The following is a 142,246-nucleotide window of genomic DNA, read 5'->3' as shown; positions in this document are numbered from 1 at the left end:
CCACCCCCTCCCGCTGCCACTCCAGGAACGCGGAGAGAACGGAGGCCTTGAATATCTATCCACGCACTGTTGAACCGCCTACTGCCCCTTCACCAGTCCCCAAGCCACCAGGCTCCGTGCCCCAGCAGGAAGCTCTCTGCCTCAGAAGAAACATACTGCCAGGACGCTTGAAGATTTCAAAGCACGCACCTCTTACTCACGCAGAGCCATGGGAAGGCCGAACGCTGAGGACCCTTCACGTGTTCCGAGAATCACGTCCAGGCAGCTCAAGTACATCTCGGACGATTTATTCTCCGCCCACGGCCACGCACTGATTCCTCTGCAAGGGTGGCCAAAAAAGCCCAGCGTTAGCTCTCACTCACTAAAGTCTGTGGCTGTGGGAATTCTATCCTTTAGCCCTTTCTCCCCCTCTCGCCTATGTATCGGTTCCTCTACAAGAACACTGAGTCAGTCAGCCATGACGCACCACCGCTCTCCCTTGCGCAACTGGCGTACCTGCAGCATTCCCATTGGCTCCTGAGCCCTTAACCCTTGGAGATGCTCACCTGGAATGCCTGCAAGTGTGCTGTACAAGGACACGGCAGAAGCAGAGCAAGGACAAAGACACAGACAGAAACAGACAGACAGAACGTATTGGCCAATACTAGAGAGCAACAAGAGAGAAACACATAAGAGGCAGTCAGAAACCTTACCACCTTGCGTCTTCCTCCTCGAGCCAAGCGTCTGCTGAGAAGGACACCGTGTTCCAGAGAAACCAGCACCCCTGACAAACGGGAGCCCTGTTTCTCCCACTACCAAGTAAGCACCTCGGGAACCTCCGCTCGGACTCGCTGTCTAAGCAAATGTGACTTCCCTTCCTAGACCCGAGTGGGCCGTAAGCCGAGAGATTTCCAGACCCGACACTTATCTCCCTGTCAGCGATGGCTGCTCCGCTCCCCCAGCCGGACGGTTCTCGCCTCGCTTCGACCAAGCTCCCGAGCTCGCTGTTCTCATTTCCGTTCCATCCCCAGACGGGAGGACACCGGGAGGGTTGACTTCTTATCGCTCGCTACCGAACACAGCAGAGGGGAAAAAACAAACAAACAACTTAGCTTTTCAGTCCGCAAGGACGCGGCATCGCTTCTCCTCCCACCATCGGCCACCCCCTCCCGCTGCCACTCCAGGAACGCGGAGAGAACGGAGGCCTTGAATATCTATCCACGCACTGTTGAACCGCCTACTGCCCCTTCACCAGTCCCCAAGCCACCAGGCTCCGTGCCCCAGCAAGAAGCTCTCTGCCTCAGAAGAAAAATACTGCCAGGACGCTTGAAGATTTCAAAGCACGCACCTCTTACTCACACAGAGCCATGGGAAGGCCGAACGCTGAGGACCCTTCACATGTTCCGAGAATCACGTCCAGGCAGCTCAAGTCCATCTCGGACGATCTCTTCTCAGCCCACGGCCCCTCACTGATTCCTCTGCAAGGGTGGCCGAAAAAGCCCAGCGTTAGCTCTCACTCACTAAGGTCTGTGGCTGAGGGAATTCTATCCTTTAGCCCTTTCCCCCCCTCTCGCCTACGTATCGGGTCCTCTACAAGAACACTGAGTCAGTCAGCCATGACGCACCACCGCTCTCCCTTGCGCGACTGGCGTACCTGCAGCATTCCCATTGGCTCCTGAGCCCTTAACCCTTGGAGATGCTCACCTGGAATGCCCGCAAGTGTGCTGTACAAGGACACGGCAGAAGCAGAGCAAGGACAAAGACACAGACAGAAACAGACAGACAGAACGTATTGGCCAATACTAGAGAGCAACAAGAGAGAAACACATAAGAGGCAGTCAGAAACCTTACCACCTTGCGTCTTCCTCCTCGAGCCAAGCGTCTGCTGAGAAGGACACCGTGTTCCAGAGAAACCAGCACCCCTGACAAACGGGAGCCCTGTTTCTCCCACTACCAAGTAAGCACCTCGGGAACCTCCGCTCGGACTCGCTGTCTAAGCAAATGTGACTTCCCTTCCTAGACCCGAGTGGGCCGTAAGCCGAGAGATTTCCAGACCCGACACTTATCTCCCTGTCAGCGATGGCTGCTCTGCTCCCCCAGCCGGACGGTTCTCGCCTCGCTTCGACCAAGCTCCCGAGCTCGCTGTTCTCATTTCCGTTCCATCCCCAGACGGGAGGACACCGGGAGGGTTGACTTCTTATCGCTCGCTACCGAACACAGCAGAGGGGAAAAAACAAACAAACAACTTAGCTTTTCAGTCCGCAAGGACGCGGCATCGCTTCTCCTCCCACCATCGGCCACCCCCTCCCGCTGCCACTCCAGGAACGCGGAGAGAACGGAGGCCTTGAATATCTATCCACGCTCTGTTGAACCGCCTACTGCCCCTTCACCAGTCCCCAAGCCACCAGGCTCCGTGCCCCAGCAGGAAGCTCTCGGCCTCAGAAGAAAAATACTGCCAGGACGCTTGAAGATTCAAAGCATGCACCTCTTACTCACACAGAGCCATGGGAAGGCCGAACAATGAGGACCCTTCACGTGTTCCGAGAATCACGTCCAGGCAGCTCAAGTCCATCTCGGGCGATTTATTCTCCGCCCACGGCCCCGCACTGATTCCTCTGCAAGGGCGGCCGAAAAAGACCAGCGTGAGCTCTCACTCACTAAGGTCTCTGGCTGCAGGAATTCTTGCCTTTAGCCCCATGGTCACCAACCAATAGATCACGATCTACCGGTAGATGTTGAGGCTCTAAGAGTAGCTCTTCAGCCCTCTCTGAACTGCGTGCGTGCGCAGTACATTTACATTAGATTTCCTCATTTGAGGACCAGCTACTCACCGAGCAACAACACAGGTGTGTAGCTGCAAGGAATGGTGGGAGCTGGGAGGTCTGGAGGGCTGAAACACCCCAGCCAGCTGACTGTGGCTTTCAGCAGAAAGACGCTGCCCCGCGCTCCAGCTGATCGGCGGCTTCTCCTCTGCGCCTGCCCACGTGGAGCTTGGTGCACCCTGGCTGAGCGCCACGACCAGCTCTCCGGGCAGCCGCTTCTCTTCACTCCAGCCTGGCTGCCCTGCGGTCAGTCCGGAGGGAGCGCGGGTCGGAGGCTTCCCTCCGTGGCTGGTGTAGGGAACTCCCTGCCCCCAACCTTGTTTCCTCTCCTCTGCCCCAAACCTGTCCCCCGCCCTCCTGGCCCCGTTCCCTCTCCCTTGCCCCCCCCCCACCCCGCTGTATAACCCTTCCCCACTCTGCAGAAACTTGTCCCACGGCACCCTGCCCCCCCTGCAGGAACCGGTTCCCTCTGGCACCCTGTCTCCTACTGCAGAAACCTGTCCCCCCCCCAGGACCCTGTCCCCTGCTGCAGAAACCTGTCCTGGCACCCTGCCCCCTCTCCCCTGCCCTCACTGGCACCCTGTTCCCTGTCCCAGAACCCACTAGCACCCCTCCCCAGTATTGTGTCCCCTGCTCCCAAAGGACTTTTCTATGCGTCAGTGACCCCTGACTCAAGGCAGGTTCCCTGCCATTCTCATAAATAAAGACACTGCAGAAACTTTTTGTGCTTAACATAGTATTTTATTTAAAAATGGAGCTTGGCCAACAAACCCCCAATTGGGGCCTAGCCCCCATCTGGCCACAACCACTCCTGCACTCCCCCTTCCCCAGACCCTAGATCTGAGCCTATCAAACACTGGAACCCCCTGCCCTGAGCCCTTCACATACCCCAACCCAAATTCCTGCACCCTCACATCCACAAGCCTGTGACTTGCTTAGTATCCCAACACCGCCCAGCCTGGAGCCCCCTCCCCGAGCCAGTGTCCCCTTCTCCACCTCCTCCTCCATCCAGATTTCCTCCCACAGCTTGCACCTCTCACCCCTTCCCACACCCAAATCCCTCATTCCCACCGCAGAGACTACACATCCTGTCTCAACCCAGCTGGGGTCCGGCTAGACTGCAGGAGTTTTTCAGGATTCTGGAGATATCTCAGAAAAACTCTTCTGCATCCAGGGTTGCATTTGTTCTTCCGCTTTTTTAGTGGAAGAACAATCTGGCTCTTTCGGTCACCCCTATATTCCTCTTTCCCCAAGGAATAAGGTGGCTTCCAGAAGAAGGGTTTTTTTTCTGACATTTGGTCCAGTCTAGACAGGCCAAATGTTGGAAAAACCTCATTCTACAGAAGAATTGTTTTTTTTAAAGAAAAGTAGCAGTATAAGGATTGGGGACAGCAAGTGATGGAGAGGAGGAGAATAGAGAGAGCGGGGCTTCAAGGAAGGGGCAGGGCAGTAAATCTTGGCTTGGTCTGTCATTTAAAAGTGATCTTGGGTGTAAAAAGGTTGGAGACCACTGCTTTAGACCCCCCCTCTCCACCCCTCTGTATCGGGTCCATTACAACAATACTGAGTCACTCTGCCATGACACACCACTGGTCTCCCGTGCTCTCCCTTGCGCGACTGGCGTACCTGCACAATTCCCCTTAGCTCCTGGGCCATTAACCCATGGAGATGCTCACCTGGAATGCCTGTACGTGTCCTGTACAAAGACACCGCAAAAGCAGAGCAAGGACAAAGACACAGACAGAAACAGACAGACAGAACCTACTGGCCAATACGAGAGAGCAACAAGAGAGAAACACGAGAGGCAGTTTGGGTGGGAGGGGAGGGGAGGGGTTGAATACACTTAGTGGTCAGGGAAGGGGGTGCAGGTTGAGGAGGGGGTGTTGACTGGCCTGGGGGTGGGGAAGGGAGTGCAGGTTAGGCAGGGGGTGTTGTACGGACTGGGGGTGGGAGAAGAAGGTTGCAGGTTGGGCAGAGGGTGTAGAATGGCCTGGGGGTGGGAAAGGGAGTGCAGATTGGGCAGGGGGTGTTGTATGGACTGGGAGGTGGGGGAAGGGAGTGCAGATTGGGCAGGGGGTGCAGAATGGACTGGGGGGTGCGGTAAGAGGGTTGCAGATTGGGCAGGGGGTGTAGAATGGACAGGGTGGTGGGAAAGGGGTGCAGGTTAGGCAGGGGTGCAGAATGGATAGGGGTGGGGAAAGGGGTGCAGATTGGGTGGGGGGTGCAGAATGGACTGGGGGTGGGGAAAGGGGTGCAGATTGGGCTGGGAGTGAGGAATGCACTGAGGTGGGAGAAGGGGGTTCAGGTCGGGCGGGGGGTGCAGAATGGACTGGGGTGGGGCAGGGGGTGCAGAATGGATGGGGGTGGGGAAAGGGGTGCAGGTTGGGCAGGGGGTGGGGAAGGCGGTGCAGATAGGGCACGGGGTGCAGAATGGACGGGGGGGTGGGGAAGGCGGTGCAGATTGGGCAGGGGGTGCAGAATGGACTGGGAGTGGGGAAAGGGGTGCAGATTGGGCAGGGGGCGCAGAATGGACTGGGGGTTGGGAAAGGGGTGCAGATTGGGCAGGGGGTGCAGATTGGGCAGGGGTGCAGAATGGACTGGGGGTGGGGAAAGGGATGCAGAATGGACTGGGGGTGGGAGAAGGGGGTGCAGATTGGGCAGGGGGTGTAGAATGGACTGGGGGTGGGAGAAGGGGGTGCAGATTGGGCAGGGAGTGTAGAATGGACTGGGAGTGGGGAAAGGGATGCAGAATGGACTGGGGGTGGGAGAAGGGGGTGCAGATTGGGCAGGGGTTGCAGAATGGACTGGGGGTGGGAGAAGGGGGTGCAGATTGGGCAGGGGGTGTAGAATGGACTGGGGGGTGGGGAAGGCGGTGCAGGTTGGGCTGGGAGTAAGGAATGCACTGAGGTGGAGAAGGGGGTGCAGGTCGGGCGGGGGGTGCATAATGGACTGGGGTGGGGCAGGGGGTGCAGATTGGGCGGGGGGTGCAGAATGGACTGGGGGTGGGGAAAGGGGTGCAGATTGGACAGGGGGTGCAGAATGGACGGGGGTGGGGAAAGGGGTGCAGATTGGGCAGGGGGTGCAGAATGGACGGGGGGTGGGAGAAGGGGGTGCAGGTTGGGCAGGGGGTGCAGGTTGGGCAGGGGCGAGGGGAAGGCGGTGCAGGTTGGGCTGGGAGTGAGGAATGCACTGAAGTGGGAGAAGGGGGTGCAGGTCGGGCGGGGGGTGCAGAATGGACTGGGGGTGGGGCAGGGGGTGCAGATTGGGCAGGGGGTGCAGAATGGACTGGGGTGGGGAAGGGGGTGCAGATTGGGCAGGGGGTGCAGAATGGACTGGGGGTGGGGAAGGGGGTGCAGATTGGGCAGGGGGTGCAGAATGGACGGGGGTGGGGAAGGTGGTGCAGATTGGGCAGGGGGTGCAGAATGGACTGGGGGTGGGGAAGGGGGTGCAGGTCGGGCGGGGGTGCAGAATGGATTGGGGGGTGGGGAAGGCGGTGCAGGTTGGGCTGGGAGTGAGGAATGCACTGAGGTGGGAGAAGGGGGTGCAGGTTGGGCGGGGGGTGCAGAATGGACTGGGGGTGGGGAAGGGGGTGCAGGTCGGGCGGGGGGGGCCGTGCAGAGGGCGCGGGCAGACGTGAGCAGGGCCTGAGTAGCGCTGCCGGGACGTCCTGAGATGCAGGTGGGGGCGGAGAGAAGCTGGAACACGCTGGGCGGGGCTATGCCGGGGGGCGGGGCTATGATAGGGGCGGGGCGCGCTGCGACGTGCCCCGGGAGGCCGCACTATGAGAACTACAAGTCCCAGGATGCGTCGCTGACACTTGGAGTGACACGAGCGCGCGACCAACCGCGTCGCTCCGTGGTCAATACCCGTTGTGATGTCACTTCCGGTGCACCCGCCCAACCGAACAGCGCCGGGCCTGCCCTGGCCCTGCAATGGCCGATGGGAGCTGCGGACAGGGGCATTCAGTTTCCCACAAGCCACTGCGGCTACTTTCCCTACTCCCCCTCATCCCGCCCCTCCCAATTGCTGGGCGGGGCTCCTGCCTCAGAGACGGCAGCGTCCTTAGCTGATGCCCCGCCCCCACTCGGGAGAGGAGACTCCGCGGCAACCCTTCCCCCCCAAACTCCTCCCCGCCCCGTGCAGTCTGATCCCCCCAAACTCCTCCCCGCCCCGTGCAGTCTGATCCCCCCAAACTTCCCCCCGCCCCGTGCAGTCCGATCCTCCCCCCCGTGCAGTCTGATCCCCCCCAAACTCCTCCCCGCCCCGTGCAGTCTGCTCCCCCCCACCAAACTCCTCCCCGCCCCATGCAGTCTGCTCCCCCCCACCAAACTCCTCCCCGCCCCGTGCAGTCTCCTCCCCCCCACCAAACTCCTCCCCGCCCAATGCAGTGTGAACCCCCCCAAATTCCTCTCCGCCCCGTGCAGTCTGAACCCCCCCCAAATTCCTCTCCGCCCCGTGCAGTCTGCTCCCTCCAAACTCCTCCCCGCCCCGTGCAGTCTGCTCCCCTCCCCAAACTCCTCCCCGCCCCCTGCAGACTGATCCCCCCCAAAATTTCTCTCCGCCGCGTGCAGTCCGATCCCCCCCAACCTCCTCTCCGCCCCGTGCAGTCCGATCCCCTCCCAAAGTCCTCCCCGCCCCGTGCAGTCCGATCCCCCCCAAGCTCCTCCCCCCCGTGCAGTCCGCTCCCCCCCACCAAACTGCTCTCCGCCCCGTGCAGTCTGCTCCCCCCCAAACTCCTCCCCGCCCCGTGCAGTCTGCTCCCCCCAACTCCTCCCCGCCCCGTGCAGTCTGCTCCCCCTCACCACCAAACTGCTCCCCACCCCGTGCAGTCTGCTCCCCCCCAAACTGCTCCCCACCCCGTGCAGTCTGCTCCCCCCCAAACTGCTCCCCACCCCGTGCAGTCTGCTCCCCCCAACTCCTCCCCACCCCGTGCAGTCTGATCCCCACCAAAGTCCTCTCCGCCCCGTGCAGTCTGATCCCCCCCACCAAAGTCCTCTCCGCCCCGTGCAGTCTGCTCCCCCCAACTCCTCCCCGCCCCGTGCAGTCTGCTCCCCCTCACCACCAAACTCCTCTCCGCCCCGTGCAGTCTGCTCCCCCCCCAAACTCCTCCTCCCCCCGTGCAGTCTGATCCCCCCAAACTCCTCCCCCCGTGCAGTCTGATCCCCCCCAAACTCCTCGCCCCGTGCAGTCTGATCTCCTACCCCCCACAAAACTCCTCCCCCCGTGCAGTCTGATCCCCCCCAAACTCCTCGCCCCGTGCAGTCTGATCTCCTACCCCCCACAAAACTCCCCCCGTGCAGTCTGATCCCCCCCAAACTCCTCCCCCCCGTGCAGTCTGATCCCCTACCCCCCAAACTCCTTCCCGCCCCATGCAGTCTGATCCCCCACCACCACCAAACTCCTCTCCCCCCCATGCAGTCTGCTCCCCCCAACACCAAATTTCCCAGCCGGCTTGTGTGGGGACTGGCAGCGGGACAGGCTGATGCTGCTGTTGCCTTCGAAAGTGCAGCGGGGAGCGTGAGGCGGGTGGGGGGGAGGGGGGGCGGCTGCCTCTGCTGCGTCCCGTTCACAAGCCCAGAGGGGCCGCGCGAGGATTTTCCGGAGACCCCGAGGAGTTTTCTGCCGCTCACTTCTGTGTCCCAGCTGAGTTCCTGCCGGTCAGTGGCCCCGCCCCCAGACCAGGCCACGCCCTTGCCATTAATGACGGAGCCTGGGACCCGTCTGTGTGCCCCACAAACCCACGTGTCACTCGCCGGGGAGCCGATAGAACGTGCCCCGCGTTCCATCATTTGCATGCACCGCGCCAGGGCAATGACGTCACTAGCAGTGCGCTGCTGTTCGTAGCCGGCAGTGGCAGCTTCGCACCGAGCCGGGCCACGAGGCAGCGGGCGCAGCGCTGGGGGCGGAGCTACAGGGGAGCGGCCCGGCCGGGCGGGGTGCACACTGGGGCGCCCAAGGGCTGAGATCCGGGCGGGGCAGCGTCACGCTCTGACCTCGCTGCCGCCTCCCGCCGCCTCTCCCTTGGGGCCGGGTGGCGCGGACCGGAAGCCGCTGCACTGCCCGGATTTCCTGGGGAACACGCTCCCTGTGACGTCAGGGCCTGCCACAGAGGCAGGGCGCCACCCCGGCCAAGCAAGGAGCAGAGCTAGGGTTGCCAGATGGTTTCACCAAAATACCAGACACGCCTGACATGACATCACAATCTGCATTCCATCTGATTTAGAAAATACCAGACATTTATCAGAGGAGTAGCCGCGTTAGTCTGAATCTGCAAAAGCAGCGAGGAGTCCTGTGGCACAGAACTCCTTGCCGCTTTCGCGGACATTTATATTTTCTCAATTTGTTTCCCCGAAGAAAAAGCTGAAAGCCTGGACCGTCCAGTTCAAAACCGGACACCTGGCAACCATAAGCAGAGTGGTGCCTTGTCGGAGCGGTTCCAGCCTCCGCTCTGCTGTCCTTCCTCTGCCCCACGTACCACGGGAGCTGGTGGCCTACGCTGGCTGCACCGCCGCAGGAAACCTCCAACCCCAGTCGCTGTCCCAGCCAGGCACCCCGTGTCTGAACCCGTCCCGCCTGGCCCCGTGTCTCCTGCCTACCACCCGCTGACCTGGCACCAGCTGAGCGCTCGTACCTGGGCACCTTCCGGTCACGGTTCCCAGTCGGTTGCTGTCAGGCTGTGGACCGAGCAAACGTCACTTCCGGTCCGTGGGACTGAACGCACGTGGCGCCGGCATGATGCGAGGCCGCTCCTTGTTGCCCCACGTCGGATACAAAAGGAGCAGCTACCGCGCGGCAGTTAGGGCCTCGTGCTGAAACGCGCTGCAGCAGTGCTACTCTTCCCTGCCCCTCTCATCCCAGTTGCATGCTCCAGATGGGAGGGGAGGGGTGTCGCTTTCCAGGAGCTACTGCTGCCAGGGCACCGTCTGACTGGCACACGTCAGACGCACACGCCCGTGCAACAGCCACTCACCCTGCCAAATGCTCACACGCAGGGCTGCGTGTACACACTCACAAACGCGAATTAACAGATTAACACGCCTGGGCGCCCACTCGTGCCCTCGCTCAGATGCCCACACACGCATCTGCTCAATCTGCCCGCACGCAGGCACGTGCACACACACGCAAATGGACACTTGCGGACGCACACACTTGCACTCATACTTACGTGCGCACGCATGCACGCCGAGTAACAGTCGCCTAGAAGGACTCACCAATAATATCAAACTCAAAAGCCAAAGATTAGATCAATTAGGAGACAACTATTCCCACGAGGCCCTAATCCATGGCTGGGGCTCCTCGGTGCTGCTGGGAGACCAAGTCTTTATTTCAATCCCAGTTTTGCCAACTCTCGGCATGCGTGACGCTAGGTCAATTGGCAGCCTACTCACTTAGTTTTCCGTATGATCCTAGACACGTTAAGTATCGCCAGCCAGGAGATTCGGGGAGGGTGGCGGGGGGGGGGGGGGATTAATGACATTTTTAAAAATACAAAAATCGGTGTTCAGTTTCTGTTGTAGATAAACCTATGTACTTCATATGACTTGACACTGTGCCTCTCCATATAACCTTGTAACTTTGTATTAATCCATATGACCTTGTCACTTTGTATTAGAACTTGAATCCATATAACCTTGTAACTTAGTTTTCTACATAGGGTTCTAATACAGAGTATATAGTTAAAGAGGTAAAAATGTCATTTGCTAGGAGTAGAATAAGATCTTTCCCCCACTCTCTCCCCCCACTCTGTAATCAATTGCCCAGTTGAATGAACGAGGTGTGAATGAGTAACACTTGGGAGCCAAGCACCTCCAGAGAGCTACACCAGTTGAAAAGGGGGTAGAAGCCAGACCCAAGGTGTCAAGAGGGCTCAAGAAAGAAGAGCAGACATATTGAAGGCCTTGGGGATTAGAAGCAAGCACCTTCTTTGGAAAACACCCTCTCTTAACAGACAGCACCCACAAAGGGACCAAAGGACACAGACCCAGATTTTGAATCTGGGATATATTTGCATAAGAGGGAAGCTGCTATAAAAGTGAGTTGTCTTGCAGAGGACTCCGGGTCTCATCTTGTCACCATCGGAGCATCGATCCCGATCAGCAGAAGCCCGGCTCCACCCCTCCCCCATCTAACTCACCTGGCCAGTGAAGTTAAGGGGAGCAACAAGTTGGTAACAACAGCAAGACGGAGTGTGCTTGTGCACGTGTGTGTGTGTGTGTGTGTGTGTGAGAGTGAGTGCGTGAGTGACACAGAATAATCAATACTTATCATATGCATGTGGTAAATAAATATATATATATATATATATATATAAATTAATGTGTGTGTGTGTGATCAATAAATGTGGCGTGTTGCCTTATCCCTCTGAAAAAGATCCCGAGTACTTCTTTTAAGTACAACACTGTGACTTTTGTACTTCGTATTTTCAAGTTCTTCCACCACGAGCCAGAGGGCCTTTTCTCAGGGACCCGTACCACACTCGCAAACGTCTGTGCGGCCCTCCCTCGATACTTACCTTGAGCCAATTGCTATTTGCTCTTCTTCCATAGATCGCTGTCTGGTTTCCATCTGCCGGCAGGGTCTCGGGAGGGTGGCTCCTTTCGGTCTCTGCCACCACATGGCCAGCCTCTCATCTCCTCCAAGTCTACAGGGACCGAAAAAGAGACAGAGAACGGTTAGGAGCTAGGCCACCCTAGATGTGTGGAAAGGACAGACACGTGCGTCACCTGGCTGCTGCTCACTGGAGCCCAGTGTTGCCTCTAACATTTCCCCTCCAGGAGCGGAGTGAGTTTTGTCTCGTGCTCCAAGATCGAGGTCACGTGCCCTTCTTCGGATGCCTGCCACCCAGGCGAAGACATGTCTCGTCTGTGTTTTTAAAACGTTCTGGAAGAAAGAGTACTAACACAAGGGAGAATTAACAAGGTCATTTAAACTGTAAATATTTGTTTGATATGAAGTCAAATAAAAGGAAAATTAATACTGCAACATTTTCAGTGGCCAACCTCCTCTCCTCTCCTCTCCTCTCCCCTCCCCTCCCCTCCCCTCCACTGCCCTGCCCCCTCCAGCTGGCCTAGATGATCTCTCCGGGTCCCTTATGGTAAAGCCCGCCCCGGGACCCTGTGCTGAGGTGACAAGTTCTTCACAAGATACTGGGTATGTAAACTTTTTACGGAAAAGCGTCCGTGGCCAATCTAGACGCGCTTTTCTGCAAAAAAGCCCTAATCGCCATTTTCGCCATCGGGGCTTTTTTGCGGAAAAGAACTCTCTGCTGTCTACACTGGCCCTTTTGCGCAGAAGTCTTTCGGAAAAAGACTTTTGCCCGAACGGGAGCAGCATAGTATTCCCGCAGAAGCACTGACAATCTTACATGAGATCGTCAGTGCTTTTGCGGAAATTCAAGCGGCCAGTGTAGGCAGCTGGCAAGTTTTTCCGCAAAAGCAGATGATTAGCACACTTTCCTAGTTGAAAATCCAAGGAGAAGAAAGGGGAGAATTGCAAATCAAGACTCTCTTAAGGTGTCTGAAAGCTACTTTGGTCTGGGCCGGTACTCAGTGGTACCAAGGCAGACTTTTCTGTGGCTCGGTTGTCTAATGCCACACTAGAACAAGTCTACCACACCGAACGAAAGAGCAGACAATTACATGAAAGGGAAAAAAGGTGGCTTGGCAGAGAATTTGCTTCCGGACAAAAACAAGAGACTGCGGTGGTTAAAGAAGAACGGGAGGCATACCTGTGCATAAACCAATTCACCAGAAACCTTCTGAACAACCAGTTCAGTCACATGTCCTTACAGGGACAAGCACCTTAATGACGGTAGCCCTGACATTTTATTTTGCAGACGATTCTACTTGTGGAAGGGCTGCTGGAGTGAAACTTGAGGCCCAAGCAGGAGGAAAGTTTGATTTTCTAGTACCAAATAGAAAAACAATAATAGAACAAAAAGGCTAAAAGATGCCTAAGGGCGGAGATAGGGTCCAGAATGACTTAGACAAATTGGAGGATTGGGCCACAAGAAATCTGATGAGGTTCAACAAGGACAAGTGTACAGTCCTGCACTTGGGATGGAAGAATCCCAAGCATAGTTACAAGCTGGGGACGAACCAGTTAAGTAGTAGTTCTGCAGACAGGACCTGGGGGTTACAGTGGATGAAAAGCTGGAGATGAGTCAACAGTGTGCCCTTGTAGCCAAGAAGGCTAATGGCATATTAGGTTGCATTAAGAGGAGCATTGCCAGTAGATCCAGAGATGTCATTATTCCCCTTTATTCGGCTTTGGTGGGGCCACATCTGGAGTACTGTGTCCAGTTCTGGGCCCCCCACTACAGAAGGGATGTGGACACATTGGAGAGGGTCCAGCAGAGGACAACCAAAACGATTAGGGGGCTGGAGCAATTGCTCTATGAAGAGGCTGAGGGATTTAGGTTTCTTTAGTCTGAAGAGGAGACCATGAGGGGGGATTTTATAGTAGCCTTCAACTTCCTTATAAGGACACAGGAACGCAAGGTAACCTGTTCTCCCAACTCTCGCTTTCAGACGGGGTGGGGAACCTTATTGGGGGGGCGGAAGGCACACACTAGTAGGGTTGCCAGATGGTTTCAGCAAAAAAAAAAAAAAAAAGGGGGCCAGGAAAATTTTTGTTGAGGGAAAGAAGCCAACCAAACAAAAAAACCCCACCAGGAACATTTTTGTTGAGCAAAATCCAGTTGTGACCCCTTTAATTAGTCAGCCAATCTCCCCGCCCCGGCTTATTTCTGCTGGGCACAGAGGAAAAGCAGAAAATACTGGACATTTTGTATGTCCGGTATTTTCTAAATTTATTTACCGGACAAAAAGTGCAACTACCGGGCTGTCTGGCTCAGTGCTAGACACCTGGCAACCCTACACACAAGTGTGAAGAAAAAAAAATCCCAAACCCCACCATCCGCATTAACACATGCCCCAACTGAGAAGGAGGAAGAGGCTTCCCACATTCCCCTCGCACACAAGGCTTCCCTTGTGAGGAGGGGGGGGGCGGGGGGCGGGGCGGGGCGGGGCAGGCTAGCAGAATTTGTCTGCTCCAATCTGGCCACCCAGAGAAATAAAAAAGCAAATTGAAAGAGCCAGACGAATACCTAGAAACCATCTACTTCAAGACAGACCCAAGAAAACCAACAATAGAACACCACTTGTCATCACCTACAACCCCCAACTTAAACCTGTCCAACACATTATCAATAAACTACAGCCTATATTGGAACAGGATACCATACTCAAAGAGGCTCTGGGAGACAGACCCATAGTCTCCTATAGACAACCACCTAACCTCAAGATCATTCTTACCAACCACCACAGGACATACCACACTAATACCAACCCTGGTACCTTCCCTTGCAACAAACCCCGTTGCCAGCTTTGTCCACATATTCATTCTGCTGATACCATTATTGGACCCAACCAAGTGAGTTATAAGATCAAGAACACATATTCCTGCGCATCCAGAAATATAATCTATGCTATCGTGTGCCGAAAGTGTCCGTCTGCTATGTACATTGGACAAACATCTCAGACACTTCGCCAAAGGATTAATGCCCACAAAACAGATATCAGACAAGATCACAAAGAGAAAACAGTTTCTTGCCATTTTAACCAGAAAGGACACTCTCTCAATGACTTGACCACCTGCATTCTGCTACAAAGACCTTTTACTTACATCTGCACTTGAAAGGGAATCCTCTGAACTGTCATTCATGTTAAAATTCGACACTTTCCAACAAGGACGTAGTTCAAATGTTTGTTATCTCACCCATTACCAAGATAGTTTCCCCAATTATCACCTCTAATACCATTAACTCACAAACATCCCACTCTCCCTACCTCTAATATCATCAATTCACAGACACTTACCTTCCTTCCCCCCCCCCCACCGCATCCCCTCCTGTTCTGCAATGTGATTTGTCCTTTTCATATTTGTTCTTTTTTTTAATTGTATCCTTTGGTATATACGGTTGTGACTACTTTCTTCCACTATTTGATCTGAGGAAGTGGGTCTGGCCCACGAAAGCTCATCATCTAATAAACCATCTTGTTAGTCTTTAAAGTGCTACATTGTCCTGCATTTTGCTTCAACTACCCCAGGCTAACACGGCTACATTTCTATCACCAATCTGGAGGGGAGCTAGAGCGTTAGTGTGGGAACCTTGAGTCTCGAGGGCCACACTCACGTGAGCTGAGGTATTAGGTTCCTCACCCCTGCTTTAAAAACAAAACCTCTTACTCTTAAAAATCGATCCCCGTATCTCTGGTCGGACCAGCTTCACGCAGGTCCTCGGGGATGGAAAACTGCAGCAAACTGTATGAACAGAAACAAACAGAAGCCCCAATCGCAGCTGGAGGTGGGGCGAGGCTGCCCCAGCAGGGACACAACGGGGCAGCCGCCCTCCACCAGATCAGGAAAACAACCGCGCCATTCCCCGGCCAGCAGGAAGGCGAGTGCCGCTGCAAGGCTCCGCAAGGGAGGTGGGCGGCAGAGGGGTGTTTGTGCGCGGCCGCGCGCCTTCAGCGGCAACTCCCCTGGTGCCCCCTTCTCTAGTCCAGCCAGGCCTAAAATGCTCAGTGCTTAGAAGGCGGGTGGGGAACCTAAGGCCTGGGTGCGTGGGGCTCCTCGACCGTCGCCCCCTCCCCACGCCATGGGGCTGGAGCGCACAAAGTGACTAGGCTGGGCCCTGCAGTGCTCTGGCGCCAGGGGGACGTTTCTCCGCTCAGCTGGGGGCCAGGCAGGGAGGCTTTTCTGTCGGTTGGTTTGTCTGTCACCTGTTTGCCCCCCAATCCTCAGCCACTCCCCCCCTCTCCCCACACGCCCCCACCCAGGACGCTCTCGGCCTCTGCAGGAGGCACAGCCGGGCACTGGGCGGCACTGCGGGCAGCCAGGGCCAGAGCATCCCCCCCCCACAGCGCCCCCCGCCGAACTGCCCCCCCCCCCCGGGCACAGGGGGGATTCAGCGGGCACCCGGCCCTGCCCCCAGACAGCGAGCAGCGCGGGGAGCAGGGCTCAGGCCGCCCCCCCCCCCCCGCGTGCCGGACACGTTCTGTGCGTGCCCCGCCCGCGGGAACCACCCCTCGAGGGCGCGCGGCTCCCCGGCGGGGGGAAGGGGCACGTGACACTCGCGGGCCCCGGTGGCCCGCAGCCCCCCCCTCCCCGAGACACCCACGTGACTGGAGCCCGGGTCAGCTCCCGCGCCCGGCACCACGTGGGGGGGGGTCACAGGGGCGCTGCTCCCCGGGGAGGCAGCAGCGCCGGGGGGGGGGCAGAAATCGCCCCCCCACCTCCGCCAGGGGCCGCCCCGCCGATGTCCAGCCTGGGGCCCGGAGAGAAGCAGGCGGGGGGGGGGGGCTCCACGTCACTGCCAGCTCCCGCCCCGCCCCCCAGGCTCCGCCCCTCAGCGCCCCCCGCAGCGTTTTCCCGCCCGCCTCGTGGGCGCGAGCGTCCCGGGAGTTTCCCGCCCAGCCAGCGCCGCCCGCGCCTGCGCTCTCCCGCGCCCTGTCCCCTCCTGCCCCCCCCCCAGTGCCAAGGCCCCCCCCGGCCCCCCCAGTGCCGAGCACCCCCCCGGCCCCTACCCCCTCCTGCCCCCCCAGTGCCGAGCACCCCCCGGCCCCTCACCCCCTCCTGCCCCCCAGTGCCGAGCACCCCCCCGGCCCCTCACCCCCTCCTGCCCCCCCAGTGCCGAGCACCCCCCCCCCGGCCCCTCACACCCAGCCTGCTCCTACACCTCACCCCTGTCCAGACACCCCACCCCCAGCCCGCTCCCCCACCTTCCCTCGCGCCCCCTTCTCCCCCAGGCCAGACACCCCACCCCCAGCCCGCTCCCCCACCTTCCCTCGCGCCCCCTCCTCCCCCGGGCCAGACACCAACAAGGGGCGGGCTGGGGGCGGGGCAGCTTCGCATTCGGACCCAGGATTCGCTCACGCCCCCGCGCGCTCCTCGGACCTTCCTGTCATGGCGGCGCCGGCCGCCCAGTCAGACAACGCCCCCCTGCGACAGCCCATTGGCCGAACCAGAGGCAGGATCCCCTTTGCTGACAGCCCATTGGGCGACACTATCCTCCCCCAAGGCTGTCTTCCGAAAGCCCATTGGCTGGCACACAGCCAGGAACCACCCCTAAGTCACAGACAATTCGAGGACAGAGCAGCCCATTAAGATCCACCCCGGACAGCCTATTGGTCGAGAGCAGTGGCAGGTCATTCCCCCTAGTCACACCGCATTCGCAGACAGAGCTGTCCGTTAAGATGCAGCCGGGTCAGCCTATTGGGTGCCTCTGATTCAGAACACGCCCCTTAGTCACAGCCCATTCGCGGACAGAAGAGTCTGTTATAATCCACCCCGGACAACCTATTGGCCGCCAGCAGCCCCAGAACACGCCTTTAGTCACCGCCCATTGGCGCACGGAGCAGTCCGTTAAGAGTCACCTCGGACAGCCTCAGATTGGGCGCCACAGATTCCGAACACGCCCTTTACTCTCAGCCCATTCGCGGACAGAACAGTCTGTTACGATCAGTCCGGGACAGTCTCTCGGCCAGCCTTAGTGTAGGGATAACATAGTCAAGTATGAAACATGATTCCCCAAGTGGAAGTGACTCCCCAGAATTTGTTCCCCACAACTAAAAGTCTAAGGAGGAGAAGTTTGTGTGTGGGATCCTGGCGCGGAGCCTGGTGTGTGGGATGAGGGGCCGGGGGCAGGAGGGGAGAGGGCTGCGCGGAGCCTGGTGTGTGGGATGAGGGGGCCGCGGGCAGGAGGGGAGAGGGCTGCGCGGAGCCTGGAAATAACGAGCTTCTTACTTTGCCTGCTGTCAAAGGGCAAGACTGGGGCCACGTGGCGTGCGGAGCAGGGACAGCAGCTGGGGGCGATGGAATTACACGTGCATTACCCGCAATGACCACCGAGCGGCACTGTGGAGGCGCTACGGAATTACACGTGCATTACCGGCAATGACCACCGAGCGGCACTGTGGAGGCGCTACGGAATTACACGTGCATTACCCGCAATGACCACCGAGCGGCACTGTGGAGGCGCTACGGAATTACACGTGCATTACCCGCAATGACCACCGAGCGGCACTGTGGAGGCGCTACGGAATTACACGTGCATTACCTGCAATGACCACCGAGCGGCACTGTGGAGGCGCTACGGAATTACACGTGCATTCCCGCCGGTGACTACCGAGCGGCACTGTTGCTCTGCTAAGGGCCGTTATTTCCGAATAAAAAAGATTGTTCTTAGGGTAGAAATGCCCCATTCCGAACTAAGAACACGCTGGGCGGGGCTATGCCGGGGGGCGGGGCTATGATAGGGGCGGGGCGCGCTGCGACGTGCCCCGGGAGGCCGCACTCTGAGAACTACAAGTCCCAGGATGCGTCGCTAACACTTGGAGTGACAGGAGCGCGGGACCAACCGCGTCGCTCCCTGGTCAATGCCCCGTTGTGATGTCACTTCCGCTGCACCCGCCCAACCGAACAGCGCCGGGCCTGCCCTGGCCCTGCAATGGCCGATGGGAGCTGCGGACAGGGGCACTCAGTTTCCCACAAGCCACTGCGGCTACTTTCCCTACTCCCCCTCATCCGGCCCCTCCCCATTGCTGGGCGGGGCTCCTGCCTCAGAGACGGCAGCGTCCTTAGCTGATGCCCCGCCCCCACTCGGGAGAGGAGACTCCGCGGCACCCCTCCCCCCCAAACTCCTCCCCGCCCCGTGCAGTCTGAACCCCCCAAACTCCTCCCCGCCCCGTGCAGTCTGCTCCCCCCCACCAAACTCCTCCCTGCCCCATGCAGTCTCCTCCCCCCCACCAAACTCCTCCCCGCCCAATGCAGTGTGAACCCCCCCAAATTCCTCTCCGCCCCGTGCAGTCTGAACCCCCCAAACTCCTCCCCGCCCCGTGCAGTCTGCTCCCCTCCCCAAACTCCTCCCCGCCCCCTGCAGACTGATCCCCCCCAAAATTTCTCTCCGCCGCGTGCAGTCCGATCCCCCCCAACCTCCTCTCCGCCCCGTGCAGTCCGATCCCCTCCCAAAGTCCTCTCCGCCCCGTGCAGTCTGCTCCCCCCAACTCCTCCCCGCCCCGTGCAGTCTGCTCCCCCTCACCACCAAACTCCTCTCCGCCCCGTGCAGTCTGATCCCCCCCAAACTGCTCCCCACCCTGTGCAGTCTGCTCCCCCCAACTCCTCCCCGCCCCGTGCAGTCTGCTCCCCTCACCACCAAACTCCTCCCCCCCGTGCAGTCTGCTCCCCCCAAACTGCTCCCCACCCCGTGCAGTCTGATCCGCCCCCAGACCAGGCCACGCCCTTGCCATTAATGACGGAGCCTGGGACCCGTCTGTGTGCCCCACAAACCCACGTGTCACTCGCCGGGGAGCCGATAGAACGTGCCCCGCGTTCCATCATTTGCATGCACCGCGCCAGGGCAATGACGTCACTAGCAGTGCGCTGCTGTTCGTAGCCGGCAGTGGCAGCTTCGCACCGAGCCGGGCCACGAGGCAGCGGGCGCAGCGCTGGGGGCGGAGCTACAGGGGAGCGGCCCGGCCGGGCGGGGTGCACACTGGGGCGCCCAAGGGCTGAGATCCGGGCGGGGCAGCGTCACGCTCTGACCTCGCTGCCGCCTCCCGCCGCCTCTCCCTTGGGGCCGGGTGGCGCGGACCGGAAGCCGCTGCACTGCCCGGATTTCCTGGGGAACACGCTCCCTGTGACGTCAGGGCCTGCCACAGAGGCAGGGCGCCACCCCGGCCAAGCAAGGAGCAGAGCTAGGGTTGCCAGATGGTTTCACCAAAATACCAGACACGCCTGACATGACATCACAATCTGCATTCCATCTGATTTAGAAAATACCAGACATTTATCAGAGGAGTAGCCGCGTTAGTCTGAATCTGCAAAAGCAGCGAGGAGTCCTGTGGCACAGAACTCCTTGCCGCTTTCGCGGACATTTATATTTTCTCAATTTGTTTCCCCGAAGAAAAAGCTGAAAGCCTGGACCGTCCAGTTCAAAACCAGACACCTGGCAACCATAAGCAGAGTGGTGCCTTGTCGGAGCGGTTCCAGCCTCCGCTCTGCTGTCCTTCCTCTGCCCCACGTACCACGGGAGCTGGTGGCCTACGCTGGCTGCACCGCCGCAGGAAACCTCCAACCCCAGTCGCTGTCCCAGCCAGGCACCCCGTGTCTGAACCCGTCCCGCCTGGCCCCGTGTCTCCTGCCTACCACCCGCTGACCTGGCACCAGCTGAGCGCTCGTACCTGGGCACCTTCCGGTCACGGTTCCCAGTCGGTTGCTGTCAGGCTGTGGACCGAGCAAACGTCACTTCCGGTCCGTGGGACTGAACGCACGTGGCGCCGGCATGATGCGAGGCCGCTCCTTGTTGCCCCACGTCGGATACAAAAGGAGCAGCTACCGCGCGGCAGTTAGGGCCTCGTGCTGAAACGCGCTGCAGCAGTGCTACTCTTCCCTGCCCCTCTCATCCCAGTTGCATGCTCCAGATGGGAGGGGAGGGGTGTCGCTTTCCAGGAGCTACTGCTGCCAGGGCACCGTCTGACTGGCACACGTCAGACGCACACGCCCGTGCAACAGCCACTCACCCTGCCAAATGCTCACACGCAGGGCTGCGTGTACACACTCACAAACGCGAATTAACAGATTAACACGCCTGGGCGCCCACTCGTGCCCTCGCTCAGATGCCCACACACGCATCTGCTCAATCTGCCCGCACGCAGGCACGTGCACACACACGCAAATGGACACTTGCGGACGCACACACTTGCACTCATACTTACGTGCGCACGCATGCACGCCGAGTAACAGTCGCCTAGAAGGACTCACCAATAATATCAAACTCAAAAGCCAAAGATTAGATCAATTAGGAGACAACTATTCCCACGAGGCCCTAATCCATGGCTGGGGCTCCTCGGTGCTGCTGGGAGACCAAGTCTTTATTTCAATCCCAGTTTTGCCAACTCTCGGCATGCGTGACGCTAGGTCAATTGGCAGCCTACTCACTTAGTTTTCCGTATGATCCTAGACACGTTAAGTATCGCCAGCCAGGAGATTCGGGGAGGGTGGCGGGGGGGGGGGGGGGGGATTAATGACATTTTTAAAAATACAAAAATCGGTGTTCAGTTTCTGTTGTAGATAAACCTATGTACTTCATATGACTTGACACTGTGCCTCTCCATATAACCTTGTAACTTTGTATTAATCCATATGACCTTGTCACTTTGTATTAGAACTTGAATCCATATAACCTTGTAACTTAGTTTTCTACATAGGGTTCTAATACAGAGTATATAGTTAAAGAGGTAAAAATGTCATTTGCTAGGAGTAGAATAAGATCTTTCCCCCACTCTCTCCCCCCACTCTGTAATCAATTGCCCAGTTGAATGAACGAGGTGTGAATGAGTAACACTTGGGAGCCAAGCACCTCCAGAGAGCTACACCAGTTGAAAAGGGGGTAGAAGCCAGACCCAAGGTGTCAAGAGGGCTCAAGAAAGAAGAGCAGACATATTGAAGGCCTTGGGGATTAGAAGCAAGCACCTTCTTTGGAAAACACCCTCTCTTAACAGACAGCACCCACAAAGGGACCAAAGGACACAGACCCAGATTTTGAATCTGGGATATATTTGCATAAGAGGGAAGCTGCTATAAAAGTGAGTTGTCTTGCAGAGGACTCCGGGTCTCATCTTGTCACCATCGGAGCATCGATCCCGATCAGCAGAAGCCCGGCTCCACCCCTCCCCCATCTAACTCACCTGGCCAGTGAAGTTAAGGGGAGCAACAAGTTGGTAACAACAGCAAGACGGAGTGTGCTTGTGCACGTGTGTGTGTGTGTGTGTGTGTGAGAGTGAGTGCGTGAGTGACACAGAATAATCAATACTTATCATATGCATGTGGTAAATAAATATATATATATATAAATTAATGTGTGTGTGTGTGATCAATAAATGTGGCGTGTTGCCTTATCCCTCTGAAAAAGATCCCGAGTACTTCTTTTAAGTACAACACTGTGACTTTTGTACTTCGTATTTTCAAGTTCTTCCACCACGAGCCAGAGGGCCTTTTCTCAGGGACCCGTACCACGCTCGCAAACGTCTGTGCGGCCCTCCCTCGATACTTACCTTGAGCCAATTGCTATTTGCTCTTCTTCCATAGATCGCTGTCTGGTTTCCATCTGCCGGCAGGGTCTCGGGAGGGTGGCTCCTTTCGGTCTCTGCCACCACATGGCCAGCCTCTCATCTCCTCCAAGTCTACAGGGACCGAAAAAGAGACAGAGAACGGTTAGGAGCTAGGCCACCCTAGATGTGTGGAAAGGACAGACACGTGCGTCACCTGGCTGCTGCTCACTGGAGCCCAGTGTTGCCTCTAACATTTCCCCTCCAGGAGCGGAGTGAGTTTTGTCTCGTGCTCCAAGATCGAGGTCACGTGCCCCTCTTCGGATGCCTGCCACCCAGGCGAAGACATGTCTCGTCTGTGTTTTTAAAACGTTCTGGAAGAAAGAGTACTAACACAAGGGAGAATTAACAAGGTCATTTAAACTGTAAATATTTGTTTGATATGAAGTCAAATAAAAGGAAAATTAATACTGCAACATTTTCAGTGGCCAACCTCCTCTCCTCTCCTCTCCTTCTCCCCCTCCCCTCTCCTCCACTGCCCTGCCCCCTCCAGCTGGCCTAGATGATCTCTCCGGGTCCCTTATGGTAAAGCCCGCCCCGGGACCCTGTGCTGAGGTGACAAGTTCTTCACAAGATACTGGGTATGTAAACTTTTTACGGAAAAGCGTCCGTGGCCAATCTAGACGCGCTTTTCTGCAAAAAAGCCCCAATCGCCATTTTCGCCATCGGGGCTTTTTTGCGGAAAAGAACTCTCTGCTGTCTACACTGGCCCTTTTGCGCAGAAGTCTTTCGGAAAAAGACTTTTGCCCGAACGGGAGCAGCATAGTATTCCCGCAGAAGCACTGACAATCTTACATGAGATCGTCAGTGCTTTTGCGGAAATTCAAGCGGCCAGTGTAGACAGCTGGCAAGTTTTTCCGCAAAAGCAGATGATTAGCACACTTTCCTAGTTGAAAATCCAAGGAGAAGAAAGGGGAGAATTGCAAATCAAGACTCTCTTAAGGTGTCTGAAAGCTACTTTGGTCTGGGCCGGTACTCAGTGGTACCAAGGCAGACTTTTCTGTGGCTCGGTTGTCTAATGCCACACTAGAACAAGTCTACCACACCGAACGAAAGAGCAGACAATTACATGAAAGGGAAAAAAGGTGGCTTGGCAGAGAATTTGCTTCCGGACAAAAACAAGAGACTGCGGTGGTTAAAGAAGAACGGGAGGCATACCTGTGCATAAACCAATTCACCAGAAACCTTCTGAACAACCAGTTCAGTCACATGTCCTTACAGGGACAAGCACCTTAATGACGGTAGCCCTGACATTTTATTTTGCAGACGATTCTACTTGTGGAAGGGCTGCTGGAGTGAAACTTGAGGCCCAAGCAGGAGGAAAGTTTGATTTTCTAGTACCAAATAGAAAAACAATAATAGAACAAAAAGGCTAAAAGATGCCTAAGGGCGGAGATAGGGTCCAGAATGACTTAGACAAATTGGAGGATTGGGCCCACAAGAAATCTGATGAGGTTCAACAAGGACAAGTGTACAGTCCTGCACTTGGGATGGAAGAATCCCAAGCATAGTTACAAGCTGGGGACCAACCAGTTAAGTAGTAGTTCTGCAGACAGGACCTGGGGGTTACAGTGGATGAGAAGCTGGAGATGAGTCAACAGTGTGCCCTTGTAGCCAAGAAGGCTAATGGCATATTAGGTTGCATTAAGAGGAGCATTGCCAGTAGATCCAGAGATGTCATTATTCCCCTTTATTCGGCTTTGGTGGGGCCACATCTGGAGTACTGTGTCCAGTTCTGGGCCCCCCACTACAGAAGGGATGTGGACACATTGGAGAGGGTCCAGCAGAGGACAACCAAAACGATTAGGGGGCTGGAGCAATTGCTCTATGAAGAGGCTGAGGGATTTAGGTTTCTTTAGTCTGAAGAGGAGACCATGAGGGGGGATTTTATAGTAGCCTTCAACTTCCTTATAAGGACACAGGAACGCAAGGTAACCTGTTCTCCCAACTCTCGCTTTCAGACGGGGTGGGGAACCTTATTGGGGGGGCGGAAGGCACACACTAGTAGGGTTGCCAGATGGTTTCAGCAAAAAAAAAAAAAGGCGCCAGGAAAATTTTTGTTGAGGGAAAGAAGCCAACCAAACAAAAAAACCCCACCAGGAACATTTTTGTTGAGCAAAATCCAGTTGTGACCCCTTTAATTAGTCAGCCAATCTCCCCGCCCCGGCTTATTTCTGCTGGGCACAGAGGAAAAGCAGAAAATACTGGACATTTTGTATGTCCGGTATTTTCTAAATTTATTTACCGGACAAAAAGTGCAACTACCGGGCTGTCTGGCTCAGTGCTAGACACCTGGCAACCCTACACACAAGTGTGAAGAAAAAAAAATCCCAAACCCCACCATCCGCATTAACACATGCCCCAACTGAGAAGGAGGAAGAGGCTTCCCACATTCCCCTCGCACGCAAGGCTTCCCTTGTGAGGAGGGGGGGGGGGGGGGCGGGGCGGGGCGGGGCAGGCTAGCAGAATTTGTCTGCTCCAATCTGGCCACCCAGAGAAATAAAAAAGCAAATTGAAAGAGCCAGACGAATACCTAGAAACCATCTACTTCAAGACAGACCCAAGAAAACCAACAATAGAACACCACTTGTCATCACCTACAACCCCCAACTTAAACCTGTCCAACACATTATCAATAAACTACAGCCTATATTGGAACAGGATACCATACTCAAAGAGGCTCTGGGAGACAGACCCATAGTCTCCTATAGACAACCACCTAACCTCAAGATCATTCTTACCAACCACCACAGGACATACCACACTAATACCAACCCTGGTACCTTCCCTTGCAACAAACCCCGTTGCCAGCTTTGTCCACATATTCATTCTGCTGATACCATTATTGGACCCAACCAAGTGAGTTATAAGATCAAGAACACATATTCCTGCGCATCCAGAAATATAATCTATGCTATCGTGTGCCGAAAGTGTCCGTCTGCTATGTACATTGGACAAACATCTCAGACACTTCGCCAAAGGATTAATGCCCACAAAACAGATATCAGACAAGATCACAAAGAGAAAACAGTTTCTTGCCATTTTAACCAGAAAGGACACTCTCTCAATGACTTGACCACCTGCATTCTGCTACAAAGACCTTTTACTTACATCTGCACTTGAAAGGGAATCCTCTGAACTGTCATTCATGTTAAAATTCGACACTTTCCAACAAGGACTTAGTTCAAATGTTTGTTATCTCACCCATTACCAAGATAGTTTCCCCAATTATCACCTCTAATACCATTAACTCACAAACATCCCACTCTCCCTACCTCTAATATCATCAATTCACAGACACTTACCTTCCTTCCCCCTCCCCCCCACCGCATCCCCCTCCTGTTCTGCAATGTGATTTGTCCTTTTCATATTTGTTCTTTTTTTAATTGTATCCTTTGGTATATACGGTTGTGACTACTTTCTTCCACTATTTGATCTGAGGAAGTGGGTCTGGCCCACGAAAGCTCATCATCTAATAAACCATCTTGTTAGTCTTTAAAGTGCTACATTGTCCTGCATTTTGCTTCAACTACCCCAGGCTAACACGGCTACATTTCTATCACCAATCTGGAGGGGAGCTAGAGCGTTAGTGTGGGAACCTTGAGTCTCGAGGGCCACACTCACGTGAGCTGGGGTATTAGGTTCCTCACCCCTGCTTTAAAAACAAAACCTCTTACTCTTAAAAATCGATCCCCGTATCTCTGGTCGGACCAGCTTCACGCAGGTCCTCGGGGATGGAAAACTGCAGCAAACTGTATGAACAGAAACAAACAGAAGCCCCAATCGCAGCTGGAGGTGGGGCGAGGCTGCCCCAGCAGGGACACAACGGGGCAGCCGCCCTCCACCAGATCAGGAAAACAACCGCGCCATTCCCCGGCCAGCAGGAAGGCGAGTGCCGCTGCAAGGCTCCGCAAGGGAGGTGGGCGGCAGAGGGGTGTTTGTGCGCGGCCGCGCGCCTTCAGCGGCAACTCCCCTGGTGCCCCCTTCTCTAGTCCAGCCAGGCCTAAAATGCTCAGTGCTTAGAAGGCGGGTGGGGAACCTAAGGCCTGGGTGCGTGGGGCTCCTCCACCGTCGCCCCCTCCCCACGCCGTGGGGCTGGAGCGCACAAAGCGACTAGGCTGGGCCCTGCAGTGCTCTGGCGCCAGGGGGACGTTTCTCCGCTCAGCTGGGGGCCAGGCAGGGAGGCTTTTCTGTCGGTTGGTTTGTCTGTCACCTGTTTGCCCCCCAATTCTCAGCCACTCCCCCTCTCTCCCCACACGCCCCCACCCAGGACGCTCTCGGCCTCTGCAGGAGGCACGGCCGGGCACTGGGCGGCACTGCGGGCAGCCAGGGCCAGAGCATCCCCCCCCACAGCGCCCCCCGCCGAACTGCCCCCCCCCCGGGCACAGGGGGGATTCAGCGGCCACCCGGCCCCGCCCCCAGACAGCGAGCAGCGCGGGGAGCAGGGCTCAGGCCGCCCCGCGTGCGGGACACGTTCTGTGCGTGCCCCGCCCGCGGGAACCACCCCTCGAGGGCGCGCGGCTCCCCGGCGGGGGGAAGGGGCACGTGACACTCCCGGGCCCCGGTGGCCCGCAGCCCCCCTCCCCGAGACACCCACGTGACTGGAGCCCGGGTCAGCTCCCGCGCCCGGCACCACGTGGGGGGGGGGTCACAGGGGCGCTGCTCCCCGGGGAGGCAGCAGCGCCGGGGGGGGAGGCAGAAATCGCCCCCCCACCTCCGCCAGGGGCCGCCCCGCCGATGTCCAGCCTGGGGCCCGGAGAGAAGCAGGCTGGGGGGGGGGCTCCACGTCACCGCCAGCTCCCGCCCCGCCCCCCAGGCTCCGCCCCTCAGCGCCCCCCGCAGCGTTTTCCCGCCCGCCTCGTGGGCGCGAGCGTCCCGGGAGTTTCCCGCCCAGCCAGCGCCGCCCGCGCCTGCGCTCTCCCGCGCCCTGTCCCCTCCTGCCCCCCCCCCCCCAGTGCCAAGGCCCCCCCCCGGCCCCTCCCCCTCCCTCCTGCCCCCCCAGTGCCGAGCACCCCCCCGGCCCCTCACCCCCTCCTGCCCCCCCAGTGCCGAGCACCCCCCGGCCCCTCACCCCCTCCTGCCCCCCCAGTGCCGAGCACCCCCCCGGCCCCTCACCCCCTCCTGCCCCCCCAGTGCCGAGCACCCCCCCCCCCCCTCACCCCCCCGGCCCCTCACACCCAGCCTGCTCCTACACCTCACCCCTGTCCAGACACCCCACCCCCAGCCCGCTCCCCCACCTTCCCTCGCGCCCCCTTCTCCCCCAGGCCAGACACCCCACCCCCAGCCCGCTCCCCCACCTTCCCTCGCGCCCCCTCCTCCCCCGGGCCAGACACCAACAAGGGGCGGGCTGGGGGCGGGGCAGCTTCGCATTCGGACCCAGGATTCGCTCACGCCCCCGCGCGCTCCTCGGACCTTCCTGTCATGGCGGCGCCGGCCGCCCAGTCAGACAACGCCCCCCTGCGACAGCCCATTGGCCGAACCAGAGGCAGGATCCCCTTTGCTGACAGCCCATTGGGCGACACTATCCTCCGCAAGGCTGTCTTCCGAAAGCCCATTGGCTGGCACACAGCCAGGAACCACCCCTAAGTCACAGACAATTCGAGGACAGAGCAGCCCATTAAGATCCACCCCGGACAGCCTATTGGTCGAGAGCAGTGGCAGTCATTCCCCCTAGTCACACCGCATTCGCAGACAGAGCTGTCCGTTAAGATGCAGCCGGGTCAGCCTATTGGGTGCCTCTGATTCAGAACACGCCCCTTAGTCACAGCCCATTCGCGGACAGAAGAGTCTGTTATAATCCACCCCGGACAACCTATTGGCCGCCAGCAGCCCCAGAACACGCCTTTAGTCACCGCCCATTGGCGCACGGAGCAGTCCGTTAAGAGTCACCTCGGACAGCCTCAGATTGGGCGCCACAGATTCCGAACACGCCCTTTACTCTCAGCCCATTCGCGGACAGAACAGTCTGTTACGATCAGTCCGGGACAGTCTCTCGGCCAGCCTTAGTGTAGGGATAACATAGTCAAGTATGAAACATGATTCCCCAAGTGGAAGTGACTCCCCAGAATTTGTTCCCCACAACTAAAAGTCTAAGGAGGAGAAGTTTGTGTGTGGGATCCTGGCGCGGAGCCTGGTGTGTGGGATGAGGGGGCCGCGGGCAGGAGAGGAGAGGGCTGCGCGGAGCCTGGAAATAACGAGCTTCTTACTTTGCCTGCTGTCAAAGGGCAAGACTGGGGCCACGTGGCGTGCGGAGCAGGGACAGCAGCTGGGGGCGATGGAATTACACGTGCATTACCCGCAATGACCACCGAGCGGCACTGTGGAGGCGCTTCGGAATTACACGTGCATTACCCGCAATGACCACCGAGCGGCACTGTGGAGGCGCTACGGAATTACACGTGCATTACCGCCGGTGACTACCGAGCGGCACTGTTGCTCTGCTAAGGGCCGTTATTTCCGAATAAAAAAGATTGTTCTTAGGGTAGAAATGCCCCATTCCGAACTAAGAACACGCTGGGCGGGGCTATGCCGGGGGGCGGGGCTATGATAGGGGCGGGGCGCGCTGCGACGTGCCCCGGGAGGCCGCACTCTGAGAACTACAAGTCCCAGGATGCGTCGCTAACACTTGGAGTGACAGGAGCGCGGGACCAACCGCGTCGCTCCCTGGTCAATGCCCCGTTGTGATGTCACTTCCGCTGCACCCACCCAACCGAACAGCGCCGGGCCTGCCCTGGCCCTGCAATGGCCGATGGGAGCTGCGGACAGGGGCACTCAGTTTCCCACAAGCCACTGCGGCTACTTTCCCTACTCCCCCTCATCCGGCCCCTCCCCATTGCTGGGCGGGGCTCCTGCCTCAGAGACGGCAGCGTCCTTAGCTGATGCCCCGCCCCCACTCGGGAGAGGAGACTCCGCGGCAACCCTTCCCCCCCAAACTCCTCCCCGCCCCGTGCAGTCTGATCCCCCCAAACTCCTCCCCGCCCCGTGCAGTCTGATCCCCCCTCAAACTACTCCCCCCCCGTGCAGTCTGATCCCCCCAAACTTCCCCCCGCCCCGTGCAGTCTGATCCTCCCCCCCGTGCAGTCTGATCCCCCCCAAACTCCTCCCCGCCCGTGCAGTCTGCTCCCCCCAACTCCTCCCCGCCCCGTGCAGTCTGCTCCCCCTCACCACCAAACTCCTCTCCGCCCCGTGCAGTCTGCTCCCCCCCCAAACTCCTCCTCCCCCCGTGCAGTCTGATCCCCCCAAACTCCTCCCCCCGTGCAGTCTGATCCCCCCCAAACTCCTCGCCCCGTGCAGTCTGATCTCCTACCCCCCACAAAACTCCTCCCCCCGTGCAGTCTGATCCCCCCCAAACTCCTCGCCCCGTGCAGTCTGATCTCCTACCCCCCACAAAACTCCCCCCGTGCAGTCTGATCCCCCCAAACTCCTCCCCCCCGTGCAGTCTGATCCCCTACCCCCCAAACTCCTTCCCGCCCCATGCAGTCTGATCCCCCACCACCACCAAACTCCTCTCCCCCCCATGCAGTCTGCTCCCCCCAACACCAAATTTCCCAGCCGGCTTGTGTGGGGACTGGCAGCGGGACAGGCTGATGCTGCTGTTGCCTTCGAAAGTGCAGCGGGGAGCGTGAGGCGGGTGGGGGGGGAGGGGGGGCGGCTGCCTCTGCTGCGTCCCGTTCACAAGCCCAGAGGGGCCGCGCGAGGATTTTCCGGAGACCCCGAGGAGTTTTCTGCCGCTCACTTCTGTGTCCCAGCTGAGTTCCTGCCGGTCAGTGGCCCCGCCCCCAGACCAGGCCACGCCCTTGCCATTAATGACGGAGCCTGGGACCCGTCTGTGTGCCCCACAAACCCACGTGTCACTCGCCGGGGAGCCGATAGAACGTGCCCCGCGTTCCATCATTTGCATGCACCGCGCCAGGGCAATGACGTCACTAGCAGTGCGCTGCTGTTCGTAGCCGGCAGTGGCAGCTTCGCACCGAGCCGGGCCACGAGGCAGCGGGCGCAGCGCTGGGGGCGGAGCTACAGGGGAGCGGCCCGGCCGGGCGGGGTGCACACTGGGGCGCCCAAGGGCTGAGATCCGGGCGGGGCAGCGTCACGCTCTGACCTCGCTGCCGCCTCCCGCCGCCTCTCCCTTGGGGCCGGGTGGCGCGGACCGGAAGCCGCTGCACTGCCCGGATTTCCTGGGGAACACGCTCCCTGTGACGTCAGGGCCTGCCACAGAGGCAGGGCGCCACCCCGGCCAAGCAAGGAGCAGAGCTAGGGTTGCCAGATGGTTTCACCAAAATACCAGACACGCCTGACATGACATCACAATCTGCATTCCATCTGATTTAGAAAATACCAGACATTTATCAGAGGAGTAGCCGCGTTAGTCTGAATCTGCAAAAGCAGCGAGGAGTCCTGTGGCACAGAACTCCTTGCCGCTTTCGCGGACATTTATATTTTCTCAATTTGTTTCCCCGAAGAAAAAGCTGAAAGCCTGGACCGTCCAGTTCAAAACCGGACACCTGGCAACCATAAGCAGAGTGGTGCCTTGTCGGAGCGGTTCCAGCCTCCGCTCTGCTGTCCTTCCTCTGCCCCACGTACCACGGGAGCTGGTGGCCTACGCTGGCTGCACCGCCGCAGGAAACCTCCAACCCCAGTCGCTGTCCCAGCCAGGCACCCCGTGTCTGAACCCGTCCCGCCTGGCCCCGTGTCTCCTGCCTACCACCCGCTGACCTGGCACCAGCTGAGCGCTCGTACCTGGGCACCTTCCGGTCACGGTTCCCAGTCGGTTGCTGTCAGGCTGTGGACCGAGCAAACGTCACTTCCGGTCCGTGGGACTGAACGCACGTGGCGCCGGCATGATGCGAGGCCGCTCCTTGTTGCCCCACGTCGGATACAAAAGGAGCAGCTACCGCGCGGCAGTTAGGGCCTCGTGCTGAAACGCGCTGCAGCAGTGCTACTCTTCCCTGCCCCTCTCATCCCAGTTGCATGCTCCAGATGGGAGGGGAGGGGTGTCGCTTTCCAGGAGCTACTGCTGCCAGGGCACCGTCTGACTGGCACACGTCAGACGCACACGCCCGTGCAACAGCCACTCACCCTGCCAAATGCTCACACGCAGGGACGCGTGTACACACTCACAAACGCGAATTAACAGATTAACACGCCTGGGCGCCCACTCGTGCCCTCGCTCAGATGCCCACACACGCATCTGCTCAATCTGCCCGCACGCAGGCACGTGCACACACACGCAAATGGACGCTTGCGGACGCACACACTTGCACTCATACTTACGTGCGCACGCATGCACGCCGAGTAACAGTCGCCTAGAAGGACTCACCAATAATATCAAACTCAAAAGCCAAAGATTAGATCAATTGGGAGACAACTATTCCCACGAGGCCCTAATCCATGGCTGGGGCTCCTCGGTGCTGCTGGGAGACCAAGTCTTTATTTCAATCCCAGTTTTGCCAACTCTCGGCATGCGTGACGCTAGGTCAATTGGCAGCCTACTCACTTAGTTTTCCGTATGATCCTAGACACGTTAAGTATCGCCAGCCAGGAGATTCGGGGAGGGTGGCGGGGGGGGGGGGGGGGGATTAATGACATTTTTAAAAATACAAAAATCGGTGTTCAGTTTCTGTTGTAGATAAACCTATGTACTTCATATGACTTGACACTGTGCCTCTCCATATAACCTTGTAACTTTGTATTAATCCATATGACCTTGTCACTTTGTATTAGAACTTGAATCCATATAACCTTGTAACTTAGTTTTCTACATAGGGTTCTAATACAGAGTATATAGTTAAAGAGGTAAAAATGTCATTTGCTAGGAGTAGAATAAGATCTTTCCCCCACTCTCTCCCCCCACTCTGTAATCAATTGCCCAGTTGAATGAACGAGGTGTGAATGAGTAACACTTGGGAGCCAAGCACCTCCAGAGAGCTACACCAGTTGAAAAGGGGGTAGAAGCCAGACCCAAGGTGTCAAGAGGGCTCAAGAAAGAAGAGCAGACATATTGAAGGCCTTGGGGATTAGAAGCAAGCACCTTCTTTGGAAAACACCCTCTCTTAACAGACAGCACCCACAAAGGGACCAAAGGACACAGACCCAGATTTTGAATCTGGGATATATTTGCATAAGAGGGAAGCTGCTATAAAAGTGAGTTGTCTTGCAGAGGACTCCGGGTCTCATCTTGTCACCATCGGAGCATCGATCCGGATCAGCAGAAGCCCGGCTCCACCCCTCCCCCATCTAACTCACCTGGCCAGTGAAGTTAAGGGGAGCAACAAGTTGGTAACAACAGCAAGACGGAGTGTGCTTGTGCACGTGTGTGTGTGTGTGTGTGTGTGTGAGAGTGAGTGAGTGAGTGACACAGAATAATCAATACTTATCATATGCATGTGGTAAATAAATAAATAAATATATATATATATATATATATAAAAATTAATGTGTGTGTGTGTGATCAATAAATGTGGCGTGTTGCCTTATCCCTCTGAAAAAGATCCCGAGTACTTCTTTTAAGTACAACACTGTGACTTTTGTACTTCGTATTTTCAAGTTCTTCCACCACGAGCCAGAGGGCCTTTTCTCAGGGACCCGTACCACGCTCGCAAACGTCTGTGCGGCCCTCCCTCGATACTTACCTTGAGCCAATTGCTATTTGCTCTTCTTCCATAGATCGCTGTCTGGTTTCCATCTGCCGGCAGGGTCTCGGGAGGGTGGCTCCTTTCGGTCTCTGCCACCACATGGCCAGCCTCTCATCTCCTCCAAGTCTACAGGGACCGAAAAAGAGACAGAGAACGGTTAGGAGCTAGGCCACCCTAGATGTGTGGAAAGGACAGACACGTGCGTCACCTGGCTGCTGCTCACTGGAGCCCAGTGTTGCCTCTAACATTTCCCCTCCAGGAGCGGAGTGAGTTTTGTCTCGTGCTCCAAGATCGAGGTCACGTGCCCTTCTTCGGATGCCTGCCACCCAGGCGAAGACATGTCTCGTCTGTGTTTTTAAAACGTTCTGGAAGAAAGAGTACTAACACAAGGGAGAATTAACAAGGTCATTTAAACTGTAAATATTTGTTTGATATGAAGTCAAATAAAAGGAAAATTAATACTGCAACATTTTCAGTGGCCAACCTCCTCTCCTCTCCTCTCCTCTCCTCTCCCCTCCCCTCCCCTGCCCTGCCCCCTCCAGCTGGCCTAGATGATCTCTCCGGGTCCCTTATGGTAAAGCCCGCCCCGGGACCCTGTGCTGAGGTGACAAGTTCTTCACAAGATACTGGGTATGTAAACTTTTTACGGAAAAGCGTCCGTGGCCAATCTAGACGCGCTTTTCTGCAAAAAAGCCCCAATCGCCATTTTCGCCATCGGGGCTTTTTTGCGGAAAAGAACTCTCTGCTGTCTACACTGGCCCTTTTGCGCAGAAGTCTTTCGGAAAAAGACTTTTGCCCGAACGGGAGCAGCATAGTATTCCCGCAGAAGCACTGACAATCTTACATGAGATCGTCAGTGCTTTTGCGGAAATTCAAGCGGCCAGTGTAGACAGCTGGCAAGTTTTTCCGCAAAAGCAGATGATTAGCACACTTTCCTAGTTGAAAATCCAAGGAGAAGAAAGGGGAGAATTGCAAATCAAGACTCTCTTAAGGTGTCTGAAAGCTACTTTGGTCTGGGCCGGTACTCAGTGGTACCAAGGCAGACTTTTCTGTGGCTCGGTTGTCTAATGCCACACTAGAACAAGTCTACCACACCGAACGAAAGAGCAGACAATTACATGAAAGGGAAAAAAGGTGGCTTGGCAGAGAATTTGCTTCCGGACAAAAACAAGAGACTGCGGTGGTTAAAGAAGAACGGGAGGCATACCTGTGCATAAACCAATTCACCAGAAACCTTCTGAACAACCAGTTCAGTCACATGTCCTTACAGGGACAAGCACCTTAATGACGGTAGCCCTGACATTTTATTTTGCAGACGATTCTACTTGTGGAAGGGCTGCTGGAGTGAAACTTGAGGCCCAAGCAGGAGGAAAGTTTGATTTTCTAGTACCAAATAGAAAAACAATAATAGAACAAAAAGGCTAAAAGATGCCTAAGGGCGGAGATAGGGTCCAGAATGACTTAGACAAATTGGAGGATTGGGCCACAAGAAATCTGATGAGGTTCAACAAGGACAAGTGTACAGTCCTGCACTTGGGATGGAAGAATCCCAAGCATAGTTACAAGCTGGGGACCAACCAGTTAAGTAGTAGTTCTGCAGACAGGACCTGGGGGTTACAGTGGATGAGAAGCTGGAGATGAGTCAACAGTGTGCCCTTGTAGCCAAGAAGGCTAATGGCATATTAGGTTGCATTAAGAGGAGCATTGCCAGTAGATCCAGAGATGTCATTATTCCCCTTTATTCGGCTTTGGTGGGGCCACATCTGGAGTACTGTGTCCAGTTCTGGGCCCCCCACTACAGAAGGGATGTGGACACATTGGAGAGGGTCCAGCAGAGGACAACCAAAACGATTAGGGGGCTGGAGCAATTGCTCTATGAAGAGGCTGAGGGATTTAGGTTTCTTTAGTCTGAAGAGGAGACCATGAGGGGGGATTTTATAGTAGCCTTCAACTTCCTTATAAGGACACAGGAACGCAAGGTAACCTGTTCTCCCAACTCTCGCTTTCAGACGGGGTGGGGAACCTTATTGGGGGGGCGGAAGGCACACACTAGTAGGGTTGCCAGATGGTTTCAGCAAAAAAAAAAAAGGGGCCAGGAAAATTTTTGTTGAGGGAAAGAAGCCAACCAAACAAAAAAACCCCACCAGGAACATTTTTGTTGAGCAAAATCCAGTTGTGACCCCTTTAATTAGTCAGCCAATCTCCCCGCCCCGGCTTATTTCTGCTGGGCGCAGAGGAAAAGCAGAAAATACTGGACATTTTGTATGTCCGGTATTTTCTAAATTTATTTACCGGACAAAAAGTGCAACTACCGGGCTGTCTGGCTCAGTGCTAGACACCTGGCAACCCTACACACAAGTGTGAAGAAAAAAAAATCCCAAACCCCACCATCCGCATTAACACATGCCCCAACTGAGAAGGAGGAAGAGGCTTCCCACATTCCCCTCGCACACAAGGCTTCCCTTGTGAGGAGGGCGGGGCAGGCTAGCAGAATTTGTCTGCTCCAATCTGGCCACCCAGAGAAATAAAAAAGCAAATTGAAAGAGCCAGACGAATACCTAGAAACCATCTACTTCAAGACAGACCCAAGAAAACCAACAATAGAACACCACTTGTCATCACCTACAACCCCCAACTTAAACCTGTCCAACACATTATCAATAAACTACAGCCTATATTGGAACAGGATACCATACTCAAAGAGGCTCTGGGAGACAGACCCATAGTCTCCTATAGACAACCACCTAACCTCAAGATCATTCTTACCAACCACCACAGGACATACCACACTAATACCAACCCTGGTACCTTCCCTTGCAACAAACCCCGTTGCCAGCTTTGTCCACATATTCATTCTGCTGATACCATTATTGGACCCAACCAAGTGAGTTATAAGATCAAGAACACATATTCCTGCGCATCCAGAAATATAATCTATGCTATCGTGTGCCGAAAGTGTCCGTCTGCTATGTACATTGGACAAACATCTCAGACACTTCGCCAAAGGATTAATGCCCACAAAACAGATATCAGACAAGATCACAAAGAGAAAACAGTTTCTTGCCATTTTAACCAGAAAGGACACTCTCTCAATGACTTGACCACCTGCATTCTGCTACAAAGACCTTTTACTTACATCTGCACTTGAAAGGGAATCCTCTGAACTGTCATTCATGTTAAAATTCGACACTTTCCAACAAGGACTTAGTTCAAATGTTTGTTATCTCACCCATTACCAAGATAGTTTCCCCAATTATCACCTCTAATACCATTAACTCACAAACATCCCACTCTCCCTACCTCTAATATCATCAATTCACAGACACTTACCTTCCTTCCCCCTCCCCCCACCGCATCCCCCTCCTGTTCTGCAATGTGATTTGTCCTTTTCATATTTGTTCTTTTTTTTAATTGTATCCTTTGGTATATACGGTTGTGACTACTTTCTTCCACTATTTGATCTGAGGAAGTGGGTCTGGCCCACGAAAGCTCATCATCTAATAAACCATCTTGTTAGTCTTTAAAGTGCTACATTGTCCTGCATTTTGCTTCAACTACCCCAGGCTAACACGGCTACATTTCTATCACCAATCTGGAGGGGAGCTAGAGCGTTAGTGTGGGAACCTTGAGTCTCGAGGGCCACACTCACGTGAGCTGGGGTATTAGGTTCCTCACCCCTGCTTTAAAAACAAAACCTCTTACTCTTAAAAATCGATCCCCGTATCTCTGGTCGGACCAGCTTCACGCAGGTCCTCGGGGATGGAAAACTGCAGCAAACTGTATGAACAGAAACAAACAGAAGCCCCAATCGCAGCTGGAGGTGGGGCGAGGCTGCCCCAGCAGGGACACAACGGGGCAGCCGCCCTCCACCAGATCAGGAAAACAACCGCGCCATTCCCCGGCCAGCAGGAAGGCGAGTGCCGCTGCAAGGCTCCGCAAGGGAGGTGGGCGGCAGAGGGGTGTTTGTGCGCGGCCGCGCGCCTTCAGCGGCAACTCCCCTGGTGCCCCCTTCTCTAGTCCAGCCAGGCCTAAAATGCTCAGTGCTTAGAAGGCGGGTGGGGAACCTAAGGCCTGGGTGCGTGGGGCTCCTCCACCGTCGCCCCCTCCCCACGCCGTGGGGCTGGAGCGCACAAAGCGACTAGGCTGGGCCCTGCAGTGCTCTGGCGCCAGGGGGACGTTTCTCCGCTCAGCTGGGGGCCAGGCAGGGAGGCTTTTCTGTCGGTTGGTTTGTCTGTCACCTGTTTGCCCCCCAATTCTCAGCCACTCCCCCCCTCTCCCCACACGCCCCCACCCAGGACGCTCTCGGCCTCTGCAGGAGGCACAGCCGGGCACTGGGCGGCACTGCGGGCAGCCAGGGCCAGAGCATCCCCCCCCCACAGCGCCCCCCGCCGAACTGCCCCCCCCCCGGGCACAGGGGGGATTCAGCGGGCACCCGGCCCCGCCCCCAGACAGCGAGCAGCGCGGGGAGCAGGGCTCAGGCCGCCCCGCCCCCTCCCGCGTGCGGGACACGTTCTGTGCGTGCCCCGCCCGCGGGAACCACCCCTCGAGGGCGCGCGGCTCCCCGGCGGGGGGAAGGGGCACGTGACACTCCCGGGCCCCGGTGGCCCGCAGCCCCCCCTCCCCGAGACACCCACGTGACTGGAGCCCGGGTCAGCTCCCGCGCCCGGCACCACCTGTGGGGGGGGGTCACAGGGGCGCTGCTCCCCGGGGAGGCAGCAGCGCGGGGGGGGGGGGGGCAGAAATCGCCCCCCCACCTCCGCCAGGGGCCGCCCCGCCGATGTCCAGCCTGGGGCCCGGAGAGAAGCAGGCGGGGGGGGGGGGGCTCCACGTCACTGCCAGCTCCCGCCCCGCCCCCCAGGCTCCGCCCCTCAGCGCCCCCCGCAGCGTTTTCCCGCCCGCCTCGTGGGCGCGAGCGTCCCGGGAGTTTCCCGCCCAGCCAGCGCCGCCCGCGCCTGCGCTCTCCCGCGCCCTGTCCCCTCCTGCCCCCCCCAGTGCCAAGGCCCCCCCCGGCCCCTCCTCCTCCCTCCTGCCCCCCCAGTGCCGAGCACCCCCCCGGCCCCTCACCCCCTCCTGCCCCCCCAGTGCCGAGCACCCCCCGGCCCCTCACCCCCTCCTGCCCCCCAGTGCCGAGCACCCCCCCGGCCCCTCACCCCCTCCTGCCCCCCCAGTGCCGAGCACCCCCCCCCCCCCCCCCCCGGCCCCTCACACCCAGCCTGCTCCTACACCTCACCCCTGTCCAGACACCCCACCCCCAGCCCGCTCCCCCACCTTCCCTCGCGCCCCCTTCTCCCCCAGGCCAGACACCCCACCCCCAGCCCGCTCCCCCACCTTCCCTCGCGCCCCCCTCCTCCCCCGGGCCAGACACCAACAAGGGGCGGGCTGGGGGCGGGGCAGCTTCGCATTCGGACCCAGGATTCGCTCACGCCCCCGCGCGCTCCTCGGACCTTCCTGTCATGGCGGCGCCGGCCGCCCAGTCAGACAACGCCCCCCTGCGACAGCCCATTGGCCGAACCAGAGGCAGGATCCCCTTTGCTGACAGCCCATTGGGCGACACTATCCTCCGCCAAGGCTGTCTTCCGAAAGCCCATTGGCTGGCACACAGCCAGGAACCACCCCTAAGTCACAGACAATTCGAGGACAGAGCAGCCCATTAAGATCCACCCCGGACAGCCTATTGGTCGAGAGCAGTGGCAGGTCATTCCCCCTAGTCACACCGCATTCGCAGACAGAGCTGTCCGTTAAGATGCAGCCGGGTCAGCCTATTGGGTGCCTCTGATTCAGAACACGCCCCTTAGTCACAGCCCATTCGCGGACAGAAGAGTCTGTTATAATCCACCCCGGACAACCTATTGGCCGCCAGCAGCCCCAGAACACGCCTTTAGTCACCGCCCATTGGCGCACGGAGCAGTCCGTTAAGAGTCACCTCGGACAGCCTCAGATTGGGCGCCACAGATTCCGAACACGCCCTTTACTCTCAGCCCATTCGCGGACAGAACAGTCTGTTACGATCAGTCCGGGACAGTCTCTCGGCCAGCCTTAGTGTAGGGATAACATAGTCAAGGATGAAACATGATTCCCCAAGTGGAAGTGACTCCCCAGAATTTGTTCCCCACAACTAAAAGTCTAAGGAGGAGAAGTTTGTGTGTGGGATCCTGGCGCGGAGCCTGGTGTGTGGGATGAGGGGGCCGGGGGCAGGAGGGGAGAGGGCTGCGCGGAGCCTGGTGTGTGGGATGAGGGGGCCGCGGGCAGGAGGGGAGAGGGCTGCGCGGAGCCTGGAAATAACGAGCTTCTTACTTTGCCTGCTGTCAAAGGGCAAGACTGGGGCCACGTGGCGTGCGGAGCAGGGACAGCAGCTGGGGGCGATGGAATTACACGTGCATTACCCGCAATGACCACCGAGCGGCACTGTGGAGGCGCTTCGGAATTACACGTGCATTACCCGCAATGACCACCGAGCGGCACTGTGGGGGCGCTACGGAATTACACGTGCATTCCCGCCGGTGACTACCGAGCGGCACTGTTGCTCTGCTAAGGGCCGTTATTTCCGAATAAAAAAGATTGTTCTTAGGGTAGAAATGCCCCATTCCGAACTAAGAACACGCTGGGCGGGGCTATGCCGGGGGGCGGGGCTATGATAGGGGCGGGGCGCGCTGCGACGTGCCCCGGGAGGCCGCACTCTGAGAACTACAAGTCCCAGGATGCGTCGCTAACACTTGGAGTGACACGAGCGCGGGACCAACCGCGTCGCTCCCTGGTCAATGCCCCGTTGTGATGTCACTTCCGCTGCACCCGCCCAACCGAACAGCGCCGGGCCTGCCCTGGCCCTGCAATGGCCGATGGGAGCTGCGGACAGGGGCACTCAGTTTCCCACAAGCCACTGCGGCTACTTTCCCTACTCCCCCTCATCCGGCCCCTCCCCATTGCTGGGCGGGGCTCCTGCCTCAGAGACGGCAGCGTCCTTAGCTGATGCCCCGCCCCCACTCGGGAGAGGAGACTCCGCGGCAACCCTTCCCCCCCAAACTCCTCCCCGCCCCGTGCAGTCTGATCCCCCCAAACTCCTCCCCGCCCCGTGCAGTCTGATCCCCCCTCAAACTACTCCCCCCCGTGCAGTCTGATCCCCCCAAACTTCCCCCCGCCCCGTGCAGTCTGATCCTCCCCCCCGTGCAGTCTGATCCCCCCCAAACTCCTCCCCGCCCCGTGCAGTCCGATCCCCCCAAACTCTTCCCCGCCCCGTGCAGTGCGATCCCCCCAAATTCCTCTCCCCCCGTGCAGTATGATCCCCCCAAACTCCTCCCCGCCCCGTGCAGTCCGATCCCCCCCAAACTCCTCCCCCCCGTGCAGTCTGATCCTCCCCCCCGTGCAGTCTGATCCCCCCCAAACTCCTCCCCGCCCCGTGCAGTCCGATCCCCCCCAAACTCTTCCCCGCCCTGTGCAGTCCGATCCCCCCAAACTCCTCCCCGCCCCGTGCAGTCTGATCCCCCCCAAACTGCGCTCCGCCCCGTGCAGTCTGAACCCCTCCCCAAACTCCTCCCCGCCCCGTGCAGACTGATCCTCCCCCCCGTGCAGTCTGATCCCCCCCAAACTCCTCCCCGCTCCGTGCAGTCTGATCCCCCCCAAACTCCTCTCCCCCCCGTGCAGTCTGATCCCCCCCACACTCCCCTCCGCCCCGTGCAGTCTGATCCCCCCCCCAAACTCCTGTCCGCCCCGTGCAGTCTGATCCCCCCCAAAGCTCCTCCCTGCCCCGTGCAGTCTGATCCTCCCCCCAAACTCCTCCCCGCTCCGTGCAGTCTGATCCTCCCCCCGTGCAGTCTGATCCCCCCAAACTCCTCCCCGCTCCGTGCAGTCTGATCCCCCCAAACTCCTCTCCCCCCCGTGCAGTCTGATCCCCCCCAAACTCCTCCCCGCCCCGTGCAGTCCGATGCCCCCCAAACTCCTCTCCGCCCCGTGTAGTCTGATCCCCTCCCCAAACTCCTCTCCGCCCCGTGTAGTCTGATCCCCTCCCCAAACTCCTCTCCGCCCCGTGCAGTCTGAACCCCTCCCCAAACTCCTCGCCGCCCCGTGGAGTCTGATCCTCCCCCCCGTGCAGTCTGATCCCCTCCCCAAACTCCTCCCCGCCCCGTGCAGTCTGATCCTCCCCACGTGCAGTCTGATCCCCCCCAAACTCCTCTCCCCCCCGTGCAGTCTGATCCCCCCCAAACTCCTCCCCCGCAGAGCCTACAGTGCGGGATGAGGGGGCCGGGGCAGGAGGGGAGAGGGCTGTGCGGAGCCTGCAGTGCGGGATGAGGGGGCCATGGGCAGGAGGGGAGAGGGCTGCGCGGAGCCTGCAGTGCGGGATGAGGGGGCCGGGGGCAGGAGGGGAGAGGGCTGTGCGGAGCCTGGAGTGCGGGATGAGGGGGCCATGGGCAGGAGGGGAGAGGGCTCCGCGGAGCCTGGAAATAACGAGCTTCTTACTTTGCCTGCTGTCAAAGGGCAAGACTGGGGCCACGTGGCGTGCGGAGCAGGGACAGCAGCTGGGGGCGATGGAATTACACGTGCATTACCCGCAATGACCACCGAGCGGCACTGTGGAGGCGCTACGGAATTACACGTGCATTACCTGCAATGACCACCGAGCGGCACTGTGGAGGCGCTACGGAATTACACGTGCATTACCCGCAATGACCACCGAGCGGCACTGTGGAGGCGCTACGGAATTACACGTGCATTACCCGCAATGACCACCGAGCGGCACTGTGGAGGCGCTACGGAATTACACGTGCATTACCCGCAATGACCACCGAGCGGCACTGTGGAGGCGCTACGGAATTACACGTGCATTACCCGCAATGACCACCGAGCGGCACTGTGGAGGCGCTACGGAATTACACGTGCATTACCCGCACTGACCACCGAGCGGCACTGTGGAGGCGCTACGGAATTACACGTGCATTACCGCCGGTGACTACCGAGCGGCACTGTTGCTCTGCTAAGGGCCGTTATTTCCAAATAAAAAAGATTGGTCTTAGGGTAGAAATGCCCCATTCCGAACTAAGAACACGCTGGGCGGGGCTATGCCGGGGGGCGGGGCTATGATAGGGGCGGGGCGCGCTGCGACGTGCCCCGGGAGGCCGCACTCTGAGAACTACAAGTCCCAGGATGCGTCGCTAACACTTGGAGTGACACGAGCGCGGGACCAACCGCGTCGCTCCCTGGTCAATGCCCCGTTGTGATGTCACTTCCGCTGCACCCGCCCAACCGAACAGCGCCGGGCCTGCCCTGGCCCTGCAATGGCCGATGGGAGCTGCGGACAGGGGCACTCAGTTTCCCACAAGCCACTGCGGCTACTTTCCCTACTCCCCCTCATCCCGCCCCTCCCCATTGTTAGGCGGGGCTCCTGCCTCAGAGACGGCAGCGTCCTTAGCTGATGCCCCGCCCCCACTCGGGAGAGGAGACTCCGCGGCAACCCCTCCCCCCCAAACTCCTCCCCGCCCCGTGCAGTCTGCTCCCCCCCCACCAAACTCCTCCCCGCCCCATGCAGTCTCCTCCCCCCCACCAAACTCCTCCCCGCCCAATGCAGTGTGAACCCCCCCAAATTCCTCTCCGCCCCGTGCAGTCTGAACCCCCCCAAACTCCTCCCCGCCCCGTGCAGTCTGCTCCCCTCCCCAAACTCCTCCCCGCCCCCTGCAGACTGATCACCCCCAAAATTTCTCTCCGCCGCGTGCAGTCCGATCCCCCCAAACTCCTCCCCCCCGTGCAGTCCGCTCCCCCCCCCCAAACTCCTCTCCGCCCCGTGCAGTCTGCTCCCCCCAACTCCTCCCCGCCCCGTGCAGTCTGCTCCCCCTCACCACCAAACTCCTCTCCGCCCCGTGCAGTCTGATCCCCCTCCAAACTCCTCCCCCCCGTGCAGTCTGCTCCCCCCCAAACTGCTCCCCACCCCGTGCAGTCTGCTCCCCCCCAAACTGCTCCCCACCCCGTGCAGTCTGCTCCCCCCAACTCCTCCCCACCCCGTGCAGTCTGATCCCCCCCACCAAACTCCTCTCCACCCCGTGCAGTCTGATCCCCCCCACCAAACTCCTCTCCGCCCCGTGCAGTCTGATCCCCCCCAAACTCCTCTCCGCCCCGTGCAGTCTGCTCCCCCCAACTCCTCCCCGCCCCGTGCAGTCTGCTCCCCCTCACCACCAAACTCCTCTCCGCCCCGTGCAGTCTGCTCCCCCCCCAAACTCCTCCTCCCCCCGTGCAGTCTGATCCCCCCAAACTCCTCCCCCTGTGCAGTCTGATCCCCCCCAAACTCCTCGCCCCGTGCAGTCTGATCTCCTACCCCCCACAAAACTCCTCCCCCCGTGCAGTCTGATCCCCCCCAAACTCCTCGCCCCGTGCAGTCTGATCTCCTACCCCCCACAAAACTCCCCCCGTGCAGTCTGATCCCCCCCAAACTCCTCCCCCCCGTGCAGTCTGATCCCCTACCCCCCAAACTCCTTCCCGCCCCATGCAGTCTGATCCCCCACCACCACCAAACTCCTCTCCCCCCCATGCAGTCTGCTCCCCCCAACACCAAATTTCCCAGCCGGCTTGTGTGGGGACTGGCAGCGGGACAGGCTGATGCTGCTGTTGCCTTCGAAAGTGCAGCGGGGAGCGTGAGGCGGGTGGGGGGGGAGGGGGGGCGGCTGCCTCTGCTGCGTCCCGTTCACAAGCCCAGAGGGGCCGCGCGAGGATTTTCCGGAGACCCCGAGGAGTTTTCTGCCGCTCACTTCTGTGTCCCAGCTGAGTTCCTGCCGGTCAGTGGCCCCGCCCCCAGACCAGGCCACGCCCTTGCCATTAATGACGGAGCCTGGGACCCGTCTGTGTGCCCCACAAACCCACGTGTCACTCGCCGGGGAGCCGATAGAACGTGCCCCGCATTCCATCATTTGCATGCACCGCGCCAGGGCAATGACGTCACTAGCAGTGCGCTGCTGTTCGTAGCCGGCAGTGGCAGCTTCGCACCGAGCCGGGCCACGAGGCAGCGGGCGCAGCGCTGGGGGCGGAGCTACAGGGGAGCGGCCCGGCCGGGCGGGGTGCACACTGGGGCGCCCAAGGGCTGAGATCCGGGCGGGGCAGCGTCACGCTCTGACCTCGCTGCCGCCTCCCGCCGCCTCTCCCTTGGGGCCGGGTGGCGCGGACCGGAAGCCGCTGCACTGCCCGGATTTCCTGGGGAACACGCTCCCTGTGACGTCAGGGCCTGCCACAGAGGCAGGGCGCCACCCCGGCCAAGCAAGGAGCAGAGCTAGGGTTGCCAGATGGTTTCACCAAAATACCAGACACGCCTGACATGACATCACAATCTGCATTCCATCTGATTTAGAAAATACCAGACATTTATCAGAGGAGTAGCCGCGTTAGTCTGAATCTGCAAAAGCAGCGAGGAGTCCTGTGGCACAGAACTCCTTGCCGCTTTCGCGGACATTTATATTTTCTCAATTTGTTTCCCCGAAGAAAAAGCTGAAAGCCTGGACCGTCCAGTTCAAAACCGGACACCTGGCAACCATAAGCAGAGTGGTGCCTTGTCGGAGCGGTTCCAGCCTCCGCTCTGCTGTCCTTCCTCTGCCCCACGTACCACGGGAGCTGGTGGCCTACGCTGGCTGCACCGCCGCAGGAAACCTCCAACCCCAGTCGCTGTCCCAGCCAGGCACCCCGTGTCTGAACCCGTCCCGCCTGGCCCCGTGTCTCCTGCCTACCACCCGCTGACCTGGCACCAGCTGAGCGCTCGTACCTGGGCACCTTCCGGTCACGGTTCCCAGTCGGTTGCTGTCAGGCTGTGGACCGAGCAAACGTCACTTCCGGTCCGTGGGACTGAACGCACGTGGCGCCGGCATGATGCGAGGCCGCTCCTTGTTGCCCCACGTCGGATACAAAAGGAGCAGCTACCGCGCGGCAGTTAGGGCCTCGTGCTGAAACGCGCTGCAGCAGTGCTACTCTTCCCTGCCCCTCTCATCCCAGTTGCATGCTCCAGATGGGAGGGGAGGGGTGTCGCTTTCCAGGAGCTACTGCTGCCAGGGCACCGTCTGACTGGCACACGTCAGACGCACACGCCCGTGCAACAGCCACTCACCCTGCCAAATGCTCACACGCAGGGATGCGTGTACACACTCACAAACGCGAATTAACAGATTAACACGCCTGGGCGCCCACTCGTGCCCTCGCTCAGATGCCCACACACGCATCTGCTCAATCTGCCCGCACGCAGGCACGTGCACACACACGCAAATGGACGCTTGCGGACGCACACACTTGCACTCATACTTACGTGCGCACGCATGCACGCCGAGTAACAGTCGCCTAGAAGGACTCACCAATAATATCAAACTCAAAAGCCAAAGATTAGATCAATTAGGAGACAACTATTCCCACGAGGCCCTAATCCATGGCTGGGGCTCCTCGGTGCTGCTGGGAGACCAAGTCTTTATTTCAATCCCAGTTTTGCCAACTCTCGGCATGCGTGACGCTAGGTCAATTGGCAGCCTACTCACTTAGTTTTCCGTATGATCCTAGACACGTTAAGTATCGCCAGCCAGGAGATTCGGGGAGGGTGGCGGGGGGGGGGGGGGGATTAATGACATTTTTAAAAATACAAAAATCGGTGTTCAGTTTCTGTTGTAGATAAACCTATGTACTTCATATGACTTGACACTGTGCCTCTCCATATAACCTTGTAACTTTGTATTAATCCATATGACCTTGTCACTTTGTATTAGAACTTGAATCCATATAACCTTGTAACTTAGTTTTCTACATAGGGTTCTAATACAGAGTATATAGTTAAAGAGGTAAAAATGTCATTTGCTAGGAGTAGAATAAGATCTTTCCCCCACTCTCTCCCCCCACTCTGTAATCAATTGCCCAGTTGAATGAACGAGGTGTGAATGAGTAACACTTGGGAGCCAAGCACCTCCAGAGAGCTACACCAGTTGAAAAGGGGGTAGAAGCCAGACCCAAGGTGTCAAGAGGGCTCAAGAAAGAAGAGCAGACATATTGAAGGCCTTGGGGATTAGAAGCAAGCACCTTCTTTGGAAAACACCCTCTCTTAACAGACAGCACCCACAAAGGGACCAAAGGACACAGACCCAGATTTTGAATCTGGGATATATTTGCATAAGAGGGAAGCTGCTATAAAAGTGAGTTGTCTTGCAGAGGACTCCGGGTCTCATCTTGTCACCATCGGAGCATCGATCCGGATCAGCAGAAGCCCGGCTCCACCCCTCCCCCATCTAACTCACCTGGCCAGTGAAGTTAAGGGGAGCAACAAGTTGGTAACAACAGCAAGACGGAGTGTGCTTGTGCACGTGTGTGTGTGTGTGTGTGTGTGTGAGAGTGAGTGCGTGAGTGACACAGAATAATCAATACTTATCATATGCATGTGGTAAATAAATAAATATATATATATATAAATATATATATATATATATATATATAAATTAATGTGTGTGTGTGTGATCAATAAATGTGGCGTGTTGCCTTATCCCTCTGAAAAAGATCCCGAGTACTTCTTTTAAGTACAACACTGTGACTTTTGTACTTCGTATTTTCAAGTTCTTCCACCACGAGCCAGAGGGCCTTTTCTCAGGGACCCGTACCACGCTCGCAAACGTCTGTGCGGCCCTCCCTCGATACTTACCTTGAGCCAATTGCTATTTGCTCTTCTTCCATAGATCGCTGTCTGGTTTCCATCTGCCGGCAGGGTCTCGGGAGGGTGGCTCCTTTCGGTCTCTGCCACCACATGGCCAGCCTCTCATCTCCTCCAAGTCTACAGGGACCGAAAAAGAGACAGAGAACGGTTAGGAGCTAGGCCACCCTAGATGTGTGGAAAGGACAGACACGTGCGTCACCTGGCTGCTGCTCACTGGAGCCCAGTGTTGCCTCTAACATTTCCCCTCCAGGAGCGGAGTGAGTTTTGTCTCGTGCTCCAAGATCGAGGTCACGTGCCCTTCTTCGGATGCCTGCCACCCAGGCGAAGACATGTCTCGTCTGTGTTTTTAAAACGTTCTGGAAGAAAGAGTACTAACACAAGGGAGAATTAACAAGGTCATTTAAACTGTAAATATTTGTTTGATATGAAGTCAAATAAAAGGAAAATTAATACTGCAACATTTTCAGTGGCCAACCTCCTCTCCTCTCCTCTCCTCTCCCCTCCCCTCCCCTCCCCTGCCCTGCCCCCTCCAGCTGGCCTAGATGATCTCTCCGGGTCCCTTATGGTAAAGCCCGCCCCGGGACCCTGTGCTGAGGTGACAAGTTCTTCACAAGATACTGGGTATGTAAACTTTTTACGGAAAAGCGTCCGTGGCCAATCTAGACGCGCTTTTCTGCAAAAAAGCCCCAATCGCCATTTTCGCCATCGGGGCTTTTTTGCGGAAAAGAACTCTCTGCTGTCTACACTGGCCCTTTTGCGCAGAAGTCTTTCGGAAAAAGACTTTTGCCCGAACGGGAGCAGCATAGTATTCCCGCAGAAGCACTGACAATCTTACATGAGATCGTCAGTGCTTTTGCGGAAATTCAAGCGGCCAGTGTAGACAGCTGGCAAGTTTTTCCGCAAAAGCAGATGATTAGCACACTTTCCTAGTTGAAAATCCAAGGAGAAGAAAGGGGAGAATTGCAAATCAAGACTCTCTTAAGGTGTCTGAAAGCTACTTTGGTCTGGGCCGGTACTCAGTGGTACCAAGGCAGACTTTTCTGTGGCTCGGTTGTCTAATGCCACACTAGAACAAGTCTACCACACCGAACGAAAGAGCAGACAATTACATGAAAGGGAAAAAAGGTGGCTTGGCAGAGAATTTGCTTCCGGACAAAAACAAGAGACTGCGGTGGTTAAAGAAGAACGGGAGGCATACCTGTGCATAAACCAATTCACCAGAAACCTTCTGAACAACCAGTTCAGTCACATGTCCTTACAGGGACAAGCACCTTAATGACGGTAGCCCTGACATTTTATTTTGCAGACGATTCTACTTGTGGAAGGGCTGCTGGAGTGAAACTTGAGGCCCAAGCAGGAGGAAAGTTTGATTTTCTAGTACCAAATAGAAAAACAATAATAGAACAAAAAGGCTAAAAGATGCCTAAGGGCGGAGATAGGGTCCAGAATGACTTAGACAAATTGGAGGATTGGGCCACAAGAAATCTGATGAGGTTCAACAAGGACAAGTGTACAGTCCTGCACTTGGGATGGAAGAATCCCAAGCATAGTTACAAGCTGGGGACGAACCAGTTAAGTAGTAGTTCTGCAGACAGGACCTGGGGGTTACAGTGGATGAAAAGCTGGAGATGAGTCAACAGTGTGCCCTTGTAGCCAAGAAGGCTAATGGCATATTAGGTTGCATTAAGAGGAGCATTGCCAGTAGATCCAGAGATGTCATTATTCCCCTTTATTCGGCTTTGGTGGGGCCACATCTGGAGTACTGTGTCCAGTTCTGGGCCCCCCACTACAGAAGGGATGTGGACACATTGGAGAGGGTCCAGCAGAGGACAACCAAAACGATTAGGGGGCTGGAGCAATTGCTCTATGAAGAGGCTGAGGGATTTAGGTTTCTTTAGTCTGAAGAGGAGACCATGAGGGGGGATTTTATAGTAGCCTTCAACTTCCTTATAAGGACACAGGAACGCAAGGTAACCTGTTCTCCCAACTCTCGCTTTCAGACGGGGTGGGGAACCTTATTGGGGGGGCGGAAGGCACACACTAGTAGGGTTGCCAGATGGTTTCAGCAAAAAAAAAAAAGGCGCCAGGAAAATTTTTGTTGAGGGAAAGAAGCCAACCAAACAAAAAAACCCCACCAGGAACATTTTTGTTGAGCAAAATCCAGTTGTGACCCCTTTAATTAGTCAGCCAATCTCCCCGCCCCGGCTTATTTCTGCTGGGCACAGAGGAAAAGCAGAAAATACTGGACATTTTGTATGTCCGGTATTTTCTAAATTTATTTACCGGACAAAAAGTGCAACTACCGGGCTGTCTGGCTCAGTGCTAGACACCTGGCAACCCTACACACAAGTGTGAAGAAAAAAAAATCCCAAACCCCACCATCCGCATTAACACATGCCCCAACTGAGAAGGAGGAAGAGGCTTCCCACATTCCCCTCGCACACAAGGCTTCCCTTGTGAGGAGGGGGGGGCGGGGGGCGGGGCGGGGCGGGGCAGGCTAGCAGAATTTGTCTGCTCCAATCTGGCCACCCAGAGAAATAAAAAAGCAAATTGAAAGAGCCAGACGAATACCTAGAAACCATCTACTTCAAGACAGACCCAAGAAAACCAACAATAGAACACCACTTGTCATCACCTACAACCCCCAACTTAAACCTGTCCAACACATTATCAATAAACTACAGCCTATATTGGAACAGGATACCATACTCAAAGAGGCTCTGGGAGACAGACCCATAGTCTCCTATAGACAACCACCTAACCTCAAGATCATTCTTACCAACCACCACAGGACATACCACACTAATACCAACCCTGGTACCTTCCCTTGCAACAAACCCCGTTGCCAGCTTTGTCCACATATTCATTCTGCTGATACCATTATTGGACCCAACCAAGTGAGTTATAAGATCAAGAACACATATTCCTGCGCATCCAGAAATATAATCTATGCTATCGTGTGCCGAAAGTGTCCGTCTGCTATGTACATTGGACAAACATCTCAGACACTTCGCCAAAGGATTAATGCCCACAAAACAGATATCAGACAAGATCACAAAGAGAAAACAGTTTCTTGCCATTTTAACCAGAAAGGACACTCTCTCAATGACTTGACCACCTGCATTCTGCTACAAAGACCTTTTACTTACATCTGCACTTGAAAGGGAATCCTCTGAACTGTCATTCATGTTAAAATTCGACACTTTCCAACAAGGACTTAGTTCAAATGTTTGTTATCTCACCCATTACCAAGATAGTTTCCCCAATTATCACCTCTAATACCATTAACTCACAAACATCCCACTCTCCCTACCTCTAATATCATCAATTCACAGACACTTACCTTCCTTCCCCCTCCCCCCACCGCATCCCCCTCCTGTTCTGCAATGTGATTTGTCCTTTTCATATTTGTTCTTTTTTTTAATTGTATCCTTTGGTATATACGGTTGTGACTACTTTCTTCCACTATTTGATCTGAGGAAGTGGGTCTGGCCCACGAAAGCTCATCATCTAATAAACCATCTTGTTAGTCTTTAAAGTGCTACATTGTCCTGCATTTTGCTTCAACTACCCCAGGCTAACACGGCTACATTTCTATCACCAATCTGGAGGGGAGCTAGAGCGTTAGTGTGGGAACCTTGAGTCTCGAGGGCCACACTCACGTGAGCTGGGGTATTAGGTTCCTCACCCCTGCTTTAAAAACAAAACCTCTTACTCTTAAAAATCGATCCCCGTATCTCTGGTCGGACCAGCTTCACGCAGGTCCTCGGGGATGGAAAACTGCAGCAAACTGTATGAACAGAAACAAACAGAAGCCCCAATCGCAGCTGGAGGTGGGGCGAGGCTGCCCCAGCAGGGACACAACGGGGCAGCCGCCCTCCACCAGATCAGGAAAACAACCGCGCCATTCCCCGGCCAGCAGGAAGGCGAGTGCCGCTGCAAGGCTCCGCAAGGGAGGTGGGCGGCAGAGGGGTGTTTGTGCGCGGCCGCGCGCCTTCAGCGGCAACTCCCCTGGTGCCCCCTTCTCTAGTCCAGCCAGGCCTAAAATGCTCAGTGCTTAGAAGGCGGATGGGGAACCTAAGGCCTGGGTGCGTGGGGCTCCTCCACCGTCGCCCCCTCCCCACGCCGTGGGGCTGGAGCGCACAAAGCGACTAGGCTGGGCCCTGCAGTGCTCTGGCGCCAGGGGGACGTTTCTCCGCTCAGCTGGGGGCCAGCAGAGGCTTTTCTGTCGGTTGGTTTGTCTGTCACCTGTTTGCCCCCCAATTCTCAGCCACTCCCCCCCTCTCCCCACACGCCCCCACCCAGGACGCTCTCGGCCTCTGCAGGAGGCACAGCCGGGCACTGGGCGGCACTGCGGGCAGCCAGGGCCAGAGCATCCCCCCCCCACAGCGCCCCCCGCCGAACTGCCCCCCCCCCGGGCACAGGGGGGATTCAGCGGGCACCCGGCCCCGCCCCCAGACAGCGAGCAGCGCGGGGAGCAGGGCTCAGGCCGCCCCGCCCCCCCCGCGTGCGGGACACGTTCTGTGCGTGCCCCGCCCGCGGGAACCACCCCTCGAGGGCGCGCGGCTCCCCGGCGGGGGGAAGGGGCACGTGACACTCCCGGGCCCCGGTGGCCCGCAGCCCCCCCTCCCCGAGACACCCACGTGACTGGAGCCCGGGTCAGCTCCCGCGCCCGGCACCACGTGGGGGGGGGTCACAGGGGCGCTGCTCCCCGGGGAGGCAGCAGCGCCGGGGGGGGGCAGAAATCGCCCCCCCACCTCCGCCAGGGGCCGCCCCGCCGATGTCCAGCCTGGGGCCCGGAGAGAAGCAGGCGGGGGGGGGGGGGGCTCCACGTCACTGCCAGCTCCCGCCCCGCCCCCCAGGCTCCGCCCCTCAGCGCCCCCCGCAGCGTTTTCCCGCCCGCCTCGTGGGCGCGAGCGTCCCGGGAGTTTCCCGCCCAGCCAGCGCCGCCCGCGCCTGCGCTCTCCCGCGCCCTGTCCCCTCCTGCCCCCCCCAGTGCCAAGGCCCCCCCCGGCCCCCCCAGTGCCGAGCACCCCCCCGGCCCCTCACCCCCTCCTGCCCCCCCAGTGCCGAGCACCCCCCGGCCCCTCACCCCCTCCTGCCCCCCAGTGCCGAGCACCCCCCCGGCCCCTCACCCCCTCCTGCCCCCCCAGTGCCGAGCACCCCCCCCCGGCCCCTCACACCCTCCTGCCCCCCCAGTGCCGAGCACCCCCCCCCCGGCCCCTCACACCCAGCCTGCTCCTACACCTCACCCCTGTCCAGACACCCCACCCCCAGCCCGCTCCCCCACCTTCCCTCGCGCCCCCTTCTCCCCCAGGCCAGACACCCCACCCCCAGCCCGCTCCCCCACCTTCCCTCGCGCCCCCTCCTCCCCCGGGCCAGACACCAACAAGGGGCGGGCTGGGGGCGGGGCAGCTTCGCATTCGGACCCAGGATTCGCTCACGCCCCCGCGCGCTCCTCGGACCTTCCTGTCATGGCGGCGCCGGCCGCCCAGTCAGACAACGCCCCCCTGCGACAGCCCACTGGCCGAACCAGAGGCAGGATCCCCTTTGCTGACAGCCCATTCGGCGACACTATCCTCCGCAAGGCTGTCTTCCGAAAGCCCATTGGCTGGCACACAGCCAGGAACCACCCCTAAGTCACAGACAATTCGAGGACAGAGCAGCCCATTAAGATCCACCCCGGACAGCCTATTGGTCGAGAGCAGTGGCAGTCATTCCCCCTAGTCACACCGCATTCGCAGACAGAGCTGTCCGTTAAGATGCAGCCGGGTCAGCCTATTGGGTGCCTCTGATTCAGAACACGCCCCTTAGTCACAGCCCATTCGCGGACAGAAGAGTCTGTTATAATCCACCCCGGACAACCTATTGGCCGCCAGCAGCCCCAGAACACGCCTTTAGTCACCGCCCATTGGCGCACGGAGCAGTCCGTTAAGAGTCACCTCGGACAGCCTCAGATTGGGCGCCACAGATTCCGAACACGCCCTTTACTCTCAGCCCATTCGCGGACAGAACAGTCTGTTACGATCAGTCCGGGACAGTCTCTCGGCCAGCCTTAGTGTAGGGATAACATAGTCAAGTATGAAACATGATTCCCCAAGTGGAAGTGACTCCCCAGAATTTGTTCCCCACAACTAAAAGTCTAAGGAGGAGAAGTTTGTGTGTGGGATCCTGGCGCGGAGCCTGGTGTGTGGGATGAGGGGGCCGGGGGCAGGAGGGGAGAGGGCTGCGCGGAGCCTGGTGTGTGGGATGAGGGGGCCGCGGGCAGGAGGGGAGAGGGCTGCGCGGAGCCTGGAAATAACGAGCTTCTTACTTTGCCTGCTGTCAAAGGGCAAGACTGGGGCCACGTGGCGTGCGGAGCAGGGACAGCAGCTGGGGGCGATGGAATTACACGTGCATTACCCGCAATGACCACCGAGCGGCACTGTGGAGGCGCTTCGGAATTACACGTGCATTACCCGCAATGACCACCGAGCGGCACTGTGGGGGCGCTACGGAATTACACGTGCATTACCGCCGGTGACTACCGAGCGGCACTGTTGCTCTGCTAAGGGCCGTTATTTCCGAATAAAAAAGATTGTTCTTAGGGTAGAAATGCCCCATTCCGAACTAAGAACACGCTGGGCGGGGCTATGCCGGGGGGCGGGGCTATGATAGGGGCGGGGCGCGCTGCGACGTGCCCCGGGAGGCCGCACTCTGAGAACTACAAGTCCCAGGATGCGTCGCTAACACTTGGAGTGACAGGAGCGCGGGACCAACCGCGTCGCTCCCTGGTCAATGCCCCGTTGTGATGTCACTTCCGCTGCACCCGCCCAACCGAACAGCGCCGGGCCTGCCCTGGCCCTGCAATGGCCGATGGGAGCTGCGGACAGGGGCACTCAGTTTCCCACAAGCCACTGCGGCTACTTTCCCTACTCCCCCTCATCCGGCCCCTCCCCATTGCTGGGCGGGGCTCCTGCCTCAGAGACGGCAGCGTCCTTAGCTGATGCCCCGCCCCCACTCGGGAGAGGAGACTCCGCGGCAACCCTTCCCCCCCAAACTCCTCCCCGCCCCGTGCAGTCTGATCCCCCCAAACTCCTCCCCGCCCCGTGCAGTCTGATCCCCCCTCAAACTACTCCCCCCCGTGCAGTCTGATCCCCCAAACTTCCCCCCGCCCCGTGCAGTCTGATCCTCCCCCCCGTGCAGTCTGATCCCCCCCAAACTCCTCCCCGCCCCGTGCAGTCCGATCCCCCCAAACTCTTCCCCGCCCCGTGCAGTGCGATCCCCCCAAATTCCTCTCCCCCCGTGCAGTATGATCCCCCCAAACTCCTCCCCGCCCCGTGCAGTCCGATCCCCCCCAAACTCCTCCCCCCCGTGCAGTCTGATCCTCCCCCCCGTGCAGTCTGATCCCCCCCAAACTCCTCCCCGCCCCGTGCAGTCCGATCCCCCCCAAACTCTTCCCCGCCCTGTGCAGTCCGATCCCCCCAAACTCCTCCCCGCCCCGTGCAGTCTGATCCCCCCCAAACTGCGCTCCGCCCCGTGCAGTCTGAACCCCTCCCCAAACTCCTCCCCGCCCCGTGCAGACTGATCCTCCCCCCCGTGCAGTCTGATCCCCCCCAAACTCCTCCCCGCTCCGTGCAGTCTGATCCCCCCCAAACTCCTCTCCCCCCCGTGCAGTCTGATCCCCCCCACACTCCCCTCCGCCCCGTGCAGTCTGATCCCCCCCCCAAACTCCTGTCCGCCCCGTGCAGTCTGATCCCCCCCAAAGCTCCTCCCTGCCCCGTGCAGTCTGATCCTCCCCCCAAACTCCTCCCCGCTCCGTGCAGTCTGATCCTCCCCCCCGTGCAGTCTGATCCCCCCAAACTCCTCCCCGCTCCGTGCAGTCTGATCCCCCCAAACTCCTCTCCCCCCCGTGCAGTCTGATCCCCCCAAACTCCTCCCCGCCCCGTGCAGTCCGATGCCCCCCAAACTCCTCTCCGCCCCGTGTAGTCTGATCCCCTCCCCAAACTCCTCTCCGCCCCGTGTAGTCTGATCCCCTCCCCAAACTCCTCTCCGCCCCGTGCAGTCTGAACCCCTCCCCAAACTCCTCGCCGCCCCGTGGAGTCTGATCCTCCCCCCCGTGCAGTCTGATCCCCTCCCCAAACTCCTCCCCGCCCCGTGCAGTCTGATCCTCCCCACGTGCAGTCTGATCCCCCCCAAACTCCTCTCCCCCCCGTGCAGTCTGATCCCCCCCAAACTCCTCCCCCGCAGAGCCTACAGTGCGGGATGAGAGGGCCGGGGGCAGGAGGGGAGAGGGCTGTGCGGAGCCTGCAGTGCGGGATGAGGGGGCCATGGGCAGGAGGGGAGAGGGCTGCGCGGAGCCTGCAGTGCGGGATGAGGGGGCCGGGGGCAGGAGGGGAGAGGGCTGTGCGGAGCCTGGAGTGCGGGATGAGGGGGCCATGGGCAGGAGGGGAGAGGGCTCCGCGGAGCCTGGAAATAACGAGCTTCTTACTTTGCCTGCTGTCAAAGGGCAAGACTGGGGCCACGTGGCGTGCGGAGCAGGGACAGCAGCTGGGGGCGATGGAATTACACGTGCATTACCCGCAATGACCACCGAGCGGCACTGTGGAGGCGCTTCGGAATTACACGTGCATTACCCGCAATGACCACCGAGCGGCACTGTGGAGGCGCTACGGAATTACACGTGCATTACCCGCAATGACCACCGAGCGGCACTGTGGAGGCGCTACGGAATTACACGTGCATTACCCGCAATGACCACCGAGCGGCACTGTGGAGGCGCTACGGAATTACACGTGCATTACCCGCAATGACCACCGAGCGGCACTGTGGAGGCGCTTCGGAATTACACGTGCATTACCCGCAATGACCACCGAGCGGCACTGTGGGGGCGCTACGGAATTACACGTGCATTACCGCCGGTGACTACCGAGCGGCACTGTTGCTCTGCAAAGGGCCGTTATTTCCAAATAAAAAAGATTGTTCTTAGGGTAGAAATGCCCCATTCCGAACTAAGAACACGCTGGACGGGGCTATGCCGGGGGGCGGGGCTATGATAGGGGCGGGGCGCGCTGCGACGTGCCCCGGGAGGCCGCTCTCTGAGAACTACAAGTCCCAGGATGCGTCGCTAACACTTGGAGTGACAGGAGCGCTGGACCAACCGCGTCGCTCCCTGGTCAATGCCCCGTTGTGATGTCACTTCCGCTGCACCCGCCCAACCGAACAGCGCCGGGCCTGCCCTGGCCCTGCAATGGCCGATGGGAGCTGCGGACAGGGGCACTCAGTTTCCCACAAGCCACTGCGGCTACTTTCCCTACTCCCCCTCATCCCGCCCCTCCCCATTGTTGGGCGGGGCTCCTGCCTCAGAGACGGCAGCGTCCTTAGCTGATGCCCCGCCCCCACTCGGGAGAGGAGACTCCGCGGCAACCCTTCCCCCCCAAACTCCTCCCCGCCCCGTGCAGTCTGAACCCCCCAAACTCCTCCCCGCCCCGTGCAGTCTGCTCCCCCCCACCAAACTCCTCCCCGCCCCATGCAGTCTGCTCCCCCCCACCAAACTCCTCCCCGCCCAATGCAGTGTGAACCCCCCCAAATTCCTCTCCGCCCCGTGCAGTCTGAACCCCCCCCAAACTCCTCCCCGCCCCGTGCAGTCTGCTCCCCTCCCCAAACTCCTCCCCGCCCCCTGCAGACTGATCACCCCCAAAATTTCTCTCCGCCGCGTGCAGTCCGATCCCCCCCAACCTCCTCTCCGCCCCGTGCAGTCCGATCCCCTCCCAAAGTCCTCCCCGCCCCGTGCAGTCCGATCCCCCCCAAGCTCCTCCCCCCCGTGCAGTCCGCTCCCCCCCACCAAACTGCTCTCCGCCCCGTGCAGTCTGCTCCCCCCAAACTCCTCCCCGCCCCGTGCAGTCTGCTCCCCCAACTCCTCCCCGCCCCGTGCAGTCTGCTCCCCCTCACCACCAAACTCCTCTCCGCCCCGTGCAGTCTGATCCCCCTCCAAACTCCTCCCCCCCGTGCAGTCTGATCCCCCCCAAACTGCTCCCCACCCCGTGCAGTCCGCTCCCCCCAACTCCTCTCCGCCCCGTGCAGTCTGATTCCCCCCACCAAACTCCTCTCCGCCCCGTGCAGTCTGATTCCCCCCACCAAACTCCTCTCCGCCCCGTGCAGTCTGCTCCCCCCCAAACTCCTCTCCGCCCCGTGCAGTCTGCTCCCCCCAACTCCTCCCCGCCCCGTGCAGTCTGCTCCCCCTCACCACCAAACTCCTCCTCCCCCCGTGCAGTCTGATCCCCCCAAACTCCTCCCCCCGTGCAGTCTGATCCCCCCCAAACTCCTCGCCCCGTGCAGTCTGATCTCCTACCCCCCACAAAACTCCTCCCCCCGTGCAGTCTGAATCCCCCCAAACTCCTCGCCCCGTGCAGTCTGATCTCCTACCCCCCACAAAACTCCCCCCGTGCAGTCTGATCCCCCCCAAACTCCTCCCCCCGTGCAGTCTGATCCCCTACCCCCCAAACTCCTCCCCGCCCCGTGCAGTCTGAACCCCCCAAACTCCTCCCCGCCCCGTGCAGTCTGCTCCCCCCCACCAAACTCCTCCCCGCCCCATGCAGTCTGCTCCCCCCCACCAAACTCCTCCCCGCCCCGTGCAGTCTCCTCCCCCCCACCAAACTCCTCCCCGCCCAATGCAGTGTGAACCCCCCCAAATTCCTCTCCGCCCCGTGCAGTCTGAACCCCCCCCAAACTCCTCCCCGCCCCGTGCAGTCTGCTCCCCTCCCCAAACTCCTCCCCGCCCCCTGCAGACTGATCACCCCCAAAATTTCTCTCCGCCGCGTGCAGTCCGATCCCCCCCAACCTCCTCTCCGCCCCGTGCAGTCCGATCCCCTCCCAAAGTCCTCCCCGCCCCGTGCAGTCCGATCCCCCCCAAGCTCCTCCCCCCCGTGCAGTCCGCTCCCCCCCACCAAACTGCTCTCCGCCCCGTGCAGTCTGCTCCCCCCAAACTCCTCCCCGCCCCGTGCAGTCTGCTCCCCCAACTCCTCCCCGCCCCGTGCAGTCTGCTCCCCCTCACCACCAAACTCCTCTCCGCCCCGTGCAGTCTGATCCCCCTCCAAACTCCTCCCCCCCGTGCAGTCTGATCCCCCCCAAACTGCTCCCCACCCCGTGCAGTCCGCTCCCCCCAACTCCTCCCCACCCCGTGCAGTCTGATCCCCACCAAACTCCTCTCCGCCCCGTGCAGTCTGATTCCCCCCACCAAACTCCTCTCCGCCCCGTGCAGTCTGCTCCCCCCCAAACTCCTCTCCGCCCCGTGCAGTCTGCTCCCCCCAACTCCTCCCCGCCCCGTGCAGTCTGCTCCCCCTCACCACCAAACTCCTCCTCTCCCCGTGCAGTCTGATCCCCCCAAACTCCTCCCCCCGTGCAGTCTGATCCCCCCCAAACTCCTCGCCCCGTGCAGTCTGATCTCCTACCCCCCACAAAACTCCTCCCCCCGTGCAGTCTGATCCCCCCCAAACTCCTCGCCCCGTGCAGTCTGATCTCCTACCCCCCACAAAACTCCCCCCGTGCAGTCTGATCCCCCCCGAACTCCTCCCCCCGTGCAGTCTGATCCCCTACCCCCCAAACTCCTCCCCGCCCCGTGCAGTCTGAACCCCCCAAACTCCTCCCCGCCCCGTGCAGTCTGCTCCCCCCCACCAAACTCCTCCCCGCCCCATGCAGTCTGCTCCCCCCCACCAAACTCCTCCCCGCCCCGTGCAGTCTCCTCCCCCCCACCAAACTCCTCCCCGCCCAATGCAGTGTGAACCCCCCCAAATTCCTCTCCGCCCCGTGCAGTCTGAACCCCCCCCAAACTCCTCCCCGCCCCGTGCAGTCCGATCCCCCCAAACTCTTCCCTGCCCCGTGCAGTGCGATCCCCCCAAATTCCTCTCCCCCCGTGCAGTCTGATCCCCCCCAAACTCCTCCCCGCCCCGTGCAGTCCGATCCCCCCAAACTCTTCCCCGCCCCGTGCAGTGCGATCCCCCCAAATTCCTCTCCCCCCGTGCAGTCTGATCCCCCCAAACTCCTCCCCGCCCCGTGCAGTCCGATCCCCCCCAAACTCCTCCCCCCCGTGCAGTCTGATCCTCCCCCCCGTGCAGTCTGATCCCCCCCAAACTCCTCCCCGCCCCGTGCAGTCTGATCCCCCCCAAACTCCTCCCCGCCCCGTGCAGTCCGATCCCCCCCAAACTCTTCCCCGCCCTGTGCAGTCCGATCCCCCCAAACTCCTCCCCGCCCCGTGCAGTCTGATCCCCCCCAAACTGCGCTCCGCCCCGTGCAGTCTGAACCCCTCCCCAAACTCCTCCCCTCCCCGTGCAGACTGATCCTCCCCCCGTGCAGTCTGATCCCCCCCCAAACTCCTCCCCGCTCCGTGCAGTCTGATCCCCCCCAAACTCCTCTCCCCCCCGTGCAGTCTGATCCCCCCCACACTCCCCTCCGCCCCGTGCAGTCTGATCCCCCCCCAAACTCCTGTCCGCCCCGTGCAGTCTGATCCCCCCCAAAGTTCCTCCCTGCCCCGTGCAGTCTGATCCTCCCCCCAAACTCCTCCCCGCTCCGTGCAGTCTGATCCTCCCCCCCGTGCAGTCTGATCCCCCCAAACTCCTCCCCGCTCCGTGCAGTCTGATCCCCCCAAACTCCTCTCCCCCCCGTGCAGTCTGATCCCCCCAAACTCCTCCCCGCCCCGTGCAGTCCGATGCCCCCCAAACTCCTCTCCGCCCCGTGTAGTCTGATCCCCTCCCCAAACTCCTCTCCGCCCCGTGCAGTCTGAACCCCTCCCCAAACTCCTCGCCGCCCCGTGGAGTCTGATCCTCCCCCCGTGCAGTCTGATCCCCCCCAAACTCCTCTCCCCCCCTGCAGTCTGATCCCCCCCAAACTGCTCCCCCGCAGAGCCTGCAGTGCGGGATGAGGGGGCCGGGGGCAGGAGGGGAGAGGGCTGTGCGGAGCCTGCAGTGCGGGATGAGGGGGCCATGGGCAGGAGGGGAGAGGGCTGCGCGGAGCCTGCAGTGCGGGATGAGGGGGCCGGGGGCAGGAGGGGAGGGGGCCGGGGGCAGGAGGGGAGAGGGCTGTGCGGAGCCTGGAGTGCGGGATGAGGGGGCCATGGGCAGGAGGGGAGAGGGCTCCGCGGAGCCTGGAAATAACGAGCTTCTTACTTTGCCTGCTGTCAAAGGGCAAGACTGGGGCCACGTGGCGTGCGGAGCAGGGACAGCAGCTGGGGGCGATGGAATTACACGTGCATTACCCGCAATGACCACCGAGCGGCACTGTGGAGGCGCTACGGAATTACACGTGCATTACCGGCAATGACCACCGAGCGGCACTGTGGAGGCGCTACGGAATTACACGTGCATTACCTGCAATGACCACCGAGCGGCACTGTGGAGGCGCTACGGAATTACACGTGCATTACCCGCAATGACCACCGAGCGGCACTGTGGAGGCGCTACGGAATTACACGTGCATTACCCGCAATGACCACCGAGCGGCACTGTGGGGGCGCTACGGAATTACACGTGCATTACCGCCGGTGACTACCGAGCGGCACTGTTGCTCTGCTAAGGGCCGTTATTTCCAAATAAAAAAGATTGTTCTTAGGGTAGAAATGCCCCATTCCGAACTAAGAACACGCTGGACGGGGCTATGCCGGGGGGCGGGGCTATGATAGGGGCGGGGCGCGCTGCGACGTGCCCCGGAAGGCCGCTCTCTGAGAACTACAAGTCCCAGGATGCGTCGCTAACACTTGGAGTGACAGGAGCGCTGGACCAACCGCGTCGCTCCCTGATCAATGCCCCGTTGTGATGTCACTTCCGCTGCACCCGCCCAACCGAACAGCGCCGGGCCTGCCCTGGCCCTGCAATGGCCGATGGGAGCTGCGGACAGGGGCACTCAGTTTCCCACAAGCCACTGCGGCTACTTTCCCTACTCCCCCTCATCCCGCCCCTCCCCATTGTTGGGCGGGGCTCCTGCCTCAGAGACGGCAGCGTCCTTAGCTGATGCCCCGCCCCCACTCGGGAGAGGAGACTCCGCGGCAACCCCTCCCCCCCAAACTCCTCCCCGCCCCGTGCAGTCTGAACCCCCCAAACTCCTCCCCGCCCCGTGCAGTCTGCTCCCCCCCACCAAACTCCTCCCCGCCCCATGCAGTCTGCTCCCCCCCACCAAACTCCTCCCCGCCCAATGCAGTGTGAACCCCCCCAAATTCCTCTCCGCCCCGTGCAGTCTGAACCCCCCCCAAACTCCTCCCCGCCCCGTGCAGTCTGCTCCCCTCCCCAAACTCCTCCCCGCCCCCTGCAGACTGATCACCCCCAAAATTTCTCTCCGCCGCGTGCAGTCCGATCCCCCCCAACCTCCTCTCCGCCCCGTGCAGTCCGATCCCCTCCCAAAGTCCTCCCCGCCCCGTGCAGTCCGATCCCCCCCAAGCTCCTCCCCCCCGTGCAGTCCGCTCCCCCCCACCAAACTGCTCTCCGCCCCGTGCAGTCTGCTCCCCCCAAACTCCTCCCCGCCCCGTGCAGTCTGCTCCCCCAACTCCTCCCCGCCCCGTGCAGTCTGCTCCCCCTCACCACCAAACTCCTCTCCGCCCCGTGCAGTCTGATCCCCCTCCAAACTCCTCCCCCCCGTGCAGTCTGATCCCCCCCAAACTGCTCCCCACCCCGTGCAGTCCGCTCCCCCCAACTCCTCCCCACCCCGTGCAGTCTGATCCCCACCAAACTCCTCTCCGCCCCGTGCAGTCTGATTCCCCCCACCAAACTCCTCTCCGCCCCGTGCAGTCTGCTCCCCCCAACTCCTCCCCGCCCCGTGCAGTCTGCTCCCCCTCACCACCAAACTCCTCCTCCCCCCGTGCAGTCTGATCCCCCCAAACTCCTCCCCCCGTGCAGTCTGATCCCCCCCAAACTCCTCGCCCCGTGCAGTCTGATCTCCTACCCCCCACAAAACTCCTCCCCCCGTGCAGTCTGATCCCCCCCAAACTCCTCGCCCCGTGCAGTCTGATCTCCTACCCCCCACAAAACTCCCCCCGTGCAGTCTGATCCCCCCCAAACTCCTCCCCCCCGTGCAGTCTGATCCCCTACCCCCCAAACTCCTCCCCGCCCCGTGCAGTCTGCTCCCCCCCACCAAACTCCTCCCCGCCCCATGCAGTCTGCTCCCCCCCACCAAACTCCTCCCCGCCCCGTGCAGTCTCCTCCCCCCCACCAAACTCCTCCCCGCCCAATGCAGTGTGAACCCCCCCAAATTCCTCTCCGCCCCGTGCAGTCTGAACCCCCCCCAAACTCCTCCCCTCCCCGTGCAGTCTGCTCCCCTCCCCAAACTCCTCCCCGCCCCCTGCAGACTGATCACCCCCAAAATTTCTCTCCGCCGCGTGCAGTCCGATCCCCCCCAACCTCCTCTCCGCCCCGTGCAGTCCGATCCCCTCCCAAAGTCCTCCCCGCCCCGTGCAGTCCGATCCCCCCCAAGCTCCTCCCCCCCGTGCAGTCCGCTCCCCCCCACCAAACTGCTCTCCGCCCCGTTCAGTCTGCTCCCCCCAAACTCCTCCCCGCCCCGTGCAGTCTGCTCCCCCAACTCCTCCCCGCCCCGTGCAGTCTGCTCCCCCTCACCACCAAACTCCTCTCCGCCCCGTGCAGTCTGATCCCCCTCCAAACTCCTCCCCCCCGTGCAGTCTGATCCCCCCCAAACTGCTCCCCACCCCGTGCAGTCCGCTCCCCCCAACTCCTCCCCACCCCGTGCAGTCTGATCCCCACCAAACTCCTCTCCGCCCCGTGCAGTCTGATTCCCCCCACCAAACTCCTCTCCGCCCCGTGCAGTCTGCTCCCCCCCAAACTCCTCTCCGCCCCGTGCAGTCTGCTCCCCCCAACTCCTCCCCGCCCCGTGCAGTCTGCTCCCCCTCACCACCAAACTCCTCCTCCCCCCGTGCAGTCTGATCCCCCCAAACTCCTCCCCCCGTGCAGTCTGATCCCCCCCAAACTCCTCGCCCCGTGCAGTCTGATCTCCTACCCCCCACAAAACTCCTCCCCCCGTGCAGTCTGATCCCCCCCAAACTCCTCGCCCCGTGCAGTCTGATCTCCTACCCCCCACAAAACTCCCCCCGTGCAGTCTGATCCCCCCCAAACTCCTCCCCCCCGTGCAGTCTGATCCCCTACCCCCCAAACTCCTCCCCGCCCCATGCAGTCTGATCCCCCACCACCACCAAACTCCTCTCCCCCCCATGCAGTCTGCTCCCCCCAACACCAAATTTCCCAGCCGGCTTGTGTGGGGACTGGCAGCGGGACAGGCTGATGCTGCTGTTGCCTTCGAAAGTGCAGCGGGGAGCGTGAGGCGGGTGGGGGGGGAGGGGGGGCGGCTGCCTCTGCTGCGTCCCGTTCACAAGCCCAGAGGGGCCGCGCGAGGATTTTCCGGAGACCCCGAGGAGTTTTCTGCCGCTCACTTCTGTGTCCCAGCTGAGTTCCTGCCGGTCAGTGGCCCCGCCCCCAGACCAGGCCACGCCCTTGCCATTAATGACGGAGCCTGGGACCCGTCTGTGTGCCCCACAAACCCACGTGTCACTCGCCGGGGAGCCGATAGAACGTGTGTGTGTGTGTGATCAATAAATGTGGCGTGTTGCCTTACCCCTCTGAAAAAGATCCCGAGTACTTCTTTTAAGTACAACACTGTGACTTTTGTACTTCGTATTTTCAAGTTCTTCCACCACGAGCCAGAGGGCCTTTTCTCAGGGACCCGTACCACGCTCGCAAACGTCTGTGCGGCCCTCCCTCGATACTTACCTTGAGCCAATTGCTATTTGCTCTTCTTCCATAGATCGCTGTCTGGTTTCCATCTGCCGGCAGGGTCTCGGGAGGGTGGCTCCTTTCGGTCTCTGCCACCACATGGCCAGCCTCTCATCTCCTCCAAGTCTACAGGGACCGAAAAAGAGACAGAGAACGGTTAGGAGCTAGGCCACCCTAGATGTGTGGAAAGGACAGACACGTGCGTCACCTGGCTGCTGCTCACTGGAGCCCAGTGTTGCCTCTAACATTTCCCCTCCAGGAGCGGAGTGAGTTTTGTCTCGTGCTCCAAGATCGAGGTCACGTGCCCTTCTTCGGATGCCTGCCACCCAGGCGAAGACATGTCTCGTCTGTGTTTTTAAAACGTTCTGGAAGAAAGAGTACTAACACAAGGGAGAATTAACAAGGTCATTTAAACTGTAAATATTTGTTTGATATGAAGTCAAATAAAAGGAAAATTAATACTGCAACATTTTCAGTGGCCAACCTCCTCTCCTCTCCTCTCCTCTCCCCTCCCCTCCCCTCCCCTCCACTGCCCTGCCCCCTCCAGCTGGCCTAGATGATCTCTCCGGGTCCCTTATGGTAAAGCCCGCCCCGGGACCCTGTGCTGAGGTGACAAGTTCTTCACAAGATACTGGGTATGTAAACTTTTTACGGAAAAGCGTCCGTGGCCAATCTAGACGCGCTTTTCTGCAAAAAAGCCCCAATCGCCATTTTCGCCATCGGGGCTTTTTTGCGGAAAAGAACTCTCTGCTGTCTACACTGGCCCTTTTGCGCAGAAGTCTTTCGGAAAAAGACTTTTGCCCGAACGGGAGCAGCATAGTATTCCCGCAGAAGCACTGACAATCTTACATGAGATCGTCAGTGCTTTTGCGGAAATTCAAGCGGCCAGTGTAGGCAGCTGGCAAGTTTTTCCGCAAAAGCAGATGATTAGCACACTTTCCTAGTTGAAAATCCAAGGAGAAGAAAGGGGAGAATTGCAAATCAAGACTCTCTTAAGGTGTCTGAAAGCTACTTTGGTCTGGGCCGGTACTCAGTGGTACCAAGGCAGACTTTTCTGTGGCTCGGTTGTCTAATGCCACACTAGAACAAGTCTACCACACCGAACGAAAGAGCAGACAATTACATGAAAGGGAAAAAAGGTGGCTTGGCAGAGAATTTGCTTCCGGACAAAAACAAGAGACTGCGGTGGTTAAAGAAGAACGGGAGGCATACCTGTGCATAAACCAATTCACCAGAAACCTTCTGAACAACCAGTTCAGTCACATGTCCTTACAGGGACAAGCACCTTAACGACGGTAGCCCTGACATTTTATTTTGCAGACGATTCTACTTGTGGAAGGGCTGCTGGAGTGAAACTTGAGGCCCAAGCAGGAGGAAAGTTTGATTTTCTAGTACCAAATAGAAAAACAATAATAGAACAAAAAGGCTAAAAGATGCCTAAGGGCGGAGATAGGGTCCAGAATGACTTAGACAAATTGGAGGATTGGGCCACAAGAAATCTGATGAGGTTCAACAAGGACAAGTGTACAGTCCTGCACTTGGGATGGAAGAATCCCAAGCATAGTTACAAGCTGGGGACCAACCAGTTAAGTAGTAGTTCTGCAGACAGGACCTGGGGGTTACAGTGGATGAGAAGCTGGAGATGAGTCAACAGTGTGCCCTTGTAGCCAAGAAGGCTAATGGCATATTAGGTTGCATTAAGAGGAGCATTGCCAGTAGATCCAGAGATGTCATTATTCCCCTTTATTCGGCTTTGGTGGGGCCACATCTGGAGTACTGTGTCCAGTTCTGGGCCCCCCACTACAGAAGGGATGTGGACACATTGGAGAGGGTCCAGCAGAGGACAACCAAAACGATTAGGGGGCTGGAGCAATTGCTCTATGAAGAGGCTGAGGGATTTAGGTTTCTTTAGTCTGAAGAGGAGACCATGAGGGGGGATTTTATAGTAGCCTTCAACTTCCTTATAAGGACACAGGAACGCAAGGTAACCTGTTCTCCCAACTCTCGCTTTCAGACGGGGTGGGGAACCTTATTGGGGGGGCGGAAGGCACACACTAGTAGGGTTGCCAGATGGTTTCAGCAAAAAAAAAAAAAAAAAGGGGCCAGGAAAATTTTTGTTGAGGGAAAGAAGCCAACCAAACAAAAAAACCCCACCAGGAACATTTTTGTTGAGCAAAATCCAGTTGTGACCCCTTTAATTAGTCAGCCAATCTCCCCGCCCCGGCTTATTTCTGCTGGGCACAGAGGAAAAGCAGAAAATACTGGACATTTTGTATGTCCGGTATTTTCTAAATTTATTTACCGGACAAAAAGTGCAACTACCGGGCTGTCTGGCTCAGTGCTAGACACCTGGCAACCCTACACACAAGTGTGAAGAAAAAAAAATCCCAAACCCCACCATCCGCATTAACACATGCCCCAACTGAGAAGGAGGAAGAGGCTTCCCACATTCCCCTCGCACACAAGGCTTCCCTTGTGAGGAGGGGGGGGCGGGGGGCGGGGCGGGGCGGGGCGGGGCAGGCTAGCAGAATTTGTCTGCTCCAATCTGGCCACCCAGAGAAATAAAAAAGCAAATTGAAAGAGCCAGACGAATACCTAGAAACCATCTACTTCAAGACAGACCCAAGAAAACCAACAATAGAACACCACTTGTCATCACCTACAACCCCCAACTTAAACCTGTCCAACACATTATCAATAAACTACAGCCTATATTGGAACAGGATACCATACTCAAAGAGGCTCTGGGAGACAGACCCATAGTCTCCTATAGACAACCACCTAACCTCAAGATCATTCTTACCAACCACCACAGGACATACCACACTAATACCAACCCTGGTACCTTCCCTTGCAACAAACCCCGTTGCCAGCTTTGTCCACATATTCATTCTGCTGATACCATTATTGGACCCAACCAAGTGAGTTATAAGATCAAGAACACATATTCCTGCGCATCCAGAAATATAATCTATGCTATCGTGTGCCGAAAGTGTCCGTCTGCTATGTACATTGGACAAACATCTCAGACACTTCGCCAAAGGATTAATGCCCACAAAACAGATATCAGACAAGATCACAAAGAGAAAACAGTTTCTTGCCATTTTAACCAGAAAGGACACTCTCTCAATGACTTGACCACCTGCATTCTGCTACAAAGACCTTTTACTTACATCTGCACTTGAAAGGGAATCCTCTGAACTGTCATTCATGTTAAAATTCGACACTTTCCAACAAGGACTTAGTTCAAATGTTTGTTATCTCACCCATTACCAAGATAGTTTCCCCAATTATCACCTCTAATACCATTAACTCACAAACATCCCACTCTCCCTACCTCTAATATCATCAATTCACAGACACTTACCTTCCTTCCCCCTCCCCCCCACCGCATCCCCCTCCTGTTCTGCAATGTGATTTGTCCTTTTCATATTTGTTCTTTTTTTTAATTGTATCCTTTGGTATATACGGTTGTGACTACTTTCTTCCACTATTTGATCTGAGGAAGTGGGTCTGGCCCACGAAAGCTCATCATCTAATAAACCATCTTGTTAGTCTTTAAAGTGCTACATTGTCCTGCATTTTGCTTCAACTACCCCAGGCTAACACGGCTACATTTCTATCACCAATCTGGAGGGGAGCTAGAGCGTTAGTGTGGGAACCTTGAGTCTCGAGGGCCACACTCACGTGAGCTGGGGTATTAGGTTCCTCACCCCTGCTTTAAAAACAAAACCTCTTACTCTTAAAAATCGATCCCCGTATCTCTGGTCGGACCAGCTTCACGCAGGTCCTCGGGGATGGAAAACTGCAGCAAACTGTATGAACAGAAACAAACAGAAGCCCCAATCGCAGCTGGAGGTGGGGCGAGGCTGCCCCAGCAGGGACACAACGGGGCAGCCGCCCTCCACCAGATCAGGAAAACAACCGCGCCATTCCCCGGCCAGCAGGAAGGCGAGTGCCGCTGCAAGGCTCCACAAGGGAGGTGGGCGGCAGAGGGGTGTTTGTGCGCGGCCGCGCGCCTTCAGCGGCAACTCCCCTGGTGCCCCCTTCTCTAGTCCAGCCAGGCCTAAAATGCTCAGTGCTTAGAAGGCGGGTGGGGAACCTAAGGCCTGGGTGCGTGGGGCTCCTCCACCGTCGCTCCCTCCCCACGCCGTGGGGCTGGAGCGCACAAAGCGACTAGGCTGGGCCCTGCAGTGCTCTGGCGCCAGGGGGACGTTTCTCCACTCAGCTGGGGGCCAGGCAGGGAGGCTTTTCTGTCGGTTGGTTTGTCTGTCACCTGTTTGCCCCCCAATTCTCAGCCACTCCCCCCCTCTCCCCACACGCCGCCACCCAGGACGCTCTCGGCCTCTGCAGGAGGCACAGCCGGGCACTGGGCGGCACTGCGGGCAGCCAGGGCCAGAGCATCCCCCCCCACAGCGCCCCCCGCCGAACTGCCCCCCCCCGGGCACAGGGGGGATTCAGCGGCCACCCGGCCCCGCCCCCAGACAGCGAGCAGCGCGGGGAGCAGGGCTCAGGCCGCCCCCCCCCCCCGCGTGCGGGACACGTTCTGTGCGTGCCCCGCCCGCGGGAACCACCCCTCGAGGGCGCGCGGCTCCCCGGCGGGGGGAAGGGGCACGTGACACTCCCGGGCCCCGGTGGCCCGCAGCCCCCCCTCCCCGAGACACCCACGTGACTGGAGCCCGGGTCAGCTCCCGCGCCCGGCACCACGTGGGGGGGGGTCACAGGGGCGCTGCTCCCCGGGGAGGCAGCAGCGCCGGGGGGGGGGCAGAAATCGCCCCCCCACCTCCGCCAGGGGCCGCCCCGCCGATGTCCAGCCTGGGGCCCGGAGAGAAGCAGGCGGGGGGGGGGGCTCCACGTCACTGCCAGCTCCCGCCCCGCCCCCCAGGCTCCGCCCCTCAGCGCCCCCCGCAGCGTTTTCCCGCCCGCCTCGTGGGCGCGAGCGTCCCGGGAGTTTCCCGCCCAGCCAGCGCCGCCCGCGCCTGCGCTCTCCCGCGCCCTGTCCCCTCCTGCCCCCCCCAGTGCCAAGGCCCCCCCCGGCCCCTCCCCCTCCCTCCTGCCCCCCCAGTGCCGAGCACCCCCCCGGCCCCTCACCCCCTCCTGCCCCCCCAGTGCCGAGCACCCCCCCGGCCCCTCACCCCCTCCTGCCCCCCAGTGCCGAGCACCCCCCCCCCCCCGGCCCCTCACACCCAGCCTGCTCCTACACCTCACCCCTGTCCAGACACCCCACCCCCAGCCCGCTCCCCCACCTTCCCTCGCGCCCCCTTCTCCCCCAGGCCAGACACCCCACCCCCAGCCCGCTCCCCCACCTTCCCTCGCGCCCCCTCCTCCCCCGGGCCAGACACCAGCAAGGGGCGGGCTGGGGGCGGGGCAGCTTCGCATTCGGACCCAGGATTCGCTCACGCCCCCGCGCGCTCCTCGGACCTTCCTGTCATGGCGGCGCCGGCCGCCCAGTCAGACAACGCCCCCCTGCGACAGCCCATTGGCCGAACCAGAGGCAGGATCCCCTTTGCTGACAGCCCATTGGGCGACACTATCCCCCTCAAGGCTGTCTTCCGAAAGCCCATTGGCTGGCACACAGCCAGGAACCACCCCTAAGTCACAGACAATTCGAGGACAGAGCAGCCCATTAAGATCCACCCCGGACAGCCTATTGGTCGAGAGCAGTGGCAGTCATTACCCTTAGTCACACCGCATTCGCAGACAGAGCTGTCCGTTAAGATGCAGCCGGGTCAGCCTATTGGGTGCCTCTGATTCAGAACACGCCCCTTAGTCACAGCCCATTCGCGGACAGAAGAGTCTGTTATAATCCACCCCGGACAACCTATTGGCCGCCAGCAGCCCCAGAACACGCCTTTAGTCACCGCCCATTGGCGCACGGAGCAGTCCGTTAAGAGTCACCTCGGACAGCCTCAGATTGGGCGCCACAGATTCCGAACACGCCCTTTACTCTCAGCCCATTCGCGGACAGAACAGTCTGTTACGATCAGTCCGGGACAGTCTCTCGGCCAGCCTTAGTGTAGGGATAACATAGTCAAGTATGAAACATGATTCCCCAAGTGGAAGTGACTCCCCAGAATTTGTTCCCCACAACTAAAAGTCTAAGGAGGAGAAGTTTGTGTGTGGGATCCTGGCGCGGAGCCTGGTGTGTGGGATGAGGGGGCCGGGGGCAGGAGGGGAGAGGGCTGCGCGGAGCCTGGTGTGTGGGATGAGGGGGCCGGGGGCAGGAGGGGAGAGGGCTGCGCGGAGCCTGGAAATAACGAGCTTCTTACTTTACCTGCTGTCAAAGGGCAAGACTGGGGCCACGTGGCGTGCGGAGCAGGGACAGCAGCTGGGGGCGATGGAATTACACGTGCATTACCCGCAATGACCACCGAGCGGCACTGTGGAGGCGCTTCGGAATTACACGTGCATTACCCGCAATGACCACCGAGCGGCACTGTGGGGGCGCTACGGAATTACACGTGCATTACCGCCGGTGACTACCGAGCGGCACTGTTGCTCTGCTAAGGGCCGTTATTTCCGAATAAAAAAGATTGTTCTTAGGGTAGAAATGCCCCATTCCGAACTAAGAACACGCTGGGCGGGGCTATGCCGGGGGGCGGGGCTATGATAGGGGCGGGGCGCGCTGCGACGTGCCCCGGGAGGCCGCACTCTGAGAACTACAAGTCCCAGGATGCGTCGCTAACACTTGGAGTGACAGGAGCGCTGGACCAACCGCGTCGCTCCCTGGTCAATGCCCCGTTGTGATGTCACTTCCGCTGCACCCACCCAACCGAACAGCGCCGGGCCTGCCCTGGCCCTGCAATGGCCGATGGGAGCTGCGGACAGGGGCACTCAGTTTCCCACAAGCCACTGCGGCTACTTTCCCTACTCCCCCTCATCCGGCCCCTCCCCATTGATGGGCGGGGCTCCTGCCTCAGAGACGGCAGCGTCCTTAGCTGATGCCCCGCCCCCACTCGGGAGAGGAGACTCCGCGGCAACCCTTCCCCCCCAAACTCCTCCCCGCCCCGTGCAGTCTGATCCCCCCAAACTCCTCCCCGCCCCGTGCAGTCTGATCCCCCCTCAAACTACTCCGCCCCCCGTGCAGTCTGATCCCCCCAAACTTCCCCCCGCCCCGTGCAGTCTGATCCTCCCCCCCGTGCAGTCTGATCCCCCCCAAACTCCTCCCCGCCCCGTGCAGTCCGATCCCCCCAAACTCTTCCCCGCCCCGTGCAGTGCGATCCCCCCAAATTCCTCTCCCCCCGTGCAGTATGATCCCCCCAAACTCCTCCCCGCCCCGTGCAGTCCGATCCCCCCCAAACTCCTCCCCCCCGTGCAGTCTGATCCTCCCCCCCGTGCAGTCTGATCCCCCCCAAACTCCTCCCCGCCCCGTGCAGTCCGATCCCCCCCAAACTCTTCCCCGCCCTGTGCAGTCCGATCCCCCCAAACTCCTCCCCGCCCCGTGCAGTCTGATCTCCCCCAAAACTCCTCCCCGCCCCGTGCAGTCTGATCCCCCCCAAACTGCGCTCCGCCCCGTGCAGTCTGAACCCCTCCCCAAACTCCTCCCCGCCCCGTGCAGACTGATCCTCCCCCCCGTGCAGTCTGATCCCCCCCCCAAACTCCTCCCCGCTCCGTGCAGTCTGATCCCCCCCAAACTCCTCTCCCCCCCGTGCAGTCTGATCCCCCCCACACTCCCCTCCGCCCCGTGCAGTCTGATCCCCCCCCCAAACTCCTGTCCGCCCCGTGCAGTCTGATCCCCCCCAAAGCTCCTCCCTGCCCCGTGCAGTCTGATCCTCCCCCCAAACTCCTCCCCGCTCCGTGCAGTCTGATCCTCCCCCCCGTGCAGTCTGATCCCCCCAAACTCCTCCCGGCTCCGTGCAGTCTGATCCCCCCAAACTCCTCTCCCCCCCGTGCAGTCTGATCCCCCCAAACTCCTCCCCGCCCCGTGCAGTCCGATGCCCCCCAAACTCCTCTCCGCCCCGTGTAGTCTGATCCCCTCCCCAAACTCCTCTCCGCCCCGTGCAGTCTGAACCCCTCCCCAAACTCCTCGCCGCCCCGTGGAGTCTGATCCTCCCCCCCGTGCAGTCTGATCCCCCCCAAACTCCTCTCCCCCCCGTGCAGTCTGATCCCCCCCAAACTGCTCCCCCGCAGAGCCTGCAGTGCGGGATGAGGGGGCCGGGGGCAGGAGGGGAGAGGGCTGTGCGGAGCCTGCAGTGCGGGATGAGGGGGCCGGGGGCAGGAGGGGAGGGGGCCGGGGGCAGGAGGGGAGAGGGCTGTGCGGAGCCTGGAGTGCGGGATGAGGGGGCCATGGGCAGGAGGGGAGAGGGCTCCGCGGAGCCTGGAAATAACGAGCTTCTTACTTTGCCTGCTGTCAAAGGGCAAGACTGGGGCCACGTGGCGTGCGGAGCAGGGACAGCAGCTGGGGGCGATGGAATTACACGTGCATTACCCGCAATGACCACCGAGCGGCACTGTGGAGGCGCTACGGAATTACACGTGCATTACCCGCAATGACCACCGAGCGGCACTGTGGAGGCGCTACGGAATTACACGTGCATTACCGGCAATGACCACCGAGCGGCACTGTGGAGGCGCTACGGAATTACACGTGCATTACCTGCAATGACCACCGAGCGGCACTGTGGAGGCGCTACGGAATTACACGTGCATTACCCGCAATGACCACCGAGCGGCACTGTGGAGGCGCTACGGAATTACACGTGCATTACCCTCAATGACCACCGAGCGGCACTGTGGGGGCGCTACGGAATTACACGTGCATTACCGCCGGTGACTACCGAGCGGCACTGTTGCTCTGCTAAGGGCCGTTATTTCCAAATAAAAAAGATTGTTCTTAGGGTAGAAATGCCCCATTCCGAACTAAGAACACGCTGGACGGGGCTATGCCGGGGGGCGGGGCTATGATAGGGGCGGGGCGCGCTGCGACGTGCCCCGGAAGGCCGCTCTCTGAGAACTACAAGTCCCAGGATGCGTCGCTAACACTTGGAGTGACAGGAGCGCTGGACCAACCGCGTCGCTCCCTGATCAATGCCCCGTTGTGATGTCACTTCCGCTGCACCCGCCCAACCGAACAGCGCCGGGCCTGCCCTGGCCCTGCAATGGCCGATGGGAGCTGCGGACAGGGGCACTCAGTTTCCCACAAGCCACTGCGGCTACTTTCCCTACTCCCCCTCATCCCGCCCCTCCCCATTGTTGGGCGGGGCTCCTGCCTCAGAGACGGCAGCGTCCTTAGCTGATGCCCCGCCCCCACTCGGGAGAGGAGACTCCGCGGCAACCCCTCCCCCCCAAACTCCTCCCCGCCCCGTGCAGTCTGAACCCCCCAAACTCCTCCCCGCCCCGTGCAGTCTGCTCCCCCCCACCAAACTCCTCCCCGCCCCATGCAGTCTGCTCCCCCCCACCAAACTCCTCCCCGCCCAATGCAGTGTGAACCCCCCCAAATTCCTCTCCGCCCCGTGCAGTCTGAACCCCCCCCAAACTCCTCCCCGCCCCGTGCAGTCCGCTCCCCCCCACCAAACTGCTCTCCGCCCCGTGCAGTCTGCTCCCCCCAAACTCCTCCCCGCCCCGTGCAGTCTGCTCCCCCAACTCCTCCCCGCCCCGTGCAGTCTGCTCCCCCTCACCACCAAACTCCTCTCCGCCCCGTGCAGTCTGATCCCCCTCCAAACTCCTCCCCCCCGTGCAGTCTGATCCCCCCCAAACTGCTCCCCACCCCGTGCAGTCCGCTCCCCCCAACTCCTCCCCACCCCGTGCAGTCTGATCCCCACCAAACTCCTCTCCGCCCCGTGCAGTCTGATTCCCCCCACCAAACTCCTCTCCGCCCCGTGCAGTCTGCTCCCCCCCAAACTCCTCTCCGCCCCGTGCAGTCTGCTCCCCCCAACTCCTCCCCGCCCCGTGCAGTCTGCTCCCCCTCACCACCAAACTCCTCCTCTCCCCGTGCAGTCTGATCCCCCCAAACTCCTCCCCCCGTGCAGTCTGATCCCCCCCAAACTCCTCGCCCCGTGCAGTCTGATCTCCTACCCCCCACAAAACTCCTCCCCCCGTGCAGTCTGATCCCCCCCAAACTCCTCGCCCCGTGCAGTCTGATCTCCTACCCCCCCACAAAACTCCCCCCGTGCAGTCTGATCCCCCCCGAACTCCTCCCCCCGTGCAGTCTGATCCCCTACCCCCCAAACTCCTCCCCGCCCCGTGCAGTCTGAACCCCCCAAACTCCTCCCCGCCCCGTGCAGTCTGCTCCCCCCCACCAAACTCCTCCCCGCCCCATGCAGTCTGCTCCCCCCCACCAAACTCCTCCCCGCCCCGTGCAGTCTCCTCCCCCCCACCAAACTCCTCCCCGCCCAATGCAGTGTGAACCCCCCCAAATTCCTCTCCGCCCCGTGCAGTCTGAACCCCCCCCAAACTCCTCCCCGCCCCGTGCAGTCCGATCCCCCCAAACTCTTCCCTGCCCCGTGCAGTGCGATCCCCCCAAATTCCTCTCCCCCCGTGCAGTCTGATCCCCCCCAAACTCCTCCCCGCCCCGTGCAGTCCGATCCCCCCAAACTCTTCCCCGCCCCGTGCAGTGCGATCCCCCCAAATTCCTCTCCCCCCGTGCAGTCTGATCCCCCCAAACTCCTCCCCGCCCCGTGCAGTCCGATCCCCCCCAAACTCCTCCCCCCCGTGCAGTCTGATCCTCCCCCCCGTGCAGTCTGATCCCCCCCAAACTCCTCCCCGCCCCGTGCCGTCTGATCCCCCCCAAACTCCTCCCCGCCCCGTGCAGTCCGATCCCCCCCAAACTCTTCCCCGCCCTGTGCAGTCCGATCCCCCCAAACTCCTCCCCGCCCCGTGCAGTCTGATCCCCCCCAAACTGCGCTCCGCCCCGTGCAGTCTGAACCCCTCCCCAAACTCCTCCCCTCCCCGTGCAGACTGATCCTCCCCCCCGTGCAGTCTGATCCCCCCCCAAACTCCTCCCCGCTCCGTGCAGTCTGATCCCCCCCAAACTCCTCTCCCCCCCGTGCAGTCTGATCCCCCCCACACTCCCCTCCGCCCCGTGCAGTCTGATCCCCCCCCAAACTCCTGTCCGCCCCGTGCAGTCTGATCCCCCCCAAAGTTCCTCCCTGCCCCGTGCAGTCTGATCCTCCCCCCAAACTCCTCCCCGCTCCGTGCAGTCTGATCCTCCCCCCCGTGCAGTCTGATCCCCCCAAACTCCTCCCCGCTCCGTGCAGTCTGATCCCCCCAAACTCCTCTCCCCCCCGTGCAGTCTGATCCCCCCAAACTCCTCCCCGCCCCGTGCAGTCCGATGCCCCCCAAACTCCTCTCCGCCCCGTGTAGTCTGATCCCCTCCCCAAACTCCTCTCCGCCCCGTGCAGTCTGAACCCCTCCCCAAACTCCTCGCCGCCCCGTGGAGTCTGATCCTCCCCCCCGTGCAGTCTGATCCCCCCCAAACTCCTCTCCCCCCCGTGCAGTCTGATCCCCCCCAAACTGCTCCCCCGCAGAGCCTGCAGTGCGGGATGAGGGGGCCGGGGGCAGGAGGGGAGAGGGCTGTGCGGAGCCTGCAGTGCGGGATGAGGGGGCCATGGGCAGGAGGGGAGAGGGCTGCGCGGAGCCTGCAGTGCGGGATGAGGGGGCCGGGGGCAGGAGGGGAGGGGGCCGGGGGCAGGAGGGGAGAGGGCTGTGCGGAGCCTGGAGTGCGGGATGAGGGGGCCATGGGCAGGAGGGGAGAGGGCTCCGCGGAGCCTGGAAATAACGAGCTTCTTACTTTGCCTGCTGTCAAAGGGCAAGACTGGGGCCACGTGGCGTGCGGAGCAGGGACAGCAGCTGGGGGCGATGGAATTACACGTGCATTACCCGCAATGACCACCGAGCGGCACTGTGGAGGCGCTACGGAATTACACGTGCATTACCCGCAATGACCACCGAGCGGCACTGTGGAGGCGCTACGGAATTACACGTGCATTACCGGCAATGACCACCGAGCGGCACTGTGGAGGCGCTACGGAATTACACGTGCATTACCTGCAATGACCACCGAGCGGCACTGTGGAGGCGCTACGGAATTACACGTGCATTACCCGCAATGACCACCGAGCGGCACTGTGGGGGCGCTACGGAATTACACGTGCATTACCGCCGGTGACTACCGAGCGGCACTGTTGCTCTGCTAAGGGCCGTTATTTCCAAATAAAAAAGATTGTTCTTAGGGTAGAAATGCCCCATTCCGAACTAAGAACACGCTGGACGGGGCTATGCCGGGGGGCGGGGCTATGATAGGGGCGGGGCGCGCTGCGACGTGCCCCGGAAGGCCGCTCTCTGAGAACTACAAGTCCCAGGATGCGTCGCTAACACTTGGAGTGACAGGAGCGCTGGACCAACCGCGTCGCTCCCTGATCAATGCCCCGTTGTGATGTCACTTCCGCTGCACCCGCCCAACCGAACAGCGCCGGGCCTGCCCTGGCCCTGCAATGGCCGATGGGAGCTGCGGACAGGGGCACTCAGTTTCCCACAAGCCACTGCGGCTACTTTCCCTACTCCCCCTCATCCCGCCCCTCCCCATTGTTGGGCGGGGCTCCTGCCTCAGAGACGGCAGCGTCCTTAGCTGATGCCCCGCCCCCACTCGGGAGAGGAGACTCCGCGGCAACCCCTCCCCCCCAAACTCCTCCCCGCCCCGTGCAGTCTGAACCCCCCAAACTCCTCCCCGCCCCGTGCAGTCTGCTCCCCCCCACCAAACTCCTCCCCGCCCCATGCAGTCTGCTCCCCCCCACCAAACTCCTCCCCGCCCAATGCAGTGTGAACCCCCCCAAATTCCTCTCCGCCCCGTGCAGTCTGAACCCCCCCCAAACTCCTCCCCGCCCCGTGCAGTCTGCTCCCCTCCCCAAACTCCTCCCCGCCCCCTGCAGACTGATCACCCCCAAAATTTCTCTCCGCCGCGTGCAGTCCGATCCCCCCCAACCTCCTCTCCGCCCCGTGCAGTCCGATCCCCTCCCAAAGTCCTCCCCGCCCCGTGCAGTCCGATCCCCCCCAAGCTCCTCCCCCCCCGTGCAGTCCGCTCCCCCCCACCAAACTGCTCTCCGCCCCGTGCAGTCTGCTCCCCCCAAACTCCTCCCCGCCCCGTGCAGTCTGCTCCCCCAACTCCTCCCCGCCCCGTGCAGTCTGCTCCCCCTCACCACCAAACTCCTCTCCGCCCCGTGCAGTCTGATCCCCCTCCAAACTCCTCCCCCCCGTGCAGTCTGATCCCCCCCAAACTGCTCCCCACCCCGTGCAGTCCGCTCCCCCCAACTCCTCCCCACCCCGTGCAGTCTGATCCCCACCAAACTCCTCTCCGCCCCGTGCAGTCTGATTCCCCCCACCAAACTCCTCTCCGCCCCGTGCAGTCTGCTCCCCCCAACTCCTCCCCGCCCCGTGCAGTCTGCTCCCCCTCACCACCAAACTCCTCCTCCCCCCGTGCAGTCTGATCCCCCCAAACTCCTCCCCCCGTGCAGTCTGATCCCCCCCAAACTCCTCGCCCCGTGCAGTCTGATCTCCTACCCCCCACAAAACTCCTCCCCCCGTGCAGTCTGATCCCCCCCAAACTCCTCGCCCCGTGCAGTCTGATCTCCTACCCCCCACAAAACTCCCCCCGTGCAGTCTGATCCCCCCCAAACTCCTCCCCCCCGTGCAGTCTGATCCCCTACCCCCCAAACTCCTCCCCGCCCCGTGCAGTCTGCTCCCCCCCACCAAACTCCTCCCCGCCCCATGCAGTCTGCTCCCCCCCACCAAACTCCTCCCCGCCCCGTGCAGTCTCCTCCCCCCCACCAAACTCCTCCCCGCCCAATGCAGTGTGAACCCCCCCAAATTCCTCTCCGCCCCGTGCAGTCTGAACCCCCCCCAAACTCCTCCCCTCCCCGTGCAGTCTGCTCCCCTCCCCAAACTCCTCCCCGCCCCCTGCAGACTGATCACCCCCAAAATTTCTCTCCGCCGCGTGCAGTCCGATCCCCCCCAACCTCCTCTCCGCCCCGTGCAGTCCGATCCCCTCCCAAAGTCCTCCCCGCCCCGTGCAGTCCGCTCCCCCCCAAGCTCCTCCCCCCCGTGCAGTCCGCTCCCCCCCACCAAACTGCTCTCCGCCCCGTGCAGTCTGCTCCCCCCAAACTCCTCCCCGCCCCGTGCAGTCTGCTCCCCCAACTCCTCCCCGCCCCGTGCAGTCTGCTCCCCCTCACCACCAAACTCCTCTCCGCCCCGTGCAGTCTGATCCCCCTCCAAACTCCTCCCCCCCGTGCAGTCTGATCCCCCCCAAACTGCTCCCCACCCCGTGCAGTCCGCTCCCCCCAACTCCTCCCCACCCCGTGCAGTCTGATCCCCACCAAACTCCTCTCCGCCCCGTGCAGTCTGATTCCCCCCACCAAACTCCTCTCCGCCCCGTGCAGTCTGCTCCCCCCCAAACTCCTCTCCGCCCCGTGCAGTCTGCTCCCCCCAACTCCTCCCCGCCCCGTGCAGTCTGCTCCCCCTCACCACCAAACTCCTCCTCCCCCCGTGCAGTCTGATCCCCCCAAACTCCTCCCCCCGTGCAGTCTGATCCCCCCCAAACTCCTCGCCCCGTGCAGTCTGATCTCCTACCCCCCACAAAACTCCTCCCCCCGTGCAGTCTGATCCCCCCCAAACTCCTCGCCCCGTGCAGTCTGATCTCCTACCCCCCACAAAACTCCCCCCGTGCAGTCTGATCCCCCCCAAACTCCTCCCCCCCGTGCAGTCTGATCCCCTACCCCCCAAACTCCTCCCCGCCCCATGCAGTCTGATCCCCCACCACCACCAAACTCCTCTCCCCCCCATGCAGTCTGCTCCCCCCAACACCAAATTTCCCAGCCGGCTTGTGTGGGGACTGGCAGCGGGACAGGCTGATGCTGCTGTTGCCTTCGAAAGTGCAGCGGGGAGCGTGAGGCGGGTGGGGGGGGAGGGGGGGCGGCTGCCTCTGCTGCGTCCCGTTCACAAGCCCAGAGGGGCCGCGCGAGGATTTTCCGGAGACCCCGAGGAGTTTTCTGCCGCTCACTTCTGTGTCCCAGCTGAGTTCCTGCCGGTCAGTGGCCCCGCCCCCAGACCAGGCCACGCCCCTGCCATTAATGACGGAGCCTGGGACCCGTCTGTGTGCCCCACAAACCCACGTGTCACTCGCCGGGGAGCCGATAGAACGTGCCCCGCGTTCCATCATTTGCATGCACCGCGCCAGGGCAATGACGTCACTAGCAGTGCGCTGCTGTTCGTAGCCGGCAGTGGCAGCTTCGCACCGAGCCGGGCCACGAGGCAGCGGGCGCAGCGCTGGGGGCGGAGCTACAGGGGAGCGGCCTGGCCGGGCGGGGTGCACACTGGGGCGCCCAAGGGCTGAGATCCGGGCGGGGCAGCGTCACGCTCTGACCTCGCTGCCGCCTCCCGCCGCCTCTCCCTTGGGGCCGGGTGGCGCGGACCGGAAGCCGCTGCACTGCCCGGATTTCCTGGGGAACACGCTCCCTGTGACGTCAGGGCCTGCCACAGAGGCAGGGCGCCACCCCGGCCAAGCAAGGAGCAGAGCTAGGGTTGCCAGATGGTTTCACCAAAATACCAGACACGCCTGACATGACATCACAATCTGCATTCCATCTGATTTAGAAAATACCAGACATTTATCAGAGGAGTAGCCGCGTTAGTCTGAATCTGCAAAAGCAGCGAGGAGTCCTGTGGCACAGAACTCCTTGCCGCTTTCGCGGACATTTATATTTTCTCAATTTGTTTCCCCGAAGAAAAAGCTGAAAGCCTGGACCGTCCAGTTCAAAACCGGACACCTGGCAACCATAAGCAGAGTGGTGCCTTGTCGGAGCGGTTCCAGCCTCCGCTCTGCTGTCCTTCCTCTGCCCCACGTACCACGGGAGCTGGTGGCCTACGCTGGCTGCACCGTCGCAGGAAACCTCCAACCCCAGTCGCTGTCCCAGCCAGGCACCCCGTGTCTGAACCCGTCCCGCCTGGCCCCGTGTCTCCTGCCTACCACCCGCTGACCTGGCACCAGCTGAGCGCTCGTACCTGGGCACCTTCCGGTCACGGTTCCCAGTCGGTTGCTGTCAGGCTGTGGACCGAGCAAACGTCACTTCCGGTCCGTGGGACTGAACGCACGTGGCGCCGGCATGATGCGAGGCCGCTCCTTGTTGCCCCACGTCGGATACAAAAGGAGCAGCTACCGCGCGGCAGTTAGGGCCTCGTGCTGAAACGCGCTGCAGCAGTGCTACTCTTCCCTGCCCCTCTCATCCCAGTTGCATGCTCCAGATGGGAGGGGAGGGGTGTCGCTTTCCAGGAGCTACTGCTGCCAGGGCACCGTCTGACTGGCACACGTCAGACGCACACGCCCGTGCAACAGCCACTCACCCTGCCAAATGCTCACACGCAGGGCTGCGTGTACACACTCACAAACGCGAATTAACAGATTAACACGCCTGGGCGCCCACTCGTGCCCTCGCTCAGATGCCCACACACGCATCTGCTCAATCTGCCCGCACGCAGGCACGTGCACACACACGCAAATGGACACTTGCGGACGCACACACTTGCACTCATACTTACGTGCGCACGCATGCACGCCGAGTAACAGTCGCCTAGAAGGACTCACCAATAATATCAAACTCAAAAGCCAAAGATTAGATCAATTAGGAGACAACTATTCCCACGAGGCCCTAATCCATGGCTGGGGCTCCTCGGTGCTGCTGGGAGACCAAGTCTTTATTTCAATCCCAGTTTTGCCAACTCTCGGCATGCGTGACGCTAGGTCAATTGGCAGCCTACTCACTTAGTTTTCCGTATGATCCTAGACACGTTAAGTATCGCCAGCCAGGAGATTCGGGGAGGGTGGCGGGGGGGGGATTAATGACATTTTTAAAAATACAAAAATCGGTGTTCAGTTTCTGTTGTAGATAAACCTATGTACTTCATATGACTTGACACTGTGCCTCTCCATATAACCTTGTAACTTTGTATTAATCCATATGACCTTGTCACTTTGTATTAGAACTTGAATCCATATAACCTTGTAACTTAGTTTTCTACATAGGGTTCTAATACAGAGTATATAGTTAAAGAGGTAAAAATGTCATTTGCTAGGAGTAGAATAAGATCTTTCCCCCACTCTCTCCCCCCACTCTGTAATCAATTGCCCAGTTGAATGAACGAGGTGTGAATGAGTAACACTTGGGAGCCAAGCACCTCCAGAGAGCTACACCAGTTGAAAAGGGGGTAGAAGCCAGACCCAAGGTGTCAAGAGGGCTCAAGAAAGAAGAGCAGACATATTGAAGGCCTTGGGGATTAGAAGCAAGCACCTTCTTTGGAAAACACCCTCTCTTAACAGACAGCACCCACAAAGGGACCAAAGGACACAGACCCAGATTTTGAATCTGGGATATATTTGCATAAGAGGGAAGCTGCTATAAAAGTGAGTTGTCTTGCAGAGGACTCCGGGTCTCATCTTGTCACCATCGGAGCATCGATCCCGATCAGCAGAAGCCCGGCTCCACCCCTCCCCCATCTAACTCACCTGGCCAGTGAAGTTAAGGGGAGCAACAAGTTGGTAACAACAGCAAGACGGAGTGTGCTTGTGCACGTGTGTGTGTGTGTGTGTGTGTGTGTGAGAGTGAGTGACACAGAATAATCAATACTTATCATATGCATGTGGTAAATAAATAAATAAATAAATAAATAAATATATATATATATATATAAATTAATGTGTGTGTGTGTGATCAATAAATGTGGCGTGTTGCCTTATCCCTCTGAAAAAGATCCCGAGTACTTCTTTTAAGTACAACACTGTGACTTTTGTACTTCGTATTTTCAAGTTCTTCCACCACGAGCCAGAGGGCCTTTTCTCAGGGACCCGTACCACGCTCGCAAACGTCTGTGCGGCCCTCCCTCGATACTTACCTTGAGCCAATTGCTATTTGCTCTTCTTCCATAGATCGCTGTCTGGTTTCCATCTGCCGGCAGGGTCTCGGGAGGGTGGCTCCTTTCGGTCTCTGCCACCACATGGCCAGCCTCTCATCTCCTCCAAGTCTACAGGGACCGAAAAAGAGACAGAGAACGGTTAGGAGCTAGGCCACCCTAGATGTGTGGAAAGGACAGACACGTCCGTCACCTGGCTGCTGCTCACTGGAGCCCAGTGTTGCCTCTAACATTTCCCCTCCAGGAGCGGAGTGAGTTTTGTCTCGTGCTCCAAGATCGAGGTCACGTGCCCTTCTTCGGATGCCTGCCACCCAGGCGAAGACATGTCTCGTCTGTGTTTTTAAAACGTTCTGGAAGAAAGAGTACTAACACAAGGGAGAATTAACAAGGTCATTTAAACTGTAAATATTTGTTTGATATGAAGTCAAATAAAAGGAAAATTAATACTGCAACATTTTCAGTGGCCAACCTCCTCTCCTCTCCTCTCCTCTCCCCTCCCCTCCCCTCCCCTCCACTGCCCTGCCCCCTCCAGCTGGCCTAGATGATCTCTCCGGGTCCCTTATGGTAAAGCCCGCCCCGGGACCCTGTGCTGAGGTGACAAGTTCTTCACAAGATACTGGGTATGTAAACTTTTTACGGAAAAGCGTCCGTGGCCAATCTAGACGCGCTTTTCTGCAAAAAAGCCCCAATCGCCATTTTCGCCATCGGGGCTTTTTTGCGGAAAAGAACTCTCTGCTGTCTACACTGGCCCTTTTGCGCAGAAGTCTTTCGGAAAAAGACTTTTGCCCGAACGGGAGCAGCATAGTATTCCCGCAGAAGCACTGACAATCTTACATGAGATCGTCAGTGCTTTTGCGGAAATTCAAGCGGCCAGTGTAGGCAGCTGGCAAGTTTTTCCGCAAAAGCAGATGATTAGCACACTTTCCTAGTTGAAAATCCAAGGAGAAGAAAGGGGAGAATTGCAAATCAAGACTCTCTTAAGGTGTCTGAAAGCTACTTTGGTCTGGGCCGGTACTCAGTGGTACCAAGGCAGACTTTTCTGTGGCTCGGTTGTCTAATGCCACACTAGAACAAGTCTACCACACCGAACGAAAGAGCAGACAATTACATGAAAGGGAAAAAAGGTGGCTTGGCAGAGAATTTGCTTCCGGACAAAAACAAGAGACTGCGGTGGTTAAAGAAGAACGGGAGGCATACCTGTGCATAAACCAATTCACCAGAAACCTTCTGAACAACCAGTTCAGTCACATGTCCTTACAGGGACAAGCACCTTAACGACGGTAGCCCTGACATTTTATTTTGCAGACGATTCTACTTGTGGAAGGGCTGCTGGAGTGAAACTTGAGGCCCAAGCAGGAGGAAAGTTTGATTTTCTAGTACCAAATAGAAAAACAATAATAGAACAAAAAGGCTAAAAGATGCCTAAGGGCGGAGATAGGGTCCAGAATGACTTAGACAAATTGGAGGATTGGGCCACAAGAAATCTGATGAGGTTCAACAAGGACAAGTGTACAGTCCTGCACTTGGGATGGAAGAATCCCAAGCATAGTTACAAGCTGGGGACCAACCAGTTAAGTAGTAGTTCTGCAGACAGGACCTGGGGGTTACAGTGGATGAGAAGCTGGAGATGAGTCAACAGTGTGCCCTTGTAGCCAAGAAGGCTAATGGCATATTAGGTTGCATTAAGAGGAGCATTGCCAGTAGATCCAGAGATGTCATTATTCCCCTTTATTCGGCTTTGGTGGGGCCACATCTGGAGTACTGTGTCCAGTTCTGGGCCCCCCACTACAGAAGGGATGTGGACACATTGGAGAGGGTCCAGCAGAGGACAACCAAAACGATTAGGGGGCTGGAGCAATTGCTCTATGAAGAGGCTGAGGGATTTAGGTTTCTTTAGTCTGAAGAGGAGACCATGAGGGGGGATTTTATAGTAGCCTTCAACTTCCTTATAAGGACACAGGAACGCAAGGTAACCTGTTCTCCCAACTCTCGCTTTCAGACGGGGTGGGGAACCTTATTGGGGGGGCGGAAGGCACACACTAGTAGGGTTGCCAGATGGTTTCAGCAAAAAAAAAAAAAAAAAAGGGGCCAGGAAAATTTTTGTTGAGGGAAAGAAGCCAACCAAACAAAAAAACCCCACCAGGAACATTTTTGTTGAGCAAAATCCAGTTGTGACCCCTTTAATTAGTCAGCCAATCTCCCCGCCCCGGCTTATTTCTGCTGGGCACAGAGGAAAAGCAGAAAATACTGGACATTTTGTATGTCCGGTATTTTCTAAATTTATTTACCGGACAAAAAGTGCAACTACCGGGCTGTCTGGCTCAGTGCTAGACACCTGGCAACCCTACACACAAGTGTGAAGAAAAAAAAATCCCAAACCCCACCATCCGCATTAACACATGCCCCAACTGAGAAGGAGGAAGAGGCTTCCCACATTCCCCTCGCACACAAGGCTTCCCTTGTGAGGAGGGGGGGGCGGGGGGCGGGGCGGGGCGGGGCAGGCTAGCAGAATTTGTCTGCTCCAATCTGGCCACCCAGAGAAATAAAAAAGCAAATTGAAAGAGCCAGACGAATACCTAGAAACCATCTACTTCAAGACAGACCCAAGAAAACCAACAATAGAACACCACTTGTCATCACCTACAACCCCCAACTTAAACCTGTCCAACACATTATCAATAAACTACAGCCTATATTGGAACAGGATACCATACTCAAAGAGGCTCTGGGAGACAGACCCATAGTCTCCTATAGACAACCACCTAACCTCAAGATCATTCTTACCAACCACCACAGGACATACCACACTAATACCAACCCTGGTACCTTCCCTTGCAACAAACCCCGTTGCCAGCTTTGTCCACATATTCATTCTGCTGATACCATTATTGGACCCAACCAAGTGAGTTATAAGATCAAGAACACATATTCCTGCGCATCCAGAAATATAATCTATGCTATCGTGTGCCGAAAGTGTCCGTCTGCTATGTACATTGGACAAACATCTCAGACACTTCGCCAAAGGATTAATGCCCACAAAACAGATATCAGACAAGATCACAAAGAGAAAACAGTTTCTTGCCATTTTAACCAGAAAGGACACTCTCTCAATGACTTGACCACCTGCATTCTGCTACAAAGACCTTTTACTTACATCTGCACTTGAAAGGGAATCCTCTGAACTGTCATTCATGTTAAAATTCGACACTTTCCAACAAGGACTTAGTTCAAATGTTTGTTATCTCACCCATTACCAAGATAGTTTCCCCAATTATCACCTCTAATACCATTAACTCACAAACATCCCACTCTCCCTACCTCTAATATCATCAATTCACAGACACTTACCTTCCTTCCCCCTCCCCCCCACCGCATCCCCCTCCTGTTCTGCAATGTGATTTGTCCTTTTCATATTTGTTCTTTTTTTTAATTGTATCCTTTGGTATATACGGTTGTGACTACTTTCTTCCACTATTTGATCTGAGGAAGTGGGTCTGGCCCACGAAAGCTCATCATCTAATAAACCATCTTGTTAGTCTTTAAAGTGCTACATTGTCCTGCATTTTGCTTCAACTACCCCAGGCTAACACGGCTACATTTCTATCACCAATCTGGAGGGGAGCTAGAGCGTTAGTGTGGGAACCTTGAGTCTCGAGGGCCACACTCACGTGAGCTGGGGTATTAGGTTCCTCACCCCTGCTTTAAAAACAAAACCTCTTACTCTTAAAAATCGATCCCCGTATCTCTGGTCGGACCAGCTTCACGCAGGTCCTCGGGGATGGAAAACTGCAGCAAACTGTATGAACAGAAACAAACAGAAGCCCCAATCGCAGCTGGAGGTGGGGCGAGGCTGCCCCAGCAGGGACACAACGGGGCAGCCGCCCTCCACCAGATCAGGAAAACAACCGCGCCATTCCCCGGCCAGCAGGAAGGCGAGTGCCGCTGCAAGGCTCCGCAAGGGAGGTGGGCGGCAGAGGGGTGTTTGTGCGCGGCCGCGCGCCTTCAGCGGCAACTCCCCTGGTGCCCCCTTCTCTAGTCCAGCCAGGCCTAAAATGCTCAGTGCTTAGAAGGCGGGTGGGGAACCTAAGGCCTGGGTGCGTGGGGCTCCTCCACCGTCGCCCCCTCCCCACGCCGTGGGGCTGGAGCGCACAAAGCGACTAGGCTGGGCCCTGCAGTGCTCTGGCGCCAGGGGGACGTTTCTCCGCTCAGCTGGGGGCCAGGCAGGGAGGCTTTTCTGTCGGTTGGTTTGTCTGTCACCTGTTTGCCCCCCAATTCTCAGCCACTCCCCCCCTCTCCCCACACGCCCCCACCCAGGACGCTCTCGGCCTCTGCAGGAGGCACAGCCGGGCACTGGGCGGCACTGCCGGCAGCCAGGGCCAGAGCATCCCCCCCCACAGCGCCCCCCGCCGAACTGCCCCCCCCCCGGGCACAGGGGGGATTCAGCGGCCACCCGGCCCCGCCCCCAGACAGCGAGCAGCGCGGGGAGCAGGGCTCAGGCCGCCCCGCCCCCCCCGCGTGCGGGACACGTTCTGTGCGTGCCCCGCCCGCGGGAACCACCCCTCGAGGGCGCGCGGCTCCCCGGCGGGGGGAAGGGGCACGTGACACTCCCGGGCCCCGGTGGCCCGCAGCCCCCCCTCCCCGAGACACCCACGTGACTGGAGCCCGGGTCAGCTCCCGCGCCCGGCACCACGGGGGGGGGGGTCACAGGGGCGCTGCTCCCCGGGGAGGCAGCAGCGCCGGGGGGGGGGCAGAAATCGCCCCCCCACCTCCGCCAGGGGCCGCCCCGCCGATGTCCAGCCTGGGGCCCGGAGAGAAGCAGGCGGGGGGGGGGCTCCACGTCACTGCCAGCTCCCGCCCCGCCCCCCAGGCTCCGCCCCTCAGCGCCCCCCGCAGCGTTTTCCCGCCCGCCTCGTGGGCGCGAGCGTCCCGGGAGTTTCCCGCCCAGCCAGCGCCGCCCGCGCCTGCGCTCTCCCGCGCCCTGTCCCCTCCTGCCCCCCCCAGTGCCAAGGCCCCCCCCGGCCCCTCCCCCTCCCTCCTGCCCCCCCAGTGCCGAGCACCCCCCCGGCCCCTCACCCCCTCCTGCCCCCCCAGTGCCGAGCACCCCCCGGCCCCTCACCCCCTCCTGCCCCCCCAGTGCCGAGCACCCCCCCGGCCCCTCACCCCCTCCTGCCCCCCCAGTGCCGAGCACCCCCCCCCCCCTCACCCCCCCGGCCCCTCACACCCAGCCTGCTCCTACACCTCACCCCTGTCCAGACACCCCACCCCCAGCCCGCTCCCCCACCTTCCCTCGCGCCCCCTTCTCCCCCAGGCCAGACACCCCACCCCCAGCCCGCTCCCCCACCTTCCCTCGCGCCCCCTCCTCCCCCGGGCCAGACACCAACAAGGGGCGGGCTGGGGGCGGGGCAGCTACGCATTCGGACCCAGGATTCGCTCACGCCCCCGCGCGCTCCTCGGACCTTCCTGTCATGGCGGCGCCGGCCGCCCAGTCAGACAACGCCCCCCTGCGACAGCCCATTGGCCGAACCAGAGGCAGGATCCCCTTTGCTGACAGCCCATTGGGCGACACTATCCTCCGCCAAGGCTGTCTTCCGAAAGCCCATTGGCTGGCACACAGCCAGGAACCACCCCTAAGTCACAGACAATTCGAGGACAGAGCAGCCCATTAAGATCCACCCCGGACAGCCTATTGGTCGAGAGCAGTGGCAGGTCATTCCCCCTAGTCACACCGCATTCGCAGACAGAGCTGTCCGTTAAGATGCAGCCGGGTCAGCCTATTGGGTGCCTCTGATTCAGAACACGCCCCTTAGTCACAGCCCATTCGCGGACAGAAGAGTCTGTTATAATCCACCCCGGACAACCTATTGGCCGCCAGCAGCCCCAGAACACGCCTTTAGTCACCGCCCATTGGCGCACGGAGCAGTCCGTTAAGAGTCACCTCGGACAGCCTCAGATTGGGCGCCACAGATTCCGAACACGCCCTTTACTCTCAGCCCATTCGCGGACAGAACAGTCTGTTACGATCAGTCCGGGACAGTCTCTCGGCCAGCCTTAGTGTAGGGATAACATAGTCAAGTATGAAACATGATTCCCCAAGTGGAAGTGACTCCCCAGAATTTGTTCCCCACAACTAAAAGTCTAAGGAGGAGAAGTTTGTGTGTGGGATCCTGGCGCGGAGCCTGGTGTGTGGGATGAGGGGGCCGGGGGCAGGAGGGGAGAGGGCTGCGCGGAGCCTGGTGTGTGGGATGAGGGGGCCGCGGGCAGGAGGGGAGAGGGCTGCGCGGAGCCTGGTGTGTGGGATGAGGGGGCCGCGGGCAGGAGAGGAGAGGGCTGCGCGGAGCCTGGAAATAACGAGCTTCTTACTTTGCCTGCTGTCAAAGGGCAAGACTGGGGCCACGTGGCGTGCGGAGCAGGGACAGCAGCTGGGGGCGATGGAATTACACGTGCATTACCCGCAATGACCACCGAGCGGCACTGTGGGGGCGCTACGGAATTACACGTGCATTACCGCCGGTGACTACCGAGCGGCACTGTTGCTCTGCTAAGGGCCGTTATTTCCGAATAAAAAAGATTGTTCTTAGGGTAGAAATGCCCCATTCCGAACTAAGAACACGCTGGGCGGGGCTATGCCGGGGGGCGGGGCTATGATAGGGGCGGGGCGCGCTGCGACGTGCCCCGGGAGGCCGCACTATGAGAACTACAAGTCCCAGGATGCGTCGCTAACACTTGGAGTGACAGGAGCGCGGGACCAACCGCGTCGCTCCCTGGTCAATGCCCCGTTGTGATGTCACTTCCGCTGCACCCGCCCAACCGAACAGCGCCGGGCCTGCCCTGGCCCTGCAATGGCCGATGGGAGCTGCGGACAGGGGCACTCAGTTTCCCACAAGCCACTGCGGCTACTTTCCCTACTCCCCCTCATCCGGCCCCTCCCCATTGCTGGGCGGGGCTCCTGCCTCAGAGACGGCAGCGTCCTTAGCTGATGCCCCGCCCCCACTCGGGAGAGGAGACTCCGCGGCAACCCTTCCCCCCCAAACTCCTCCCCGCCCCGTGCAGTCTGATCCCCCCAAACTCCTCCCCGCCCCGTGCAGTCTGATCCCCCCTCAAACTACTCCCCCCCCGTGCAGTCTGATCCCCCCAAACTTCCCCCCGCCCCGTGCAGTCTGATCCTCCCCCCCGTGCAGTCTGATCCCCCCCAAACTCCTCCCCGCCCCGTGCAGTCCGATCCCCCCAAACTCTTCCCCGCCCCGTGCAGTGCGATCCCCCCAAATTCCTCTCCCCCCGTGCAGTATGATCCCCCCAAACTCCTCCCCGCCCCGTGCAGTCCGATCCCCCCCAAACTCCTCCCCCCCGTGCAGTCTGATCCTCCCCCCCGTGCAGTCTGATCCCCCCCAAACTCCTCCCCGCCCCGTGCAGTCCGATCCCCCCCAAACTCTTCCCCGCCCTGTGCAGTCCGATCCCCCCAAACTCCTCCCCGCCCCGTGCAGTCTGATCTCCCCCAAAACTCCTCCCCGCCCCGTGCAGTCTGATCCCCCCCAAACTGCGCTCCGCCCCGTGCAGTCTGAACCCCTCCCCAAACTCCTCCCCGCCCCGTGCAGACTGATCCTCCCCCCCGTGCAGTCTGATCCCCCCCCAAACTCCTCCCCGCTCCGTGCAGTCTGATCCCCCCCAAACTCCTCTCCCCCCCGTGCAGTCTGATCCCCCCCACACTCCCCTCCGCCCCGTGCAGTCTGATCCCCCCCCCAAACTCCTGTCCGCCCCGTGCAGTCTGATCCCCCCCAAAGCTCCTCCCTGCCCCGTGCAGTCTGATCCTCCCCCCAAACTCCTCCCCGCTCCGTGCAGTCTGATCCTCCCCCCCGTGCAGTCTGATCCCCCCAAACTCCTCCCCGCTCCGTGCAGTCTGATCCCCCCAAACTCCTCTCCCCCCCGTGCAGTCTGATCCCCCCAAACTCCTCCCCGCCCCGTGCAGTCCGATGCCCCCCAAACTCCTCTCCGCCCCGTGTAGTCTGATCCCCTCCCCAAACTCCTCTCCGCCCCGTGCAGTCTGAACCCCCCCCAAACTCCTCTCCGCCCCGTGTAGTCTGATCCCCTCCCCAAACTCCTCTCCGCCCCGTGCAGTCTGAACCCCTCCCCAAACTCCTCGCCGCCCCGTGGAGTCTGATCCTCCCCCCCGTGCAGTCTGATCCCCCCCCCAAACTCCTCCCCGCCCCGTGCAGTCTGATCCTCCCCACGTGCAGTCTGATCCCCCCCAAACTCCTCTCCCCCCCGTGCAGTCTGATCCCCCCCAAACTCCTCCCCCGCAGAGCCTACAGTGCGGGATGAGGGGGCCGGGGGCAGGAGGGGAGAGGGCTGTGCGGAGCCTGCAGTGCGGGATGAGGGGGCCATGGGCAGGAGGGGAGAGGGCTGCGCGGAGCCTGCAGTGCGGGATGAGGGGGCCGGGGGCAGGAGGGGAGAGGGCTGTGCGGAGCCTGGAGTGCGGGATGAGGGGGCCATGGGCAGGAGGGGAGAGGGCTCCGCGGAGCCTGGAAATAACGAGCTTCTTACTTTGCCTGCTGTCAAAGGGCAAGACTGGGGCCACGTGGCGTGCGGAGCAGGGACAGCAGCTGGGGGCGATGGAATTACACGTGCATTACCCGCAATGACCACCGAGCGGCACTGTGGAGGCGCTACGGAATTACACGTGCATTACCCGCAATGACCACCGAGCGGCACTGTGGAGGCGCTACGGAATTACACGTGCATTACCCGCAATGACCACCGAGCGGCACTGTGGAGGCGCTACGGAATTACACGTGCATTACCCGCAATGACCACCGAGCGGCACTGTGGGGGCGCTACGGAATTACACGTGCATTACCGCCGGTGACTACCGAGCGGCACTGTTGCTCTGCTAAGGGCCGTTATTTCCAAATAAAAAAGATTGTTCTTAGGGTAGAAATGCCCCATTCCGAACTAAGAACACGCTGGACGGGGCTATGCCGGGGGGCGGGGCTATGATAGGGGCGGGGCGCGCTGCGACGTGCCCCGGGAGGCCGCACTCTGAGAACTACAAGTCCCAGGATGCGTCGCTAACACTTGGAGTGACAGGAGCGCGGGACCAACCGCGTCGCTCCCTGGTCAATGCCCCGTTGTGATGTCACTTCCGCTGCACCCGCCCAACCGAACAGCGCCGGGCCTGCCCTGGCCCTGCAATGGCCGATGGGAGCTGCGGACAGGGGCACTCAGTTTCCCACAAGCCACTGCGGCTACTTTCCCTACTCCCCCTCATCCCGCCCCTCCCCATTGTTAGGCGGGGCTCCTGCCTCAGAGACGGCAGCGTCCTTAGCTGATGCCCCGCCCCCACTCGGGAGAGGAGACTCCGCGGCAACCCCTCCCCCCCAAACTCCTCCCCGCCCCGTGCAGTCTGAACCCCCCAAACTCCTCCCCGCCCCGTGCAGTCTGCTCCCCCCCACCAAACTCCTCCCCGCCCCATGCAGTCTCCTCCCCCCCACCAAACTCCTCCCCGCCCAATGCAGTGTGAACCCCCCCAAATTCCTCTCCGCCCCGTGCAGTCTGAACCCCCCCCAAACTCCTCCCCGCCCCGTGCAGTCTGCTCCCCTCCCCAAACTCCTCCCCGCCCCCTGCAGACTGATCACCCCCAAAATTTCTCTCCGCCGCGTGCAGTCCGATCCCCCCAAGCTCCTCCCCCCCGTGCAGTCCGCTCCCCCCCACCAAACTGCTCTCCGCCCCGTGCAGTCTGCTCCCCCCAACTCCTCCCCGCCCCGTGCAGTCTGCTCCCCCTCACCACCAAACTCCTCTCCGCCCCGTGCAGTCTGATCCCCCTCCAAACTCCTCCCCCCCGTGCAGTCTGATCCCCCCCAAACTGCTCCCCACCCCGTGCAGTCTGCTCCCCCCAACTCCTCCCCACCCCGTGCAGTCTGCTCCCCACCAAACTCCTCTCCGCCCCGTGCAGTCTGATCCCCCCCACCAAACTCCTCTCCGCCCCGTGCAGTCTGATCCCCCCCAAACTCCTCTCCGCCCCGTGCAGTCTGCTCCCCCCAACTCCTCCCCGCCCCGTGCAGTCTGCTCCCCCTCACCACCAAACTCCTCTCCGCCCCGTGCAGTCTGCTCCCCCCCCAAACTCCTCCTCCCCCCGTGCAGTCTGATCCCCCCAAACTCCTCCCCCCGTGCAGTCTGATCCCCCCCAAACTCCTCGCCCCGTGCAGTCTGATCTCCTACCCCCCACAAAACTCCTCCCCCCGTGCAGTCTGATCCCCCCCAAACTCCTCGCCCCGTGCAGTCTGATCTCCTACCCCCCACAAAACTCCCCCCGTGCAGTCTGATCCCCCCCAAACTCCTCCCCCCCGTGCAGTCTGATCCCCTACCCCCCAAACTCCTTCCCGCCCCATGCAGTCTGATCCCCCACCACCACCAAACTCCTCTCCCCCCCATGCAGTCTGCTCCCCCCAACACCAAATTTCCCAGCCGGCTTGTGTGGGGACTGGCAGCGGGACAGGCTGATGCTGCTGTTGCCTTCGAAAGTGCAGCGGGGAGCGTGAGGCGGGTGGGGGGGGAGGGGGGGCGGCTGCCTCTGCTGCGTCCCGTTCACAAGCCCAGAGGGGCCGCGCGAGGATTTTCCGGAGACCCCGAGGAGTTTTCTGCCGCTCACTTCTGTGTCCCAGCTGAGTTCCTGCCGGTCAGTGGCCCCGCCCCCAGACCAGGCCACGCCCTTGCCATTAATGACGGAGCCTGGGACCCGTCTGTGTGCCCCACAAACCCACGTGTCACTCGCCGGGGAGCCGATAGAACGTGCCCCGCGTTCCATCATTTGCATGCACCGCGCCAGGGCAATGACGTCACTAGCAGTGCGCTGCTGTTCGTAGCCGGCAGTGGCAGCTTCGCACCGAGCCGGGCCACGAGGCAGCGGGCGCAGCGCTGGGGGCGGAGCTACAGGGGAGCGGCCCGGCCGGGCGGGGTGCACACTGGGGCGCCCAAGGGCTGAGATCCGGGCGGGGCAGCGTCACGCTCTGACCTCGCTGCCGCCTCCCGCCGCCTCTCCCTTGGGGCCGGGTGGCGCGGACCGGAAGCCGCTGCACTGCCCGGATTTCCTGGGGAACACGCTCCCTGTGACGTCAGGGCCTGCCACAGAGGCAGGGCGCCACCCCGGCCAAGCAAGGAGCAGAGCTAGGGTTGCCAGATGGTTTCACCAAAATACCAGACACGCCTGACATGACATCACAATCTGCATTCCATCTGATTTAGAAAATACCAGACATTTATCAGAGGAGTAGCCGCGTTAGTCTGAATCTGCAAAAGCAGCGAGGAGTCCTGTGGCACAGAACTCCTTGCCGCTTTCGCGGACATTTATATTTTCTCAATTTGTTTCCCCGAAGAAAAAGCTGAAAGCCTGGACCGTCCAGTTCAAAACCGGACACCTGGCAACCATAAGCAGAGTGGTGCCTTGTCGGAGCGGTTCCAGCCTCCGCTCTGCTGTCCTTCCTCTGCCCCACGTACCACGGGAGCTGGTGGCCTACGCTGGCTGCACCGCCGCAGGAAACCTCCAACCCCAGTCGCTGTCCCAGCCAGGCACCCCGTGTCTGAACCCGTCCCGCCTGGCCCCGTGTCTCCTGCCTACCACCCGCTGACCTGGCACCAGCTGAGCGCTCGTACCTGGGCACCTTCCGGTCACGGTTCCCAGTCGGTTGCTGTCAGGCTGTGGACCGAGCAAACGTCACTTCCGGTCCGTGGGACTGAACGCACGTGGCGCCGGCATGATGCGAGGCCGCTCCTTGTTGCCCCACGTCGGATACAAAAGGAGCAGCTACCGCGCGGCAGTTAGGGCCTCGTGCTGAAACGCGCTGCAGCAGTGCTACTCTTCCCTGCCCCTCTCATCCCAGTTGCATGCTCCAGATGGGAGGGGAGGGGTGTCGCTTTCCAGGAGCTACTGCTGCCAGGGCACCGTCTGACTGGCACACGTCAGACGCACACGCCCGTGCAACAGCCACTCACCCTGCCAAATGCTCACACGCAGGGATGCGTGTACACACTCACAAACGCGAATTAACAGATTAACACGCCTGGGCGCCCACTCGTGCCCTCGCTCAGATGCCCACACACGCATCTGCTCAATCTGCCCGCACGCAGGCACGTGCACACACACGCAAATGGACACTTGCGGACGCACACACTTGCACTCATACTTACGTGCGCACGCATGCACGCCGAGTAACAGTCGCCTAGAAGGACTCACCAATAATATCAAACTCAAAAGCCAAAGATTAGATCAATTAGGAGACAACTATTCCCACGAGGCCCTAATCCATGGCTGGGGCTCCTCGGTGCTGCTGGGAGACCAAGTCTTTATTTCAATCCCAGTTTTGCCAACTCTCGGCATGCGTGACGCTAGGTCAATTGGCAGCCTACTCACTTAGTTTTCCGTATGATCCTAGACACGTTAAGTATCGCCAGCCAGGAGATTCGGGGAGGGTGGCGGGGGGGGGGGGGGGATTAATGACATTTTTAAAAATACAAAAATCGGTGTTCAGTTTCTGTTGTAGATAAACCTATGTACTTCATATGACTTGACACTGTGCCTCTCCATATAACCTTGTAACTTTGTATTAATCCATATGACCTTGTCACTTTGTATTAGAACTTGAATCCATATAACCTTGTAACTTAGTTTTCTACATAGGGTTCTAATACAGAGTATATAGTTAAAGAGGTAAAAATGTCATTTGCTAGGAGTAGAATAAGATCTTTCCCCCACTCTCTCCCCCCACTCTGTAATCAATTGCCCAGTTGAATGAACGAGGTGTGAATGAGTAACACTTGGGAGCCAAGCACCTCCAGAGAGCTACACCAGTTGAAAAGGGGGTAGAAGCCAGACCCAAGGTGTCAAGAGGGCTCAAGAAAGAAGAGCAGACATATTGAAGGCCTTGGGGATTAGAAGCAAGCACCTTCTTTGGAAAACACCCTCTCTTAACAGACAGCACCCACAAAGGGACCAAAGGACACAGACCCAGATTTTGAATCTGGGATATATTTGCATAAGAGGGAAGCTGCTATAAAAGTGAGTTGTCTTGCAGAGGACTCCGGGTCTCATCTTGTCACCATCGGAGCATCGATCCGGATCAGCAGAAGCCCGGCTCCACCCCTCCCCCATCTAACTCACCTGGCCAGTGAAGTTAAGGGGAGCAACAAGTTGGTAACAACAGCAAGACGGAGTGTGCTTGTGCACGTGTGTGTGTGTGTGTGTGTGTGAGAGTGAGTGCGTGAGTGACACAGAATAATCAATACTTATCATATGCATGTGGTAAATAAATATATATATATATAAATTAATGTGTGTGTGTGTGATCAATAAATGTGGCGTGTTGCCTTATCCCTCTGAAAAAGATCCCGAGTACTTCTTTTAAGTACAACACTGTGACTTTTGTACTTCGTATTTTCAAGTTCTTCCACCACGAGCCAGAGGGCCTTTTCTCAGGGACCCGTACCACGCTCGCAAACGTCTGTGCGGCCCTCCCTCGATACTTACCTTGAGCCAATTGCTATTTGCTCTTCTTCCATAGATCGCTGTCTGGTTTCCATCTGCCGGCAGGGTCTCGGGAGGGTGGCTCCTTTCGGTCTCTGCCACCACATGGCCAGCCTCTCATCTCCTCCAAGTCTACAGGGACCGAAAAAGAGACAGAGAACGGTTAGGAGCTAGGCCACCCTAGATGTGTGGAAAGGACAGACACGTGCGTCACCTGGCTGCTGCTCACTGGAGCCCAGTGTTGCCTCTAACATTTCCCCTCCAGGAGCGGAGTGAGTTTTGTCTCGTGCTCCAAGATCGAGGTCACGTGCCCTTCTTCGGATGCCTGCCACCCAGGCGAAGACATGTCTCGTCTGTGTTTTTAAAACGTTCTGGAAGAAAGAGTACTAACACAAGGGAGAATTAACAAGGTCATTTAAACTGTAAATATTTGTTTGATATGAAGTCAAATAAAAGGAAAATTAATACTGCAACATTTTCAGTGGCCAACCTCCTCTCCTCTCCTCTCCTCTCCTCTCCCCTCCCCTGCCCTGCCCCCTCCAGCTGGCCTAGATGATCTCTCCGGGTCCCTTATGGTAAAGCCCGCCCCGGGACCCTGTGCTGAGGTGACAAGTTCTTCACAAGATACTGGGTATGTAAACTTTTTACGGAAAAGCGTCCGTGGCCAATCTAGACGCGCTTTTCTGCAAAAAAGCCCCAATCGCCATTTTCGCCATCGGGGCTTTTTTGCGGAAAAGAACTCTCTGCTGTCTACACTGGCCCTTTTGCGCAGAAGTCTTTCGGAAAAAGACTTTTGCCCGAACGGGAGCAGCATAGTATTCCCGCAGAAGCACTGACAATCTTACATGAGATCGTCAGTGCTTTTGCGGAAATTCAAGCGGCCAGTGTAGACAGCTGGCAAGTTTTTCCGCAAAAGCAGATGATTAGCACACTTTCCTAGTTGAAAATCCAAGGAGAAGAAAGGGGAGAATTGCAAATCAAGACTCTCTTAAGGTGTCTGAAAGCTACTTTGGTCTGGGCCGGTACTCAGTGGTACCAAGGCAGACTTTTCTGTGGCTCGGTTGTCTAATGCCACACTAGAACAAGTCTACCACACCGAACGAAAGAGCAGACAATTACATGAAAGGGAAAAAAGGTGGCTTGGCAGAGAATTTGCTTCCGGACAAAAACAAGAGACTGCGGTGGTTAAAGAAGAACGGGAGGCATACCTGTGCATAAACCAATTCACCAGAAACCTTCTGAACAACCAGTTCAGTCACATGTCCTTACAGGGACAAGCACCTTAATGACGGTAGCCCTGACATTTTATTTTGCAGACGATTCTACTTGTGGAAGGGCTGCTGGAGTGAAACTTGAGGCCCAAGCAGGAGGAAAGTTTGATTTTCTAGTACCAAATAGAAAAACAATAATAGAACAAAAAGGCTAAAAGATGCCTAAGGGCGGAGATAGGGTCCAGAATGACTTAGACAAATTGGAGGATTGGGCCACAAGAAATCTGATGAGGTTCAACAAGGACAAGTGTACAGTCCTGCACTTGGGATGGAAGAATCCCAAGCATAGTTACAAGCTGGGGACCAACCAGTTAAGTAGTAGTTCTGCAGACAGGACCTGGGGGTTACAGTGGATGAGAAGCTGGAGATGAGTCAACAGTGTGCCCTTGTAGCCAAGAAGGCTAATGGCATATTAGGTTGCATTAAGAGGAGCATTGCCAGTAGATCCAGAGATGTCATTATTCCCCTTTATTCGGCTTTGGTGGGGCCACATCTGGAGTACTGTGTCCAGTTCTGGGCCCCCCACTACAGAAGGGATGTGGACACATTGGAGAGGGTCCAGCAGAGGACAACCAAAACGATTAGGGGGCTGGAGCAATTGCTCTATGAAGAGGCTGAGGGATTTAGGTTTCTTTAGTCTGAAGAGGAGACCATGAGGGGGGATTTTATAGTAGCCTTCAACTTCCTTATAAGGACACAGGAACGCAAGGTAACCTGTTCTCCCAACTCTCGCTTTCAGACGGGGTGGGGAACCTTATTGGGGGGGCGGAAGGCACACACTAGTAGGGTTGCCAGATGGTTTCAGCAAAAAAAAAAAAAAAAGGGGGCCAGGAAAATTTTTGTTGAGGGAAAGAAGCCAACCAAACAAAAAAACCCCACCAGGAACATTTTTGTTGAGCAAAATCCAGTTGTGACCCCTTTAATTAGTCAGCCAATCTCCCCGCCCCGGCTTATTTCTGCTGGGCACAGAGGAAAAGCAGAAAATACTGGACATTTTGTATGTCCGGTATTTTCTAAATTTATTTACCGGACAAAAAGTGCAACTACCGGGCTGTCTGGCTCAGTGCTAGACACCTGGCAACCCTACACACAAGTGTGAAGAAAAAAAAATCCCAAACCCCACCATCCGCATTAACACATGCCCCAACTGAGAAGGAGGAAGAGGCTTCCCACATTCCCCTCGCACACAAGGCTTCCCTTGTGAGGAGGGGGGGGCGGGGGGCGGGGCGGGGCGGGGCAGGCTAGCAGAATTTGTCTGCTCCAATCTGGCCACCCAGAGAAATAAAAAAGCAAATTGAAAGAGCCAGACGAATACCTAGAAACCATCTACTTCAAGACAGACCCAAGAAAACCAACAATAGAACACCACTTGTCATCACCTACAACCCCCAACTTAAACCTGTCCAACACATTATCAATAAACTACAGCCTATATTGGAACAGGATACCATACTCAAAGAGGCTCTGGGAGACAGACCCATAGTCTCCTATAGACAACCACCTAACCTCAAGATCATTCTTACCAACCACCACAGGACATACCACACTAATACCAACCCTGGTACCTTCCCTTGCAACAAACCCCGTTGCCAGCTTTGTCCACATATTCATTCTGCTGATACCATTATTGGACCCAACCAAGTGAGTTATAAGATCAAGAACACATATTCCTGCGCATCCAGAAATATAATCTATGCTATCGTGTGCCGAAAGTGTCCGTCTGCTATGTACATTGGACAAACATCTCAGACACTTCGCCAAAGGATTAATGCCCACAAAACAGATATCAGACAAGATCACAAAGAGAAAACAGTTTCTTGCCATTTTAACCAGAAAGGACACTCTCTCAATGACTTGACCACCTGCATTCTGCTACAAAGACCTTTTACTTACATCTGCACTTGAAAGGGAATCCTCTGAACTGTCATTCATGTTAAAATTCGACACTTTCCAACAAGGACTTAGTTCAAATGTTTGTTATCTCACCCATTACCAAGATAGTTTCCCCAATTATCACCTCTAATACCATTAACTCACAAACATCCCACTCTCCCTACCTCTAATATCATCAATTCACAGACACTTACCTTCCTTCCCCCTCCCCCCCACCGCATCCCCCTCCTGTTCTGCAATGTGATTTGTCCTTTTCATATTTGTTCTTTTTTTTAATTGTATCCTTTGGTATATACGGTTGTGACTACTTTCTTCCACTATTTGATCTGAGGAAGTGGGTCTGGCCCACGAAAGCTCATCATCTAATAAACCATCTTGTTAGTCTTTAAAGTGCTACATTGTCCTGCATTTTGCTTCAACTACCCCAGGCTAACACGGCTACATTTCTATCACCAATCTGGAGGGGAGCTAGAGCGTTAGTGTGGGAACCTTGAGTCTCGAGGGCCACACTCACGTGAGCTGGGGTATTAGGTTCCTCACCCCTGCTTTAAAAACAAAACCTCTTACTCTTAAAAATCGATCCCCGTATCTCTGGTCGGACCAGCTTCACGCAGGTCCTCGGGGATGGAAAACTGCAGCAAACTGTATGAACAGAAACAAACAGAAGCCCCAATCGCAGCTGGAGGTGGGGCGAGGCTGCCCCAGCAGGGACACAACGGGGCAGCCGCCCTCCACCAGATCAGGAAAACAACCGCGCCATTCCCCGGCCAGCAGGAAGGCGAGTGCCGCTGCAAGGCTCCGCAAGGGAGGTGGGCGGCAGAGGGGTGTTTGTGCGCGGCCGCGCGCCTTCAGCGGCAACTCCCCTGGTGCCCCCTTCTCTAGTCCAGCCAGGCCTAAAATGCTCAGTGCTTAGAAGGCGGGTGGGGAACCTAAGGCCTGGGTGCGTGGGGCTCCTCCACCGTCGCCCCCTCCCCACGCCGTGGGGCTGGAGCGCACAAAGCGACTAGGCTGGGCCCTGCAGTGCTCTGGCGCCAGGGGGACGTTTCTCCGCTCAGCTGGGGGCCAGGCAGGGAGGCTTTTCTGTCGGTTGGTTTGTCTGTCACCTGTTTGCCCCCCAATTCTCAGCCACTCCCCCCCTCTCCCCACACGCCCCCACCCAGGACGCTCTCGGCCTCTGCAGGAGGCACAGCCGGGCACTGGGCGGCACTGCGGGCAGCCAGGGCCAGAGCATCCCCCCCCACAGCGCCCCCCGCCGAACTGCCCCCCCCCCGGGCACAGGGGGGATTCAGCGGCCACCCGGCCCCGCCCCCAGACAGCGAGCAGCGCGGGGAGCAGGGCTCAGGCCGCCCCGCCCCCCCCGCGTGCGGGACACGTTCTGTGCGTGCCCCGCCCGCGGGAACCACCCCTCGAGGGCGCGCGGCTCCCCGGCGGGGGGAAGGGGCACGTGACACTCCCGGGCCCCGGTGGCCCGCAGCCCCCCCTCCCCGAGACACCCACGTGACTGGAGCCCGGGTCAGCTCCCGCGCCCGGCACCACGTGGGGGGGGGTCACAGGGGCGCTGCTCCCCGGGGAGGCAGCAGCGCCGGGGGGGGGGCAGAAATCGCCCCCCCACCTCCGCCAGGGGCCGCCCCGCCGATGTCCAGCCTGGGGCCCGGAGAGAAGCAGGCGGGGGGGGGCTCCACGTCACTGCCAGCTCCCGCCCCGCCCCCCAGGCTCCGCCCCTCAGCGCCCCCCGCAGCGTTTTCCCGCCCGCCTCGTGGGCGCGAGCGTCCCGGGAGTTTCCCGCCCAGCCAGCGCCGCCCGCGCCTGCGCTCTCCCGCGCCCTGTCCCCTCCTGCCCCCCCCAGTGCCAAGGCCCCCCCCGGCCCCTCCCCCTCCCTCCTGCCCCCCCAGTGCCGAGCACCCCCCCGGCCCCTCACCCCCTCCTGCCCCCCCAGTGCCGAGCACCCCCCCGGCCCCTCACCCCCTCCTGCCCCCCCAGTGCCGAGCACCCCCCCCCGGCCCCTCACACCCAGCCTGCTCCTACACCTCACCCCTGTCCAGACACCCCACCCCCAGCCCGCTCCCCCACCTTCCCTCGCGCCCCCTTCTCCCCCAGGCCAGACACCCCACCCCCAGCCCGCTCCCCCACCTTCCCTCGCGCCCCCTCCTCCCCCGGGCCAGACACCAACAAGGGGCGGGCTGGGGGCGGGGCAGCTTCGCATTCGGACCCAGGATTCGCTCACGCCCCGCGCGCTCCTCGGACCTTCCTGTCATGGCGGCGCCGGCCGCCCAGTCAGACAACGCCCCCCTGCGACAGCCCATTGGCCGAACCAGAGGCAGGATCCCCTTTGCTGACAGCCCATTGGGCGACACTATCCTCCTCAAGGCTGTCTTCCGAAAGCCCATTGGCTGGCACACAGCCAGGAACCACCCCTAAGTCACAGACAATTCGAGGACAGAGCAGCCCATTAAGATCCACCCCGGACAGCCTATTGGTCGAGAGCAGTGGCAGTCATTCCCCCTAGTCACACCGCATTCGCAGACAGAGCTGTCCGTTAAGATGCAGCCGGGTCAGCCTATTGGGTGCCTCTGATTCAGAACACGCCCCTTAGTCACAGCCCATTCGCGGACAGAAGAGTCTGTTATAATCCACCCCGGACAACCTATTGGCCGCCAGCAGCCCCAGAACACGCCTTTAGTCACCGCCCATTGGCGCACGGAGCAGTCCGTTAAGAGTCACCTCGGACAGCCTCAGATTGGGCGCCACAGATTCCGAACACGCCCTTTACTCTCAGCCCATTCGCGGACAGAACAGTCTGTTACGATCAGTCCGGGACAGTCTCTCGGCCAGCCTTAGTGTAGGGATAACATAGTCAAGTATGAAACATGATTCCCCAAGTGGAAGTGACTCCCCAGAATTTGTTCCCCACAACTAAAAGTCTAAGGAGGAGAAGTTTGTGTGTGGGATCCTGGCGCGGAGCCTGGTGTGTGGGATGAGGGGGCCGCGGGCAGGAGAGGAGAGGGCTGCGCGGAGCCTGGAAATAACGAGCTTCTTACTTTGCCTGCTGTCAAAGGGCAAGACTGGGGCCACGTGGCGTGCGGAGCAGGGACAGCAGCTGGGGGCGATGGAATTACACGTGCATTACCCGCAATGACCACCGAGCGGCACTGTGGAGGCGCTTCGGAATTACACGTGCATTACCCGCAATGACCACCGAGCGGCACTGTGGGGGCGCTACGGAATTACACGTGCATTACCGCCGGTGACTACCGAGCGGCACTGTTGCTCTGCTAAGGGCCGTTATTTCCGAATAAAAAAGATTGTTCTTAGGGTAGAAATGCCCCATTCCGAACTAAGAACACGCTGGGCGGGGCTATGCCGGGGGGCGGGGCTATGATAGGGGCGGGGCGCGCTGCGACGTGCCCCGGGAGGCCGCACTCTGAGAACTACAAGTCCCAGGATGCGTCGCTAACACTTGGAGTGACAGGAGCGCGGGACCAACCGCGTCGCTCCCTGGTCAATGCCCCGTTGTGATGTCACTTCCGCTGCACCCACCCAACCGAACAGCGCCGGGCCTGCCCTGGCCCTGCAATGGCCGATGGGAGCTGCGGACAGGGGCACTCAGTTTCCCACAAGCCACTGCGGCTACTTTCCCTACTCCCCCTCATCCGGCCCCTCCCCATTGCTGGGCGGGGCTCCTGCCTCAGAGACGGCAGCGTCCTTAGCTGATGCCCCGCCCCCACTCGGGAGAGGAGACTCCGCGGCAACCCTTCCCCCCCAAACTCCTCCCCGCCCCGTGCAGTCTGATCCCCCCAAACTCCTCCCCGCCCCGTGCAGTCTGATCCCCCCTCAAACTACTCCCCCCCGTGCAGTCTGATCCCCCCAAACTTCCCCCCGCCCCGTGCAGTCTGATCCTCCCCCCGTGCAGTCCGATCCCCCCAAACTCTTCCCCGCCCCGTGCAGTGCGATCCCCCCAAATTCCTCTCCCCCCGTGCAGTATGATCCCCCCAAACTCCTCCCCGCCCCGTGCAGTCCGATCCCCCCCAAACTCCTCCCCCCCGTGCAGTCTGATCCTCCCCCCGTGCAGTCTGATCCCCCCCAAACTCCTCCCCGCCCCGTGCAGTCCGATCCCCCCCAAACTCTTCCCCGCCCTGTGCAGTCCGATCCCCCCAAACTCCTCCCCGCCCCGTGCAGTCTGATCTCCCCCAAAACTCCTCCCCGCCCCGTGCAGTCTGATCCCCCCCAAACTGCGCTCCGCCCCGTGCAGTCTGAACCCCTCCCCAAACTCCTCCCCGCCCCGTGCAGACTGATCCTCCCCCCCGTGCAGTCTGATCCCCCCCCCAAACTCCTCCCCGCTCCGTGCAGTCTGATCCCCCCCAAACTCCTCTCCCCCCCGTGCAGTCTGATCCCCCCCACACTCCCCTCCGCCCCGTGCAGTCTGATCCCCCCCCCAAACTCCTGTCCGCCCCGTGCAGTCTGATCCCCCCCAAAGCTCCTCCCTGCCCCGTGCAGTCTGATCCTCCCCCCAAACTCCTCCCCGCTCCGTGCAGTCTGATCCTCCCCCCCGTGCAGTCTGATCCCCCCAAACTCCTCCCGGCTCCGTGCAGTCTGATCCCCCCAAACTCCTCTCCCCCCCGTGCAGTCTGATCCCCCCAAACTCCTCCCCGCCCCGTGCAGTCCGATGCCCCCCAAACTCCTCTCCGCCCCGTGTAATCTGATCCCCTCCCCAAACTCCTCTCCGCCCCGTGCAGTCTGAACCCCTCCCCAAACTCCTCGCCGCCCCGTGGAGTCTGATCCTCCCCCCCGTGCAGTCTGATCCCCCCCAAACTCCTCTCCCCCCCGTGCAGTCTGATCCCCCCCAAACTGCTCCCCCGCAGAGCCTGCAGTGCGGGATGAGGGGGCCGGGGGCAGGAGGGGAGAGGGCTGTGCGGAGCCTGCAGTGCGGGATGAGGGGGCCGGGGGCAGGAGGGGAGGGGGCCGGGGGCAGGAGGGGAGAGGGCTGTGCGGAGCCTGGAGTGCGGGATGAGGGGGCCATGGGCAGGAGGGGAGAGGGCTCCGCGGAGCCTGGAAATAACGAGCTTCTTACTTTGCCTGCTGTCAAAGGGCAAGACTGGGGCCACGTGGCGTGCGGAGCAGGGACAGCAGCTGGGGGCGATGGAATTACACGTGCATTACCCGCAATGACCACCGAGCGGCACTGTGGAGGCGCTACGGAATTACACGTGCATTACCCGCAATGACCACCGAGCGGCACTGTGGAGGCGCTTCGGAATTACACGTGCATTACCCGCAATGACCACCGAGCGGCACTGTGGAGGCGCTACGGAATTACACGTGCATTACCCGCAATGACCACCGAGCGGCACTGTGGAGGCGCTTCGGAATTACACGTGCATTACCCGCAATGACCACCGAGCGGCACTGTGGGGGCGCTACGGAATTACACGTGCATTACCCGCAATGACCACCGAGCGGCACTGTGGAGGCGCTTCGGAATTACACGTGCATTACCCGCAATGACCACCGAGCGGCACTGTGGGGGCGCTACGGAATTACACGTGCATTACCGCCGGTGACTACCGAGCGGCACTGTTGCTCTGCAAAGGGCCGTTATTTCCAAATAAAAAAGATTGTTCTTAGGGTAGAAATGCCCCATTCCGAACTAAGAACACGCTGGACGGGGCTATGCCGGGGGGCGGGGCTATGATAGGGGCGGGGCGCGCTGCGACGTGCCCCGGGAGGCCGCTCTCTGAGAACTACAAGTCCCAGGATGCGTCGCTAACACTTGGAGTGACAGGAGCGCTGGACCAACCGCGTCGCTCCCTGGTCAATGCCCCGTTGTGATGTCACTTCCGCTGCACCCGCCCAACCGAACAGCGCCGGGCCTGCCCTGGCCCTGCAATGGCCGATGGGAGCTGCGGACAGGGGCACTCAGTTTCCCACAAGCCACTGCGGCTACTTTCCCTACTCCCCCTCATCCCGCCCCTCCCCATTGTTGGGCGGGGCTCCTGCCTCAGAGACGGCAGCGTCCTTAGCTGATGCCCCGCCCCCACTCGGGAGAGGAGACTCCGCGGCAACCCTTCCCCCCCAAACTCCTCCCCGCCCCGTGCAGTCTGAACCCCCCAAACTCCTCCCCGCCCCGTGCAGTCTGCTCCCCCCCACCAAACTCCTCCCCGCCCCATGCAGTCTGCTCCCCCCCACCAAACTCCTCCCCGCCCAATGCAGTGTGAACCCCCCCAAATTCCTCTCCGCCCCGTGCAGTCTGAACCCCCCCCAAACTCCTCCCCGCCCCGTGCAGTCTGCTCCCCTCCCCAAACTCCTCCCCGCCCCCTGCAGACTGATCACCCCCAAAATTTCTCTCCGCCGCGTGCAGTCCGATCCCCCCCAACCTCCTCTCCGCCCCGTGCAGTCCGATCCCCTCCCAAAGTCCTCCCCGCCCCGTGCAGTCCGATCCCCCCCAAGCTCCTCCCCCCCGTGCAGTCCGCTCCCCCCCACCAAACTGCTCTCCGCCCCGTGCAGTCTGCTCCCCCCAAACTCCTCCCCGCCCCGTGCAGTCTGCTCCCCCAACTCCTCCCCGCCCCGTGCAGTCTGCTCCCCCTCACCACCAAACTCCTCTCCGCCCCGTGCAGTCTGATCCCCCTCCAAACTCCTCCCCCCCGTGCAGTCTGATCCCCCCCAAACTGCTCCCCACCCCGTGCAGTCCGCTCCCCCCAACTCCTCTCCGCCCCGTGCAGTCTGATTCCCCCCACCAAACTCCTCTCCGCCCCGTGCAGTCTGATTCCCCCCACCAAACTCCTCTCCGCCCCGTGCAGTCTGCTCCCCCCCAAACTCCTCTCCGCCCCGTGCAGTCTGCTCCCCCCAACTCCTCCCCGCCCCGTGCAGTCTGCTCCCCCTCACCACCAAACTCCTCCTCCCCCCGTGCAGTCTGATCCCCCCAAACTCCTCCCCCCGTGCAGTCTGATCCCCCCCAAACTCCTCGCCCCGTGCAGTCTGATCTCCTACCCCCCACAAAACTCCTCCCCCCGTGCAGTCTGATCCCCCCCAAACTCCTCGCCCCGTGCAGTCTGATCTCCTACCCCCCACAAAACTCCCCCCGTGCAGTCTGATCCCCCCCAAACTCCTCCCCCCGTGCAGTCTGATCCCCTACCCCCCAAACTCCTCCCCGCCCCGTGCAGTCTGCTCCCCCCCACCAAACTCCTCCCCGCCCCATGCAGTCTGCTCCCCCCCACCAAACTCCTCCCCGCCCCGTGCAGTCTCCTCCCCCCCACCAAACTCCTCCCCGCCCAATGCAGTGTGAACCCCCCCAAATTCCTCTCCGCCCCGTGCAGTCTGAACCCCCCCCAAACTCCTCCCCGCCCCGTGCAGTCTGCTCCCCTCCCCAAACTCCTCCCCGCCCCCTGCAGACTGATCACCCCCAAAATTTCTCTCCGCCGCGTGCAGTCCGATCCCCCCCAACCTCCTCTCCGCCCCGTGCAGTCCGATCCCCTCCCAAAGTCCTCCCCGCCCCGTGCAGTCCGATCCCCCCCAAGCTCCTCCCCCCCGTGCAGTCCGCTCCCCCCCACCAAACTGCTCTCCGCCCCGTGCAGTCTGCTCCCCCCAAACTCCTCCCCGCCCCGTGCAGTCTGCTCCCCCAACTCCTCCCCGCCCCGTGCAGTCTGCTCCCCCTCACCACCAAACTCCTCTCCGCCCCGTGCAGTCTGATCCCCCTCCAAACTCCTCCCCCCCGTGCAGTCTGATCCCCCCCAAACTGCTCCCCACCCCGTGCAGTCCGCTCCCCCCAACTCCTCCCCACCCCGTGCAGTCTGATCCCCACCAAACTCCTCTCCGCCCCGTGCAGTCTGATTCCCCCCACCAAACTCCTCTCCGCCCCGTGCAGTCTGCTCCCCCCCAAACTCCTCTCCGCCCAGTGCAGTCTGCTCCCCCCAACTCCTCCCCGCCCCGTGCAGTCTGCTCCCCCTCACCACCAAACTCCTCCTCTCCCCGTGCAGTCTGATCCCCCCAAACTCCTCCCCCCGTGCAGTCTGATCCCCCCCAAACTCCTCGCCCCGTGCAGTCTGATCTCCTACCCCCCACAAAACTCCTCCCCCCGTGCAGTCTGATCCCCTACCCCCCAAACTCCTCCCCGCCCCATGCAGTCTGCTCCCCCCAACACCACCAAACTCCTCTCCCCCCCATGCAGTCTGCTCCCCCCAACACCAAATTTCCCAGCCGGCTTGTGTGGGGACTGGCAGCGGGACAGGCTGATGCTGCTGTTGCCTTCGAAAGTGCAGCGGGGAGCGTGAGGCGGGTGGGGGGGGAGGGGGGGCGGCTGCCTCTGCTGCGTCCCGTTCACAAGCCCAGAGGGGCCGCGCGAGGATTTTCCGGAGACCCCGAGGAGTTTTCTGCCGCTCACTTCTGTGTCCCAGCTGAGTTCCTGCCGGTCAGTGGCCCCGCCCCCAGACCAGGCCACGCCCCTGCCATTAATGACGGAGCCTGGGACCCGTCTGTGTGCCCCACAAACCCACGTGTCACTCGCCGGGGAGCCGATAGAACGTGCCCCGCGTTCCATCATTTGCATGCACCGCGCCAGGGCAATGACGTCACTAGCAGTGCGCTGCTGTTCGTAGCCGGCAGTGGCAGCTTCGCACCGAGCCGGGCCACGAGGCAGCGGGCGCAGCGCTGGGGGCGGAGCTACAGGGGAGCGGCCCGGCCGGGCGGGGTGCACACTGGGGCGCCCAAGGGCTGAGATCCGGGCGGGGCAGCGTCACGCTCTGACCTCGCTGCCGCCTCCCGCCGCCTCTCCCTTGGGGCCGGGTGGCGCGGACCGGAAGCCGCTGCACTGCCCGGATTTCCTGGGGAACACGCTCCCTGTGACGTCAGGGCCTGCCACAGAGGCAGGGCGCCACCCCGGCCAAGCAAGGAGCAGAGCTAGGGTTGCCAGATGGTTTCACCAAAATACCAGACACGCCTGACATGACATCACAATCTGCATTCCATCTGATTTAGAAAATACCAGACATTTATCAGAGGAGTAGCCGCGTTAGTCTGAATCTGCAAAAGCAGCGAGGAGTCCTGTGGCACAGAACTCCTTGCCGCTTTCGCGGACATTTATATTTTCTCAATTTGTTTCCCCGAAGAAAAAGCTGAAAGCCTGGACCGTCCAGTTCAAAACCGGACACCTGGCAACCATAAGCAGAGTGGTGCCTTGTCGGAGCGGTTCCAGCCTCCGCTCTGCTGTCCTTCCTCTGCCCCACGTACCACGGGAGCTGGTGGCCTACGCTGGCTGCACCGCCGCAGGAAACCTCCAACCCCAGTCGCTGTCCCAGCCAGGCACCCCGTGTCTGAACCCGTCCCGCCTGGCCCCGTGTCTCCTGCCTACCACCCGCTGACCTGGCACCAGCTGAGCGCTCGTACCTGGGCACCTTCCGGTCACGGTTCCCAGTCGGTTGCTGTCAGGCTGTGGACCGAGCAAACGTCACTTCCGGTCCGTGGGACTGAACGCACGTGGCGCCGGCATGATGCGAGGCCGCTCCTTGTTGCCCCACGTCGGATACAAAAGGAGCAGCTACCGCGCGGCAGTTAGGGCCTCGTGCTGAAACGCGCTGCAGCAGTGCTACTCTTCCCTGCCCCTCTCATCCCAGTTGCATGCTCCAGATGGGAGGGGAGGGGTGTCGCTTTCCAGGAGCTACTGCTGCCAGGGCACCGTCTGACTGGCACACGTCAGACGCACACGCCCGTGCAACAGCCACTCACCCTGCCAAATGCTCACACGCAGGGATGCGTGTACACACTCACAAACGCGAATTAACAGATTAACACGCCTGGGCGCCCACTCGTGCCCTCGCTCAGATGCCCACACACGCATCTGCTCAATCTGCCCGCACGCAGGCACGTGCACACACACGCAAATGGACACTTGCGGACGCACACACTTGCACTCATACTTACGTGCGCACGCATGCACGCCGAGTAACAGTCGCCTAGAAGGACTCACCAATAATATCAAACTCAAAAGCCAAAGATTAGATCAATTAGGAGACAACTATTCCCACGAGGCCCTAATCCATGGCTGGGGCTCCTCGGTGCTGCTGGGAGACCAAGTCTTTATTTCAATCCCAGTTTTGCCAACTCTCGGCATGCGTGACGCTAGGTCAATTGGCAGCCTACTCACTTAGTTTTCCGTATGATCCTAGACACGTTAAGTATCGCCAGCCAGGAGATTCGGGGAGGGTGGCGGGGGGGGGATTAATGACATTTTTAAAAATACAAAAATCGGTGTTCAGTTTCTGTTGTAGATAAACCTATGTACTTCATATGACTTGACACTGTGCCTCTCCATATAACCTTGTAACTTTGTATTAATCCATATGACCTTGTCACTTTGTATTAGAACTTGAATCCATATAACCTTGTAACTTAGTTTTCTACATAGGGTTCTAATACAGAGTATATAGTTAAAGAGGTAAAAATGTCATTTGCTAGGAGTAGAATAAGATCTTTCCCCCACTCTCTCCCCCCACTCTGTAATCAATTGCCCAGTTGAATGAACGAGGTGTGAATGAGTAACACTTGGGAGCCAAGCACCTCCAGAGAGCTACACCAGTTGAAAAGGGGGTAGAAGCCAGACCCAAGGTGTCAAGAGGGCTCAAGAAAGAAGAGCAGACATATTGAAGGCCTTGGGGATTAGAAGCAAGCACCTTCTTTGGAAAACACCCTCTCTTAACAGACAGCACCCACAAAGGGACCAAAGGACACAGACCCAGATTTTGAATCTGGGATATATTTGCATAAGAGGGAAGCTGCTATAAAAGTGAGTTGTCTTGCAGAGGACTCCGGGTCTCATCTTGTCACCATCGGAGCATCGATCCCGATCAGCAGAAGCCCGGCTCCACCCCTCCCCCATCTAACTCACCTGGCCAGTGAAGTTAAGGGGAGCAACAAGTTGGTAACAACAGCAAGACGGAGTGTGCTTGTGCACGTGTGTGTGTGTGTGTGTGTGTGAGAGTGAGTGCGTGAGTGACACAGAATAATCAATACTTATCATATGCATGTGGTAAATAAATATATATATATATAAATTAATGTGTGTGTGTGTGATCAATAAATGTGGCGTGTTGCCTTATCCCTCTGAAAAAGATCCCGAGTACTTCTTTTAAGTACAACACTGTGACTTTTGTACTTCGTATTTTCAAGTTCTTCCACCACGAGCCAGAGGGCCTTTTCTCAGGGACCCGTACCACGCTCGCAAACGTCTGTGCGGCCCTCCCTCGATACTTACCTTGAGCCAATTGCTATTTGCTCTTCTTCCATAGATCGCTGTCTGGTTTCCATCTGCCGGCAGGGTCTCGGGAGGGTGGCTCCTTTCGGTCTCTGCCACCACATGGCCAGCCTCTCATCTCCTCCAAGTCTACAGGGACCGAAAAAGAGACAGAGAACGGTTAGGAGCTAGGCCACCCTAGATGTGTGGAAAGGACAGACACGTCCGTCACCTGGCTGCTGCTCACTGGAGCCCAGTGTTGCCTCTAACATTTCCCCTCCAGGAGCGGAGTGAGTTTTGTCTCGTGCTCCAAGATCGAGGTCACGTGCCCTTCTTCGGATGCCTGCCACCCAGGCGAAGACATGTCTCGTCTGTGTTTTTAAAACGTTCTGGAAGAAAGAGTACTAACACAAGGGAGAATTAACAAGGTCATTTAAACTGTAAATATTTGTTTGATATGAAGTCAAATAAAAGGAAAATTAATACTGCAACATTTTCAGTGGCCAACCTCCTCTCCTCTCCTCTCCTCTCCTCTCCCCTCCCCTGCCCTGCCCCCTCCAGCTGGCCTAGATGATCTCTCCGGGTCCCTTATGGTAAAGCCCGCCCCGGGACCCTGTGCTGAGGTGACAAGTTCTTCACAAGATACTGGGTATGTAAACTTTTTACGGAAAAGCGTCCGTGGCCAATCTAGACGCGCTTTTCTGCAAAAAAGCCCCAATCGCCATTTTCGCCATCGGGGCTTTTTTGCGGAAAAGAACTCTCTGCTGTCTACACTGGCCCTTTTGCGCAGAAGTCTTTCGGAAAAAGACTTTTGCCCGAACGGGAGCAGCATAGTATTCCCGCAGAAGCACTGACAATCTTACATGAGATCGTCAGTGCTTTTGCGGAAATTCAAGCGGCCAGTGTAGACAGCTGGCAAGTTTTTCCGCAAAAGCAGATGATTAGCACACTTTCCTAGTTGAAAATCCAAGGAGAAGAAAGGGGAGAATTGCAAATCAAGACTCTCTTAAGGTGTCTGAAAGCTACTTTGGTCTGGGCCGGTACTCAGTGGTACCAAGGCAGACTTTTCTGTGGCTCGGTTGTCTAATGCCACACTAGAACAAGTCTACCACACCGAACGAAAGAGCAGACAATTACATGAAAGGGAAAAAAGGTGGCTTGGCAGAGAATTTGCTTCCGGACAAAAACAAGAGACTGCGGTGGTTAAAGAAGAACGGGAGGCATACCTGTGCATAAACCAATTCACCAGAAACCTTCTGAACAACCAGTTCAGTCACATGTCCTTACAGGGACAAGCACCTTAACGACGGTAGCCCTGACATTTTATTTTGCAGACGATTCTACTTGTGGAAGGGCTGCTGGAGTGAAACTTGAGGCCCAAGCAGGAGGAAAGTTTGATTTTCTAGTACCAAATAGAAAAACAATAATAGAACAAAAAGGCTAAAAGATGCCTAAGGGCGGAGATAGGGTCCAGAATGACTTAGACAAATTGGAGGATTGGGCCACAAGAAATCTGATGAGGTTCAACAAGGACAAGTGTACAGTCCTGCACTTGGGATGGAAGAATCCCAAGCATAGTTACAAGCTGGGGACCAACCAGTTAAGTAGTAGTTCTGCAGACAGGACCTGGGGGTTACAGTGGATGAGAAGCTGGAGATGAGTCAACAGTGTGCCCTTGTAGCCAAGAAGGCTAATGGCATATTAGGTTGCATTAAGAGGAGCATTGCCAGTAGATCCAGAGATGTCATTATTCCCCTTTATTCGGCTTTGGTGGGGCCACATCTGGAGTACTGTGTCCAGTTCTGGGCCCCCCACTACAGAAGGGATGTGGACACATTGGAGAGGGTCCAGCAGAGGACAACCAAAACGATTAGGGGGCTGGAGCAATTGCTCTATGAAGAGGCTGAGGGATTTAGGTTTCTTTAGTCTGAAGAGGAGACCATGAGGGGGGATTTTATAGTAGCCTTCAACTTCCTTATAAGGACACAGGAACGCAAGGTAACCTGTTCTCCCAACTCTCGCTTTCAGACGGGGTGGGGAACCTTATTGGGGGGGCGGAAGGCACACACTAGTAGGGTTGCCAGATGGTTTCAGCAAAAAAAAAAAAAAAAAAAAAAAAAAGGGGCCAGGAAAATTTTTGTTGAGGGAAAGAAGCCAACCAAACAAAAAAACCCCACCAGGAACATTTTTGTTGAGCAAAATCCAGTTGTGACCCCTTTAATTAGTCAGCCAATCTCCCCGCCCCGGCTTATTTCTGCTGGGCACAGAGGAAAAGCAGAAAATACTGGACATTTTGTATGTCCGGTATTTTCTAAATTTATTTACCGGACAAAAAGTGCAACTACCGGGCTGTCTGGCTCAGTGCTAGACACCTGGCAACCCTACACACAAGTGTGAAGAAAAAAAAATCCCAAACCCCACCATCCGCATTAACACATGCCCCAACTGAGAAGGAGGAAGAGGCTTCCCACATTCCCCTCGCACACAAGGCTTCCCTTGTGAGGAGGGCGGGGCGGGGGGCGGGGCGGGGCAGGCTAGCAGAATTTGTCTGCTCCAATCTGGCCACCCAGAGAAATAAAAAAGCAAATTGAAAGAGCCAGACGAATACCTAGAAACCATCTACTTCAAGACAGACCCAAGAAAACCAACAATAGAACACCACTTGTCATCACCTACAACCCCCAACTTAAACCTGTCCAACACATTATCAATAAACTACAGCCTATATTGGAACAGGATACCATACTCAAAGAGGCTCTGGGAGACAGACCCATAGTCTCCTATAGACAACCACCTAACCTCAAGATCATTCTTACCAACCACCACAGGACATACCACACTAATACCAACCCTGGTACCTTCCCTTGCAACAAACCCCGTTGCCAGCTTTGTCCACATATTCATTCTGCTGATACCATTATTGGACCCAACCAAGTGAGTTATAAGATCAAGAACACATATTCCTGCGCATCCAGAAATATAATCTATGCTATCGTGTGCCGAAAGTGTCCGTCTGCTATGTACATTGGACAAACATCTCAGACACTTCGCCAAAGGATTAATGCCCACAAAACAGATATCAGACAAGATCACAAAGAGAAAACAGTTTCTTGCCATTTTAACCAGAAAGGACACTCTCTCAATGACTTGACCACCTGCATTCTGCTACAAAGACCTTTTACTTACATCTGCACTTGAAAGGGAATCCTCTGAACTGTCATTCATGTTAAAATTCGACACTTTCCAACAAGGACTTAGTTCAAATGTTTGTTATCTCACCCATTACCAAGATAGTTTCCCCAATTATCACCTCTAATACCATTAACTCACAAACATCCCACTCTCCCTACCTCTAATATCATCAATTCACAGACACTTACCTTCCTTCCCCCTCCCCCCCACCGCATCCCCCTCCTGTTCTGCAATGTGATTTGTCCTTTTCATATTTGTTCTTTTTTTTAATTGTATCCTTTGGTATATACGGTTGTGACTACTTTCTTCCACTATTTGATCTGAGGAAGTGGGTCTGGCCCACGAAAGCTCATCATCTAATAAACCATCTTGTTAGTCTTTAAAGTGCTACATTGTCCTGCATTTTGCTTCAACTACCCCAGGCTAACACGGCTACATTTCTATCACCAATCTGGAGGGGAGCTAGAGCGTTAGTGTGGGAACCTTGAGTCTCGAGGGCCACACTCACGTGAGCTGGGGTATTAGGTTCCTCACCCCTGCTTTAAAAACAAAACCTCTTACTCTTAAAAATCGATCCCCGTATCTCTGGTCGGACCAGCTTCACGCAGGTCCTCGGGGATGGAAAACTGCAGCAAACTGTATGAACAGAAACAAACAGAAGCCCCAATCGCAGCTGGAGGTGGGGCGAGGCTGCCCCAGCAGGGACACAACGGGGCAGCCGCCCTCCACCAGATCAGGAAAACAACCGCGCCATTCCCCGGCCAGCAGGAAGGCGAGTGCCGCTGCAAGGCTCCACAAGGGAGGTGGGCGGCAGAGGGGTGTTTGTGCGCGGCCGCGCGCCTTCAGCGGCAACTCCCCTGGTGCCCCCTTCTCTAGTCCAGCCAGGCCTAAAATGCTCAGTGCTTAGAAGGCGGGTGGGGAACCTAAGGCCTGGGTGCGTGGGGCTCCTCCACCGTCGCCCCCTCCCCACGCCGTGGGGCTGGAGCGCACAAAGCGACTAGGCTGGGCCCTGCAGTGCTCTGGCGCCAGGGGGACGTTTCTCCGCTCAGCTGGGGGCCAGGCAGGGAGGCTTTTCTGTCGGTTGGTTTGTCTGTCACCTGTTTGCCCCCCCAATTCTCAGCCACTCCCCCCCTCTCCCCACACGCCCCCACCCAGGACGCTCTCGGCCTCTGCAGGAGGCACAGCCGGGCACTGGGCGGCACTGCGGGCAGCCAGGGCCAGAGCATCCCCCCCCACAGCGCCCCCCGCCGAACTGCCCCCCCCCCCGGGCACAGGGGGGATTCAGCGGCCACCCGGCCCCGCCCCCAGACAGCGAGCAGCGCGGGGAGCAGGGCTCAGGCCGCCCCGCCCCCCCCGCGTGCGGGACACGTTCTGTGCGTGCCCCGCCCGCGGGAACGACCCCTCGAGGGCGCGCGGCTCCCCGGCGGGGGGAAGGGGCACGTGACACTCCCGGGCCCCGGTGGCCCGCAGCCCCCCCTCCCCGAGACACCCACGTGACTGGAGCCCGGGTCAGCTCCCGCGCCCGGCACCACGTGGGGGGGGGTCACAGGGGCGCTGCTCCCCGGGGAGGCAGCAGCGCCGGGGGGGGGGGGCAGAAATCGCCCCCCCACCTCCGCCAGGGGCCGCCCCGCCGATGTCCAGCCTGGGGCCCGGAGAGAAGCAGGCGGGGGGGGGGGGGCTCCACGTCACTGCCAGCTCCCGCCCCGCCCCCCAGGCTCCGCCCCTCAGCGCCCCCCGCAGCGTTTTCCCGCCCGCCTCGTGGGCGCGAGCGTCCCGGGAGTTTCCCGCCCAGCCAGCGCCGCCCGCGCCTGCGCTCTCCCGCGCCCTGTCCCCTCCTGCCCCCCCCAGTGCCAAGGCCCCCCCCGGTCCCTCCCCCTCCCTCCTGCCCCCCCAGTGCCGAGCACCCCCCCGGCCCCTCACCCCCTCCTGCCCCCCCAGTGCCGAGCACCCCCCCGGCCCCTCACCCCCTCCTGCCCCCCCAGTGCCGAGCACCCCCCCCCCGGCCCCTCACACCCAGCCTGCTCCTACACCTCACCCCTGTCCAGACACCCCACCCCCAGCCCGCTCCCCCACCTTCCCTCGCGCCCCCTTCTCCCCCAGGCCAGACACCCCACCCCCAGCCCGCTCCCCCACCTTCCCTCGCGCCCCCTCCTCCCCCGGGCCAGACACCAACAAGGGGCGGGCTGGGGGCGGGGCAGCTTCGCATTCGGACCCAGGATTCGCTCACGCCCCCGCGCGCTCCTCGGACCTTCCTGTCATGGCGGCGCCGGCCGCCCAGTCAGACAACGCCCCCCTGCGACAGCCCATTGGCCGAACCAGAGGCAGGATCCCCTTTGCTGACAGCCCATTGGGCGACACTATCCCCCTCAAGGCTGTCTTCCGAAAGCCCATTGGCTGGCACACAGCCAGGAACCACCCCTAAGTCACAGACAATTCGAGGACAGAGCAGCCCATTAAGATCCACCCCGGACAGCCTATTGGTCGAGAGCAGTGGCAGTCATTCCCCCTAGTCACACCGCATTCGCAGACAGAGCTGTCCGTTAAGATGCAGCCGGGTCAGCCTATTGGGTGCCTCTGATTCAGAACACGCCCCTTAGTCACAGCCCATTCGCGGACAGAAGAGTCTGTTATAATCCACCCCGGACAACCTATTGGCCGCCAGCAGCCCCAGAACACGCCTTTAGTCACCGCCCATTGGCGCACGGAGCAGTCCGTTAAGAGTCACCTCGGACAGCCTCAGATTGGGCGCCACAGATTCCGAACACGCCCTTTACTCTCAGCCCATTCGCGGACAGAACAGTCTGTTACGATCAGTCCGGGACAGTCTCTCGGCCAGCCTTAGTGTAGGGATAACATAGTCAAGTATGAAACATGATTCCCCAAGTGGAAGTGACTCCCCAGAATTTGTTCCCCACAACTAAAAGTCTAAGGAGGAGAAGTTTGTGTGTGGGATCCTGGCGCGGAGCCTGGTGTGTGGGATGAGGGGCCGGGGGCAGGAGGGGAGAGGGCTGCGCGGAGCCTGGTGTGTGGGATGAGGGGGCCGCGGGCAGGAGAGGAGAGGGCTGCGCGGAGCCTGGAAATAACGAGCTTCTTACTTTGCCTGCTGTCAAAGGGCAAGACTGGGGCCACGTGGCGTGCGGAGCAGGGACAGCAGCTGGGGGCGATGGAATTACACGTGCATTACCCGCAATGACCACCGAGCGGCACTGTGGAGGCGCTTCGGAATTACACGTGCATTACCCGCAATGACCACCGAGCGGCACTGTGGGGGCGCTACGGAATTACACGTGCATTACCGCCGGTGACTACCGAGCGGCACTGTTGCTCTGCTAAGGGCCGTTATTTCCGAATAAAAAAGATTGTTCTTAGGGTAGAAATGCCCCATTCCGAACTAAGAACACGCTGGGCGGGGCTATGCCGGGGGGCGGGGCTATGATAGGGGCGGGGCGCGCTGCGACGTGCCCCGGGAGGCCGCACTCTGAGAACTACAAGTCCCAGGATGCGTCGCTAACACTTGGAGTGACAGGAGCGCGGGACCAACCGCGTCGCTCCCTGGTCAATGCCCCGTTGTGATGTCACTTCCGCTGCACCCACCCAACCGAACAGCGCCGGGCCTGCCCTGGCCCTGCAATGGCCGATGGGAGCTGCGGACAGGGGCACTCAGTTTCCCACAAGCCACTGCGGCTACTTTCCCTACTCCCCCTCATCCGGCCCCTCCCCATTGCTGGGCGGGGCTCCTGCCTCAGAGACGGCAGCGTCCTTAGCTGATGCCCCGCCCCCACTCGGGAGAGGAGACTCCGCGGCAACCCTTCCCCCCCAAACTCCTCCCCGCCCCGTGCAGTCTGATCCCCCCAAACTCCTCCCCGCCCCGTGCAGTCTGATCCCCCCTCAAACTACTCCCCCCCGTGCAGTCTGATCCCCCCAAACTTCCCCCCGCCCCGTGCAGTCTGATCCTCCCCCCCGTGCAGTCTGATCCCCCCCAAACTCCTCCCCGCCCCGTGCAGTCCGATCCCCCCAAACTCTTCCCCGCCCCGTGCAGTGCGATCCCCCCAAATTCCTCTCCCCCCGTGCAGTATGATCCCCCCAAACTCCTCCCCGCCCCGTGCAGTCCGATCCCCCCCAAACTCCTCCCCCCCGTGCAGTCTGATCCTCCCCCCCGTGCAGTCTGATCCCCCCCAAACTCCTCCCCGCCCCGTGCAGTCCGATCCCCCCCAAACTCTTCCCCGCCCTGTGCAGTCCGATCCCCCCAAACTCCTCCCCGCCCCGTGCAGTCTGATCTCCCCCAAAACTCCTCCCCGCCCCGTGCAGTCTGATCCCCCCCAAACTGCGCTCCGCCCCGTGCAGTCTGAACCCCTCCCCAAACTCCTCCCCGCCCCGTGCAGACTGATCCTCCCCCCCGTGCAGTCTGATCCCCCCCCCAAACTCCTCCCCGCTCCGTGCAGTCTGATCCCCCCCAAACTCCTCTCCCCCCCGTGCAGTCTGATCCCCCCCACACTCCCCTCCGCCCCGTGCAGTCTGATCCCCCCCCCAAACTCCTGTCCGCCCCGTGCAGTCTGATCCCCCCCAAAGCTCCTCCCTGCCCCGTGCAGTCTGATCCTCCCCCCAAACTCCTCCCCGCTCCGTGCAGTCTGATCCTCCCCCCCGTGCAGTCTGATCCCCCCAAACTCCTCCCGGCTCCGTGCAGTCTGATCCCCCCAAACTCCTCTCCCCCCCGTGCAGTCTGATCCCCCCAAACTCCTCCCCGCCCCGTGCAGTCCGATGCCCCCCAAACTCCTCTCCGCCCCGTGTAGTCTGATCCCCTCCCCAAACTCCTCTCCGCCCCGTGCAGTCTGAACCCCTCCCCAAACTCCTCGCCGCCCCGTGGAGTCTGATCCTCCCCCCCGTGCAGTCTGATCCCCCCCAAACTCCTCTCCCCCCCGTGCAGTCTGATCCCCCCCAAACTGCTCCCCCGCAGAGCCTGCAGTGCGGGATGAGGGGGCCGGGGGCAGGAGGGGAGAGGGCTGTGCGGAGCCTGCAGTGCGGGATGAGGGGGCCGGGGGCAGGAGGGGAGGGGGCAGGAGGGGAGAGGGCTGTGCGGAGCCTGGAGTGCGGGATGAGGGGGCCATGGGCAGGAGGGGAGAGGGCTCCGCGGAGCCTGGAAATAACGAGCTTCTTACTTTGCCTGCTGTCAAAGGGCAAGACTGGGGCCACGTGGCGTGCGGAGCAGGGACAGCAGCTGGGGGCGATGGAATTACACGTGCATTACCCGCAATGACCACCGAGCGGCACTGTGGAGGCGCTTCGGAATTACACGTGCATTACCCGCAATGACCACCGAGCGGCACTGTGGAGGCGCTACGGAATTACACGTGCATTACCCGCAATGACCACCGAGCGGCACTGTGGAGGCGCTACGGAATTACACGTGCATTACCCGCAATGACCACCGAGCGGCACTGTGGAGGCGCTTCGGAATTACACGTGCATTACCCGCAATGACCACCGAGCGGCACTGTGGGGGCGCTACGGAATTACACGTGCATTACCGCCGGTGACTACCGAGCGGCACTGTTGCTCTGCAAAGGGCCGTTATTTCCAAATAAAAAAGATTGTTCTTAGGGTAGAAATGCCCCATTCCGAACTAAGAACACGCTGGACGGGGCTATGCCGGGGGGCGGGGCTATGATAGGGGCGGGGCGCGCTGCGACGTGCCCCGGGAGGCCGCTCTCTGAGAACTACAAGTCCCAGGATGCGTCGCTAACACTTGGAGTGACAGGAGCGCTGGACCAACCGCGTCGCTCCCTGGTCAATGCCCCGTTGTGATGTCACTTCCGCTGCACCCGCCCAACCGAACAGCGCCGGGCCTGCCCTGGCCCTGCAATGGCCGATGGGAGCTGCGGACAGGGGCACTCAGTTTCCCACAAGCCACTGCGGCTACTTTCCCTACTCCCCCTCATCCCGCCCCTCCCCATTGTTGGGCGGGGCTCCTGCCTCAGAGACGGCAGCGTCCTTAGCTGATGCCCCGCCCCCACTCGGGAGAGGAGACTCCGCGGCAACCCTTCCCCCCCAAACTCCTCCCCGCCCCGTGCAGTCTGAACCCCCCAAACTCCTCCCCGCCCCGTGCAGTCTGCTCCCCCCCACCAAACTCCTCCCCGCCCCATGCAGTCTGCTCCCCCCCACCAAACTCCTCCCCGCCCAATGCAGTGTGAACCCCCCCAAATTCCTCTCCGCCCCGTGCAGTCTGAACCCCCCCCAAACTCCTCCCCGCCCCGTGCAGTCTGCTCCCCTCCCCAAACTCCTCCCCGCCCCCTGCAGACTGATCACCCCCAAAATTTCTCTCCGCCGCGTGCAGTCCGATCCCCCCCAACCTCCTCTCCGCCCCGTGCAGTCCGATCCCCTCCCAAAGTCCTCCCCGCCCCGTGCAGTCCGATCCCCCCCAAGCTCCTCCCCCCCGTGCAGTCCGCTCCCCCCCACCAAACTGCTCTCCGCCCCGTGCAGTCTGCTCCCCCCAAACTCCTCCCCGCCCCGTGCAGTCTGCTCCCCCAACTCCTCCCCGCCCCGTGCAGTCTGCTCCCCCTCACCACCAAACTCCTCTCAGCCCCGTGCAGTCTGATCCCCCTCCAAACTCCTCCCCCCCGTGCAGTCTGATCCCCCCCAAACTGCTCCCCACCCCGTGCAGTCCGCTCCCCCCAACTCCTCTCCGCCCCGTGCAGTCTGATTCCCCCCACCAAACTCCTCTCCGCCCCGTGCAGTCTGATTCCCCCCACCAAACTCCTCTCCGCCCCGTGCAGTCTGCTCCCCCCCAAACTCCTCTCCGCCCCGTGCAGTCTGCTCCCCCCAACTCCTCCCCGCCCCGTGCAGTCTGCTCCCCCTCACCACCAAACTCCTCCTCCCCCCGTGCAGTCTGATCCCCCCAAACTCCTCCCCCCGTGCAGTCTGATCCCCCCCAAACTCCTCGCCCCGTGCAGTCTGATCTCCTACCCCCCACAAAACTCCTCCCCCCGTGCAGTCTGATCCCCCCCAAACTCCTCGCCCCGTGCAGTCTGATCTCCTACCCCCCACAAAACTCCCCCCGTGCAGTCTGATCCCCCCCAAACTCCTCCCCCCGTGCAGTCTGATCCCCTACCCCCCAAACTCCTCCCCGCCCCGTGCAGTCTGAACCCCCCAAACTCCTCCCCGCCCCGTGCAGTCTGCTCCCCCCCACCAAACTCCTCCCCGCCCCATGCAGTCTGCTCCCCCCCACCAAACTCCTCCCCGCCCCGTGCAGTCTCCACCCCCCCACCAAACTCCTCCCCGCCCAATGCAGTGTGAACCCCCCCAAATTCCTCTCCGCCCCGTGCAGTCTGAACCCCCCCCAAACACCTCCCCGCCCCGTGCAGTCTGCTCCCCTCCCCAAACTCCTCCCCGCCCCCTGCAGACTGATCACCCCCAAAATTTCTCTCCGCCGCGTGCAGTCCGATCCCCCCCAACCTCCTCTCCGCCCCGTGCAGTCCGATCCCCTCCCAAAGTCCTCCCCGCCCCGTGCAGTCCGATCCCCCCCAAGCTCCTCCCCCCCGTGCAGTCCGCTCCCCCCCACCAAACTGCTCTCCGCCCCGTGCAGTCTGCTCCCCCCAAACTCCTCCCCGCCCCGTGCAGTCTGCTCCCCCAACTCCTCCCCGCCCCGTGCAGTCTGCTCCCCCTCACCACCAAACTCCTCTCCGCCCCGTGCAGTCTGATCCCCCTCCAAACTCCTCCCCCCCGTGCAGTCTGATCCCCCCCAAACTGCTCCCCACCCCGTGCAGTCCGCTCCCCCCAACTCCTCCCCACCCCGTGCAGTCTGATCCCCACCAAACTCCTCTCCGCCCCGTGCAGTCTGATTCCCCCCACCAAACTCCTCTCCGCCCCGTGCAGTCTGCTCCCCCCCAAACTCCTCTCCGCCCCGTGCAGTCTGCTCCCCCCAACTCCTCCCCGCCCCGTGCAGTCTGCTCCCCCTCACCACCAAACTCCTCCTCTCCCCGTGCAGTCTGATCCCCCCAAACTCCTCCCCCCGTGCAGTCTGATCCCCCCCAAACTCCTCGCCCCGTGCAGTCTGATCTCCTACCCCCCACAAAACTCCTCCCCCCGTGCAGTCTGATCCCCCCCAAACTCCTCGCCCCGTGCAGTCTGATCTCCTACCCCCCACAAAACTCCCCCCGTGCAGTCTGATCCCCCCCGAACTCCTCCCCCCGTGCAGTCTGATCCCCTACCCCCCAAACTCCTCCCCGCCCCGTGCAGTCTGCTCCCCCCCACCAAACTCCTCCCCGCCCCATGCAGTCTGCTCCCCCCCACCAAACTCCTCCCCGCCCCGTGCAGTCTCCTCCCCCCCACCAAACTCCTCCCCGCCCAATGCAGTGTGAACCCCCCCAAATTCCTCTCCGCCCCGTGCAGTCTGAACCCCCCCCAAACTCCTCCCCGCCCCGTGCAGTCCGATCCCCCCAAACTCTTCCCTGCCCCGTGCAGTGCGATCCCCCCAAATTCCTCTCCCCCCGTGCAGTCTGATCCCCCCCAAACTCCTCCCCGCCCCGTGCAGTCCGATCCCCCCAAACTCTTCCCCGCCCCGTGCAGTGCGATCCCCCCAAATTCCTCTCCCCCGTGCAGTCTGATCCCCCCAAACTCCTCCCCGCCCCGTGCAGTCCGATCCCCCCCAAACTCCTCCCCCCCGTGCAGTCTGATCCTCCCCCCCGTGCAGTCTGATCCCCCCCAAACTCCTCCCCGCCCCGTGCAGTCTGATCCCCCCCAAACTCCTCCCCGCCCCGTGCAGTCCGATCCCCCCCAAACTCTTCCCCGCCCTGTGCAGTCCGATCCCCCCAAACTCCTCCCCGCCCCGTGCAGTCTGATCTCCCCCAAAACTCCTCCCCGCCCCGTGCAGTCTGATCCCCCCCAAACTGCGCTCCGCCCCGTGCAGTCTGAACCCCTCCCCAAACTCCTCCCCTCCCCGTGCAGACTGATCCTCCCCCCCGTGCAGTCTGATCCCCCCCCAAACTCCTCCCCGCTCCGTGCAGTCTGATCCCCCCCAAACTCCTCTCCCCCCCGTGCAGTCTGATCCCCCCCACACTCCCCTCCGCCCCGTGCAGTCTGATCCCCCCCCAAACTCCTGTCCGCCCCGTGCAGTCTAATCCCCCCCAAAGTTCCTCCCTGCCCCGTGCAGTCTGATCCTCCCCCCAAACTCCTCCCCGCTCCGTGCAGTCTGATCCTCCCCCCCGTGCAGTCTGATCCCCCCAAACTCCTCCCCGCACGTGCAGTCTGATCCCCCCAAACTCCTCTCCCCCCCGTGCAGTCTGATCCCCCCAAACTCCTCCCCGCCCCGTGCAGTCCGATGCCCCCCAAACTCCTCTCCGCCCCGTGTAGTCTGATCCCCTCCCCAAACTCCTCTCCGCCCCGTGCAGTCTGAACCCCTCCCCAAACTCCTCGCCGCCCCGTGGAGTCTGATCCTCCCCCCCGTGCAGTCTGATCCCCCCCAAACTCCTCTCCCCCCCGTGCAGTCTGATCCCCCCCAAACTGCTCCCCCGCAGAGCCTGCAGTGCGGGATGAGGGGGCCGGGGGCAGGAGGGGAGAGGGCTGTGCGGAGCCTGCAGTGCGGGATGAGGGGGCCATGGGCAGGAGGGGAGAGGGCTGCGCGGAGCCCGCAGTGCGGGATGAGGGGGCCGGGGGCAGGAGGGGAGGGGGCCGGGGGCAGGAGGGGAGAGGGCTGTGCGGAGCCTGGAGTGCGGGATGAGGGGGCCATGGGCAGGAGGGGAGAGGGCTCCGCGGAGCCTGGAAATAACGAGCTTCTTACTTTGCCTGCTGTCAAAGGGCAAGACTGGGGCCACGTGGCGTGCGGAGCAGGGACAGCAGCTGGGGGCGATGGAATTACACGTGCATAACCTGCAATGACCACCGAGCGGCACTGTGGAGGCGCTACGGAATTACACGTGCATTACCCGCAATGACCACCGAGCGGCACTGTGGAGGCGCTACGGAATTACACGTGCATTACCCGCAATGACCACCGAGCGGCACTGTGGAGGCGCTACGGAATTACACGTGCATTACCCGCAATGACCACCGAGCGGCACTGTGGAGGCGCTTCGGAATTACACGTGCATTACCCGCAATGACCACCGAGCGGCACTGTGGGGGCGCTACGGAATTACACGTGCATTACCGCCGGTGACTACCGAGCGGCACTGTTGCTCTGCTAAGGGCCGTTATTTCCAAATAAAAAAGATTGTTCTTAGGGTAGAAATGCCCCATTCCGAACTAAGAACACGCTGGACGGGGCTATGCCGGGGGGCGGGGCTATGATAGGGGCGGGGCGCGCTGCGACGTGCCCCGGAAGGCCGCTCTCTGAGAACTACAAGTCCCAGGATGCGTCGCTAACACTTGGAGTGACAGGAGCGCTGGACCAACCGCGTCGCTCCCTGATCAATGCCCCGTTGTGATGTCACTTCCGCTGCACCCGCCCAACCGAACAGCGCCGGGCCTGCCCTGGCCCTGCAATGGCCGATGGGAGCTGCGGACAGGGGCACTCAGTTTCCCACAAGCCACTGCGGCTACTTTCCCTACTCCCCCTCATCCCGCCCCTCCCCATTGTTGGGCGGGGCTCCTGCCTCAGAGACGGCAGCGTCCTTAGCTGATGCCCCGCCCCCACTCGGGAGAGGAGACTCCGCGGCAACCCCTCCCCCCCAAACTCCTCCCCGCCCCGTGCAGTCTGAACCCCCCAAACTCCTCCCCGCCCCGTGCAGTCTGCTCCCCCCCACCAAACTCCTCCCCGCCCCATGCAGTCTGCTCCCCCCCACCAAACTCCTCCCCGCCCAATGCAGTGTGAACCCCCCCAAATTCCTCTCCGCCCCGTGCAGTCTGAACCCCCCCCAAACTCCTCCCCGCCCCGTGCAGTCTGCTCCCCTCCCCAAACTCCTCCCCGCCCCCTGCAGACTGATCACCCCCAAAATTTCTCTCCGCCGCGTGCAGTCCGATCCCCCCCAACCTCCTCTCCGCCCCGTGCAGTCCGATCCCCTCCCAAAGTCCTCCCCGCCCCGTGCAGTCCGATCCCCCCCAAGCTCCTCCCCCCCGTGCAGTCCGCTCCCCCCCACCAAACTGCTCTCCGCCCCGTGCAGTCTGCTCCCCCCAAACTCCTCCCCGCCCCGTGCAGTCTGCTCCCCCAACTCCTCCCCGCCCCGTGCAGTCTGCTCCCCCTCACCACCAAACTCCTCTCCGCCCCGTGCAGTCTGATCCCCCTCCAAACTCCTCCCCCCCGTGCAGTCTGATCCCCCCCAAACTGCTCCCCACCCCGTGCAGTCCGCTCCCCCCAACTCCTCCCCACCCCGTGCAGTCTGATCCCCACCAAACTCCTCTCCGCCCCGTGCAGTCTGATTCCCCCCACCAAACTCCTCTCCGCCCCGTGCAGTCTGCTCCCCCCAACTCCTCCCCGCCCCGTGCAGTCTGCTCCCCCTCACCACCAAACTCCTCCTCCCCCCGTGCAGTCTGATCCCCCCAAACTCCTCCCCCCGTGCAGTCTGATCCCCCCCAAACTCCTCGCCCCGTGCAGTCTGATCTCCTACCCCCCACAAAACTCCTCCCCCCGTGCAGTCTGATCCCCCCCAAACTCCTCGCCCCGTGCAGTCTGATCTCCTACCCCCCACAAAACTCCCCCCGTGCAGTCTGATCCCCCCCAAACTCCTCCCCCCCGTGCAGTCTGATCCCCTACCCCCCAAACTCCTCCCCGCCCCGTGCAGTCTGCTCCCCCCCACCAAACTCCTCCCCGCCCCATGCAGTCTGCTCCCCCCCACCAAACTCCTCCCCGCCCCGTGCAGTCTCCTCCCCCCCACCAAACTCCTCCCCGCCCAATGCAGTGTGAACCCCCCCAAATTCCTCTCCGCCCCGTGCAGTCTGAACCCCCCCCAAACTCCTCCCCTCCCCGTGCAGTCTGCTCCCCTCCCCAAACTCCTCCCCGCCCCCTGCAGACTGATCACCCCCAAAATTTCTCTCCGCCGCGTGCAGTCCGATCCCCCCCAACCTCCTCTCCGCCCCGTGCAGTCCGATCCCCTCCCAAAGTCCTCCCCGCCCCGTGCAGTCCGATCCCCCCCAAGCTCCTCCCCCCCGTGCAGTCCGCTCCCCCCCACCAAACTGCTCTCCGCCCCGTGCAGTCTGCTCCCCCCAAACTCCTCCCCGCCCCGTGCAGTCTGCTCCCCCAACTCCTCCCCGCCCCGTGCAGTCTGCTCCCCCTCACCACCAAACTCCTCTCCGCCCCGTGCAGTCTGATCCCCCTCCAAACTCCTCCCCCCCGTGCAGTCTGATCCCCCCCAAACTGCTCCCCACCCCGTGCAGTCCGCTCCCCCCAACTCCTCCCCACCCCGTGCAGTCTGATCCCCACCAAACTCCTCTCCGCCCCGTGCAGTCTGATTCCCCCCACCAAACTCCTCTCCGCCCCGTGCAGTCTGCTCCCCCCCAAACTCCTCTCCGCCCCGTGCAGTCTGCTCCCCCCAACTCCTCCCCGCCCCGTGCAGTCTGCTCCCCCTCACCACCAAACTCCTCCTCCCCCCGTGCAGTCTGATCCCCCCAAACTCCTCCCCCCGTGCAGTCTGATCCCCCCCAAACTCCTCGCCCCGTGCAGTCTGATCTCCTACCCCCCACAAAACTCCTCCCCCCGTGCAGTCTGATCCCCCCCAAACTCCTCGCCCCGTGCAGTCTGATCTCCTACCCCCCACAAAACTCCCCCCGTGCAGTCTGATCCCCCCCAAACTCCTCCCCCCCGTGCAGTCTGATCCCCTACCCCCCAAACTCCTCCCCGCCCCATGCAGTCTGCTCCCCCCAACACCACCAAACTCCTCTCCCCCCCATGCAGTCTGCTCCCCCCAACACCAAATTTCCCAGCCGGCTTGTGTGGGGACTGGCAGCGGGACAGGCTGATGCTGCTGTTGCCTTCGAAAGTGCAGCGGGGAGCGTGAGGCGGGTGGGGGGGGAGGGGGGGCGGCTGCCTCTGCTGCGTCCCGTTCACAAGCCCAGAGGGGCCGCGCGAGGATTTTCCGGAGACCCCGAGGAGTTTTCTGCCGCTCACTTCTGTGTCCCAGCTGAGTTCCTGCCGGTCAGTGGCCCCGCCCCCAGACCAGGCCACGCCCCTGCCATTAATGACGGAGCCTGGGACCCGTCTGTGTGCCCCACAAACCCACGTGTCACTCGCCGGGGAGCCGATAGAACGTGCCCCGCGTTCCATCATTTGCATGCACCGCGCCAGGGCAATGACGTCACTAGCAGTGCGCTGCTGTTCGTAGCCGGCAGTGGCAGCTTCGCACCGAGCCGGGCCACGAGGCAGCGGGCGCAGCGCTGGGGGCGGAGCTACAGGGGAGCGGGCCCGGCGGGCGGGGTGCACACTGGGGCGCCCAAGGGCTGAGATCCGGGCGGGGCAGCGTCACGCTCTGACCCCGCTGCCGCCTCCCGCCGCCCCTCCCTTGGGGCCGGGTGGCGCGGACCGGAAGCCGCTGCACTGCCCGGATTTCCTGGGGAACACGCTCCCTGTGACGTCAGGGCCTGCCACAGAGGCAGGGCGCCACCCCGGCCAAGCAAGGAGCAGAGCTAGGGTTGCCAGATGGTTTCACCAAAATACCAGACACGCCTGACATGACATCACAATCTGCATTCCATCTGATTTAGAAAATACCAGACATTTATCAGAGGAGTAGCCGCGTTAGTCTGAATCTGCAAAGCAGCGAGGAGTCCTGTGGCACAGAACTCCTTGCCGCTTTCTCGGACATTTATATTTTCTCAATTTGTTTCCCGAAGAAAAAGCTGAAAGCCTGGACCGTCCAGTTCCAAACCGGACACCTGGCAACCATAAGCAGAGTGGTGCCTTGTCGGAGCGGTTCCAGCCTCCGCTCTGCTGTCCTTCCTCTGCCCCACGTACCACGGGAGCTGGTGGCCTACGCTGGCTGCACCGCCGCAGGAAACCTCCAACCCCAGTCGCTGTCCCAGCCAGGCACCCCGTGTCTGAACCCGTCCCGCCTGGCCCCGTGTCTCCTGCCTACCACCCGCTGACCTGGCACCAGCTGAGCGCTCGTACCTGGGCACCTTCCGGTCACGGTTCCCAGTCGGTTGCTGTCAGGCTGTGGACCGAGCAAATGTCACTTCCGGTCCGTGGGACTGAACGCACGTGGCGCCGGCATGATGCGAGGCCGCTCCTTGCTGCCCCACGTCGGATACAAAAGGAGCAGCTACCGCGCGGCAGTTAGGGCCTCGTGCTGAAACGCGCTGCAGCAGTGCTACTCTTCCCTGCCCCTCTCATCCCAGTTGCATGCTCCAGATGGGAGGGGAGGGGTGTCGCTTTCCAGGAGCTACTGCTGCCAGGGCACCGCCTGACTGGCACACGCCAGACGCACACGCCCGTGCAACAGCCACTCACCCTGCCAAATGCTCACACGCAGGGCTGCGTGTACACACTCACAAACGCGAATTAACAGATTAACACGCCTGGGCGCCCACTCGTGCCCTCGCTCAGATGCCCACACACGCATCTGCTCAATCTGCCCGCACGCAGGCACGTGCACACACACGTAAATGGACACTTGCGGACGCACACACTTGCACTCATACTTACGTGCGCACGCATGCACGCCGAGTAACAGTCGCCTAGAAGGACTCACCAATAATATCAAACTCAAAAGCCAAAGATTAGATCAATTAGGAGACAACTATTCCCACGAGGCCCTAATCCATGGCTGGGGCTCCTCGGTGCTGCTGGGAGACCAAGTCTTTATTTCAATCCCAGTTTTGCCAACTCTCGGCATGCGTGACGCTAGGTCAATTGGCAGCCTACTCACTTAGTTTTCCGTATGATCCTAGACACGTTAAGTATCGCCAGCCAGGAGATTCGGGGAGGGTGGCGCGGGGGGGATTAATGACATTTTTAAAAATACAAAAATCGGTGTTCAGTTTCTGTTGTAGATAAACCTATGTACTTCATATGACTTGACACTGTGCCTCTCCATATAACCTTGTAACTTTGTATTAATCCATATGACCTTGTCACTTTGTATTAGAACTTGAATCCATATAACCTTGTAACTTAGTTTTCTACATAGGGTTCTAATACAGAGTATATAGTTAAAGAGGTAAAATGTCATTTGCTAGGAGTAGAATAAGATCTTTCCCCACTCTCTCCCCCCACTCTGTAATCAATTGCCCAGTTGAATGAACGAGGTGTGAATGAGTAACACTTGGGAGCCAAGCACCTCCAGAGAGCTACACCAGTTGAAAAGGGGGTAGAAGCCAGACCCAAGGTGTCAAGAGGGCTCAAGAAAGAAGAGCAGACATATTGAAGGCCTTGGGGATTAGAAGCAAGCACCTTCTTTGGAAAACACCCTCTCTTAACAGACAGCACCCACAAAGGGACCAAAGGACACAGACCCAGATTTTGAATCTGGGATATATTTGCATAAGAGGGAAGCTGCTATAAAAGTGAGTTGTCTTGCAGAGGACTCCGGGTCTCATCTTGTCACCATCGGAGCATCGATCCCGATCAGCAGAAGCCCGGCTCCACCCTCCCCCATCTAACTCACCTGGCCAGTGAAGTTAAGGGGAGCAACAAGTTGGTAACAACAGCAAGACGGAGTGTGCTTGTGCACGTGTGTGTGTGTGTGTGTGTGTGTGTGTGTGTGTGAGAGTGAGTGACACAGAATAATCAATACTTATCATATGCATGTGGTAAATAAATAAATAAATAAATATATATATATATATATATATATATATATATATATATATATATATATATATATATATATATATATATATATATATATATAAATTAATGTGTGTGTGTGTGATCAATAAATGTGGCGTGTTGCCTTACCCCTCTGAAAAAGATTCCCAGTACTTCTTTTAAGTACAACACTGTGACTTTTGTACTTCGTATTTTCAAGTTCTTCCACCACGAGCCAGAGGGCCTTTTCTCAGGGACCCGTACCACGCTCGCAAACGTCTGTGCGGCCCTCCCTCGATACTTACCTTGAGCCAATTGCTATTTGCTCTTCTTCCATAGATCGCTGTCTGGTTTCCATCTGCCGGCAGGGTCTCGGGAGGGTGGCTCCTTTCGGTCTCTGCCACCACATGGCCAGCCTCTCATCTCCTCCAAGTCTACAGGGACCGAAAAGAGACAGAGAACGGTTAGGAGCTAGGCCACCCTAGATGTGTGGAAAGGACAGACACGTCCGTCACCTGGCTGCTGCTCACTGGAGCCCAGTGTTGCCTCTAACATTTCCCCTCCAGGAGCGGAGTGAGTTTTGTCTCGTGCTCCAAGATCGAGGTCACGTGCCCTTCTTCGGATGCCTGCCACCCAGGCGAAGACATGTCTCGTCTGTGTTTTTAAAACGTTCTGGAAGAAAGAGTACTAACACAAGGGAGAATTAACAAGGTCATTTAAACTGTAAATATTTGTTTGATATGAAGTCAAATAAAAGGAAAATTAATACTGAAACATTTTCAGTGGCCAACCTCCTCTCCTCTCCCTCCTCTCCTCCCCTCCCCTCCACTGCCCTGCCCCCTCCAGCTGGCCTAGATGATCTCTCCGGGTCCCTTATGGTAAAGCCCGCCCCGGGACCCTGTGCTGAGGTGACAAGTTCTTCACAAGATACTGGGTATGTAAACTTTACGGAAAAGCGTCCGTGGCCAATCTAGACGCGTTTTCTGCAAAAAAGCCCCAATCGCCATTTTCGCCATCGGGGCTTTTTTGCGGAAAAGAACTCTCTGCTGTCTACACTGGCCCTTTTGCGCAGAAGTCTTTCGGAAAAAGACTTTTGCCCAACGGGAGCAGCATAGTATTCCCGCAGAAGCACTGACAATCTTACATGAGATCGTCAGTGCTTTGCGGAAATTCAAGCGGCCAGTGTAGACAGCTGGCAAGTTTTTCCGCAAAAGCAGATGATTAGCACACTTTCCTAGTTGAAAATCCAAGGAGAAGAAAGGGGAGAATTGCAAATCAAGACTCTCTTAAGGTGTCTGAAAGCTATTTTGGTCTGGGCCGGTACTCAGTGGTACCAAGGCAGACTTTTCTGTGGCTCGGTTGTCTAATGCCACACTAGAACAAGTCTACCACACCGAACGAAAGAGCAGACAATTACATGAAAGGGAAAAAAGGTGGTTTGGCAGAGAATTTGCTTCCGGACAAAAACAAGAGACTGCGGTGGTTAAAGAAGAACGGGAGGCATACCTGTGCATAAACCAATTCACCAGAAACCTTCTGAACAACCAGTTCAGTCACATGTCCTTACAGGGACAAGCACCTTAACGACGGTAGCCCTGACATTTTATTTTGCAGACGATTCTACTTGTGGAAGGGCTGCTGGAGTGAAACTTGAGGCCCAAGCAGGAGGAAAGTTTGATTTTCTAGTACCAAATAGAAAAACAATAATAGAACAAAAAGGCTAAAAGATGCCTAAGGGCGGAGATAGGGTCCAGAATGACTTAGACAAATTGGAGGATTGGGCCACAAGAAATCTGATGAGGTTCAACAAGGACAAGTGTACAGTCCTGCACTTGGGATGGAAGAATCCCAAGCATAGTTACAAGCTGGGGACCAACCAGTTAAGTAGTAGTTCTGCAGACAGGACCTGGGGGTTACAGTGGATGAGAAGCTGGAGATGAGTCAACAGTGTGCCCTTGTAGCCAAGAAGGCTAATGGCATATTAGGTTGCATTAAGAGGAGCATTGCCAGTAGATCCAGAGATGTCATTATTCCCCTTTATTCGGCTTTGGTGGGGCCACATCTGGAGTACTGTGTCCAGTTCTGGGCCCCCCACTACAGAAGGGATGTGGACACATTGGAGAGGGTCCAGCAGAGGACAACCAAAACGATTAGGGGGCTGGAGCAATTGCTCTATGAAGAGGCTGAGGGATTTAGGTTTCTTTAGTCTGAAGAGGAGACCATGAGGGGGGATTTTATAGTAGCCTTCAACTTCCTTATAAGGACACAGGAACGCAAGGTAACCTGTTCTCCCAACTCTCGCTTTCAGACGGGGTGGGGAACCTTATTGGGGGGGCGGAAGGCACACACTAGTAGGGTTGCCAGATGGTTTCAGCAAAAAAAAAAAAAAAAAAAAAAAAAAAGGGGCCAGGAAAATTTTTGTTGAGGGAAAGAAGCCAACCAAACAAAAAAACCCCACCAGGAACATTTTTGTTGAGCAAAATCCAGTTGTGACCCCTTTAATTAGTCAGCCAATCTCCCCGCCCCGGCTTATTTCTGCTGGGCACAGAGGAAAAGCAGAAAATACTGGACATTTTGTATGTCCGGTATTTTCTAAATTTATTTACCGGACAAAAAGTGCAACTACCGGGCTGTCTGGCTCAGTGCTAGACACCTGGCAACCCTACACACAAGTGTGAAGAAAAAAAAATCCCAAACCCCACCATCCGCATTAACACATGCCCCAACTGAGAAGGAGGAAGAGGCTTCCCACATTCCCCTCGCACACAAGGCTTCCCTTGTGAGGAGGGCGGGGCGGGGGGCGGGGCGGGGCAGGCTAGCAGAATTTGTCTGCTCCAATCTGGCCACCCAGAGAAATAAAAAAGCAAATTGAAAGAGCCAGACGAATACCTAGAAACCATCTACTTCAAGACAGACCCAAGAAAACCAACAATAGAACACCACTTGTCATCACCTACAACCCCCAACTTAAACCTGTCCAACACATTATCAATAAACTACAGCCTATATTGGAACAGGATACCATACTCAAAGAGGCTCTGGGAGACAGACCCATAGTCTCCTATAGACAACCACCTAACCTCAAGATCATTCTTACCAACCACCACAGGACATACCACACTAATACCAACCCTGGTACCTTCCCTTGCAACAAACCCCGTTGCCAGCTTTGTCCACATATTCATTCTGCTGATACCATTATTGGACCCAACCAAGTGAGTTATAAGATCAAGAACACATATTCCTGCGCATCCAGAAATATAATCTATGCTATCGTGTGCCGAAAGTGTCCGTCTGCTATGTACATTGGACAAACATCTCAGACACTTCGCCAAAGGATTAATGCCCACAAAACAGATATCAGACAAGATCACAAAGAGAAAACAGTTTCTTGCCATTTTAACCAGAAAGGACACTCTCTCAATGACTTGACCACCTGCATTCTGCTACAAAGACCTTTTACTTACATCTGCACTTGAAAGGGAATCCTCTGAACTGTCATTCATGTTAAAATTCGACACTTTCCAACAAGGACTTAGTTCAAATGTTTGTTATCTCACCCATTACCAAGATAGTTTCCCCAATTATCACCTCTAATACCATTAACTCACAAACATCCCACTCTCCCTACCTCTAATATCATCAATTCACAGACACTTACCTTCCTTCCCCCTCCCCCCCACCGCATCCCCCTCCTGTTCTGCAATGTGATTTGTCCTTTTCATATTTGTTCTTTTTTTTAATTGTATCCTTTGGTATATACGGTTGTGACTACTTTCTTCCACTATTTGATCTGAGGAAGTGGGTCTGGCCCACGAAAGCTCATCATCTAATAAACCATCTTGTTAGTCTTTAAAGTGCTACATTGTCCTGCATTTTGCTTCAACTACCCCAGGCTAACACGGCTACATTTCTATCACCAATCTGGAGGGGAGCTAGAGCGTTAGTGTGGGAACCTTGAGTCTCGAGGGCCACACTCACGTGAGCTGGGGTATTAGGTTCCTCACCCCTGCTTTAAAAACAAAACCTCTTACTCTTAAAAATCGATCCCCGTATCTCTGGTCGGACCAGCTTCACGCAGGTCCTCGGGGATGGAAAACTGCAGCAAACTGTATGAACAGAAACAAACAGAAGCCCCAATCGCAGCTGGAGGTGGGGCGAGGCTGCCCCAGCAGGGACACAACGGGGCAGCCGCCCTCCACCAGATCAGGAAAACAACCGCGCCATTCCCCGGCCAGCAGGAAGGCGAGTGCCGCTGCAAGGCTCCACAAGGGAGGTGGGCGGCAGAGGGGTGTTTGTGCGCGGCCGCGCGCCTTCAGCGGCAACTCCCCTGGTGCCCCCTTCTCTAGTCCAGCCAGGCCTAAAATGCTCAGTGCTTAGAAGGCGGGTGGGGAACCTAAGGCCTGGGTGCGTGGGGCTCCTCCACCGTCGCCCCCTCCCCACGCCGTGGGGCTGGAGCGCACAAAGCGACTAGGCTGGGCCCTGCAGTGCTCTGGCGCCAGGGGGACGTTTCTCCGCTCAGCTGGGGGCCAGGCAGGGAGGCTTTTCTGTCGGTTGGTTTGTCTGTCACCTGTTTGCCCCCCAACTCTCAGCCACTCCCCCCCTCTCCCCACACGCCCCCACCCAGGACGCTCTCGGCCTCTGCAGGAGGCACAGCCGGGCACTGGGCGGCACTGCGGGCAGCCAGGGCCAGAGCATCCCCCCCCACAGCGCCCCCCGCCGAACTGCCCCCCCCCCCGGGCACAGGGGGGATTCAGCGGCCACCCGGCCCCGCCCCCAGACAGCGAGCAGCGCGGGGAGCAGGGCTCAGGCCGCCCCGCCCCCCCCGCGTGCGGGACACGTTCTGTGCGTGCCCCGCCCGCGGGAACGACCCCTCGAGGGCGCGCGGCTCCCCGGCGGGGGGAAGGGGCACGTGACACTCCCGGGCCCCGGTGGCCCGCAGCCCCCCCTCCCCGAGACACCCACGTGACTGGAGCCCGGGTCAGCTCCCGCGCCCGGCACCACGTGGGGGGGGGTCGCAGGGGCGCTGCTCCCCGGGGAGGCAGCAGCGCCGGGGGGGGGGGGCAGAAATCGCCCCCCCACCTCCGCCAGGGGCCGCCCCGCCGATGTCCAGCCTGGGGCCCGGAGAGAAGCAGGCGGGGGGGGGGGCTCCACGTCACCGCCAGCTCCCGCCCCGCCCCCCAGGCTCCGCCCCTCAGCGCCCCCCGCAGCGTTTTCCCGCCCGCCTCGTGGGCGCGAGCGTCCCGGGAGTTTCCCGCCCAGCCAGCGCCGCCCGCGCCTGCGCTCTCCCGCGCCCTGTCCCCTCCTGCCCCCCCCAGTGCCAAGGCCCCCCCCGGCCCCTCCCCCTCCCTCCTGCCCCCCCAGTGCCGAGCACCCCCCCGGCCCCTCACCCCCTCCTGCCCCCCCAGTGCCGAGCACCCCCCCGGCCCCTCACCCCCTCCTGCCCCCCCAGTGCCGAGCACCCCCCCCCCGGCCCCTCACACCCAGCCTGCTCCTACACCTCACCCCTGTCCAGACACCCCACCCCCAGCCCGCTCCCCCACCTTCCCTCGCGCCCCCTTCTCCCCCAGGCCAGACACCCCACCCCCAGCCCGCTCCCCCACCTTCCCTCGCGCCCCCTCCTCCCCCGGGCCAGACACCAACAAGGGGCGGGCTGGGGGCGGGGCAGCTTCGCATTCGGACCCAGGATTCGCTCACGCCCCCGCGCGCTCCTCGGACCTTCCTGTCATGGCGGCGCCGGCCGCCCAGTCAGACAACGCCCCCCTGCGACAGCCCATTGGCCGAACCAGAGGCAGGATCCCCTTTGCTGACAGCCCATTGGGCGACACTATCCCCCTCAAGGCTGTCTTCCGAAAGCCCATTGGCTGGCACACAGCCAGGAACCACCCCTAAGTCACAGACAATTCGAGGACAGAGCAGCCCATTAAGATCCACCCCGGACAGCCTATTGGTCGAGAGCAGTGGCAGTCATTCCCCCTAGTCACACCGCATTCGCAGACAGAGCTGTCCGTTAAGATGCAGCCGGGTCAGCCTATTGGGTGCCTCTGATTCAGAACACGCCCCTTAGTCACAGCCCATTCGCGGACAGAAGAGTCTGTTATAATCCACCCCGGACAACCTATTGGCCGCCAGCAGCCCCAGAACACGCCTTTAGTCACCGCCCATTGGCGCACGGAGCAGTCCGTTAAGAGTCACCTCGGACAGCCTCAGATTGGGCGCCACAGATTCCGAACACGCCCTTTACTCTCAGCCCATTCGCGGACAGAACAGTCTGTTACGATCAGTCCGGGACAGTCTCTCGGCCAGCCTTAGTGTAGGGATAACATAGTCAAGTATGAAACATGATTCCCCAAGTGGAAGTGACTCCCCAGAATTTGTTCCCCACAACTAAAAGTCTAAGGAGGAGAAGTTTGTGTGTGGGATCCTGGCGCGGAGCCTGGTGTGTGGGATGAGGGGCCGGGGGCAGGAGGGGAGAGGGCTGCGCGGAGCCTGGTGTGTGGGATGAGGGGGCCGCGGGCAGGAGAGGAGAGGGCTGCGCGGAGCCTGGAAATAACGAGCTTCTTACTTTGCCTGCTGTCAAAGGGCAAGACTGGGGCCACGTGGCGTGCGGAGCAGGGACAGCAGCTGGGGGCGATGGAATTACACGTGCATTACCCGCAATGACCACCGAGCGGCACTGTGGAGGCGCTTCGGAATTACACGTGCATTACCCGCAATGACCACCGAGCGGCACTGTGGGGGCGCTACGGAATTACACGTGCATTACCGCCGGTGACTACCGAGCGGCACTGTTGCTCTGCTAAGGGCCGTTATTTCCGAATAAAAAAGATTGTTCTTAGGGTAGAAATGCCCCATTCCGAACTAAGAACACGCTGGGCGGGGCTATGCCGGGGGGCGGGGCTATGATAGGGGCGGGGCGCGCTGCGACGTGCCCCGGGAGGCCGCACTCTGAGAACTACAAGTCCCAGGATGCGTCGCTAACACTTGGAGTGACAGGAGCGCGGGACCAACCGCGTCGCTCCCTGGTCAATGCCCCGTTGTGATGTCACTTCCGCTGCACCCACCCAACCGAACAGCGCCGGGCCTGCCCTGGCCCTGCAATGGCCGATGGGAGCTGCGGACAGGGGCACTCAGTTTCCCACAAGCCACTGCGGCTACTTTCCCTACTCCCCCTCATCCGGCCCCTCCCCATTGCTGGGCGGGGCTCCTGCCTCAGAGACGGCAGCGTCCTTAGCTGATGCCCCGCCCCCACTCGGGAGAGGAGACTCCGCGGCAACCCTTCCCCCCCAAACTCCTCCCCGCCCCGTGCAGTCTGATCCCCCCAAACTCCTCCCCGCCCCGTGCAGTCTGATCCCCCCTCAAACTACTCCCCCCCGTGCAGTCTGATCCCCCCAAACTTCCCCCCGCCCCGTGCAGTCTGATCCTCCCCCCCGTGCAGTCTGATCCCCCCCAAACTCCTCCCCGCCCCGTGCAGTCCGATCCCCCCAAACTCTTCCCCGCCCCGTGCAGTGCGATCCCCCCAAATTCCTCTCCCCCCGTGCAGTATGATCCCCCCAAACTCCTCCCCGCCCCGTGCAGTCCGATCCCCCCCAAACTCCTCCCCCCCGTGCAGTCTGATCCTCCCCCCCGTGCAGTCTGATCCCCCCCAAACTCCTCCCCGCCCCGTGCAGTCCGATCCCCCCCAAACTCTTCCCCGCCCTGTGCAGTCCGATCCCCCCAAACTCCTCCCCGCCCCGTGCAGTCTGATCTCCCCCAAAACTCCTCCCCGCCCCGTGCAGTCTGATCCCCCCCAAACTGCGCTCCGCCCCGTGCAGTCTGAACCCCTCCCCAAACTCCTCCCCGCCCCGTGCAGACTGATCCTCCCCCCCGTGCAGTCTGATCCCCCCCCCAAACTCCTCCCCGCTCCGTGCAGTCTGATCCCCCCCAAACTCCTCTCCCCCCCGTGCAGTCTGATCCCCCCCACACTCCCCTCCGCCCCGTGCAGTCTGATCCCCCCCCCAAACTCCTGTCCGCCCCGTGCAGTCTGATCCCCCCCAAAGCTCCTCCCTGCCCCGTGCAGTCTGATCCTCCCCCCAAACTCCTCCCCGCTCCGTGCAGTCTGATCCTCCCCCCCGTGCAGTCTGATCCCCCCAAACTCCTCCCGGCTCCGTGCAGTCTGATCCCCCCAAACTCCTCTCCCCCCCGTGCAGTCTGATCCCCCCAAACTCCTCCCCGCCCCGTGCAGTCCGATGCCCCCCAAACTCCTCTCCGCCCCGTGTAGTCTGATCCCCTCCCCAAACTCCTCTCCGCCCCGTGCAGTCTGAACCCCTCCCCAAACTCCTCGCCGCCCCGTGGAGTCTGATCCTCCCCCCCGTGCAGTCTGATCCCCCCCAAACTCCTCTCCCCCCCGTGCAGTCTGATCCCCCCCAAACTGCTCCCCCGCAGAGCCTGCAGTGCGGGATGAGGGGGCCGGGGGCAGGAGGGGAGAGGGCTGTGCGGAGCCTGCAGTGCGGGATGAGGGGGCCGGGGGCAGGAGGGGAGGGGGCCGGGGGCAGGAGGGGAGAGGGCTGTGCGGAGCCTGGAGTGCGGGATGAGGGGGCCATGGGCAGGAGGGGAGAGGGCTCCGCGGAGCCTGGAAATAACGAGCTTCTTACTTTGCCTGCTGTCAAAGGGCAAGACTGGGGCCACGTGGCGTGCGGAGCAGGGACAGCAGCTGGGGGCGATGGAATTACACGTGCATTACCCGCAATGACCACCGAGCGGCACTGTGGAGGCGCTTCGGAATTACACGTGCATTACCCGCAATGACCACCGAGCGGCACTGTGGAGGCGCTACGGAATTACACGTGCATTACCCGCAATGACCACCGAGCGGCACTGTGGAGGCGCTACGGAATTACACGTGCATTACCCGCAATGACCACCGAGCGGCACTGTGGAGGCGCTTCGGAATTACACGTGCATTACCCGCAATGACCACCGAGCGGCACTGTGGGGGCGCTACGGAATTACACGTGCATTACCGCCGGTGACTACCGAGCGGCACTGTTGCTCTGCAAAGGGCCGTTATTTCCAAATAAAAAAGATTGTTCTTAGGGTAGAAATGCCCCATTCCGAACTAAGAACACGCTGGACGGGGCTATGCCGGGGGGCGGGGCTATGATAGGGGCGGGGCGCGCTGCGACGTGCCCCGGGAGGCCGCTCTCTGAGAACTACAAGTCCCAGGATGCGTCGCTAACACTTGGAGTGACAGGAGCGCTGGACCAACCGCGTCGCTCCCTGGTCAATGCCCCGTTGTGATGTCACTTCCGCTGCACCCGCCCAACCGAACAGCGCCGGGCCTGCCCTGGCCCTGCAATGGCCGATGGGAGCTGCGGACAGGGGCACTCAGTTTCCCACAAGCCACTGCGGCTACTTTCCCTACTCCCCCTCATCCCGCCCCTCCCCATTGTTGGGCGGGGCTCCTGCCTCAGAGACGGCAGCGTCCTTAGCTGATGCCCCGCCCCCACTCGGGAGAGGAGACTCCGCGGCAACCCTTCCCCCCCAAACTCCTCCCCGCCCCGTGCAGTCTGAACCCCCCAAACTCCTCCCCGCCCCGTGCAGTCTGCTCCCCCCCACCAAACTCCTCCCCGCCCCATGCAGTCTGCTCCCCCCCACCAAACTCCTCCCCGCCCAATGCAGTGTGAACCCCCCCAAATTCCTCTCCGCCCCGTGCAGTCTGAACCCCCCCCAAACTCCTCCCCGCCCCGTGCAGTCTGCTCCCCTCCCCAAACTCCTCCCCGCCCCCTGCAGACTGATCACCCCCAAAATTTCTCTCCGCCGCGTGCAGTCCGATCCCCCCCAACCTCCTCTCCGCCCCGTGCAGTCCGATCCCCTCCCAAAGTCCTCCCCGCCCCGTGCAGTCCGATCCCCCCCAAGCTCCTCCCCCCCGTGCAGTCCGCTCCCCCCCACCAAACTGCTCTCCGCCCCGTGCAGTCTGCTCCCCCCAAACTCCTCCCCGCCCCGTGCAGTCTGCTCCCCCAACTCCTCCCCGCCCCGTGCAGTCTGCTCCCCCTCACCACCAAACTCCTCTCAGCCCCGTGCAGTCTGATCCCCCTCCAAACTCCTCCCCCCCGTGCAGTCTGATCCCCCCCAAACTGCTCCCCACCCCGTGCAGTCCGCTCCCCCCAACTCCTCTCCGCCCCGTGCAGTCTGATTCCCCCCACCAAACTCCTCTCCGCCCCGTGCAGTCTGATTCCCCCCACCAAACTCCTCTCCGCCCCGTGCAGTCTGCTCCCCCCCAAACTCCTCTCCGCCCCGTGCAGTCTGCTCCCCCCAACTCCTCCCCGCCCCGTGCAGTCTGCTCCCCCTCACCACCAAACTCCTCCTCCCCCCGTGCAGTCTGATCCCCCCAAACTCCTCCCCCCGTGCAGTCTGATCCCCCCCAAACTCCTCGCCCCGTGCAGTCTGATCTCCTACCCCCCACAAAACTCCTCCCCCCGTGCAGTCTGATCCCCCCCAAACTCCTCGCCCCGTGCAGTCTGATCTCCTACCCCCCACAAAACTCCCCCCGTGCAGTCTGATCCCCCCCAAACTCCTCCCCCCGTGCAGTCTGATCCCCTACCCCCCAAACTCCTCCCCGCCCCGTGCAGTCTGAACCCCCCAAACTCCTCCCCGCCCCGTGCAGTCTGCTCCCCCCCACCAAACTCCTCCCCGCCCCATGCAGTCTGCTCCCCCCCACCAAACTCCTCCCCGCCCCGTGCAGTCTCCACCCCCCCACCAAACTCCTCCCCGCCCAATGCAGTGTGAACCCCCCCAAATTCCTCTCCGCCCCGTGCAGTCTGAACCCCCCCCAAACACCTCCCCGCCCCGTGCAGTCTGCTCCCCTCCCCAAACTCCTCCCCGCCCCCTGCAGACTGATCACCCCCAAAATTTCTCTCCGCCGCGTGCAGTCCGATCCCCCCCAACCTCCTCTCCGCCCCGTGCAGTCCGATCCCCTCCCAAAGTCCTCCCCGCCCCGTGCAGTCCGATCCCCCCCAAGCTCCTCCCCCCCGTGCAGTCCGCTCCCCCCCACCAAACTGCTCTCCGCCCCGTGCAGTCTGCTCCCCCCAAACTCCTCCCCGCCCCGTGCAGTCTGCTCCCCCAACTCCTCCCCGCCCCGTGCAGTCTGCTCCCCCTCACCACCAAACTCCTCTCCGCCCCGTGCAGTCTGATCCCCCTCCAAACTCCTCCCCCCCGTGCAGTCTGATCCCCCCCAAACTGCTCCCCACCCCGTGCAGTCCGCTCCCCCCAACTCCTCCCCACCCCGTGCAGTCTGATCCCCACCAAACTCCTCTCCGCCCCGTGCAGTCTGATTCCCCCCACCAAACTCCTCTCCGCCCCGTGCAGTCTGCTCCCCCCCAAACTCCTCTCCGCCCCGTGCAGTCTGCTCCCCCCAACTCCTCCCCGCCCCGTGCAGTCTGCTCCCCCTCACCACCAAACTCCTCCTCTCCCCGTGCAGTCTGATCCCCCCAAACTCCTCCCCCCGTGCAGTCTGATCCCCCCCAAACTCCTCGCCCCGTGCAGTCTGATCTCCTACCCCCCACAAAACTCCTCCCCCCGTGCAGTCTGATCCCCCCCAAACTCCTCGCCCCGTGCAGTCTGATCTCCTACCCCCCACAAAACTCCCCCCGTGCAGTCTGATCCCCCCCGAACTCCTCCCCCCGTGCAGTCTGATCCCCTACCCCCCAAACTCCTCCCCGCCCCGTGCAGTCTGCTCCCCCCCACCAAACTCCTCCCCGCCCCATGCAGTCTGCTCCCCCCCACCAAACTCCTCCCCGCCCCGTGCAGTCTCCTCCCCCCCACCAAACTCCTCCCCGCCCAATGCAGTGTGAACCCCCCCAAATTCCTCTCCGCCCCGTGCAGTCTGAACCCCCCCCAAACTCCTCCCCGCCCCGTGCAGTCCGATCCCCCCAAACTCTTCCCTGCCCCGTGCAGTGCGATCCCCCCAAATTCCTCTCCCCCCGTGCAGTCTGATCCCCCCCAAACTCCTCCCCGCCCCGTGCAGTCCGATCCCCCCAAACTCTTCCCCGCCCCGTGCAGTGCGATCCCCCCAAATTCCTCTCCCCCGTGCAGTCTGATCCCCCCAAACTCCTCCCCGCCCCGTGCAGTCCGATCCCCCCCAAACTCCTCCCCCCCGTGCAGTCTGATCCTCCCCCCCGTGCAGTCTGATCCCCCCCAAACTCCTCCCCGCCCCGTGCAGTCTGATCCCCCCCAAACTCCTCCCCGCCCCGTGCAGTCCGATCCCCCCCAAACTCTTCCCCGCCCTGTGCAGTCCGATCCCCCCAAACTCCTCCCCGCCCCGTGCAGTCTGATCTCCCCCAAAACTCCTCCCCGCCCCGTGCAGTCTGATCCCCCCCAAACTGCGCTCCGCCCCGTGCAGTCTGAACCCCTCCCCAAACTCCTCCCCTCCCCGTGCAGACTGATCCTCCCCCCCGTGCAGTCTGATCCCCCCCCAAACTCCTCCCCGCTCCGTGCAGTCTGATCCCCCCCAAACTCCTCTCCCCCCCGTGCAGTCTGATCCCCCCCACACTCCCCTCCGCCCCGTGCAGTCTGATCCCCCCCCAAACTCCTGTCCGCCCCGTGCAGTCTAATCCCCCCCAAAGTTCCTCCCTGCCCCGTGCAGTCTGATCCTCCCCCCAAACTCCTCCCCGCTCCGTGCAGTCTGATCCTCCCCCCCGTGCAGTCTGATCCCCCCAAACTCCTCCCCGCTACGTGCAGTCTGATCCCCCCAAACTCCTCTCCCCCCCGTGCAGTCTGATCCCCCCAAACTCCTCCCCGCCCCGTGCAGTCCGATGCCCCCCAAACTCCTCTCCGCCCCGTGTAGTCTGATCCCCTCCCCAAACTCCTCTCCGCCCCGTGCAGTCTGAACCCCTCCCCAAACTCCTCGCCGCCCCGTGGAGTCTGATCCTCCCCCCCGTGCAGTCTGATCCCCCCCAAACTCCTCTCCCCCCCGTGCAGTCTGATCCCCCCCAAACTGCTCCCCCGCAGAGCCTGCAGTGCGGGATGAGGGGGCCGGGGGCAGGAGGGGAGAGGGCTGTGCGGAGCCTGCAGTGCGGGATGAGGGGGCCATGGGCAGGAGGGGAGAGGGCTGCGCGGAGCCTGCAGTGCGGGATGAGGGGGCCGGGGGCAGGAGGGGAGGGGGCCGGGGGCAGGAGGGGAGAGGGCTGTGCGGAGCCTGGAGTGCGGGATGAGGGGGCCATGGGCAGGAGGGGAGAGGGCTCCGCGGAGCCTGGAAATAACGAGCTTCTTACTTTGCCTGCTGTCAAAGGGCAAGACTGGGGCCACGTGGCGTGCGGAGCAGGGACAGCAGCTGGGGGCGATGGAATTACACGTGCATAACCCGCAATGACCACCGAGCGGCACTGTGGAGGCGCTACGGAATTACACGTGCATTACCCGCAATGACCACCGAGCGGCACTGTGGAGGCGCTACGGAATTACACGTGCATTACCCGCAATGACCACCGAGCGGCACTGTGGAGGCGCTACGGAATTACACGTGCATTACCCGCAATGACCACCGAGCGGCACTGTGGAGGCGCTTCGGAATTACACGTGCATTACCCGCAATGACCACCGAGCGGCACTGTGGGGGCGCTACGGAATTACACGTGCATTACCGCCGGTGACTACCGAGCGGCACTGTTGCTCTGCTAAGGGCCGTTATTTCCAAATAAAAAAGATTGTTCTTAGGGTAGAAATGCCCCATTCCGAACTAAGAACACGCTGGACGGGGCTATGCCGGGGGGCGGGGCTATGATAGGGGCGGGGCGCGCTGCGACGTGCCCCGGAAGGCCGCTCTCTGAGAACTACAAGTCCCAGGATGCGTCGCTAACACTTGGAGTGACAGGAGCGCTGGACCAACCGCGTCGCTCCCTGATCAATGCCCCGTTGTGATGTCACTTCCGCTGCACCCGCCCAACCGAACAGCGCCGGGCCTGCCCTGGCCCTGCAATGGCCGATGGGAGCTGCGGACAGGGGCACTCAGTTTCCCACAAGCCACTGCGGCTACTTTCCCTACTCCCCCTCATCCCGCCCCTCCCCATTGTTGGGCGGGGCTCCTGCCTCAGAGACGGCAGCGTCCTTAGCTGATGCCCCGCCCCCACTCGGGAGAGGAGACTCCGCGGCAACCCCTCCCCCCCAAACTCCTCCCCGCCCCGTGCAGTCTGAACCCCCCAAACTCCTCCCCGCCCCGTGCAGTCTGCTCCCCCCCACCAAACTCCTCCCCGCCCCATGCAGTCTGCTCCCCCCCACCAAACTCCTCCCCGCCCAATGCAGTGTGAACCCCCCCAAATTCCTCTCCGCCCCGTGCAGTCTGAACCCCCCCCAAACTCCTCCCCGCCCCGTGCAGTCTGCTCCCCTCCCCAAACTCCTCCCCGCCCCCTGCAGACTGATCACCCCCAAAATTTCTCTCCGCCGCGTGCAGTCCGATCCCCCCCAACCTCCTCTCCGCCCCGTGCAGTCCGATCCCCTCCCAAAGTCCTCCCCGCCCCGTGCAGTCCGATCCCCCCCAAGCTCCTCCCCCCCCGTGCAGTCCGCTCCCCCCCACCAAACTGCTCTCCGCCCCGTGCAGTCTGCTCCCCCCAAACTCCTCCCCGCCCCGTGCAGTCTGCTCCCCC

Source organism: Pelodiscus sinensis, chromosome 4 (assembly GCF_052426305.1).
Source record: "Pelodiscus sinensis isolate ZL-2025 chromosome 4, ASM5242630v1, whole genome shotgun sequence".
NCBI classification, from domain to species: domain Eukaryota; kingdom Metazoa; phylum Chordata; order Testudines; family Trionychidae; genus Pelodiscus; species Pelodiscus sinensis.
The sequence above is the reverse complement of the archived record's forward strand: the minus strand, read 5'-3'. Positions refer to the sequence as shown.